Raw genomic sequence first — 144,179 nt, 5'->3', positions numbered from 1 at the left:
GTCATTTACATTAAGTACATCTCCTAATGCTATCCCTCCCCCCTCCCCCGACCACAAGACAGGCCCAGGTGTGTGATGTTCCCCACCCTGTGTCCTAGTGTTCTCATTGTTCAATTCCCACCTATGAGTGAGAACATGCGTTGTTTGGTTTTCTGTCCTTGTGATAGTTTGCTCAGAATGATGGTTTCTAGCTTCATCCATGTCTCTACAAAGGACATGAACTCATCCTTTTTATGGCTGTGTAGTATTCCATGGTGTATATGTGCCACATTTGCTTAATCCAGTCTATCATTGATGGACATTTGGGTTGGTTCCAAGGCTTTGCTATTGTGAATAGTGTTATTCTTAACCAATGTTGCATTATTTCATGTATTGTAAGCCATTCCCACCCAACCTAAAATGAGTGTTAAAATGTCAATCACATCTGTGTTTGTTACAATAGTATTTAATGAGGGTGGTGGAGAGGTTAAAATTCATTGTTTCCATATCCAGCACTTTAATGCTTATGTACATTTTGTTAATTAAAAAAAAAAAACCCTGATAACACATTTCTCATATTAAGTTTGTACAAGACTTCTTGTAAACTTGAGAGAAGATAGTGACCTTGTCCCTTAAGAGATTAAGTAGAATTATAGTGGACCCAGAATAAATGAGATATATGATTTCCCTGGTCTAGGCAAAAACAATGCTCTGTCTTCATACTACTTCCAGATTAGCTATCTATTAAAAGGACATGTCAAAAATACAATTAAAGTGAATGTATTTTATCGAAGGGCTTTTTCTTTCTATGTCTTTGATTATACATAATGGTTGATGGAGTGTTTCTAAGAGGTCAGATGTGGCCTCACAATAAAGAAAAAAAAAAAATTACCATGATTCCCTTTAATGAATGAAGCATTGAGTTTTAAGAGTAGATGTCTAGCTCACATTAAATTTGTTTTATTAACTTAATGCCATGCAATGGCCTTGAACTGTGGTTTATGAAGCAGGCTCTGAAAGCTCCTTGCAGTACAATGCACTGGAGAACTTGTTAAAATGTTGGAATTCTGAGTATCTCTTCAGATCACTGCAATCATAAGGCTCAAGAAAACTGCATTATTAAAAAGTTTTTCAAATGAATCCTATGGATATTAATATTTAGTGTAGGCTAATCTAGCAAATATGCAATTCCACTATTTTCTAAAGTAAGTCTATTATATTCTTAATTTTAAACCACCTCTCTGAGGAAAAAATACAAACACTAAATTAGTTACACATTTAATTCATTTGTTAAAATAAATATAAGGATCATTTTACATAATTTGAAATCCACTGTGCAAAGGAATTAAAATACAACCTGATGATGAGAGAAGGTATGTTATTAAGATAAACATTTGCCTATGGAGCACACTAAAAGGTTAATACTGACAAGTAAATTATGTCTCACTTTTTTTGTCTACATTCCAACTCTTGCCATATTTTCTGTTTTCCCATACTGACTTATAGCAAGAGATGATAGCAGCTGCATTCCTCTTGCCTCAGGATTTAAAACATATCAAGCTTTCCAACTGATGTAATCAATTCTAACTCCTTGTAGGAACTTTGAGCTTTATAAACAATCCTTCCTGAAGGGGGAATTGACAGACCAAGTAATTTTCAATAAACTGTCTACCATGAAAGGCCTTCCACATATTTCATGCTACTGCTTTAAACAAGTGGACATAAAAATTACTGTTCTTGCTTCACAATCCATCTGCCTTAGCTGAATTGGCAAGTCCTTACTTCAGAACACATTCCGAAAACAAAACCAAGCATGCCTTATTTCATTTCCGTGAGAGAATATATTTCCTAGGGCCCTAGTACATAAACTTACCTCTTCATTCCCGCTCCCTGCCATCTCCATGCCTCTCCTCTGGAAGAACAGCATGTCCAAGCTGAGAAGTAATAGAATGAAAGAGCTCATGCTCTCCCTATTTTGGCCTGAATGACCATAATTGTAAATACCACTGTATTTCAGATGAAAACTATTAGTCGTCTTCAAATTAGAATAGTTTCTCCACTTTCATTTGTCATTAATGACTTGACATTTTTACAGAATTCAGTTTTTTTCATTTTGTAGAACCACATCTATTTGGGTTTGTCTTATGCCTCTGTTCCAATAGTATTTCCTTAGATTTGAATAAAGCGACATTATGAAATGTTACTTCTAAGATGAGGTTACAGAAAAATAGTGGTTTCTAACTTAGGTCCTTCTCTAATTTCCTAACTTGCTTTCTATGCAGACAGCTAGTTGACACGCTATCATCTAAACTATGGAAAGTCCCATATGGCAAGGAACTCACATTTCCAGGCAATGGCCAATGAGAACCTGGGGGATGTCAACAACTATTTGAGTGGACTGGAAGCTGATTTTGCCCACGTTGAGCTTTGATCTAACAAAAGCTTGGGCCAACATCTTGAATGAAACCTTTCAAGACACCCTGAGTCAGTGACACCCAGATAAGTTATACTCAGATTCCTAACTCTCAGAAAATCTGGAGACTAAAAAATATTTGTTGTATTATGCCTCTAAGTCTTGGGGTAGTTTGCTACATAGCATTGCATAACTACTTCAAATGCCTTCTCTTTATTTTCCCATATGTAAGACCTTGATTTTGAGGACCTGCTGACCAGAAAATGATAGTCTGGGCCTCAGAGAACTTAGAGTTATCACTTTATCCTATATTATAGATATTAGGATAATGTTATACTTTTCTTCATTCATCCAAGTATCCTAAGAGGGTGGTTATCAAACTACAGTACAGAGTTTAGCAGTATTAGATAACTAAGTGTCACTACAGATTTTATGAAGTTCTGGTCAATTGTATCTAAGCTATAATACAATAATTTAAATCTAGGTATTTTTAAATATCCTACAATGTTTCTGTATATAGACAGGTTGGAAGTGCAATACTGTATACTTTATATTATTAATGTAATAAATATACTAATGAAAACATTACAATGTACTCTTCCTGGAACATAACTATTATAAAGTCAAATGCATTATATGATAGTGTCTTAATATAACTTTTCATTTAAAACAAAGGCCATAAAAAGTAAACTCAGCCTCAATGTAATGCCTAAGTTTGTAGAAAATATTGCCAGTCTACCAATCAATAAAGTAATATAAACTGTGCACCTGTCAGGTTCTTCATTTGATCCCATAAAATCCCTCTCTCCCCCCAAAAAATCATTGTGTTAGATATTTTATATTAAATTGGGATTTGGAGAAATAAATTTCATCCCAGGTTCTAAACAGAAAATTGCAAAAGTAGGATTTGTACCAGGGCACATCCAACCCCAAATGTACTACCTCTTGTGAACTAGAAAGTGCTGTGCTCAGTGGGATTAGGTATATGGTGACATTGTACACATATCACTGAGTGAAGGAACTCAGATTTCTATTTTGTTGATTGTGTTTGGGGCAGAACATCCTGAGCATATTCATTATGAATCTACTTTTTGTGTACTTGGGGAGCTACTGAACTTTCCCTTTTCAGGAAGTCATATTACCTCTTAGCCTAACGTCATCTATTATTTCAAAATAAGAAAGAGAAGGCAAAGAAAAAATGTAATGTTCAAATAAGAACTTAAAATATTCTCAACAACTACCATTTGTTCATTTATCTACATATTTGAGGAGCTTATATTTTATGACGACAATGAAATGATATGGCAGCAATCATAATGTCCAACTCAGATTTCCTGCTGTTAGGAGCAATATTGACAAAAAGCCTCCATTACTGTGTGATGAATCTACCATCATGTCAACGCTGAGGTACACTCCCCACAGACTCCTTGAAACTGGTAACTGAGAGCAGGATGCACTAATACAGACCCATACGTACAAACGCGAGATAGCTTTGATGGGAGATTTGGCAACATGACACTTGTTCAGCCTGGCTGAGTGTTTCTTAGATCCCTGCTAAAATCTGAGGGCCTTTCTACTGGATTTCCCAATCTTCACAGAATTAAGATACACACTATTGTATGAAGGCTCTTTTAATCTCTTCTGACATGCTCCTTTTATTTCTGTTAGAAGAAATTTTCTCACTAAATCTTTTGTTGGTCCAGTTCAGAAGCTTCTCAGAAAGCAGTGATGAAAAAAAAAAAAAAAAAAAAAAAAAAGTCCTGGTGAAGAGTGCCACTGAAGTATAGTGATTCAGGCATTAGAAAGATAATATTGGGAAATACACCAACACAGATGGTGATCACAGGCATCACAGGGTTCACATGTAGGTAAGGGCTCAATGTGAGCCCCAGAGGGGCTCTTTTGAGGTTTACCAAGAGGCATTTTTCCTCTTATAGATGCAACTAGTCAGCAGACAGGAGACTTGATGTGAAAGATTGGCAGAAGTTCAGAGATAATGCTTAGTTAAGGTAAGTCTGTTACAGAAAAATCATGACCTGAGTGTGAAAAATCTGGATTCTCTAAGCATGCGATGGAGGACGACTGGATGGACGCCCCTAAAGATGTTGGTTCAGAGCTTCTAGAGGTGTCCTTCCCTTCCCCAATATGATATAGCACTTTTGCAACAGCCACATTCAGTAATTGCTCCTATCTCTTCTCTTGACTGCCAGGACAAGAAGTAGGGTTAAATTCCAACATGCAGAGGGCCTGCCAAGAGAGGAAAAAGTCTAGATGCTGAAGGTATGACACTAATTAGATAGCAAATTCTGGAGGGACCAGATCAATGTCCTTGAGATTATATTAATAGCTTTAGAATGCTTAATCAAGGGGACCAGAATGTAAGAGTGGATAATCAAAAATCTATTGATTTGGCATTTTCTTGGGATATTGGATTTAACACCCTTTCAAAGACTCCAAGCAGTGGACAAACATGCTGCCAGCATGGCTTTTTGAGGCCTAAAATGTAAATGACCACCGCCTAGTGAAGTGAAGATGGCTGTGTTACTCCAAAAGTTAAGGAGAAATAAAAAGGCTGAGGAAAGAGGTCATGTGGAAATGCAAATTATAGGAGACATTAGAAAACTCACAAGAGGATTATGTGCCACAGAGGGCCCGGATGACACACCAGTCACCAAAGGCATCAGGAAACTGTGAATGAGAATGGCACCAGCATAACTGACAGCAGAAAAGACTGCCACAGAGATGGCATCATTATTACCCAAGAGAATGTTGGGCCCTCAAAGAAGAGGGCAAAGGATAGCACTTAGCTGGCAGAAGCCAAGAGATAGCAATGATCATAACAAGGCCATGGAGACTCTCGGGATGAACATGAAGTCAGGAGGAATTACAATGGCAGGCAGCAACATAAAAACTGTTGATTTATGCAAATTGAAATGGACTCCCACCCAAACAGAGATAATACATAAAAAACAGTATTGCATACCAGGCAGCAACATAAAAACTGTTGATTTATGCAAATTGAAATGGACTCCCACCCAAACGGAGATAATACATAAAAAACAGTATTGCATACCAGGCAGCATGATAGATTAGTATCACTAGAAGAGATATAAATGTCTAAAGAATGTAGAGGCTATTGTCCTTGGTATATCTATAATTAATTAGTGTGGTCCTTTCAGGAGATAGATAATACCTGGATAATAATTATAGATGACCACAACCTTGACTAAGTGGTATCCTGATCACAGCCACAGGGCTGGACGTCATCTATGCGACAACAGATAAATAAGACCCCATATACAACATATGCAGCCATTGATATGGTGAATGTATTCTCTTCCATTCAAAGAGAAAATAACATAAGGAACAGTTTGTAGTCATGTGAGACAGCTGCCAATATTCATTTACAATTTTGCCTCAAAGCTATGCTAACATTCTCACCCTCTGCATTATATACTCCAAGATACAGCGCAGACAGTCCTGTTACCCACTGCAGTTGCCAGTGTGTCTCTTCTTCAGCTCACATAGTTAGGGTAGGAGTAGGGGAACCATATAAACAGCTGGAGGAGGAAGAAATTCCCTGAGCTTGGATTATGTTTGACTTAGCCAGAGATTGGCTACAAACTAAAAAATCACCAGTGATTTCATAATAGCTACTTTCAAACTTTCACTTGAAAGACAGGGGAGAGGGTAACTATTTTGAATGAGAGGAACTATGAGTAGTTAAACTGGTATTCCCATTAATTAAGATGAAAGTGGTCAAGGGAATAATATGTATGTTTCTTGGTACTGATTAATGTCCTAGACTTTTGATCAGGATCTTGCAAGGAAAAAGACTTGAATATCTGAGTAAAGGAGATCTTGATGGAAAGAAGCACAGGGACAGATATATAGCAATGGCAATGAAGAGTTAAGATTATTGTATCACACATCAACACCCACCAAGAAGCATTCATCAATAAGAAAGCAGTGAATAATCAAGTATGCACATAAGTTGGCCAGTTGATATTAGTTACTTTATTATCAGCTACTCTGAAATGTGCTCTATGGACACATAAAGTGAGCGTCCACAATGGCAGTGACAGAGGCTGTGTATAGGTCCAGTAGCATGAATTTGCATTTTCAAAGACCAGTTTTACTACTATTGCCTATGAATGTCCAACTTCACAGAAGATGTAGTGAGAGAATGAGCCTATGACCTTGGGATCTATTATTAGTACCACATACCTCACCTTTCAGAAATAGACAGCTTCATAGAATGCTACCATTTCTTTCTAGAAACACAACTGAGGTTTCATCTCAGAGGCAATCCTCTCCAAACACACTGTGCTATTTTTCCAGACGCAATATCTATTAAATCAGAGCTTCATATGTGAGTATGGGAAGTCACAATGTTACTTCTTACTATCACTGCAAATGAACCACTGGAATTGTGGAGAGTGGTGTCCCTGCAACTCAGGGGTCTGTGGATTTGGAAGTTTTATTCCCCATAGGGGATGCTCACTTGCCAGGAGATTAGCAAGGCTCTCACTGAATTTCAAACTGTAACTGCTGTTGAGTCACTTGGGAACCCTTATATATACAGACTAGCAGATAAGGAGTCACCATACTGATGGGTATGAATGACCCTTGTGAGATATGGCAAGGTTTCTCTTCAAACAGCCTGCTCAGCTTCTTATTCTCTAATTCCAAGTAACCTCCACTTTCTTCTCCTTTTTCTTCTTTCTAATTTTAATACATACCTAGAATACCACAGCCTAAGTCCACATCCCTTTCCTTATTTGAAAATAGACTGACTCTCTAGTCCTCTGTAGATAACCCTTTGCCCATCTCCCCTCTCTTCCACCACTCACCCACCTTATCTAAAAAAAGTTTAAATGTTTAGCCAATCGAGTCTAATTTAAATTGTGTGGTCCAACCCCAGCCAATGGGAAAAGGATACAGGGAGAAAACACAAGGTGAAAATAAGCTTCTACTCTCCTTTGTTCAGTGTGTCCTCGTGACAACCAGCCCTACAAAAAAAACACCCTTCTGCAGAAAAGTAAATTTACTTTACTAAAAAATCCTTTGTTTAAATACTCATCTTTATTTACAACTCCAGACTTAATTTCTAACAACCCTGATCAGCAGAAGGGAGATTTGGTTTTAAACAGCAGAGTAGAAATACATGTAATATCCAGGTGAACTACCCTGGTATCTGCTGGTATTCATCTCCCCAATTAAAACTTAGTGGATACTTGCACCAATCCCAGATTAAAAAGAGAATAATGAGCAGGGTTTGAATTCTTTAGGAATGAAGTTATGAGTCATGCCATTTCTTAGGTCACCAAGATTGCAGAATTGACAATGAAAGGTGAAGAGAATTTAAAATTTAAAATAGAGCAGGAAGAGGATGAGTATTACTTGTGACACTGAAATCAAGTGGAATGGCAGGTAACTCTGTAGTTCCCCCCACTCACCTCTCACTTATGAGTTTTGTTTTTTTTTTTTTTTTTTTTTAATTTATTTATTATTATTATACTTTAAGTTGTAGGGTACATGTGCATAACGTGCAGGTTTGTTACATATGTATACTTGTGCCTTGTTGGTGTGCTGCACCCATCAACTCTTCATTTACATCAGGTATAACTCCCAATGCAATCCCTCCCCCCTCCCCCTCCCCATGATAGGCCCCTGTGTGTGATGTTCCCCTTCCTGAGTCCAAGTGATCTCATTGTTCAGTTCCCACCTATGAGTGAGAACATGCGGTGTTTGGTTTTCTGCTCTTGTGATAGTTTGCTAAGAATGATGGATTCCAGCTGCATCCAAGTCCATACAAAGGACTCAAACTCATCCTTTTTTATGGCTGCATAGTATTCCATGGTGTATATGTGCCACATTTTCTTAATCCAATCTGTCACTGATGGACATTTGGGTTGATTCGCCAGCAACGGATCAAAGCTGGACTTATGAGTTTTGTCTCAGGGAGGGAGGCTAACAGAGATCATAGAGGAACTGCTTTCCAAACCTGTGAGGAGAAAGAGGCCTGTGCAATACGAGGTATGAACTGTGATAAACATAAAATACACTACTCAACCTCCTCCTCAGGAAACCTAATTGACCGTTGGTGTCAGCTGCTGCTCTCTGAAACTAGCCGTCCATTTGCACAAGACCAGGTGTCCCATGGGATGCTCCCAGCTAATAACTAAATGCAGCAAGGATACAGTTGCCAGTTTCTTTCTGCAAGACGAAGAACTCTTCTGTCCAAGGACTTTGGCTCAAAGACTCCTCACTGGCCTGACTGAATCTTTCCTAGAACCACATACTGCAGTCTGAGACTCTTTCTACCCACACACTGCGCTTCCTCTGATACCTGCACACTGGTCAAGTCTGTATCACAATCTGAAATATTTTCCAGCCTCCTCTGCCCAATCCCACTTTCTTTCACAGGTATTTCTCCCAGTAAATCTCTTCCATGTCTAATCTTGTCTTGGCATCTGCTTCCCCAAACTACACAGATGAAAGTCTTACTCTAATGATATCATATATACTGTCATAATTTCAATTTTAGCCACTATCTATGATACATATATAATAGCAGTTTTTGAGGGGATTTTAATTTACCAACAATTAGGAAATACCTTTGGGACTTTTTTTCTGTGTGCTTGTTTGCACTACTGTAAACCGATATTTTGTTAAGAATAGATGCATAATGATAAAAAACATATTTTTATATTCTTATTTCTTGATTGTATTTCTCAAAGTGCTTTTAATATATTGTTCTTTGTTGTTGAGTTCATCTGAGTTCCATTAATTTTCATCATTTAATTTTACATATTGAATTAAACATTGTGTTCATTTATTAACCTCAATGTCAAAAGTCTATGATATTTTATTTCAGCATAACTTGTTTTACATGATCCAAATATTGTTAGAGAAAAAAATATTATTACCTCAGAAGATGAGAAAAAAATGATGTGTTTGTTGTATGTGGATGAATGTGTTTTAGATTTTAGTATTGTTCTCCAAACTTGGCCCTTTAAAATCTGTCTTTTCAATGTCTCATGTCTCTGCATTATTCATTGCTCTTTGTATTGCTGGTGGTATTATGATTACTTAAATCAGTTTAGATAAAATTGACAGAATTTAAAAAACCTGCCAAATTAACAGTTAGAATGTTTAGTAATGGAACTTGACTCAGTAATATTTATAATTATAGGCTCAAATACTTCTAGGCATTTCTCTATCACTTTTCTTTTTACTTTTCTGAATGTTTTATTTTTTTCCTCATTGAGCACTGCCTTTAATCCCATGCTGACAAAATATTGAAGTGTATGTTTTAATATTTTTTCCAATTAAGATTTCTGAAGAATCAAGTTTTTAAAATTGCAGAAATATGCTCTGATTTTTTTTTTTTTTTTTCTTATGTCAAGTATTCTCTCTTAGATCAGGAACCTGCAGCTAGTGGGACCATAACGTAACATAAAAGATTTTTCTGGAACCACAGAGTAAAAGTGGAAAGAGGACCTAGTAGAAAGGACTATTTCATGAGGAAAAGAAAAAGATGTTTGCCAAAAAAACAAAACTAAAAGGAAAAAAATATCCACTCTATTCTAAAATTGATGCCATTATTACAGACTTTATGATATAACAGAGAGATGTTCAAACATGAGTTTTAGTATCAGTGTGAATCTAAATTAGAAAAATTGAGTTAAAATTAACTGTTAAATATAAGAGCAAATTCCGAGATGGTTTGATCAGGAAAGTTTGTACTCAATAGCAATACGTAAAACCTTTAGATGATAGCAATATGTATAAACCTTTATTTTGTTTGAAAGAAGAGCAGAATAATAGCATTATTATGAGTCAAGCCCATCAGTCATTCTGATTATTATGTCAGAAATCATTCTGAGCTCCAAAATATTCCTCAAATACAGTTGCAGTATTTGATTGGTACCTAAAATTGATTAGTATCTAAAAATAGAAAGTTCATATGCAATGTAACAACTTTTAATAGTCAGTCTATCACATTAATCCTGCTTTTCTCTGTTATTTTTATACCTTGTCTTTGTCATGTCACTCATCATATAGTCTTGTACTTACTTGTTTAATATCTGCCACTATCACTTGACAGTGAGTTTCTTAAAGTTAGAGACTTTATATTTATATCCTTCATAGTCTATAAAATGCCTAGTGTAGTGTATGTTCTGGAAAAAGTCTTTTTTAGCAAAAAAAAAAAAAGAAAGAAAAAAAAGGACTATCCAAAACAGGAAATTTGTTACCACACATCCAGGATTTATCATTATAAAAAGACTATAATGTGAAAATAAGGAAAACAATCTATCTGAAGTTATGTTAGGTCCAAAACAGAATAATTTTACAAAAGAAGCATCTTTTACAAATAAAAAAATCAGACCTACTCATTGTTGGATCATTGAACTATTGACCACAACTAAGGTCATGTGTCATTTAAGGACTAGAGAACAGATAAGCATTTAGATGAAATTCAGGAGGTTGCAACTTCAATGCTTTTAGATATACAAGATCAGACTATTTCACGGTTTTTTTAAATAACAAATGCAAATCCTTTGTACCATAACAAAACCAGATTACACATTGTGATACTGAAATAGTTAAATTTGTCTCTCTAAACTATATTTAGAGCATAGTATTTCAGTTGTAAGTATGTTTTAAATATAAAATAAGGAAAGCTTAGAGTAACAGCAGGTAAAGATACAAAATAGATAGGATAGTTCAGGTTTTTTTAAATACCTGATTTTTAAAAATACAAACGAAATCAGATAACAGGTAAGACAAAAAATGGGAAGACTTCAGATGGTTTTCATTTTGTCTATACTTGTTACTAATGGAGATAACCAGATAGGAAAATGTGTTTAACAATTTAAGCTAAAACTTTACTATAAAAAAAAAAGTGAAATACAGAATAGTGTAAAAGAACGGTGATATTTTTGCAAAAATTATAAAAGTAAAATGCAAGAAGAAATAATGGGACTAATATACAAAGTATGAGCTGTCTTTCAATATCTCACTTTTATAATAGTAGCCATAATTTCATGATAAATGATCATGATAAAATGTACTGTAGAGTTAAAATGTTTACCCCCACAAGATATGGAAGTCTTAAGGTATCAGGTGATAGTAAATTACTTCTTTCTAGTCACTGTGTTCAGTAATAATCTATTTAGTGTGTCATGTATTTAGAACACACAAGCTAATGTCAAATCATAAAATAAGTATCACATAGTTTTATTAATAATTGTAATATATTTATGCTATATTTCCTAATCAGCAAGACTGGTTCAATAAGTTGCTCACTAAGAATAAGTTAAATACTTTGGAAACTAACTCTCTCAGGCTGCTAAGCACCATTTAACATGTTAAAATTGTGATTTACTAAATGGCAGAAGTTAACCTAAATGAAACAAATGCAGTTCTGCCATGTTTTGTTTTGTTTTGTTTTGAGGCGGTCTCACTCTGTCGCCCAGGCTGGAGTGCAGTGACCGGATCTCGGCTCACTGCAAGCTCCATCTCCCAGGTTCACGCCATTCTCCTGCCTCAGCCTCACAAGTAGCTGGGACTACAGGCGCCCGCCACCACGCTTGGCTAATTTTTTGTTTTTTTTTAGTAGAAATGGGGTTTCACCATGTTAGCCAGGATGGTCTCGATCTCCTGACCTTGTGATCCCCCTGCCTGGGCCTCCCAAAGTGCAATTTTTGATTAATGTATTTTGTTGTGGCCTCTGCAGTTTACACTCTATATTATGCCTGATCTGAGTAACGCTCTTACAAAAGTTTAAGTAGAATACACTTCTTTGGATTGTTTCACCTAATATTATACTATTATGGCCAAGACCATAGGCTGTTGACCTCTGGGTGTTGGGTGCTTCCATTGGGTGGCTTCTAAAGACACATCAAGGGAAGTAATTAGAACTATGTGCATGAAAAAATTAATAGATGAGAAATGTCTGAGTGCCAATACATGTTTATTCTAAGAAGCCTTTCATGCAATTGGTGGGGATCAAGTCCACATCACATTTTTACAAATTTTACAATTACAAATTGCAATTATAATTACAAACTTCACATCAGAGTACACAACACGTATAATTAGAAGTCATGCTTATTTTGTCTTTTTCCTTAGTCATCACCATCAAGACACAATCATGTTCATTTCTTGTGACTCATGACTGTGCCGAGGAGATAATTTGAAAAAAAAAAAAAAAAAAAATCCAAAGGAAAGTAACTATATGAGATTTTTCAAATATTGGTTATGATTTGAAGATATCTATACTGTTCGTGAGTTTTCCTAAGGGAATGCTGATGTTCCTAGTATTATTCCCAACAAAGTAAAAAGAAATAAAAATAGATTTGCATATGCCCTTATTTTTAATAAAATATAGATTTTTATTCCATCCGGAAACACTTTTTAGTTATTTACTTGGTGAAGAAATATGAAAGCAAAGACGTGTGCCAAAAATAGATAAAATTCATTACGGCAATTTTATTCTATGACTTCTTATGCCTTTGCAGAACTGAGACCTATCTTTCAATATTTCTGAATGTTGAAATAAATGATCACAGATTCTTATGTGTCATAATACCAACAGTGGACATTTTGATTGGTTGCTTAAAATTATTTGTTATGAAAATAAAGAGCAAGTAGCAACAGTGAAAATGTCATAATCATAATATAAGATGTTAATTTGTAAGACTGAAATTATTTAAATTTCAATAAATGTTTTGGACAACTTACAAATATAGTTAATATGACAGACCATAGTTTGGAAAATGAGTAAAAAACAATATTTTGAGGCAGTAGTATAAATAAATGTGTAAAGTATTGATTCTGAGAAATCTGAAATATGCTTTAGAAAGGTTTTGAAATCTTCTTACCATCAACATTTCTACATCTTTTGAAATAACAGTTCTGTCTCTCTGCCATAAATCATTTACTTAGTTCTTTCTCCTAAATTTCTAAATTCTAATAACAAAATTCTTAATTATGTCTAAAACCAAAACTATCTCTTTGCATTACTGAAATGTCATGACCAACGGTCATTTGGGAATAAAAGAATTAACAGCTGGTCTGTAACTTTTTTTCTTCATTGAAGTACCTGGGAATAAATAGTGTAATCAAATTGCCTTCAAAAGATACTAATTGAATCTCTTGATAGCATTTATTAGCAGAATGTTTTCCTATTTATGGAATGTTTTTAGCAAAATATACCTGGTCTGTCTAGGTTACTTATGACCAACACACCTGAAATTTATGGATGTTTGTGGTATGACACTCTGGAAAATGTTTGAGTTAGAGATGGAATTGTCAGATGAACAAATATTGGTATTTCACGGTTGTGCTGATTATAAATTTATTGCCTCTCAACCACAAATTAATCTTTTTAGACTGCTCTGGGAACACAGATTTGGATCCTTTTAAATATTTATTTTTCCTGTACCAGCTGGCAGAACATTTTGTCAGCAGAGGGCACTGTAAGAGAAAAAGAGCTTTGTTCTGTACTTTGGATATGTTGGCTTTGTAGGTTCTGGTAGCGTTCATAGCTTCTGTAGCGCCTAACTCTCTCAGCTTAAGTCAGGCAGCAATACCTTGATAGCCAGCAGATTCCTTGACACATCCCATCTCCAGAGCAGTTTTGAAGAAGAGTGGCATTTTCCCAGTGTCCAGCTCCTGCAGTATGTGGTAATCAAGTGGCACTTCACAGCACCTCTCAAACCACAGGCATTTCCACAGTATCTGGACCCTGCCATACACATTGGACAGCAGAACCATGTAGTAAACAGTCCAGTATCCCAGATGGTGGATTTCTGGCAAGTTCCACAGACCATATTTCCAGCAAGTTCTGCTGGCATGACACCTCACAACTTCTCTGTCATCCAGTGAGCAACAGCTGTGCCATCTTCTACGAAGTTGAGAACTCAACAACTGCGTGATTTTCTCTCTTCATTGAACCCAGAATGATACGATAATCTAACTAGCTCCGTTTCTAAAAGTGATGCCCTTATTATATCATGTAGAAGCATAAATGTTAAATTTGGATGAGTGTCTTATAAAAAAGATCTGTGGGATGGGCTGGCAGTCTCAGGCTCTTCCACGCCGTGTCTGTGTCTTTCAATTACCTATAACCTTTTAGTTTGATTCTGAGCAAAGTATATGATTTTTGTGTCTAATTTCACAACTCACTCTCTTGTATTATCTCTGTATACGTGAAAAGAAAACACAAATCATCACAAAAATTACATTGCTGACTCTCAAAAATAAGACAAAGGGACAAACATTCACCATAAATCTGTATTACAAAAGCACTGTTGGAAAAGTACTAGTATGTTCTAAATAAAATATATTAAATGACTTCATTAAAGAAAAAAGATAAAGTTGCCAAATGTAGATTTTTTGGAATATAAGTGTCCTATATCTTCATTTAGTTCTATAGAATCCTTTAGATTTGGCTATCATTAAAAAAATTATTCTCAACTCTGGGTACCGTGCTAACATCTATTCTCCATTTTCCATAACACAAGTATCTTTCAAAAATACACTATTTTATTATAAACTCTATATTTTTAGCACTCTTAAGGCAATGAAAGTGAGAGTAGATAACCTAAGGATTGGGTGAAAACAGATTTAGTAATAAAATAGTTTGACCGACAACATGGTTTGGGCCATGTAATACCCACATGTCATGGGAGGGACCCAATGGGAAGCAACTGAATCATGGAAGTGGTTCCCCCCGACCCCTTGCTGTTCTTGTGATAGTGAATGAGTTCTCTTGAGATTGATGGTTTTATAAGGAGCTTCCCCCTTCACTTGGCTCTCATTCTGTCTCCTGCCTTCCTGTGAAAAAGTGCCTTCCGCCATGAATGTAAGTTTCCTGAGGCTTCCCCAGCCATGCTGAACTGTGAGTCAATTAAACCTCTTCTCTTAATAAATTGCCCAGTCTTGGGTATTTCTTCATAGCAGCATAAGAATGGACTACTACACTTGTTTATGTATTTAATAAAAATTAAGAAATAAGACATATGCTCAAAATCAAGGAATGTGTATTTTTAAATATTTCTTCATTTTTTTTTTCACAAATAAGACACAAAAAACTACTAATTGTGTTGCTGTGAAGATTCAATGAAATAATGAATGTGAACATTATCTTTTATTATTATTATTATTCAGGCTATGGCAACGAATCTACAAAACAACCATTTCTAAAATTATGATGACTTATTACAGGAAGGTTTAGTTATTGTTCACAATACATGACTATAACTAGGCAACTCTATCACTTTTCCTTACCCCAGGACTCAGACAGAATGAGCAGCCACCAGACTAAATGTTAGCATTCTGCTGGTAGAGTGAGAGAGATCTCTGGATAATCTTACATTGACAATTAAATGCTTCAATTTGGAACTGGAACTTGTTCTAACAACTCATTGGGTAGGACTTACTATATATCCACCCCACTAAAAGACAGCCAGAAAATTACATCAGGGTTCTGAATATACAAAAAAGGAGAACTACTTATAAAGTTAGAGTAACTGTTGGCAAAAGAATTTGAGAATTTGAGAAAACTTTGGCTCCATTTTGAATTCAAAACACAATAAACCTTTTCACTGAAAGACACCTCAAGTCCAAAATCATATATGATATACAATAGGTTCTATAACAGTTAGACCTGATCCAGACATTTATACAGTGAAAAAAAGTATCTGTCCCTTAAATACTTGATACATACACCACATTAAATGCTCCAATTTGACAAGAAAGAGAGAGAGTAGAAAACATAGATCTCACTGGCGTATAGCTAAACAGAAATTCTGCTGTGCAGTTATTATGGGGACCCTTCACTGTGGATGGGGAATGTTTCTTGATTAGGACAGGTTATTTTCCTAAAGAGTGAGGGATTCCAAAATGATATTCCTGCATGAACTTTGTCTCTGCCTCCTAAGATTTTTTTCCATGCTTCATTGTTGCTTGGTCAAATTTCAAGTGGGCATTAGAGGATATATTTGCTTATGGGGCAGTTTTCTTTTGCCAACAGTTACTTATACCCACAGGTTTTTGTTTTTTTGTTTGTTTTGTTTTTTGAGAACATTTTGGTTATTAGATTTGCTATATTTTTTTGACGTTTTTGCTTGTATGATGGTCTCTTGTATTTTGCCTTTTTGTTGTTAATTTTTGTTTTAATTTCCATTTTAATTTTAGACTCCAGGGGTACATATGCAGGTTTGTTACAAGAGCACATTGTGTGATGCTAAGGTTTGGCTTTTATTGACCCTGTCAGCCAGCTAGTGAACATAATACCCAATGGGAGGTTTTTCAATCCTTACCCCTCTTCCTCCCTGCCCCTGTACTTTCCTCTCTCCCTATTTTTGAAGTCCTCAGCGTCTATTGTTCCCCCTTTATGTGCATGTGAACCCAATGTTTAGAGCCCACTTGTAATTGAAAATATGCCATATTTTGTTTTTGTTCCCACATTAATTCACTTAGAATAACAGCCTCCAGCAGCATTCATGTTTCTGCAAAGCACTTCCTTCTCTTTATTGTTATGTAGTATTCCATGTGTTTATGTACCATACTTCCTTTATCCATTCTACCACCGATGGCACATAAGTTAATCCCATGTCTTTTCTATTGTGAATAGTGCTGCAGTGAACATCGAGTGCATGTATCCTTTTGGTAGAATTATTTATTTTCCTTTGTGTATGGGATTTCTGGATCTATTTGTAGCTCTATTTTTAGTTATTTGGAAAATCTTCAGACTGCTTTGGAGATTTGCATTCCATCAACAGTGTATAAGCATTACCTTTTCTCCATAGTCTGCAAACATCTGTAATTTTTTGACTTTTTAATCATAGCCATTCTGATTGGTTTGAGATTGTATCTCATTGTCGTTTTGATTTCTATCTCTCTGAGGATTAGTGATGTTGAGCATTTTTTAATGTTTTTGACCACTTGCATGTCTTGGTTTTGAGAAGTGTCTGTTCATGTTTTTATCCACTTTTCAATGGGGCTGTTTGTTTCTTGTTGATTCATCTAAGTTCCTTATAGATACTGTATATTAGTCCTTTGTTGGATGCATAGTTTAAAAATATTTTTTCATTCTTTGGGTAGTATATTTATTATTTTGATAGTTTCCTTTGCTGTGCATTAGTTCTTTAGTTTAATTGAGTCCCATTTATCTATTTTTTATTTTGGTCATCTCACCAGAAGTTTATTAAAAGACTTGAGAAAAGATTGTGAGCAGTGTCAACCATGGATATTATGTCTGCTCTTATTCTTTATCTCAGTGCTTTATTCTTCCTAATTATAAATCCTCAACCAGAATATTATTTCTCACATTTTATTGCAGATTTTATAAAACCTATAGACAAAAATTAATAAGGTCTGTGATGTACATTTAAACCCAGTCCACATGGATATTGATCCCTCCTGTAAATCCTTAATATTTCATAGTACATGCAGTTGTTCATCAGACATAGCACATTTTAGTCAAGACATCCCCTCATCAACATAAATATCCCCTACCAGGTTTTGGTCTCTTAATCTACCAAACTCTGAGAAATCATCATCCCATGCTGGAGTGCTACCCTCCTCGCTCCGGGCCCATGATACTTGGGGGTGACTATACTGAAACTATACCTGGCATCCAGTTCTTACTTCAGGGCCATAAAACTAAGATCGCCCACACATTCCCCTTAAATAAGACATCTTGATGGGCTAATGACTACCACCATATTAGCCAGTCATTTGAGCACTGTCATGCATTTGGTATTTTTAACTTTTGGGAGTAATATCACTCAGCATCGCAGAAGACCTGGTCCCTGCCGAATCCACTGTAGACAGACTCGGATGAAGTCCATAGTTTACATCTCGACTGATATGAGCAACTAAAGAGAAGGCAGTCGAGGTGTAACTACAGCTGAATGGTTCTCTGTTTTCATGCTAAGCGTGCTTCAATATTTTTTATCTGCTTCTTCTTACACATTGGCCGAGGTTTATACTATGGATCATTTACATTTCTAGAAACCTGAAATATCGGCATTATTCTCCTGCTCACAGACTATGGCAACAGCATTCATAGGCTAGTGCTCCCAGGAGGCCAGATATCACTCTGAGGCACTACAGTAATTACAAATCTACTATCAGCCATTCCATATATTGGAACTCACCTTTTGCAATGATGATGTGATAAAAATCCATCATCAACATAATGCAAAGTAACTGAAAACCTTGAGACATTTTTTGACAAAACATATGTTAACTTCTCGTTGGCAATCAGTGGTGATTCATACATAATTGAGTGAAAATTAAATAAATGTGCCATTTTTAAGTGTAAAATAATTGCTGTCACTTAAAGCATGTATGCAAAACTCATAATTTTCTAATATATGTTGACATAGGTTCTAAGGCTTTAATAAAGGTTTTTATCAGGGAAAATACGTACTGGAAAATTATCTGTCTCTGAGAAAAATATGCAGTTATGCAACAAAACTAATATTCTACTCACAGGTAGCAAAAGTCAATATTGCTAAGGCCTTACTCTGGGTAAACATTAGACAGGGTGAAAAGTAACATGAGCTTAATCTTGTTGTAGATCAGCATGGACTGAATGCTTATGACCTCACAAATTCAAGTGTTGAAATTCTAACCCTAAAGATGATGGAATTAAGAAGGGGCCTTTAGCATATAGGATTAGTGCCCTTATGGAAGAGACTCCATAGAGATCTCTTACCCGTTCCATCAAGTGAAGTTATAGCAAAAAGATGGTTACCCAGGAAGAGGGCCATCGTAAAACACTGATTCTGCCAGCACCTTGACATTGGACCTCCTAGCCTCCAAAACTGTGAGGAATAATTTTTTGATTGTTTGTATTCTACTGAAGCTATGAAATTTTGCTGTTGTAGTCCAAACAGTCTAGCACAAGGTCCCAAAGAATATGAGTATAAACATATATATGCATATATGACATATGTATGTGAGTATACACACACAGATTTCTGAAAAATTCACTCTTTAATATATAATTCTACATTTCTATTTTATTGTGTATGCTAAGATAGAATGAACCACATGAGTTGCTTCATTTAAATTCTTGTTCATTTTCCAGTTTGCACTTATACCATGGTCCTTTTTTTGATTTCTAATATATATCTCTTCTCAAGACTGGAGAAGTACACCCAAATCCATCTTTCTACAGAAGTTTCCTGGAGAAATAATCTAAATAAATTGTAGTAATTCCTTCATATGTTTGGGCTCAACGTCAATGGATTTAACCACAATAGATCAAAAATATTTTTAAAAGTTGTATCCGCACTGGCTCTGTAGACTTTTATTTCTTGTCATTATTCCCTAAAGAATACAGTGTAATAAGTATTTGCATGAAATTTACATTACATTAGGTATTATAAGTAATCTAGAGATGATTTAAAGTCTGTGGGAAGATATGTGTAGGTTATATGTAAATACTATAACATTTAATGTAAGGGACTTGAGCATCACTGAATTTTGGTATCCATAGTGGAGTTAGTCCTAGAGCCAATCACCAACAGATACCAAGGGATGACTGTACTTCAGTGAAAGGGAATAAGTAACAAAAATAATCATTTAAAGAGACTACTCCATTAAAGAGACCACTCTTTTATTTGTTCTCTCCAAAAAATTGTTCCAAGATAAATCATATGTAAATTATTGTCATTTCTAGTCTTTATAAATAATAGAGTGAAATGAGGGGGAAAATAATTTATATTACCTACATTAATAATGCTTTGTTTGGGGTTTATGCAACTTGGGGATGGTTGAGCCAAAAGAAAAATAATAATAATGACAATGATAATAATAAACAAGTAGAAGAAGAAAAGGAGAAAAATAACTGATTTGCTTAGTTCCAGATTACACTGAAAGTTTTAATTTTGAAAAATATGTTTTATGATGAAGAAAAACAAGAAGAAAAATGATAAAAAGAGACAGGAGAAAAATAATTGGATTGCTTAGTTCTAGATTACATTGAACATTTTTCTTTTTGAAAAATATATTTTATATCTAGTTATAATATTACTATACTGTTGAACTAAAAAGAAAATAGAACATTCTTGGTAAGCTCTTGTTGAGTTATAGTTTTAGGAATATTCAAGTATTCACCTGCCTACTTGTCTTTTTTTTTTTTTTGATGTCTTACAGGAAAAACACAGTATGACCCAACTAAAACTCTTTATACTATTTCCCAATACCTGCTCTTAGTCAAATAAATACATCAATACTTCCTGTATTTGTAAATGTTACCAATTTATATGCTATTATAAGGCCAAAACTTAGGAGTCACAGTTAAAACTTCATCTCATTCTCTTGAAATGTTAACATAGAACAGGTGAGGTAAAAGTAGAAGGCTAGACACTCTTGCACTGACCCCTCCCTTTTTACATCAGTGTAGATTCTTAGTAAATTGTAGGGAATTAAAATTCCCCAAAGGGTACATTTCTTCTGTACAATATTTATTCAGGCTATATAATTGAAGTAGAATTCCTTTATACCAGAGTGTGAAGACAAATTGCATGCGAACCAGAAGAAAAACCCCAAACACCCTGTAGAAAAGGAAGTTACCTACTAAATTTCATTTCATTCAGATTTTTCTGAGTGAAATTAAGTGTCTATCTTAGGACCATACTTGTCCCCAGAAGGACCACCCATACAAAGCTACAGCCATAACAAAAAAAAAAAAAAAGAAAAAAGAAAAGAAAGAAAGAAAGAACATTATACAGTATAATAGATGGAGGGTTGTGTAAATAAACAGATAAAAAAATGTTAAAAATCATCAAAAGGATCTTTAACTTGTTTAACTGGACAAGAAGAACTGGATAGTGCAAAGATCTCTGCAGGTCATATGTCTGAAAGGGCTTACCAGAATTTGCAGGACGTACTCATGTAGGCCTATTATTTAGGCAAAGAAAAGGGACAGCACAAGATTGACTGTCCTGCATGTCCCTCTTTTAACCCAGTAAGGTCAGTGCAAAAAATGCATGTCAGATTTGCAAGTCAAATTTGTTAAACCCGTTGGGCCAGTTGCAAACCACTGTTAAATATACTGACCCTGAGGGTCCTTCATCAAGTTTCAGACTTAAAGGGCACATTGTAAATCCACTGTTCTCATACTGGCCCAGGTTTAAAGAAAGTATTTTAAGTCCATCTGTAAATCAACTCTATCTCCTGAAACAGCTTAGTAAATTTCTTAATATTAAGTGACTGCATATTTATATCAAACATTATTTTTACTGAACATAAATGAATTACTTTGTTTTAACATGTGTCTATAGTGGGGTTTTTATTTGCTTGTTTTTTTAGCAGCCTGGAAATCGTCCAGTAAAGATGTACAAATTATAACTTCAATAATTTATGCAATATTAATTGGGTTAACACTGATACACAGGGATTCCAGATATTCAAAAAAAAAAAAAAAAAAGCTTAGATTCAATAGTTTTATTTTGTATTAAATGGTGATACATATCTGTATATACACATATATATATGTATGTAGCTACATCTATATATAATTGCAAGAAATAAGGTTAATTGTTCTTTTTATTTTTATTTTTTAACTGGGAAATTTATTTTAGGTGTATGTGGATGTGATTGTGTGTGTGTGTTCATCTAGTAGTGAGTTACTTTTCATTATAATTTTATTTTTATTTTATTTTATTTTTTAATTTATTTAGATTTTGTTAGAACAGGTTGGAGCTCAGGTCAAAATTGAGCAGAAAATAAAGAGTGCCCATCTATCCTCTACTGCCATGCATGCACAGCTTACCCCACTATCGACATAGCCCAGAATGGTATATTTGTTACAATTGATGACCCAACATTGACTGGACATTGTCACCCAAAGTCCACAATTTACATTAAGGGTCATTCTTGGTGTGCATACTATGAGTTTTGACCAATGTATTATATTTTTATATTATTATAATATCATCCAGAAAAGTTTGACTGCCCTAAAAATCTTCTGTGATTCGTATATTTATCCCTTTCTTTCCTCTAATTCTGGGCAAAAATTAATCTTTTTACTATCTTCAAAGTTTTGCCATTTTCAGAATGTCATATACTACTAGAGCTGAATCATATGGTACATACCATTTCCAACTGGCTTCTGACACTTAGTAATATGCATGTGTTTCCTCCATGCCCTTTCATGGTTGATAGGTCATCTCTTTTTAGCAGTGAGTAATATTTCATTGTCTGGATATACTAGTTTATTTTACTCAGTCACTATTGAAGAACATCTTTATTATTTCCAAATATTGGCAACTATTAATAAGCTGCTATAAATAGCTTTGTGCATGTTTTCATGTAGGCCTCTGCTTTCAATTCATTTGGCTAAATACCAAGGAGCATGATTGCTGGATTATATGCTAAGAGTTTGTTTAGTTTTTTTAGGAAGAGTCAAACTGTCTTCCAAAGTAGCTGTACAATTTTGCTTTACACCAACAATAAATGAAAGCCATTATGGTATGCTTCTCCTTGAGTTAGAGCTGGTGCTGTTACGAACATCAGTGACAACATTCCCATAATCACAGCTTAAAATATACCCCAATTGCCTGGAAATCATTTCTTTTCTTTTCTTTCTTTTTAATTTTTTTTCTTGGCTGATAAAAGATAATGGAGGTTATAATTTGAGCATCCAAGAAAACTCATATGGAATTAAAAATGTAGACGGGAGAATATTATATTTTGATCTACTTCCTAGATCATTCAGATGCTGGTATTCTAAACCATGTGAGTAATTTTCTTCTCAAATTGTAGAAAAATTGGTATCTTAAATCGACTTCATAGATTAATATTCTCTGTTAAAACCGCTTTTAACAGAGACAGAGTTAATGTGGGAGAAATTCCTAGAGAAATGACTAATGAGAAAGATTTTGAGTAGCCAATTTTTTGCACTGTTTATGATGCATTACATAGTTTGGACAGAGACAAATTTCCTGCTTACTATTTTTTTTCTTTAGGAAACTAGTTTCTTAAATCCATAAAAATTCTAGTAGAGATTAATGCAATTTAAAATGAGATTGATTGAATAGCAGAAAGAGTTAAACTCCAAGAATCTACTATATCCAGGTCAAAAGCTTCGACAGACTGTCAATTTAGACAGTAAAAATTTCTGGGAAAGAAGCCAAGTGAGATAGCACCAAGATAAAGAGTCGTAAATCTGAAGAATGAAGTTCTGTCTGCTTCTAAAGGACCACCTTATTTATCCTGCTCTTTTTAAATTTAAAGATATTTGCCTTACAAAATCTGAGGCCGATGGTGGGGACTTATCAAGAGTTAAAGGCAACAAGCATTCATTTTTGCCTCCAAGTTCATTAAGACATCAGAAATATTTAGAAGCTAATGCCAGAGTTCAGCTGTATGCCAGAGTTCAGGTATTTAGGATGCTGTATGCCAGAGTTCAGGTATTCAGGATGAGATAAAGTTTGTTTTCATTCTTTTTTCATAGTGGGATTACCTTAAAAGAAAATACTATTATAATTTCGGAGGAAATAAATAAACATAAATCTGAGTTTGCAAAGTTGAAGTAACTGGAAATGTCATCATGGTTCCCTGGGTATGTTTTTAGAATTAGTTTATTCTGCTCCTGCAAAAATACCATTCTTGACTAAATAGAGCAAAGGAATACAGGCTACTGATTACTGGGCATTTAAAATGAGACAGCTCAGAGATGTTAACCTTCACCAAAATTCTAGCATTCGAGATACAACATTGGTAGTAGGGTTAGTGAGTGAAACTAAAACAATGATACAGATTTTGAGGAAGGAGTGATCTAATCCCCTATTTCTAATATAATTATTTATCTGATGCCTGTGAATTACCTCTGGGCATCAAAAAATAAATCATGTTGTATCTTCTGTTGATATAAGGACACCTGATATAATTTTATTTTGAAATATCTCTCTGCATTTCAATTTATTTGGTAGAAAGTCAATGATCTGGGGGATGCATCAACTTCAAAACAAGTTCATGTTGACTGCCAGTATAGATTCTTTCACATTACCTTGAAAAAGCAAATAAAAGTCGTATTTCCTTTTTGGTTACCAGAATATATAACTTTATCAACATTTCCATAATCTGAAAAAATAGACTATAAACAAATGAACTTTGAAGTTGGGCTTCTTTGGGAAGTGGAATCGGAGACAGAGATTTATATACAAGAGATTAAACAGGAATTGCTCTTTTGATAAACATTGTTGAAGACTGAAGAAAGCAGAATTGGCAGAACAATAATTTGAACTAAGATTCAGTTACTACAGAGGTCTTGGCTGGTCAAACTCAGAGCTCTGGCACGGGGATAACCCTACAGACTTGTCTTGTATTGAAGCCAGGAAACTTACCTTTACATTTGTTCCCTTGGCCAGACATTGAACACTGGCTTCTTGGGTAAGAGAATATAAGTTTAGGCAAGAAAACTTTTTTAGATGAGAGCCATTCTTAAGGAGGGGCTCAGGAGATAGATGTGAGCTGCCAACACTGCAAAAACCTGAAAGAAGTGAATGATTTATTCTGGTAGCAGGGGACTTCTAGGAAGCCCTAAGAGCGTAGACCACTCTTGCGTGCCTTAGAGCTGCTCGTTCATATAATGTGATAAGAAAACACATTTTCAGTAATTTTAGCCAGCAACTCTTCCTGGAATAATTATAAACTGATATTTATGGGTATGCCTAAAAGTTCCCATTGCTATACCTTGTTGATATTATATTCCTGCAGTTATATGCTCATAATAAACCTGATACTTATGTTATCTCTAATATACTACCAAGTCTAGATTTGTCTTGTGTTTGACTTATGATTCTTGTGGTTTCAGGGATTTACCTTACAGCTTGACTAAGAATTTTATCTCTGAGTGGTCTTAACTCCTGATCAATAAGCACTTCTCAGATGACATTAGTGAACTTTACCACTTACTTTCATTATTTGGCAAAGAATAGATGCACAAGTGAGTCACTTGGGTGCCTGAATATGTAATATTAGTTGTACTATCTCTTGATCATTTAAGTTCACTGTCTCTAAAAGGAAAGTGACTTGTTTCCTTGTCAGTGGTTCTCCTGCAATGAGGAGCATGAAGTGAATGAGTGACAGCCATAGATTCAAGTTGAATTGGACTCTTGTTATTTCCCCAATAGAAGCATTTTCCTTCTGAGAACCAAGGCTCCAAAACAGAACCTACAGTTGTGTAGACAGGAAAGGCAAAATCTCCAGATGGGTTTCTGGAGAATGCTAAAAAGTGACACTACTACTTATGTACCTTGGATTGCATTTTACTTATTAAGGACACAGGGCTTCATAATTATCACTGATGTAGAGTGTATACTTTATCTTGGCACGTAGTGTCCATCAGCACAAGGCATCATATCCAAATGGCACTTCAACTTCACCTTGGACAGGCCATTTCTTTGCCCTATCAAGCCAGCACGTTCTGTGTACTGAATGGTGCAGTAATATGATTGGACTCTTGAATCTTAGATCATGAGTTGCAAAATTCTTGATATAAAATTGGTATCTTAATCCAATTCAGTATTATTCAGGATCCTGTGTTGGTGAATGAAACACTCTGTAACCCTTAAATATTGTGTGGCCAAGACATTATGTGCAGGAATGTCAATACCATACTTTATATGTGTTGATTCTAGACAAGATAAATTGCCACACCTTTTGGTATTGTAGGATCTAATGCAATGTCTCTTTGCCACAACAAAGTGGCTAGTTAATCCCCTTAAACTACAGTGGCATGTCAAGAGTTCATAATTCGTCCCTGTGCGTTGCAGTTACAGTAGCTAAATTGCCCTTCACACTTTATGTTCACCACAACAGTTCTTTTTACATGTCTCCTACTCATGGTCTCCTAGTCTGTCATTTCAGACCTAGATCAACCAGCCCAGTCAAGCCATTAATATTGGGGTGTGTGTGTGTGTGTGTGTGTCATTCTTTTCTCAGGCTTACTCTCTTTTCTCACAGAGTGAAGGTCCAGAGTTAATGTGAAAACTAACCATCAGGAAGATTTTCCCTCTCCGCCTTTCAAGGGCACATAAAGGAGGTCTCTAGTATATTCCAAATGCATTTTCAGCTTGCCCTGACATACGAAGTGAAATCACATACCATATCAAGACAATCTATCTGTAAAAACAAGCATGGTCTTTCTACTCTATCTGCTGGTTATATTGGAACCACCCTAAAGAGACACAGTGTGAGCTCATGGAGAGGCATGGTAGAAGCATGGTAGGAAATACAGGGGCTGACTACCTGCTCAAATAATTTACTTCCATCCTCCAATATTGCTTGTGAACTGGGTTTACCACATTTACTTCACCATGAAATCCTGCCTACCCAGCCAGTTTTATGAATTAGTGAGTGCAACGGAACTTACCTCATGGTTGGCATTTCTGGCTACCAGGCAACTTGGTGTTTTATGGACAGGCACTTCATCTCTACCTGGATTCACTATCATGCCAGGAACGGCTTTTCAAATGGTATTTTCCTCTGTGGATGGCATAATTTTATCAATGATCTATCAGGCTGCCTTATGATTCTCCCATGGGGGCTTGCTATAAATTCTACACAGTGTCTTTCTGTAATACTAACAAGTCTGGAACCATAGGGTCTGCCAAATCCTACAGTACGAAAATAGGATGGACTTGCATTACATTTCAGACCTTCTTCATCATCCTTTTCTGCTCTGATACTCACCAAGAGCTGTTAGTCTTTTGTGTCACATATTATATGAGTTAAAACATCATTACCAATTGTGAAACATGGTAATTCCATAAACCTAAGGGCCTACCAAATATTCTGTGTGTTTGTTTTTCTCTCTTATTGTGGAAAGTGTAAGTTACAATAATTTCCCTATTACCTTAAAGGAGCCATTCCAGTATATCCATACCCTAAACCAATGGAAGCCTAATATTTCCTACTAATGATGAATGCCCCTGAATGTACGTAAGCTTTATTTCAACCCTCTGTAATGCATGTATCTTACCAAAACTTTTAACCTACTGGCCAATTCTTGCAAATTGGGAGAATTAATGTAATACAGTTGATACAGAAGATCAATGTCATAGTCTCTGTTTTTCTTCAGACCATATTATGGCAGAGAAAAGAAGAGTTGGGCAAGACTAGAAATGTATGTTGTTCAGGATCCCATCTATACGCAAATTGTTTGGTTTTAGTTGTTGTTATTTAAGGTCTTCTGAGAAGCACATACAAAGATGTAATTAGACAATGAAGAGATTTAATGGGCAGGAGAAGGTAGGCAGAACATTCTAACCTTGCAATAGGATTTATAACTATAAAAACAACAGGAAATAAAGAAGAATTGATTTGGGAGAGTCGCAGACTGCAGTGAAGCTCTGAGAAGTTCTTGACCAAGTAAACGAGAAGCCGCAGAGGAAAAAATGCCCATTAGTGGAGTACTACATTGGGCTAGAAACAACCCAACTTTATTCCCTAGTCATGCTCTTCTTTGTCTATGAGAAATCTGAAGAGAATGCAGCCTTGTCATGAGACTGCTGGAAATCCAAATGTGTGGCAGATGGAGGATTGTTACCATCTACGCTGCTCACAATAGGTTCTCTCAAAAGTACATCTGAGTAGCACAACTCCATGGCTGTCAAAACCTGACTCTGATCAGGTTTTAACACCTATATTTATAATTTTCTTCTGAAAGAAAGCATCTCTTTTCTAGATCAGGCATTAGAATTAATTATAGCAATAACAACATCACTTTCCCTTATCCCAATCTCTCAGAGGCAATGAAATTAGGGCAGTTGTCAACTGCACTTTTGGGTTTGTGCCACAGAAGAGGAGCCCTCAAGTGACAAATCTAGGATCTTATAAGGAGCTGCTGTACAGCTGCCACCCTCCCCTCCTGAGGAAAGAAGAGAAACCTTATTTTCCTAATGTAAACAATTCTCAAATAAAAGTCCCTAGGTTTTTGCCTTCCTTCATGGCTTGAGGTTTTATTCCTCTTCAAAGTGTAAACACATAGATAAATTTATACATCTCTAAGAAGTATTTTATTCTTGAATTTCTGTTCAACAATCCATTATCCTAGATTGCCTGTATTTTTTGCTCTGAAAGCCATGAACATTCAGAAGGATAAAAACATTTTTTGTTACAATTTCATACTTCTTGTACAGCACAAATACACTTAACATATGCACAGGCAGGAAGCAGCTCCTCTCTGGCTCCTACGGGCCTCTCTTTCTCAGTTCAAATTTAGAAGAGGGAGGTTAGTGACATGCAGGCCCAGCTATGTAGTTGTTTTCAAAGCCAAGCTTGGCTCCCATCACCTTCTTCCTCTATTATTTATTCTAAATTCTCATGCTCAGCTATCATCTTTGCAGGTTTTGGTTTCTTATGTGGTAACTCAAATTCTCATTCCTGAGTGATGTGAGTTCTTCGCAACTATCCTCTTCTGAGGCCAGAACTGCTGCATAAATACATTTATGGTTAGAATTAGAAACTAAAACACTATGGTTTACTAAAGTGAATCATGTGGGTTACACACCTATTCCTTCCTTCCCTAATTGTGTAAAATCATCTGTTTTCTGCTGATCAGAAGAAATCACCCTTGTCAAGATCATGAATTCTTTACTTATCTTCTGGTCCCTATACACAAAATATCTAAAGTACTTAGATGGCAAGCACCTAAAAAGCTAAAATGTGTAGTTTAATGTGATGCTTGCTGTATCATGAGAAAGTGCTCTTATGTAGTCTAAAATTATCCTTAATTCATTATTACATCCCACCACCCTTGATTCAGCACCTTCAGAATCCAATCACACACATACCATCCCGTCTCCTTCTAGTAATTGTTGGCCAAGATCTGCAATTCATTTATGATGCCTTCTGTAACATTAATAAAAATGTCTATTCCTTTCCATACCAGATAATATTGTGAATAAATGCTTATAGTAGGCTAAATAATGGCCACCCCAAAATATTAAGTCCTAATCCTTGAGACATAAAAATGCTAAGTCCTAATGCTTGTGACAAAAAAATGTTATGAGGCAAAAGGGTCGTTCAGATGTGTTAAGAATCTTGAGAAGGGAAGATTATCCTGAATTACTAGGGTGAGCCCCAAATACAATTTCATGCACCCCTGTAAGAGGGAGGGAGAGGGAGTTTTAACATGACAGAAGAGGGGAAGGCAAAGTAAAGATAGAGGCAGAAATTGGAATGATAAAACCACAAGCCAAGAAATGCCAGTAATGACCAGAAATCCTGACAGCACTTTGATTTGGGATCACTGATACTGACTTCAGACTTTTAGCCTCCATAACTATAAGATAATACATTTCTGTTTCTTTAAGTCACCAATTGTGCTAACTAGTTAAAGCAACCACTGGAAACTAATACAATGCTAACCATTAAGACTGCACTCAGGAAGAGATGTAAGGTTACATGATGAGGGGAGCACATTTTTTCAACAAGGAAGATAACTATGCATTTTTTCAATTGCTGAGTTTTCTGCTTTAGCACAGAGGACTGGGACATTATGCAGGTACAGAGGTGCCATGAGAGTCTGAGATTTGTTGACTTCTGAATACATTGACAAAGACAACTCTATATGAAGTCTCAGAGCCCCAATCCTTTCTATGAGGTCTCTGACCTCAGTGTAACATATTGCTAGCATTGAGAATACAGCCTTCTCTGTAACTAAGACTTAGCCATGATCCTGAGCTTTTCCTATGTTCCAGCTGTAGGAAATGAGTCTCTTTACATGCTGCCAAGGAGGCCATCTGGCTTTCACACTTGGGTTTTAATTGGAGATTAATCATCCCTAGACGTTCTAAAGCATTGAAGAAACTCAGCAGCACCTGCTGGATTTTATAGAGTTAGTATTACTAATTCATATAAAACTCTCAAAATCCTGAGCCATTGGACTCGCTAGTATATTCCTTTGCATTGGTATTTCTTCTCAGTTAAATGCCAATGGAAGGTTAATAATTATACCACTACCACAAGCCATACTAATGGGCTATTAGTCATCCAACTACCACTAACGACAGGTTCTTCACAGCCAACCAACTAGCAAGCCATCCAACCCCAAACTCCCATTTTAGAGTTGGCTACTTTGGTTGACTCCTGGCTTCAAATGTTTAGGGTCAGGTTTCCTAGGAAAACAACTCTGACACACAGATTTACATAAAAAACTCTTTTTTGCTTATTTTTTGGTCTTTGTTTTGTTTGGCCGGGAAAGAAGGGGTTTTCTTTGTCATCCTGGTCCTTAATAGTTTAGCCAAGGCTCCTCTCAGCTGCTCTCCTGCCCTGCCCTGTCCTCTACAGCCCTCTCTTGGAAGGACTCCCCTGCCCACCAGTGGAGGATGCCAATGTGACATGAAGGCTGCTGGGAAATGTAGTCCATGGTCCTAAAGGGCCCGCTCTGAGTCCCAGGAACCCCTCTTCTAGCTGCAGGATGAGCTCAAACCTTTTAAGCCTAGAATTTACAACAGTTTGGGGGCCTTTCTCTCTTGGTTCTGCAATTAGCCCTATCCAGAACACTTTGCAAAGCTTAAGAAGAGCCCAGGGCTATTCACAACTTCCCCTTCCTCTAAGGCCTCCATCACAGTGAGGTAACAGAATTGTGATTTTGACATCATAGACAATTCAGTTCCTTGCACTGGGGGAAAGGGAGAGTATCATGATTACAGTTGGATCACCTAAGGCAGAGAGGGAAGGAACCAACAGGTATATGAAGAAGACTGTATTTCCTCCTCAGGAAGAAAAAAATCACTTATAAGTAAGTCTCCACCACCGTCTCTCACTTCAATCAATGTTTCAAGTCCTTTTTAAAAGCCCTGAATTTAGACGTTAGAAGGTGAAGAGATTGGGGAACAACTAGACGGTTACTGGTTGTTACGTAAATTTGAATCTCAGCTAGCATTAAAGATGGTTCAAAGAAATTGGCAAAATAATGGAAAAAGAAGAGGTTTTAAATAATGCCTTCATGCTGTGATTTCTTTGTAGGGCAGAATTTTAGATTTTTAATGTATTGGAAAGTAGTATTAATGCAATTAATTGTCATGGTTATATTTAGTAACAAAGTTCCCCAGAAACATCTGTTTTCTCTACATATTTTGTATTCTGCTTAAGCCTAGATAGATATTTTGAACCCAGAAAATTTGAGACAGGTTTCAGTTAATTTATAAAGTTTATTTTGCCAAGTTTGAGGATGCACACCCATGACACAGCCTCAGGAGGTTCTAATGACATGCGCCCAAGGTGGTCAGAGCACAGCTTGGTTTTACACATTTTAGGCAGACATAAAACATCAATCAATATATGTAAAATGAACATTGGTTCAGTCCAGAAAGGTGGGAAAACTCAAAGCAGGGAGGGGATTTCCAGGTCACAGGTAGGTGAGAGACAAACAGTTGCATTTTTCTGAGTTTCTGATTAGTCTTTCTAAAGGAGGCAATCAGATAGGCATTTATCTCAGGGAGCAGAGGGATGACTTTGAAAAGAATGGGAGGCAGGTTTGCCCCAAGTAGTTCCCAGCTTGAATTTTCTTTCTGGCTTAATGATTTTGTGGTCCAAGAAAATTTCAATGGTCAATTGAGACAAACAGATCTGAGATATTTCCACTGATTACGACAAGGTGGCAGGTTTACGGATAACATTCATTAGGTTTCTGAACTTTCTGAGCAGACTTGGTGACACTGCCAGCTCTAGCAGCCTTCTTGTTCACACTTTGATGATGTTACTGAACCCTGATTTGAATGCTTGCTGTTCAAAAGAGAGATATGTGAGGCTGAGGCAGGAGAATCGCTTGAACCCGGGCAGCAGAGGTTGCAGTGAGCCGAGATACCGCCACTGCACTCTAGCCTAGCCTGAGCGGCAGCGGCAGAGACTCCATCTCAAAAAAACAGAAAACAGAAAACAAAAAACCCTTAGTTTGTAATAAAGTGTGCCTCTGACCTAACTCTGCCAGAAGCCCTCTTCAAGGGCGACCTTTCGTGATTCTTTCCTCTTTAATTTTTACATTTACCATGAGATTAAAATATATATATATATTTTGGAATATCTTTAACTTATGAAGTGACAGAGCACTACACTGAAAACGACCAAACTTTGATGAGACGCAATATCGTTATGATGTTAGTTCTCCCTGAAATGACTGGTAGTTCCAATGCTTCGTTATATAATCCAAGAAGGCTTGTAATAAAAATTAACAAGCAGTTCTAAAGTTCATATAAGAATATAATAACTTAAAAAAATCAAATCAGGTTGAAAATGAATAATAAGTTGCAAGATACTTTAAAAAACTATACAGTCTTAAAGGAATTTTCTTTGTAATCATTGGTAGGAAATTTTCTTAGGGAGACTGAAGGAGCAACCATAAAATAAAGAAATTGATAAGTTGAAATTAATCAAAATTTGAAACATTTGCCCATCAAAACACCCCATAAAATAAAAAATCAATTACATATGGTAGATATACTGCTTGAGAATTTTAGATTAAACAATTAAATAGTAGATTCTTAAATTACATTTTTAGCTACAAAATAAAACCATGCTCAGCTTTTGTTTTAAAACATATTCTAATTTATATTCAATCGATAAAATAATTATTTCCAAGTAAGATTAATACTGATGTGACATTAAGGGTTAACTGTAAATGAAGGTTAAGTGATCTCTAAGTAATTTTGAGAATGAAAACTTGTGGGGAAAAGAAAAAGAGATACACTCCATTTTGTTCTATATTTGAGATGCTGTTAATCTGTGACCCTACCCCCAACCTTGTCTTTGCAAGAGACATGTGCTGTGGTGACTCAAGGTTTAAAGGATTTTGGGCTGTGCAGGGTGCGCTTTGTTAAACAAGTGCCTGAAGGCAGTATGCTTGTGAAAAGTCATCACCATTCTCTTAATCTCAAGTACCCAGGGACAAATACACTGCCAAAGTTCACAGGGACCTCTGCCTAGGCAAGCTAGGTATTGTCCAAGGTTTCTCCCCATGTGGTAGTCTGAAATATGGCCTCGTGGGAAGGGAAAGACCTGATCGTCCCCCAGACTGACACCCGTGAAGGGTCTGTGCTGAGGAGGACTAGTAAAAGAGGCAAGAAGTCCTCTTGGCAGTTGAGATAGAGAAAAGCATCTGTCTCCTGCCCGTCCCTGGGCAATGGAACATCTCGGTGTAAAACCCAATTGTATGTTCCATTTACTAAGATGGGAGAAAACCGCCTTAGGGCTGAAGGTGGGACTTGCTAGCTCAATGCTGCTCTTTGTGCACTAAAAAGGTTTATGGAGATGTTTGTTTATGAATATGAAGGCACAGCACTTTTCCTTAAACTCATTCATGTCACAGAGATCTTTATTCATATGTCTTACTGCTGACCTTCTCCCTACCATGCTCCTATTATCCTGCCACTTCCCTTTTTCTGAGATGGTAAAGATAATGATCAATAAATACTGAGGGAACTCAGAGACTGGTGCTGGAGCGGGTCCTCTGTATGCTGAGCGCCGGTCCCCAGGGCCCACTTTTTCTTTACACTTTGTGTCTCATTTCTTTTCCCAAGTCTCTCGTTCCACCTAACGAGAAACGCCCACAGGTGTGGAGGGGCAGGCCACCCCTTCAAAAACTCTTTGAGGCTGAGATCTAGTCTATTATTAAAATAAAATGTGAGAAATTAAGAGATACAATTGTTTATAATAATAATATTACAATTTATTTAAAGTTAGCCTGATCCCTTTTTCCCAATATATGTAATTGGTAACTAAATATTATGAAGCACTATGCACCCTTTATCCTTAAGTCATTTTTATTCTTTAATCACAGAACACTGAAAATGATGACAATTCATATATTCATAGAATAGCTTCAGGTTACAATAAAAGTATTAGATGTACTTTCACCATTTCCACATTATTTTCTAAAATTATTTTAGTATTATCTGAGGAAATTGCCTTAATAATTTCTAAAAAGAAGAAAACGTATACATCTCAAAACTCACTTATTATTCAAGGGCTTCTAATAAAAGCTGTAGAAGCCTTGCTTTCAAAGGCAATTTTTACTCTCACAACAATTTTCAATTTATACTTCAAAATGGGTCAAAAATAAATGAGCTATTAAAGACTACTGGGTTAAGCATCACTGCTCTTATCATTTGCAAATTGATGTATCTTTATATCAATCAAAATAAAGTGATTCAACAATAATATTCATCTAATGTTTAGCTGTTGTTAGAAAGTACATTATTCTGTACAAATACTCAAGGATAGAATCCCATGGTAAATGTAAGAATTAAAGAAAGAGGAAAGAATCACGAAAGGTGGCCCTTGAAGAGGGCATCTGGCAGAATTAGATCAGAGGCACACTTAGTTACAGACTAAGAGTTTTTTTTTCTTTTTTTTTTTGAGATGGAGTCTCTGTCGCCCAGGCTAGGCTAGAGTGCAGTGGCGGTATCTCGGCTCACTGCAACCTCTGCCTCCCCGGTTCAAGCGACTCTCCTGCCTCAGCCTCCAGAGTAGCTGGGGTTACAGGCACACACCACCATGTCCAGCTAATTTTTTTTTTTTTTTTTTTTTTGGATTTTTAGTAGAGATAGGGTTTCACCATGTTGGTCAGGCTCGTCTCAAACTCCTGACCTCGTGATCCTCCTGCCTCGGCCTCCCAAAGTGCTGGGATTACAGGCGTGAGCCACCGCGCCCGGCCTCAGACTAAGAGTTTGTAAGTATTCAAGGTGATAATGTTTATCAGAGGCTTGGACTGCTTCTATGTCTTTTTGTTGTGCTTTTCTGGGAGGGAGAGTTGTGTGTCTGTTCCCATACATCTTTCTGCAGCTGCAGACATACACCCTGAGTCTGCTTTTAGATTTCCTATCTTAGTGCACCTGAAGGGAAAGGAATGTGCTTATTAAGGCCCACTGTTTTACTGGGGCTCATTGTATGAGAGTGGAGTTTGGCAGTTACCCAAAAGACTTTTCCCCCACCTCCCTCTGTGCCTGAGCTGTCTTGTCTGTATTTTATTGTCTGCTCTTTGTGGCTGCTTGTAGTTAGAAGAGAAGCTTCTACATGATTTCCTGGAAATGCGTGAGACTAGAAAGGGAGCTGGAACTTAAAGTGGCGGTGTTTGTCCAAGATGATGGTGCTCCTCCTCTGTTATAAGGACCACTTTTATAATTTTTTAGTTTTTATTGCTAGGTTATAAAAAGAAAATTATTATTATATACTAGATTTTACTAAAAAACATTTATTAGAATCCTTAGCATTTTCTTAACACAGACATATTATACACACATAAAAGAGTTTTTGCTTATTTCTCTATCTGTATCCTTTCTAGCTCTTAGATTATGCCACCATTTGTTCTTTCTAGCGCAATACTGAATATAAATATTAAGATGGGCCAGGCGCAGGGCCTCACACCTGTAATCTCAGCACTTTGGGAGGTTGAGGCAGGAAGATCACTTGACCCCAGGAGTTCAATAACAGAATGGGCAACATAGTGAGACTCTGTCTCCACACACAAAATGAAAGTAGCTGAGGTAAGAAGATTACTTAAGCCTGGAAGGTAGAGGCTGCTGTGAGCCATGATTGAGCTATGACACTCCAGCCTGGGTCAGAGACCCTGGAAAAAAAAAAAAAAGAGAGAGAGAGAGAGAAAAGAAAAAAAAAGAAAAGAGAAAAGGGAAAGGAGAGAGGGATGGAGGGAGGAAGGAAAGAGAAAGAAAGAAAGAAGGAAAGAAACAGAAAAGTAAAAAGAAACGAAATGAAACAGAAAGAAAAGAAAAGGAAAAGAAAGGAAGGAAGGGAGGGAGGGAAAAGTTAAAAGTTAAGATAACATACTCTTAATCTCCAAATTAAAAGAAGCCATCTAATATTTTAACAATAATAATCTTAGTTGTAGATTATACACAATCTATTCTAACCTTAGAGTTAATTTCTATTCCTATTTTATGAAATTTTTTTTTTAAATTATAAATTGGTTTTGGATTTTGTCAATACATTTCCCGAATATGTTGAGATAATTCTTAAAATTTTTTTGTTGATAATGTGCAAGACTACTTTGTTTGATTTAAAATATTAAAACAAACTTCCATAATTGGGATAAACCCGTGCCTTAGTGTGTTAAAATTTTTATATGCTTTTACAATTTGATTAAGAAATTCATATTTTATTTTTGAGTGACTTAAATGAGATAAATAAAATACAATTCACCTTTATTTCCTGAAAGAAGTTTATAAAATTACTATGTTTTCATTATTAAAAGTTTGACAAAATATACCAATGAAGCCACCAGGTCCTTGAGACTTTTTGCAAAATGTTTTAAAAGTATAATTCTTCTAAAGTGATGTAGGGCCCTTTAGTGTTTTAAATTCCTTTTGTATCATGTTTGCTAAACTTGAGTTTTCAAGAACTTTGTTCATGTCATGTAAATAATTTATTAATGTAAACAGTTTTCTTCATATTGTTCGCTAGTTTAAAGTCTTTACAATGTCTAATGGTGCCTCCATCATTTCTAATGATTATTTATTTTTTCATTTTTTATCTTGATCAACTCTGTTAGGAATTTATCAAAATAACTAATATGTTCTATCTGTAAGCTTAAATTTATGTTTCCAACTTTGTTAATGTCTACCTTCATTTTTAGTTATTCCCTTTGTTCTACTTTCAATTTGTGTGGATTGGCTTTCTAACTTCTCAATATGGTATATTACATAATCAATATACAATTGTTTGTCAGTATTATGATTTTTAGTTATAGAATTTTCATTTTAGTAGATTCTATTTCTATAGAGTCTTGTTCAACCAACAGGATGACACTGTTCTTCATGTCTGTATTTATATTTATAATGGTAGCATCAAAGTCCTTGTCCTCTATTTCCAACATACGGGTCAACCCTTGATGTGTTCCTACTTATTGCAGTTTTTCCCATATACTACATGTATACACACACACACACATATACAAATGTATGTATACACACATACATACACACACACACAATCTCCTTGAACAGATTCAGGAGTATCCACCAGTAATTTAGTTGCCTGACAAAATTGCCTTCATAAGTTTGAATTAAATAATCTAATTGCTTCATGAGAGTTCTTCGCTCTGGCAGAGCTTTAGCTTCAGAAATGCGTAACCTTTGATTCTCTATGCATCAACAATGACTTGCTGCTAGGCTTCCCAAAGGCCTCAATGAATGGTCTTCCCAGAGGCCAAGCTTTTGGCCAAGGACTTTAGGAGAATCCCTTCACAGTTTTCTGGGTGGGGGTTCTCCTCTGTATAATTTTACCATTCCCAAAACCTGCCTAACAAATTTGCGAACTGAGAAGCTCTGATCTTCCCATGTATGCACCTCGGCTCAGCTTGGGATCTGCTTTCCTGATTAGGAATACCTTCAAAGGTAAAACCTTGGGTGAATGTGGAGCTCACTTATGGATCCAGCCTCTTTGACTTTGCTGTTTGTTATCCAGCACCAGAAAACAGTTCACTTATAAATGTGTACAGTTTTGCAGTTGCTTAAAGTGAGAAGTTCACCTTAGCTATGGGTTGAGGAACCCATATTTTTAACACAACATGAAACAATAGAAAAGCAAATATTGTGAATTCAGAAAAGCTACTGAATCAAGCTTCTGCCTAAAACATACAGAAACTAATTTCACACACACACACAGATACACAAACACGTGCATTCATAGAAAATTATGAAGGTCTAATTTTAACCAAAATTATCTTGAGAACAAGAGGATTAGGAATGCTACTAACACTGTATAGTCACACCAAAAATCTGCTAAAAGTATCATAACCTTAACCTGTTATTCAAAATGATTAAGAAACATTAAGATATTTATAGGACATATGAAAATACAATATGTGAAAGCTACAAATATCTGAAATGGGTGGCAGGAATGCAGAAATAATTAGTTTTTTTAAGTATTTAGAAATTAAGATTAAACAAATAAGAACTCAGGAGTGAATTACAAAAATAATAATGCATTAAGAAGCATAAAAGTTAAAAAGAAAAGAAAAAGCAAAATATAAAAGCAATATAAGTTTTTCACCACAAAGTAATGAATATTAAATGTAGACAATAAAACTCTGAGTTAATAGAAATTTCTGAAGCAGTAAATCAGGCAAGGGAGCAGAACATATACTAAAATGTATTGTTCAGAAAAATTTTATTGAATTAAAAAAAGAAAACTACATAATGTTCCAGAATGATCAATATGTATTCCAGTAAAACTGCTAGACTTCAAGAAAAAGAATCAGTTCTTTGAGAATCTAGACAAAAACAAAGAAAAAAAAAAAAAAGCATGAGGTATTTATATAGCATAAATTTATGGCAAAAATATATATCAGAAATAACATATTTTAAATTCTCAAAGAAAGACAATGGGGCCCTAAACTTTAGCCATTACTGAGAAATGGAATATTTAAGTTCCAAGAGTTCATAACTATTCCTTCAGTAAGAAAAAGAACAACTGAGTCTAATGTTGCCTTTCACTTGTGATAAACATTCTTTGGATGTAAATAACATTATGAAGAATAAGCTTCTTCTCTGAAGTAGTCAGAGAGCACAGATTGCTCATGATTATAGGCCAGATACAAGGACAAGAAAGTTGTAATAGTCAAACTTCATCTTTAATTAACTATTTTATTTATTTATTTATTTATTTGGAGACAGAGTCTCGCTCTTGCCCAGGTTGGAGTTCAGTGGCATGACCTCAGCTCACTGCAACCTCTACCTCCTGGGTTCAAGTGATTCTCCTGCCTCAGCCTCCCAAGCAGCTGTGATTACAGGCACGAGCCACCACGTTCAGCTGATTTTTCAATTTTTAGTAGAGACGAGGTTTCACCATGTTGGCCAGGCTGGTCCCGAACTCCTGATCTCAAGTGATCCCCCACCTCGGCCTCCCAAAGTGCTGCCATTACAGGTTTGAACCAATGTGCCCAGACTAAGTAACATTTTAATCAAAAGGTTGTATGAGCATCCCACAAATGAACAAGTCGTTGAATTAGAACCCTAAACTACAGATTAGCCATGGCCCATGACAATCACTGAAGGTTAACTGCATCAGGAGAAACAATGTTTAGAAGCAAAGAGAATACCATTTGTGGATCAAGGATGGAAGCCTGGAAGTGTATGGAGTTGTTTTCTGTTCTTTCTCCCTGGTCCACTTAAGGTTATCACAAGAATAGAGAAACTGAAGAATCATACACATGCATCCTACTCTTTGACTAAAATAAATTCCAGAAATCAATCAGGTAATTTTTTTTTTTTTTTTCCACCAGAAAAATGGTTTTGCCTTGAACTTACTTCCAGGGGACATGGAGAAGTTGTTGGACTATTTGGAAGACCCGTGATAGTCACGTAAATAAATATTATTATTTCCATTATAAAGATAAGGAAATTGAAGTCCAAAGTAAAGGAGCCATTAGTTAAGATCACACAAATATTAAGTGATGAAGAAATAATCCACCTTATGCAGTCTGACCCAATGAATTATATACAAAAACACCATACTATACTACCTCTCTTTGCACTACACAGAATATACTATTGAATTTATGTTGTTATATTTATAGATACTATCTTGATTTTATGCAACGTACTCTTGCCTACTTTCTAGTTGAAGTATTTCTTCAAGAAAACCTTACATTATGTACATTCCAAATGTAGAAGCACATCTGGCAGCGCTTACACCACTGTCCTATTCTTAGGTTCACACAAAAACTGCAGTGAACTTCTCAGATCATTCAGTTTAGAACTGATGCTAAATGAGTGATGAAAGCCTCATGGATGCTTTGATTGCCTAAATTCCTTGGCTATTCACTGGGAAATAGTAAGAATTACATATTAACGTTCAACATGAGGGAACCAATTACTTTATGTTGTAATATGGCTTAATATGTACTTACAAAAAGATGCATTGACTCAAATAGCAATCTCATCAGCTGACCAGGTTACTCATGTAATAGACACAGGTGAGTTATATTGACAATACGGAAGTAACTCCATTTGTAACACTGGTAATTCTAAGAAACATCACTGCTAGCTGTAGAAAATGTGACTCTGTGTATTTAATTAGCAATATTAGAATTACCTGACATTACACTGTGTCAATTCTAAACTCTTCAGTGAGAAGAAAGACTAAGAGGGTAAAGTAGAACAATTTGTTCATAACTTTACCTTGTGGCGTTACATAGTCTATACGTTTGTAATGTATGCATGTAGTGTTAACAAGATGTGTTTGTGTGCAAGCAAGGGCAAGTGATATTGACTTCTCACCTCTGTAAGCCAAACAATATAGGGAAAAAACTTTAAAGATACCAGTTAAAATTAAATATCAGGTCTCACATGCTGAGGAAGAAAATATTTTGTACATATTATAAATGAGACTTTCAGAGTTAAAAAGCATGAATACTTTTTTCTTACCACACAGTTATAAGTGACTGAGTAAATATCTGAGTCCAGCTTATTTCTAAAGCCCACATGCTCAATACTGTGTAGTTTTACATTTTTTCAGAAGACAATAATAATACATCAGCTGAGTGAGTATAAGCCAATATATGTACTTCTTAAATAAAAGTCAATATTTACTGTAGTATTTTCTTAAGGCTGCCATAAGAAAGTATCAAAAATGGATGGCTTAATGTAACGCATGTATTTTTTCACAGTTCTGGAATCTAAAAGTCTGAAATCAAGGTGTTGGCAGGGTGAGTTCTTTATGAGGACTTTGAGGGAGAATCTGTTCATTGCCTGTCTCCTAGTTTCTAGTGTGTGCCTGCAATCCTTGATTTTCCTTGACTTGCAGGTGCATCACTCCAGTCTCTGCCTTTGTCTTCATGCGGTGCCCTTCCTATCTCTGTCTTCTTCTTATAAGGATGCAAGTCATACTGGATTAAGGTCCCAGCCTTCTTTAGCAGGACCAAATCTTAAATTAACTAATTTCATCTGTAATTATATTATTTCCAAATAAGATCACATTTTGGGGTACTGGGTCATGACTGCAACAAATCTTTTGGAGGGACACGATTTAACCCAGAATATCTACTACATGCTGAGATGCTCTATGTAAATTAACATATTCAGAATGTGTTATTCATGACCCAAGGAGAAACCATATACGTTTTGAATCTTTCTTCCAATTGAGAGCTAAACAGCAACCTTGACTTCATAAGCAAGTGTAAGATTATTTTTACAAAATAACTCAAAATGCGAGAGTTGTAAAAATATTATGCAACAGAACAGTATAACAACTATACCGACTGGAGAGTGAAAAGCAAAAAGTACAAATAGCAATATAAATAAATACTTCATATCTTCTGAAAGACAGAAGATATGAAAAAAATTTCAGATATCTCTGAAATATAAGTCCAGTGATGTGCAATAATTAATAGACTTGTGAACTCAATTAATTACGTGTTTCTAGAGGAAGAACGAGAAAGTGCATTTTAGCAAGAATTCAGATAGATTCCAAGGATATCAGTAAAAGCAGAGGGGTATGCAGAAATTTGTTGTGGAGGTTATAAATTAAAGGGCAGTGATTATGCAGTTGTAGGCTCAATGTTTGATATTCATTATTTTTATCATTAATAATTAATTTCAAAAATTAATGTTATTTTGCCAAAAAATAGCATATTATAATTATATGTCAGCCCACATTGTTGAAGATTAAATTCATTATTGTATTAGCAAAAATGCTTTATAGCATTGAATTAATCAAAACATTAAATTTAAAACTTCATATAAAAGAAATTCATACTTCACATAAAAGTATGGAGCTAAGTATTCCAGGGTTGAGCATCTATGGAGCTCTCTATACCATACTTCACTATTCTTGTTTATGGTTTTTAAGTCAATTGTTTTATTTTGACTTCTGGAACTCCAGTTATGACAATGTTAGGCTAGTATAAAAAACAAAGGGAGGCCCCAGCTGTACGTAGCTGCCTGGGTTATCTTGCGCCTTGGTAATTATGACACTGCTGAGTCAACAGCAGCCAATATCTGTTAGACATTCTGAGCCTCATTTACGCCAGCTCTGCGTTGACTATACCAGGATGCCAGAATAGTGGAAAGGAGAAAGAAAGGGAAGAGGGCAAGCCCTTCCCTAAAGATTCAGCCACATTGAAATGGCACTGTCAGTCTCACCCAACACTTGCTCTTATCATTCACTACCAAGAACTTCTACCTAATGGGACAAAAAAGAGGTTGCAAGTAAACATATTACTCACCCAAACTTTGTAAGGAATATTGTGCCCAGATTGAAAAAGAGCTTGTGTTTCTTAGGAGTAAAGGTAAGATGGATATTGTATTCTCTATTGGAGAACCCAAATATGAAACAGCTTGCTAGTGTCAGAAGTATTGAACTCAATCTTCAGATTTTCAATTATGTAGACAGGGTGAATTAAGTTCAAAAAGGTTATTTTGCAGAGGTCATCCCAATACCTAATGCAACTATAAGAATGTAAATCCAGGTCTCCTGGACACCAATTCATGCTTGATTTGAATATAATATGCCCCTTTGAATGTAATTTTTTCTAGACAAGGACAAAAATTATATTTACAGCTTAAATACAAAAGAGTTACTTCCAAATGTTTAGTTTTTCCAGTCATCTTTAAAAATGAAATGTAAAACATGGATATAAGTGTTCAAATCATAAATGCTAAATTTCAATAAATTATTTAAAAATTAACAATTTAATAATCACACACCAGTTTTAAAAATTACTGATACTGGTATTGCTCCTGTCCTGCCACCTCTGAGTCAGTAATTTCTTCACTCAAAGGCAAGTAACAGCTTGATTTTTAACCCCATAAAAATTTGCCTAGCTTTGTATTCTAGATTTATAAAATCATATATTTGTATGCATTATGTTTCTAAAATTTAACTTAATATGTCAACATAACTAGTTTATTTTTTTAATACAGTATCCTTTTGTGCAGACTTTTAATATTCTATTGATGATATATTTGAGTCACTTCTGTGTTCTGAATACTGCCTCTATTCTAAATACTGCCTCTATGAATATTCTTGCACATGGGCTTGAAGCATATATACAGTAAGTGCTTAACATTGTTGATAGGTTCTTGGAAATGGTGACTGTAAGCAAAATGATGTATAACTAAATCAATTTTACTGTAGGCTAAGTGACAAAAACAAGAGTTAATTTCCCATATCATAGTTCTGGTCACAAAAACATTACCCAACTTCCAAATAAAGACCTGAAAGACTTCTATCATTGAACATTAAAATAAATATGAGCTATATATACACTTAAGAAAGATTAATAAAAACAGGTAAGATAATAACTCACAATTTTTAGTGAATCAGTGAGTGATGGTGGTCATCGTGGTGAGTTAAATCAAGGAATAAGTGGTTGCAAAGCAAAAATTGTAAGGAGCACCTTCTACAGCCATGCAGGTCAAAAGCAATCACAAATATGGCAGGCTTGCTGAGAGATTTCCTCCCACATCATTTATTGCTGTGCATTTGTCTAATCATCATATACTTTACAGATGTTTATTTTAGGACAATTTGTGTTTGGCATCCATTCACTTTCTAATCTTATTCCCCAGTGCAGGGGCACAGGTGACCACAGCCTATCCTGGCAGCTCAGGGCCCAAGGGAAGAACCCACCCTACGCAGGACAGTATTTCATTGCAAGACACACTCACACACACTCCCACCCTCATTCAGACTGCAACCATATAGACATGCCGAGGAACCTAACATGCACATCTTTAGGGTGCGGGAGTAAACAAGGAGACCTGGAGAAAACCCAGGCAGACATGGGGAGAACTTGCAAACACCGCAGGCAGTGGCTCCAGACAGGAATCATTTTTTTTTTTTTCTCATCAACATTATATGAAAATAACAAAATGATGTTGAATTAAATGACATTATTCAAGGAACTGTGCATTTCCATTTGCTAAGAGAGAAATTGCTGGGTTATATTTTGTGTATTTAACTTCACTGAACTCTCCAAAGGGTTTGCAATCATTTTACTTCCATCATCAGCTATTGGGAATCCTATTTGTTCCATATTTTTTTACCATTACACAATGTTGTGATTGTTTAGATAGATAAGAGAGAGAGAGAGAGATGATTGATAGATAGATAGATAGATAGATAGATAGATAGATAGATGATAGATAGTAGATAGATAGATGATGATAGATAAGATAGATAGATGATAGATAAGACAGATGGATAATTGATTATAGAGATAGATAGATAGATAGATAGATAGATAGATAGATAGATAGATAGGTAGATATTGCTCACGTAATAGACACAGGTGAGTTATATCTGAGCAAAGGCTTTTCCTCAGTGAGGAGCAAATTTCATTCTTATGGTTTCATTTAGAATTTCTTTGACTCCCTGTCTCTATGATGCATAAAATATTCAGGAAGTTGGAGTATTCTTTCTGAGAACAGCAGCCATTACGTGTGCAGTCCAGCGCTGGACGCTGGCACGGCTCCATCTGAGACAATGGAAGATTTGGTATCTTGTGCACTCTGCTCTTTCTCCACTTGTAAGTTCTCCTCTACACCTCCCCAAAAGAAAACGACTGTGTTTTACAATTCTCGTATTAGTGCTATACGGCACTAATAACCTGTGTGTCCCCGACTATTTGCAAATAATTATAATAAAACAAGTGAATAGTGCACAAATATAACCTTTTTAAGTAAGTATTTTAAAATATATTCAAAGAGAGAAAAAATCTAGACACTTTGAGGGATTTTTTTTTTTTTTTTTATGATTTCTCCAAGAAGCAATTTTCAATCACTGAAAGACATGTCTTTTTGAAAAAGCAATAGCATATAAAATAAAATGTAGGGACAACCTGAGGTAATCTCTCTGAAGCCCCATAACAGTTTTAAGAAACTCTTCAGGCACAAACAAAAAAATCTCATTAATATCACTAGCTTATTTGGAAAGAAGACAAAAAGACTCAAAAATGGAATGGCTACAATTCTTCAGAAGCATCCATCTAGAAAAACTCTCATATTCATACATTCATGCTAATGTAATTCTTTTGTAAGCACAATATGGTGTCTGTGTATGTGTGTGTGTGTGTGTATACATGTTTATATCTTAGAATACCCTTTTAATAATGTAGAATAGAAAATAGGAGTGCTTTTTAATTTAAAAAGTTTAAATCTGATTCAGAATTTAAACTCACTATAATTTTTAGACAAAATATAATTTGACTGCGCTATATATAATATATCTCTGGAACTAAAATTGTAATTTTTATAATTTCTATTTATAAATGTTTCCTGTGTAGTTTTCAGTTTAACCTCAGAAGGAAAAGAAGAGGAATCATTATTTTTTGGAAATAAACTTCTCAAATTTGTAATTTATACTAATAATAATTGAGATTGTGGCTTAAACTCCAAATTAGTTTGCTGAGCATAATAATTACATCACTGTAGTGAATTGAAAAGTAAACAAATAAACCAGTTTCCAATTTTCTGCCTGGATTTCAAACCTCCTCTGCAGATAGTAAATAAAAACAGTATCATTGAGCCCTTGCTACTCCAAGTATACTCCATGCACAGCGGTCACCAGCATCAGCTGTGGGTATTTTTCAGAAGGGAAGAATTTCAGAAGCCTGCCTGGTACCGCTCAGCCTTGACTGTAACAAAACCCCCAGTTGATCAATTTCTAATTGAAGTTTGAGAACTCTTGCTGCAGACCTATAATTGTTGAACTTGGCTGCATTTTAAAATCACCTGAGAGAATAATAAAAATGCTGATGCCTGGATTTCATACCCAGGTATTCTAATATAATTAATACGACTGTGGCTTGGACATTGGGTTTTTGAAGGTACATTATATATTCCAATGTAGTGCTACTCTTCTAGGCTCTTCACAGAATGGTTAATCTCATGTAATTCTAAACGCAATCTGCAATGAAGACATTATTGCTTCCACTTTGTATTTGAAAAGTGAGGGCACAAAAAAACCTTAACATTTTGAAGTTTAAAGATCATAAGGCTGGGCACGGTGGCTCATGCCTGTAATCCCTGCACTTTGGTAGGCCAAGGAGGGTGGATCGCTTGAGGTCAGGAGTTCGATACCACCCTGACCAACATGGTGAAACTCTGTCTCCACTAAAATACAAAAATTAGCTGGGTGTGATGGTGGGCACCTGTAATCTTATATACTCGGGAGGCTGAGGCAGGAGAATTGCTTGAACCTAGGAGATTAGGAGGTTGCAGTGAGCCAAGATCACATCACTGCACCCCAGAGTGGGTGACAGAGAGAGACTCTGTCTCAAAATAAATAAATAAATAAATATGAAAATAAAGATCATAATGCAGAGCTGGTATTCAAATTATACCCTCATTTTTTCTGTAAAAGTCATATTGTCTTCGGCACATGATCATAGGTGTGAAATTTCAGGAGCATATACACTGAACGACACTAAATATATATATGTATAAATATATTTTATATATACATATAACATCTAAAATGAAAAGTTCTGACCTAGTCTTTTCATCATGGAATTATTAAGACTGAGAAGTTTACTAGCCAATTTCAATTAAAATCTGGCTTTATTCTTTAAACATTTTTTGCTATAAAATATCACAAAGACTACCACCAATGTTGACGTAGGGGAAGTAGTGATTTAACTAATCGCTACATGTCTAAGTGTATAGTATTTGTTTGTTTAGTTTTATGTTTATGTAAAAAATGGCTTATTCCAAAAGACACACGCAAATTAGAATGGATGCATGCAAATTAGTAAAATTCAAATTCTCAAATTGGATACCCATATTGAAATAACAAAGGGAGATTTGGTTAGGAATAAAACATACTTTAAAGTCATATTAATTGCTTGCTTAAGTATACATGCTCATTGTTACATTCGAGCAGCAATTATAAAAATTGAAATTTAAAGAGTTTCAGGAGCCATACTTTTCATTAGGCAAAAGAAAATAATTTTCATTAGGAAAAAATAGATAATTCAAAAATTTCAAAGAAAAAATAGATAATTAAAAATGAGAGATTTTATTCAAAACGCTTTTGCATAAAGAAAATGAACAAATTTAACATACGAAAAACACTAGCTGGATGTTTTTGTTGTTTAAATTTTTTAAAGCTTTTTAAACAACCGAATGTAAAGTAAAGGTGAGGAAATCTTACTCTAGAATTTTAAATTATGTTTTAGCAGCAGACTATTTTTATGAAAATATCACATGTAGTTGTAAAATAATTGAAAAAGACAATAGCTATCATTTGATTAAGCAAATATATGACACATAATTTGTAAGTTTTATTTTTCATATAGTTTGTAATAATTTCATTAGATATTATTGTCATTATATTTTATAGTTGAGGAAGGTATAGAGGAGATTGAGTTTAACTGAAAACTTGTTAAAAGTACAGCTATTAGACTGAGCAGCCAGAAGTGTAATCTTGACCTACTCATTTTTCCTCATTTTTATCAATAAACACTTTCATTAAATCTTAGACCTTACAAACCTGCTTTAGAATATGGTATGTAGATCAGGGGTCAGTCAACAAAATGGGCCAAACCCAGCTTGCCGCATGTTCTTATAAATAAAGTTCTACTGGGCCAGAGTCATACTCCTTTGTTTCTGATGTCTGCGGCTGCTTTCACACTACAATTGTTGACTTTAGTAGTGGTAACAGAAATGATAGACATAGCAAAAGACCTTCTCTTTCATAGAAACAAAAATGTTTACTATATGGCCATTTACTAAAAAAGTGTGCCCACCTATGGCGTGAAACAATATTTTCTGAAATGTAAGTTTGGAATATTAAAATTATAATCAATATGCATTGGAAAAAGTTTCTTATTGTCTAATATTTTGGGGAAAATGATAGATAAAACAAACTAAATTATTTTTCTTGTATGATTCCTCAGCATTTTAAATATATTAATATGCTTTTGATACTTAAATTGAGATTATATAGTATAGCTTTAATACAATTTTTTTTTGTTTTTTTTTTTGTTTGTTTGTTTTTTGAGACGGAGTCTTGCTCTGTCGCCCAGGCTGGAGTGCAGTGGCGCGATCTCGGCTCACTGCAAGCTCCGCCTCCTGGGTTTACGCCATTCTCCTGCCTCAGCCTCCTGAGTAGCTGGGACTACAGGCGCCCGCCACCGCGCCCGGCTAATTTTTTGTATTTTTTTTTTAGTAGAGACGGGGTTTCACCGTGGTCTCGATCTCCTGACCTTGTGATCCGCCCGCCTCGGCCTCCCAAAGTGCTGGGATTACAGGCGTGAGCCACCGTGCCAGGCCTTAATACAATTTTTAAAACTCTAGGATGTATATACATTCTTTTAGAACTACTTTGTGAGTGGTAGGAGTACAGCAGAGAACCATCTGGTAAGCACTGCAGTATGAAATTATAGTTTAATTTCTCCTTTCAATTAATATACCTTCTAATTATACATTTTACTTTAAGAATAAAATTAGATATAATTATTCCATGTTTGTATAATAATTATTTCCAAACATTTTTTAAAAATCAAATAAATAATAATTAGCTGAAAAGTTAGGAAATTATTGCTTTTTATATTTATTTCAAAATGATTGACTGTCTCAATCTATTTCTTTTACCTAATTACTTTTGAACACATCAACACTTTTCATAAAATCTTTTTAGAAAATACAAAAATGGTTTCATTGAGTATTTTCTTATTTTGTTGCTGCAAAAGCACAAACAAGTTAAAGGAATAATACAGAGAATGTCATTAAAATTCCATTGTCGTTCTCAGCCCCTCTGGTAGCTACAGTCAGTTTAGGAGTTTTTTTCATAGTAATGAAAAGTAGAGTTGGAGGACATAATTTTAGTGTAATACTCCAAGAAACATTTGTTTCTCTGTTTAGATGCTGATAGCTTTTGGTAGCAGCAGGTTTGAGGTTACACTCTCTGGAAAAATATCACAAAAGGATTGCTATTGTAGTCTCTCATATAAATTCAAACATGTGTGCTTTGACAGCGTCCAGATCATTGGTATAATCAACATCAAAGAAGCCGGTAAGGATGGTGGGTTATTATAGAATTCCACACACACTGCCTTGGTAGCATTTCCAATGGCAAAGTTTACTTGAGAAAAAATATTTTAAAATATTGATTGCAAAGTTAAATTGGTCATTTGTGTCCACATACCATTTAATCATGTTGACTATACGAAGAGTTTAGCAATGAAAACAATTAAAAGGTCTGTATTTTAAAATCAATATATTTGAACCAAATAAATATGAAAAAGGGAATAAAAATATTTAAAAACTAATAGTAGTTAAAATATAAATAGCCATCTACTTGAAAGTTTATCCCAAGCCATATTTCTTCAACATTTTGTAACATTTATTTAGATTTTAAGTATATTGGTAAAAATGTTAGTGCCTTTAATATATTTGTTTATGTACTATGTACTATGGCCCATCATATGTGAAATCTCTTTAAATAGGGTTAATGATATTTAGTACTACTTTTAGGAATTTGATAGAAAATATTTAAGGCAGCAGTTATTATATATATACATCAAGAAATCTGCCTTTCTCATAGCAGAAAAACTACCATTGAGTACTATCCTCATTACCTGGGTGGCAGGATCTATATCCCAAACCTCAGCATCATGCAATATACTCATGTAACAAACCTGCACATGTACATCCTGTATCTAAAATAAAAGTTGAAATTACAAAATAATAATAAAAGCTAAAAATGTTACAAACTCTTATCACAATATCTATAAAGGGTCAAAATAATTTTTAAAACTTTAACCAAAATTTGTTTTATTAAATATATTGTTGTTTTATACTCCTGAGAGAGAAATGAGAATCCTACTATCAACCTTTTGTAGTAAATAAGAATAGGAACTTTTAAAAAATTCAGATTAAAACCTCAACTAATTTAGTTTGTGTGATTAATTGGACTCCTTTCTTTTCTGACTTTGGTGTAATACCAGGACATGTTTGATTTAAAAAAAAGATAAAAATGAAATCATATGGGATAAGAAAAATGCACGGGCAAGTATATTCTGCTGTGCAATATGACAAAGTGAAAGAAACTGACCCACCCCGGGTAGCCTATGTGAGTCAGAAGTAATTGAATGGAGTTGGCATTAAAAAATAAAAGTAAAACAAATAAGTGTCAGTTATTCAATGTTCCAACTCCTCAGAAATGCCTTTGCTATTGACTTCTGTATCCAGGCCACATCTGTCCTCAGGAGCATTGCAATAACCAGTTTGGTTGTAACGACAACTTTTCGTTAGTCAAAACATTCCACAGTAGCCAGGGTATTTTCACTCTGGATTTGAAGCGAGGAAAGAAGTAGCTTGAAAAGAGACACACTGATTTAGACATTTTGCAGTGATAGCAATATGCTGTCTCAAAAACAATAAGGGGAAAATAATAAATAGATTTTATTGATTATAAAAGTCACTGTACTCACAATTTTCTACTGTAAATCGTGAATGAATATTAAAAGGAACTCAAATTTGACAGTCTCAAAAGATGCATCAAGCAAATTATATCTGATTGTCTTAAGAGTAAATCCTTGAAAGTCAAGATATCTGACCTTTTAATATAAGAATGCTCATTTTTATTCTCCTAAATTCTGTGGATTCAAGCACCATAAGGCCTGTTAGCTGATTTTGATCAAAAACCTAAAAGACAACATGGATAAAGTTTTACATATCTCTTGTCTAAAGAGGGAAAATGGGAAGTATATCATATACAGAAAGTCTGTTTAGTGATGGTCAATGTGTTCAATATAGACAAACACAATACTTTGCCCTATCTTATGGAAATCTGATTTTTTACCCTTGTGAACGTTTTATCAAGTGTACATTCTAATTATTGATTTTATAGTCATTGCTTAACTAAAAAATATTATTTGTTTCATATTTATAATTAGCACTGTTAAAAAATAAAAAGAGTGATTTAGAGTGTGTCTGTACAAAACTGAGTTGTGTGACATTGACAGGACTACAGTCCGAATTAACTTAATATACGTTTGTGTATATTTGTTTGCATTTTTTCTCATTTATTATTCTTCTGTTGCATATTAAGTGATTTTTAATATAATTTGTACAACAGAGGAGTGGAAGTATTTAGTCATTTTGGAGTAAAGCATATAAAATATTCAAGGCTTTATAATCCTAAACTATTACACATGTTTGAAAAAAACATATGCTTCACTGGTTATCTAATTTCATTTCACTATTAAAAGGAAAAACACACTATCAGCATTTTAAATTTAAGATTATTACACATATTCAAAAAATCATTTATTGAAGATGGATGTGCATGTGAAATAGTTAAGCACAAGAGAAAAAAACAAAATTACAGATAGCCTTATGTTGTCAAAAACTGTTGAGAACAAATTTTATTAAAATAACTACAAAACTAATGTAACAAAAGATAAAAAAAAGATGATTTAATATAAATGTATGGTAACAAAATAACTGTCTAACCTTCCCTGGTTAAGGTAGAGAGGTATTTACAGAGCAGGAAATAGTGGAAAGGAAATAATTATTATTGTTCTTTCTTATAATTATAATGCTGCCATTTAGTAATAGGAAACAAGACCATTTGGGGAGTCTAAGGATAAAACATGTGCCAAGCTACAGTTTAAGAAAGAGCACTGGGGCTGGGCGTGGTGACTCATGCCTGTAATCCCAGCACTTTGGGAGGCTGACGCAGGTGGATCAGGAGGTCAGGAGTTTGAGACCAGCCTGACCAACATGATGAAACCCCATCATGAAGTCTTTGCCCATTATAAGTCATGCTGCTATAAAGACACATGCACATGTATGTTTATTGAGGCACTATTCACAATAGCAAAGACTTGGAATCAACCCAAATGTCCATCAGTGACAGATTGGATTAAGAAAATGTGGCACATATACACCATGGAATACTATGCAGCCATAAAAAAGGATGAGTTCGTGTCCTTTGTAGGGACATGGATGCAGCTGGAAACCATCATTCTCAGCAAACTATTGCAAGAACAGAAAACCAAATACCGCATGTTCTCACTCATAGGTGGGAATTGAACAATGAGATCACTGGCTAACCCCAGTCCAGCATCACACACTGGGGAGCATCACACACTGTGGGGAGGGGGTGGGGGGAGGGATAGCATTTGGAGATATACCTAATGTAAATGACGAGTTAATGGGTGCAGCACACCAACATGGCACATGCATACATATGTAACAAATTTTCACATTATGCACATGTACCCTAGAACTTAAAGTATAATTAAAAAAAAAAAATAGTAAACTGGGGCCGGGCACAGTGGCTCACGCCTGTAATCCCAGCACTTTGGGAGGCTGAGGTGGGCAGATCATGAGGTCAAGAGATCAAGACTATCCTGGCCAACATGGTGAAACCCCATCTCTACTAAAACTACAAAAATTAGGTGGGTGTGGTGGCAGGCCCCCATAATCCCAGCTACTTGGGAGGCTGAGGCAGGAGAATCGCTTGAACCCGGGAGGTGGAGGCTGCAGTGAGCCGAGACTGTGCCACTGCACTCCAGCCTGGCAACAGAGCAAGATTCTGTCTCAAAAAAAAAAAAAAAAAAAAAAAAAATAGTAAACAGAAGGTGAAAAAATTAGTAAAAATAATGCTTTGAAAACACATGCAACTAGTAGTTTGTTCTTCTGAATAATATCTAAAGATATCAAAGTAAATGGATCACTTAGAGATCACAAAAATGACTTTATCTCGTGTAAGATGGAAGATATCTAATCAAGCTCAATAAAATAAAGTTGCTCTGGTCTTATGTCTTAGTATTTTTATGAGGGTATTATTATTATTAAAAAATATAAATGTGAAAGAAATAAAATATATTTGACTTCATTGTCTTCCAAAGCCTGGGAATCTTTATTATCACTCACTCCACTTCTTAAAAGAAAATGAGTATCACTTACAGCCACTTTTAATTTATTAATTCACTGATGTATTCATTGACTTATCCATTCATTATTTTTAATGAAAGCTTTATGAGAGCAGAAGTTTTTGAAGGTCTCTACATCTGTTTATCTTATCTAACATCTGTCAACGTATCTTAATATTTTTTTTAACTGCTGATTATTAGTATATTGAACAATACATAAAACATTGTTAAATTAATGAAAAAATAAACAAGTATCTTAGAAACCAAAAGGTTACGGACAATTAGAAACTGACTGAGAATCCAGAAAAATCTGAAAAACTAATTAGTCAAAGAGTTAAGATAAAGTAAAAGCCAATAAGTAGAATGATTTGTTTGATAAGAGTTCCAAAAGTTACTGGCTACAGAAGCACAATGTACCCCAAAAGCCAGAGCTGCCAAGTGAGGATTTGCATCTCTTTCAAACAGGGATTGGTTGAAAGATCTTTGGGGAGTTGTAAAACATTTAGATTCCCTTTTATGCACCATATACCATGTAACTGACCCACTTGTTCCATGGCAGAAGATGGGAGTTGAAACAGGGAGAGAGTGCTTTTCGCTGTGTGGAGATGTTTGTACACCCAAGAGAGGAAAAAAAAATGGAAATATAAAAATAAAAGAAAAGAAATCCTGAATCCCTAGCAATTATTACCTCAATTTACCTTCTCCTTTTATAGTTCCAGAATGCTGAAAGTCAATCTTGGAGACTCTAAGTAGAAGTCTGAACATATCTCACTAGGGAGTTGATCAAAATAAGAAAAAATGAACTATCAATAAAAAAAATTTCAGTAACTCAGTGACTCCCAAAGAAAAGTGCTTTGCTGTTTTATCACCAAATTTGTGAGCATCACAAATCAATACATATCAGCCATAGAGAGAGAGCCTCCCACCAATTTTTTTTTATTTTTTAAAATATTGTTTTAATTACGTGAGAAAAGAGGAATCAGCAGAAACAAAGCCTCCAGATGAAAGTGGAAAAACTTAAAGACATAAAAATTACCAAAAAAATTACACATGAAACAATAATTGGTACTTTCTAAAAATGCTAATACATAGTGAGATGTTTATAAAGATACATATATGTATTTATTTAATATAATATACATAATATAATATATGTATTATTCTATGTTTTATGTATAATAGCAGAAATAAAAAGTCATAAACAACATTGGAAGGTAAAGTTGATTAAATATCAAAGAAAGTAATAAATATCAAAGAAAGTAATAAACTCAAAAAACAGAGAGCTGTATTATGATAAAAAGAGATAAAGTTAGTTAAACTATAGGACAATTTCTGAATGTAGAAGAGAAGACAGTAAAATAGACTAGAGGAATAAATAAAATATTTTAAATGAATAGTTCAATAAAATTTCCCAAGATTGAAAAGTAATAATGTTCATAATGGAAAGGCTCACCCAGCAAGATGAATTCCCAGCAAGATGAATAAAGATGCACACCAACATTTGTCATAATGAATTATCAGACCACCAGAGAAAAATAGATGTATACAAAGGGTCTAGAGAGAAATGAACTGAAAATCAACAAATAAGAAAAATAGTATCCTCTACACAGAAAAAGTAAAAATGGCATTGGGCATCTTGATAGTAATGTTAGAAGACAGAAGCAATGTGAGCAAAGTCTTCAAAATTATGAAAAAAGAATTATGTCCTGCCTAGAATTCCTACTTTCAGCCAAACTCTAAATATCTAAAACAAGAGTAGAATAAAAATATAATGAGATATACATCATTGTAATAAATTGTTTTTCCATCTATTTATGTGGCAAATCCACTGGGAGATGTGTTGCATACCCAACGTGCTGTAGTACACTAAGAAAAAAGACACAAATCTCAAGAAATAAACACTTCCGTTTTTTCCACACCCTTGTCAACACTTACGTGTTGTGTTTTTGAAAATTGCTATTGTAAGGGGAATGAGGTGATAGCATATAGTGGTTTTGATTTGCATTTCCCTGATAATTAGTGATGTCACGCACCTTTTCATCTTGTCACAGAGGGAAAGTTGGTAACTATATGAAATGATGGTTATGTTAATTTGTTTCAGTATTGTAAGAATTATCTTATCTGTATATAGATATATAGAAAGCCATAGATATATATGTATGTATACATATACATATATGGATATATATAAATGTGTGTATGTACGTATCTCATAACATCATGTTGTATGCTTAAATATAAACAAATTTGTTTAAAAATTAATAATAGAAGCACTCATAATCTTAAAAAATAACCAAAATATCTGAGATCCAGGAAACATTTTCGAAAGAGGTTTAGAGAATTCTATGCATGAGGATTAAGGGAAGTGCCAGGATGCCTGTTGTGTGAAGCCACTGTGAGCAAGCACTCCAAACTGGGAAGGGAAAAAAACATTACTGTGGAGGGCAGAGGTCAGTGTGGTAGAGAAAGGACTATGGATGATGACGTCATAAGGTGCTCAATTCATGTGGAATGGAGATTCAGATCTACAGCAAGTAATTGCAAAGAATCTGTGAAAGGTTCATATAAAAATAAATCTAAGGAAAGCAAGTAGGCACATATTAACTCTAGAAAACCATAAAGCTAAGCAAAAGTTAGCCTAGATGTGTACAATTTAGTCTTATTTTCTTTTGTCTATATCTGGTAATTTTTATCTAATTTTTATTTTAAAAATAGCTGTTTCTTTTAGCTGTTCCTTTTGCCATATTCAGCATTTTAAATTTAAGGTATAATTATCAATTCATCTTATTACTTATTTGTTTCAAAATGCAGTTTAATGTTTCTTGAGATATTCTTTGTGCCTCCATATATCAAGTTTGGAAAACATTCTATAGATGATATATGCACATTATATTGTTAAGTTTATCAATTAAAATATAATGGACATAATGTTGACATATTTGAGATTTTTGTGTTTTTATATATGCATGCTATTATGATTGTATACTATTATAGATAATTAAAATAAAATGTCTTAGCCACCTATTAAATAAGCCTTATGTATTTTAATAATTTAGAATTTACATGTTTATATTGTGCCTACTGTATCTCTCAATGATAGTAGTAATAGAAGAAACACTAGTACTCATTTCAAGAAATAATTTAAAAATTTATGTTGGAAATTGATCTATGTAATAAGCTCATTTAATGCTCAAAACAATAAGCATTATAATTTTCCCCCTTTGATATAAAGATGAAGAAACAAACATAAAGTTTAAGTTACTTTATTAAAGTTTTACAGATAAGTGTCAGACAAGAATCCTAACCCAAGTAATCTCCTTCTACAGTTCATGTCTTTAAGCACATTTTATTTTTGCTTAAAAAGTACAGTTTAGCACTCTAGATTGACCAGTTTATTTGTACTTATGTTATGGAATTCACTTTCTACTGTATTGTAAAAAATTACTAATTACAGTACAAGATTATCCCAAAAGTAGTACCACTAAATTGTTTTAATTTTATTAATATTGATTGTTTTTAAATTTAGAATATAATACTGTTAAGCAAAGTATATATTTTTGACCTTCACATACAAAAGCCTGTATAAATATAGCCTATATAAATATTAAACGCAGATATAAAAACTGTGTTTATGTTTAATAGTACAGCTTTATTGAAATATAACTTACAAACAGTACATTCTCACTCAGTGTGGTTGACAGATTTTTAAAAACTTGTCTTTAAGTAAAAAAAGACATAAAAAGAAACCAATCTGAGTATTTACCATAGGCTAACTGATGTAGGCAAGACTTAAATTCCTAAGGCATATTTCTGGTCACAAAAACATCATCATACTTCTAAATAAAGACCGAAACATTACTAATATCAAACATTGAAATATGAGCTACACATGTATTTAAGAAAGATTAATAAAAACAAGACAATTGCTGGGCGCTGTGGTTCATGCCTGTAATTCCAGCAATTTGGGAGGCCCAGGCGGGTGGATCACGAGGTCAGGAGATCAAGGCTATCCTGGCCAACATGGTGAAACCCCGTCTCTGCTAAAAATAAAAAAAATTAGCTGGGCATGGTGGTGGGCGCCTGTAGTCCCAGCTACTTGGGAGACTGATTCAGAGAATCACTTGAAACCCGAGAGGTGGAGGTTGCAATGAGCGAAGATTGTGCCACTGCACTCCAGCCCGGAGACAGAGTGAGACTCCGTCTCAAAAAAAAAAAAAGACAATTATGTACTCAATTATTCCAGTTCAGGGTCAAGCGTGGCCAGAGCCTACCTCTGCAGCTTAGGGTACAATGTGGGAACCCATTCTAACAGAATGCCATTCCACCTCAGGGTGCACACACACACACACACACACACACATACACACACTCACCATACTGGGACTATTTAGACTTGCCAATTAACCTAATGTGCACATCTTAAGATGTGGGAGGAAACTGGAGTTCTCAAAGAAAATCCACAAAAACACGGGAGAACGTGTAAAGTCCACACAGAGGCCCCACTGAAAATCAATTATGTTGTTAGAGGACCTGCGGTATATCTACTCATTCAAAATGCACAATTCAGTGTTTTTTAGTATATCCACGGATATGTGCAACTATCACCACAATCAATTCTGTGACATCTTCATTGTCTTACACAGAGACTCTGTGCATATTAGCAGAGACATCCTTCTTCCCCAAACCCCTCTGGCCCTAGGCAACCACCATTCTATTTTCTGTCTCTATAAATTTGCATATTTTGCACATTTCATGTAAATGTAATCATACAGTAGGTGGTCTTTGTGACTGGCTTCTTTCACTTAGCATGATGTTTTCAATGTTCATCTAGGTAGCAGAATGTATCAGTTCTTTATTTCAATTGCTGAATAATTTTTCATTGTATGGATACACCACACTTTATTTATATATTCATCACTTAATGAATATTTGAGTTATTGCCACTTTTTCTTATTATAAATAATACTGCTATAAATATCCTTGAACGTGTTTTTGTGTGAACATATGCTTTCATTTCTCTTGTGTTGATACTAAGGAGTGGAATTGGTGGATCATAAGGTAATTCAATGTTTTAAATTGTGAGAAAATGTAAGACTCTTTTTCCAAAGTTCTGTACCATTTTGCATTCCTCACTGCACTTTATGAAGGTTCCAACTTTTAAACATCTTTTAAAATGCTTATTTTCCATCTTTTAAAAGAATAATTATTCTTCTCTTTTGAGATAAGGTTCTACCCAAGGTAGTGTGTGCAGTGGTGTAATCCTAGCTCACTGCAACCTTAAACTTGAGGGCTCAAGCGAGTTTCCCACCTCAGCCTCCCAAGTAGCTAGGACTACAGGCAGGTGCACGCCATTATGCCAGGCTAATTTTTTTTGTGTTTAGTATAGTTCTTTTTTAGATATAAGATCTCACTATGTTGCTCAGGGAGGTCTCAGACTCGTGTTCTCAAGTGATCCTCCCACCTCAGCCTCCCAAAGTGCTGGGATTACAGGCATGAACAACTGCACCTGGCCAATGACAATCATTCTATTGGCTGCAATAGATGCTGACACCATATTTGTATAGCATTCTGGACTATAAGCCAATTAAACCTCTCTGCATTATAAATTATCCAGCCTCGTGTATTTCTTTATAGCAATGCAAGAATGGCCTAACACATCAGCAGTACTGTGGATCCTCACTGCTGTGTTTTAAACCTTTATATTCAAATACAATATCTTTAAATTGAAGCCTTACAAAATTTTCTAACTAGGTAACTACTAGTAGCTTGTATACATAAGGGTAAAGCTAAAGTTGTGTAAGTGTTTATTTGATAGTAATGATATTTCATATGTATGTATGTATGTATGTATGTATGCATTTATTTTATTTGTTTTTGAGATGGAGTCTTTCTCTGTTGCCCAGGCAGGAGCAGAGTGGTGTGATCTCGGCTCACTGCAACCTCCATCTCCCAGGTTCAAGTGATTCTCCTGCCTCAGCCTCCTGAGTAGCTGGGACTACAGGCGCATGCCACCAAGCCTGGCTAATTTTTGTATTTTTAATACAGACCAGTTTTCACCATGTTGGCCAGGCTGGTCTTGAGCTCCGGACCTCAAGTCATCCACTCGCCCTGGCCTCCTAAACTGCTCAGATAACAGGCATGAGCCGCCATGCACGGCCCACATTTATGTGATAGTATTTGTTTTTTAATATTTGGTGTCACTTTTCTTACAATTACTTAGTAAAAAAATAACTAGCTCAGTATTATAAATGTACCATATATAAATTTGAAAGCAATAAAATAGAGGCTGAAAGGTCTTTGAATATAAATGGCAGTGTAAATATACGGAATACAATAATGAAGAGTAAAGAATGTGAAATGACATAATAATCAGATGGAGAGAACAGTTTCATAGCTAGGCCATAACAGAGTTAATCTTCACTTTCTGATTTCACTGTTTCACAAGATATAACTATTGTTTTCTTTTTAAAATATAGCCTAAAATCAATGGAAAACAATCAGTGAAAATAACACAGAATGATCGCTAACCAGTTCTATTAGACCCCCTTGATACAAATTATTTAAAGTCAAATTGAATACACATCAGATATGATTAACTCTTGCAGAAACAAAAAAATCAATCACCTCTGATTATTTTGTCATTGAACAGCCACCTATTTAAAGAAACATTTTTATGTTTACCCCATCTAAACAGTTTACTTCTTGAAATATGCATTATCTTAGTAGAGTATAGTAAGCACATAAAGCCACATAAAGCCGCTTATAGTAAGCACCCAATATGCATTAGTTCATTATGTGTTGAAGTTTGGAAAATATGAAACATTGGCAAATAAGTATACAATCATCCATTGATAGGCATGATTTTGGAGATATAGAAGGAAATGATATTCTATGGGGCAAGTAGTATTCCTCAGTGAGAATGAGAAATGGCCAGAAGGAAATGAAATAATCACCTGGCTTCATCATTACCTTTTCATCATTATCCAGCCCTATGCTTATTAAGGTGGCACACCTTAATAAGGTTAAGCATATAGTTAAGCATATAGTCTTCAGAATTACAGAATCTGAGATAAAATTTTCACTCTGCCAGCTTCTCACTTTATGATCTTAACCTACAAAAGCTTCTCTTTATTTCTCTGTTAAATGAGTATAAAAATACTAACAGGAGTGCTTACAAAATTAAACATTTATAATGTTTGACATAAGGAGATAGTGAAATATAAACATTATCATTTTTCTGTCTACATACCATGTTATACTTTTATACATGTTATTGTAGCATTAATATTAATTTGTATATTTCATAATTTGTTTTCTCAGCATTTTCTAGATAGCTAAGTGCCTCATTACATAGCAACATCTCAAAACTAGACGAGTGGCATTTACATGTTAACATATATCCAAATTATTTTGAGGAACCATTAAAGCATAGATTTCTACTCTACTCTCAAGTTTATGATTCAGTAGGTCTGGGTGGGACCTGTATATTTTATTTTCAAAAATTTCTAGGTGATACTGATTCGGCTCATCCAGGACCCACACTTTGAGAATCACTGCTCTCAGTAATAGAATAAATTAATTGCTATATTTAACATATTAACTTCCCGAGTCTAAAGTTGAATAGTATCTCCTTTTATCATATGCATCTAGATTTGTGTCTATCCTCAAATGTGAAAAGCTGGTTCAGACTTCCTCTAGCTTTTTTCTTTACCCTGACTTTAGAACCATCTCTGGAAGTTTTGAAGGTCACTATCTCTATTTCATTACAGTATCTGTTTGAGATCATCCTCAACATATTATGTACCCTGCGAGTGAAAGTAGCCAACTTTTTTTTTGGTCACTTTGTCGTCAGGCTGGAGTGCAGTGGCACTATCTCGGCTCATTGCAACCTCTACTTCCTGGAGTCAACAATTCTCGTGCCTCAGCCTCCCAAGTAGCTGGGATTACAGGCGCCCACCTCCACACCCAGCTAATTTTATTATTATTATTATTATTATTTGTATTTTTAGTAGAGACAGGGTTTCACCATCTTGGCCAGGATCGTCTTCATTTCTTGACCTCGTGATCTACCCGCCTCCACCTCCCAAAGTGCTGGGACTACAGGCGTGAGCCACAGCTACTGGCCAGCCTACAATTTTATAGTACTTACCATATGCCAAGAACTCTTCTGGACACTTTACATGAGTCACTAATGTAAGTCTCAAATGATCCAATGTGGTAAACATCAATATTGTCATTATTGTTTTGCATATGTGGTAACAGACGACATTTATTAGATTAATTGCCTAAGTTCACATAGTTCATAAAATGGCAAATAAATCTGAACTCAGCCAATCAATTTCCAGGGCACATTTTTTTTAGTTATATTATAAAATATCTCAATTTATAATGTTGATCTAAATTATTTTATGCCATCTACTCTTGCATATTTGGTTTACTTAGTTAAAACAACATTTGGATTAGGAAATGATACAAGGGCTAATCTATTTGAAACATACCTAGCAACTCTTTATAATATAGATTCCCTTTTTTTCAGCAACTTCTTTTTGAAGAGTTGCAATTTATTTGTTATATATGTGTGTAAATTTTTATGTTTGTATTTATTTGCCAGAACATTCCAAAGCCTAGCAGATTTAAAATATATTGTTAAAGGCTGAAAGAATACGGTGATATTTTTATTGTAATTATAATTAGTAAATTTTAAAAATTATTATGCCAAAAATATGTATTGCATATCTCAAAATGGCACCTAGTAAATATCCTCACTTTTATATCCAGAAAAATAGGAAAAAGCAAAGAGGGACAGATATTAACTTTATTTACTACTAAGCCTAATGTGGAGGTTACAAGTATGCTATCAACCAAATAATTCTACTAACTGAAGCTCTGAATTAAGCAGATTTAGTAATCATGATATTACTGAAAAAGGGCATTTCTCATCATATTCAAGCTCAGAGCTCACGCTTTGGACAAACTATGCCTAAGGAAAAGAAGGGCATTATAGTGTTAAGCATTGCTTTTTAATCATTTTCAAATTTTACTTTGTGAAATTAGTTAAAGGGGGTTGAAATTAGAAGAAAACATGGGGGAAAGGCTTTTTTTTTTTGAGACAGAGTCTCGCTCTGTCACCCAGGCTGGAGTATACCATGGTGCAATCACGGCTCATTGCAGCTTGAAGCTCCTGGGCCTAAGCAATACTCCTACCTCAGCCTCCCCAATACCTGGGACCACAGGCACAAGCCACCACACCTGCCTATGCTTTATTTTTATTTTATTTTAGTTTTTAAACATTTTGTAGAGATGGGGTCTCCCTGTGTTGCCCAGGTTGGTCACGAACTCCTGGGGTCAAGCAATCCTTTAGCCTCAGCCTCCTAAATTGTTGGGATTACACGCGTGAGCCACCTTGCCCAACTGTGAAAAACTTATGGACATTGGTCTGGGCAATGATTTATTAGATGTGACATCAAAAGGATAGGTCACGAAAGCAGAAATAAGTAGGACTACATCAACCTAAATAGCTGCTGCAGAGGAAAGGAAACAACCAGCAAAGTGAAAAAGACAATCCAAGGAATCAGAAAGAATATCTGCAAACTATATGTCTAATAAGGGGTTAATTTCCAAAATAAAGAATCATACAATTAATTAATAACTTGATTAAAAATGGGCAAAAGACTCGAATGGACATTTCTTAAGAGAAGAGATACAAATAGCCAACAGGTATATGAAAAAATGCTCACCATAATTAACTATCGAGAAAATGCAAATTAAAACTAAAATGAGATTCACCTCACACCTAGAATGGCTATCAGAAAAAGAAAGGATTGTAAGTTTTGGTGAGGATGTGGAGAAGAGAATGCTTGCACACTGTTGGTGGGAATGTAAACCAGTGGAGTCATTATGGAAAACAGTGTGGAGGTTTCCCAAAAAATTAGAAATAAGATTACCATATGACCACACAATCCCACCACTGGTATATATTCAAAATAATCATTATGGGAGATAGATATCTGCACTCCCATATGTATTGCAGCATTATTGAGAGTAGCCAAGATATGAAATCAAACTAAGTGTCCATCAATGGATGAATAAAAAAAAGTGCATGCATACACGCACCCACACACACACTTTAGCTATAAAGAAAGAGAAATCCTATTATTTGTGACAACATGGATCAACCTAAAGGACATTATGTTAAATGAAATAAAGCAGTCAGAGAAAGACAAATACTGCATGATCTCACTTAAATTGGATCTTAAAAATTTTGATTACAGAAGCAGAGAGTAGAATGGTGGTTACCAGAGACTGGGGTAGTTGGAGGAGGCTGAGTTGGGGAGACCTTGGTCAAAAGATACAAAATTTCAGTTAGACAGGAGGAAGAATTTCAAGAGATTTACTGTACAACATGGTGTCTATAGTAAATAACAATGTATTATTGTAGTATTATGATGTAACTCCCATAACCCTTGTTACAGTCTTTTGTTGTAATGTTGGGTGTGTTAGGCCTCAGGGATAGGCCTCAGGAAACAGGATCTCTCTGACCTTCTCCTGACCTTTCACTTTCTTGAAGGCAGGACTCCTGCCTTTTTATTCTGGGTCTTAAATATCTCCCCACAGAGGGTCCCAACCTATACCCTGGGGGCAGAATTGCTGACATTATGAAGCTTCCATAAAAATTCAGGAGGACTGGGTTCGAGGAGCTTCTGGATCTCTGAACACAGGGAAGTTCCTGGAGAGTGCTGTCCAGGGAGGCCATGGAAGCTCCATGCCCCTTCCCCTATACCTCTTCCTACACACCTCTTTGTATGTATCCTTTGCAATAGCCCTTATAGTAAGTCAGTAAATGTATAAATATTTCCCTGAATTATGTGAGCTGCTCCAGCAAATTAATGGAAACCAGAAAAGGGGTCATGGTGTTGGCAGTGGAAGAGATGGGAGTCACCCGCGGCATATCTGTGTGGGTCTGCGGCAATTTCAGCCTCTGCTTTTTCAGAAGAAAGAATTCGCTGAGGGGCATAAAGCAGAAAAGAGACCTAAGCAAATTCTAGAGGAGGAGTGGAAGTTTATTTAAAAGCTTTAGAACAGGAAAGAAAGGAAAGAATCCTTGGAAGAGATCCATGGGCACCTAAAGGTCAAAGAGAGAAAAGAAGGGCCTTTACCTTGGTCCTGGGACTTGGTAAGCTCACCTCTTTCTCATGAGTTGTCCATTAGGGCGGGCTTTCTGCATGTGCAGTGCCCTCCTTACCCTTGTGAATTGAGCACGAACGGTTTGTTTAGGAAGTTGTATGCATTTCCGTCTGAGGCTTTCTTCCTTTTTCCAGTGGAGTACACCTGGAAGATCATAGTTTGCCATTTTTGTCTCTTAAGGTGTATGCCGGCAAGTTGCTTCTCCCTGGGACTTGCCTTTAATTAACACTTTAATCTTAAAAGGTGTGGACCATCAGGAACTGGCCTATTCCTCACACCAGCTGCCAATTTATCCCTTTTAGAGAGTCAGTGCAATAATTACCGAACCATCACCCAAGGTTCCTAGTGGGGTGGCAGGGAGCCCTCTCCCGCTCCATTCATGCCAGTCTCGCTACCTGTAATAATGGGAACCCCAGCTTGAAGCCAGTCAGTCAGATGTTGCAGAGGCCTGGGGTTGCAATTTGCTGTCTCAGGGTGTCAGGCAATTTTAGGGACGGAGCCCCCAACATGTGGGCTCTGTCACTCTCTCCAGGTAGACTGTGTCAGAACTGAATTGGAGGACACCCAGCTGGTCTCCACTGCTTGGTGCATGGGAAAACCCCACACATATTTGGCCACAGAAGTCTTCCTGTGTGTTGATGATTATTGTTGTGGTGACAAAGCAGAGGCAAACCATGGTTAGAAAGAGTTTTTCTCGATGTACTTATATTGTTGAAATGCAAAATAAGAGAATGTTAATTGTTCTCACCATAAAAATGAAACTATGTGAGGTAATGCATATATGAATTGGCTAGCTCTAGTCATTCCACAATATATATACTCTTCCAAACATGTTGTACATGATACATATAATTTTATTAGTCAATTTAAAAATAAAAATAAAAAATAAGCAATTACTTAGACATTTCTCTAAAGAAAATATACAAATGGCCAGCAGGTATATGAAAAGATGTTCAACATCATCAATTATCAGATAAATTCAATCAAAACTAAAATGAGATATCACCTCATACCTCTTAGAAAGGCAATTATAAAAAATAATGATAATAACCTCAAAGATTTCAAGTGTTAGCACAAAATGAAAAAATTGGAATCCACGGTGGGAAAGTGGAAATTCCCACTGCTGGTTGGATGTAAAATTTACAGCAAATATAAAAACAGAATGGAGATTCCTGAAAATTTTAAAATAGAACTGCCATATAATCCAGCAATGCCTCTTCAAGGTGTATGTTCAAAATAATTGAAATCAGAATTTTGAAGTAATATATGCACTTCTATTTTTGTTGGCAGCAGTATTTATACTAGTCAAGACATGCAAACTTTCCAACTGTCCATCACAAACAAAAGAATCAAAAAATGTGATAACAATGGAATATTATTCAGTCTTAAAGATGGTGAAAATTCTTATATTTTCAACAACATGGGTGAACCTTCAGGGTATTATGTTAAGTGAAATGAACCAGTCACGGAAGGACATATACTACATTATTCTACTCATATGAGATATCCAAAATGGTCAAACTCATCAGAAAATAAAATAGTAGTTGCTAGTTCTTGGGGCTGGAGCAAATAGGGACTTGTTATTCATTAAGTATAAAGTTTTAGTTAGGGTTAATGAATGATTTCTAGAGATCTGCTATACAAATATTGTCTGTAGCTAATAACAGCATTGTGCATTTCACAATTTGTGAAGATAGTGTATCTCATATTGAGAGAGATATACTTAACATGTATACCTCATGCATATGTTAATTAGCTAGCTTTAGTCACTCCACAATGTATATACACTTCCAAACATCATGTTGTACATGATACATGTAATTTTATAAATTGATTAATAACATGCACACACACCTGCATGCACACACACACATACACACAAAGACACAAGGAAATTTTGGGAGGCATTGTCTATTCCCTTGATTGTGGTGTCAGCATGCATCCACTCATCAAGTAGTACAGATTAACTATGTGCAGATCTTTTTCTGTCAATTACACTTCAATAACGCTGCTAAAAAAAGATGAGAATGCTTACTACTTGGAAAGATCCATTAAGAAGACAGACTAAGTAATGTTTCTATGATTATTCTATAGCTGTTTTCTTCATAACCCATTGGGCTTAATTATTAGGACCATGATCTACCAAAAATTAGGTCATCCCCTTTGTTATAACTGATTAAAAGTTTTTCACACAAGTTTTCCTGAGACAACTACTCTCAAACCAACCCCTTCTCCTTTGAGACCACTGGAAAATGGTTAATATTTTGTTGTCTGAGGCTCTGAAATAGATCTGAATAATATTCTAATTAACTTTTATGCCAAACCTACTTTGCTCCAAGGCTAACAATCTATTTTCTACTTAATTATCCATCCCAAATTAGGTTTGGGCAGATTATACAACATAGCCTATCAGGAGGTATTCTATGAGTTTAAATATTTCATTAAGAAATCTAATAATAAAATTCATAAAGGCATTTAATAAAAAAACAACATTATAGACATATTATAAATTTGAATATAAGCCCCCGAGTGGTATTAACTTTCCAGGGAAATATCAAAGTTCAAAGATTAAATCCTCCCACTCGTTAAATTTCAAAGGAATTCAAGTTTGAACTAAAAATATCCTGCCTTTGTGTGCTGAAAATCCAAAGGAATTAAAACCTGCCCCAATATTAAATTACTTTTTATTTTAGCCAAATGGTTCTCCAAGTGTAGGTGGTGTTAGAACTCTGTCAGTAGCTCAAGAATGAGGTTTCTTTCACTGGAATTACTGCAGTTTCTGAGACACAAAGGTTGAATTAGCTTAATGCCAAGTCTTCAGGTATCACATATTTTTATTTTACAGGGAAAAAATATTATGGAACTTACAAGCACCAAGGTTAAAAACACTGCAAGAGAATGAAAATCTAGGCAAAACTATTTTACCATGCTAAATTTATCAGTGATGCCCAAGATGATAGTAAAAATTTATTGATATTTGAGTAAGTGCCAATGCAGATTTTAGATTTCAACTACATATGTTTATCAACCAGTTAACGACTATTGTCTAATACCAACAATGTATGAGTTTGAATTCAACTAGGAGTAATATCCTAGATAGACTTTTTGTTTATCTTTATGTGTTTTCTATATCTGGGCTGAAAATGTGCTTAAAACTTTAGGGTTCACGAGGACTGCCTCCTAGGAGTGGCTTTCAGTGAATGTTCACATGTTTTTAAGTTGCAAACAGCATTTAGGAGAAATCTGAACTGAAGCTGGTATTTATAAATCTGCATTTTAAGCCCTTATGACCTACAGAGGACCAGTAACTAGTTCTAATACCAGTATGTAGAACTAGTTTACTACTAATACTGCCTTCTCCTTAGGGTACTACCTTTCTTCTCTTTAGATTTTCACATTTTTATAGGTAAGCTTACATGTTTATGTATTTAAATGTTGGCAGCTTGAAATTAACCATTTTCCCCCTACACATGATCCCATAGACAAGTTATATGAACTTAAGGTTAATGCTTTAATATGTCCTTATCTATTTGTGTCTAAAAGAATTTAGAGAAGTAGATCTAATTTCATCTACCTAACCTCACACTAATAATTTTTTGACAGTGATCTGTAATTCACTCAGAACTCATCAGTTAAGTAGTTTAAAAGTCCAAAAGGGCTATATTATTGCAAAACTAAAATCTTTGCTTCAGCCATGCCTACTTAAAAATATATGTACCTGTGTAGAGAGATCTAGCAGCTTGCATTTTGAAGTTGCATGTCTCTGCAAAAGGCTGTGCAGTCTAGTATTTTGGTGAAGTTTATGCAGCTAATATTTGCTACTTTGACACTCCTATAGCAGTCTACTGAATTTATCTACAAATTTTCCATGCCTGGTCATGCAGTCCTGCATTCGCAGTGACTCACCAGTGGATAATCCCACTACAAACAGGAGTCAAAATGCCATGTGGTTTCTTCTTTGGTCAGAGCAGTTTAAAATAATCTAACTGCTGAAACAACCTGTCCAGTCACACATTAGCCAGTACAAATGGACAAGTTTGAAATGCTTTCTTCATATATTAAAATCTTAGATCTCTGTACCCTGAATCATCACAAGACTTTTGGCATGTTATTTTGGTCTGAAATTATATTCCTGGCTTTACTTATTTCCATTTCTAATCAATGTCCAATTGTTGAGGACTTTGTAGCAACCCAAATACAATCCCCTCCTTAAGCAAGGTAAGAAAAAAGAAATACCTGATGATGGTATCAATATTGCTCTTATTGCGAATAATAGCTTAATCATTCATGTTGTTTTGCAGATCAAAACAGGTCCGCTAACAGAACTCAAGATTGAAAAGGGTTTATCCACCTAGACACACAGAGGCAATGTGGTGGAAAGTATGTCTTTATAGTAGAGAAGTGTCTGTTCTGTGGAGGACAAGGGAAAACCGTCTTTCAAAAGAGACACAGACATAGCTTAGCTCAAGATACCCAGTTTATTTTCTTGACTTTATACAAAAAACAAACAATACCACCTTCTCTTAAACAGATTGAGTAAGGGAAAGCTTTTCCCTTAGGATCAATAGGGGATTTAGGCGGCAGTACAGGTCAGGTGTGTTGCTTGTACTTTAGTAAAATGATGAAAATCATATCCTTCTAAAACCTTATAAACTAGAATGTGCTACAACTTTAGATTTCGATACTATTTAATGCAAAGGCAATTATTAACTACATCAATTTTCTACATTTTAAAAGAAAATTTCTTAAACCATAGGCTAATTTATTTCATTAACTATGTTTATAAATCAATGCAAGTATTTTAAAACAGTCAAGATTGTATATTTAGTTCTACAAGTGGATCCAAACATAGATACACTGATGAGTTTAATTTCTAGGAGGTGGATGGGGGCTTGGAGAAATAATTATTATTGTTCACAACTTAAGTATAAATAATAAATAAACACAATTTGATGAAGAATGGCTAACTCCACCTTGGAAGAAATTCTTAGTTGTTTACCAGCATTTCAAAGCCTAAGTATTTTTTATTGATATTTATGAAATCTTAAAAATGAATAGAAACCATTTTTCTTTTTATTTATGTTGGTAAAATAAATATATTATTCTGTTTTAAAGATATAACTTAACTATGTGACAAAATGATATGTTAAGTCTGCCTAAATACTAGAAAAGTTCATTTGTGTGGTTGGCCGTTGGAACCAAATGGAACTTCAGAAATCATCCAACCCAGTCTTCTGAACTGTCGTATGAGTTAAGTCTCACAGCAAAGTATGTGGCAATATTTCGATAATACTCTGTTCTTCTGACTTCTGTTTCACTATCTTTTGTCTGTATCAAATTGCCTCTCCCTTTTGAACTACTATTGCTGTATACAAGATAGTTTCAATTAGCTCTGGACAAATCACATTTAATGATTTGTTTGTGCATACTGATATTCTCAAATAGACTCAGTCTAGGAACAATCCTGGAGTCCTTATGAGTATTAGGAGTTTGGCTGACAGCAAACACTATCCCACAGTTCAGTTACAGAAAATGCATTGAGTCTTGTTTTCTCTAAATGATGCAGCTCAGGAAATAGTGATAGCCTGAGTTAATTAAGGATTGAGTATTAACGTTAGCTTCAGTGTAGATATACTTATTGCTTTCAGTGGAAAAAAATCTGCAATTAATTCATTTATTGACATAACATAATAGTTTAGGAAACAAGATGTCATACTGTTAGAATAATTCTCATTTAAGATAGTATATAAAATTGAAGGTTAATGATGTGGCAACAAATAAAATAAGCCAGACAAGTCCCAGATTATCATACAAACATGCAGAAGAGTGTGTACCATAACAGCTCTGGTCTAGATAAGGTCAATATTCTTCTTTCTATTATTTCTATTTTCAGAATTAGAGGCTGATAACTCTCTGCTTCATTACTCTCAAAATTACAATATTAGGAAGGAAACCTGATTTCTAAGACACATTTTTATTAAATACATCTACAATAAAATATGAATTCTTTTTCACTGGAGTAATACATCAAAACTTCAAGAACCAAAATGTATAAACATGTGGCATTATGTAACTGCCACTTTGTTAATTTATTCAAGCAACAATTATTTACTGAGTAATGCATCTATCAATGTCCACAAACAAGACAAACAAGACAACAAGGAAACAAGAAACATTCTAGGTATTTTATACTGAAGTATTTTATACAGAGAATTGTATAGTTGACACAAGAGCTGAGACGACAAATAAGAGATGATGAAGTAACGTAAAGAACAGCAACTGGGAGGACAAGTATCACACAGAGTAGGGCAGATATAGGGAAAAATCCATTTGCGAAGGCACTAGAGAATTAAGAATACCATGATGATTAGTCTTCCAACAGTGCCTCCCTTGGTTGAAACCACATGGTAACCATTGAGTAGAAGAACCTAGGAGATACAGTTTTCAGAACAGCAAAGTATGAACTGGAATACAAATCATGCAAACAGGCACATGTGCCAGCTATGTACCAAGCATTCTTCTGGGAGGCAGGAATTCAGAAATAAACAAAACTGACCCAAATCCTTGTTCTCAGGGAGGTTTATAGGTGGGTTTATAGGTAATACTTAATATCTACGTTGCTCATAATTTCTACAAATAATCCAATATAATTTAAATACACCAGTCCAGTAAGCCTCATAAAATATCTATAGGAGAGTATTATTATTGTTCTCATTTAGATAAGAAATAAAAAGGCCAAGAGGTTAAATACCTGAGATCCCAATGCTTGCAGTGCCATAGCCAAGATTTAAGCCAAACATTCTGGCTCAGAGTACATTCTCTTTAATCCTGTTCCATCCTACATTTTTATATCTTATACTTTCTATCTTTTCTTTATACCATAAATAATGATAATTACAATTATAACATTTAGAACTTTTTAAAGTTTTAAAATGTTTACATACAGATATCTAAAATTTTGAATAGCAAGTATAAATTTGTCCACTATTGCAAAAAATATAAACACATTTCCCTTGCTTCTTGGACACAATAAAAGCGTACTAATATTTTTTGAGATGAAACTTTATAACTTCTAGGTAATATTTCCATACCTCAGTTTTTAAGGTTTTCAGTTGGTGAGACAGAGAATCAGAATCAGAAAACAATGTTGTAATTAAATTTCACATAGAGGTAGGGAACAGCATAAGGGCAGTGGGTACTTCTGAATATAACAAGAATTTAGCCTACTTTACAATCTTCTCATGGCCACACAAAATCACAGAAAGAGACTAAACATACTAGTACGGTTTTCTAAATAAATGAATATATTATCTCTAATACTTGCTACCAAGTAAGAGAAGAATTATTTCTGAGTCTAGTCTGTGGTTTCCTATATAAATGTGAAAGCATTTTTATGGGAAGTAGGTTTTACCTCTTTCCCCCTTATGTTTTCAGCAGATCGGAGGCAGCATTTGTAGAAATGTCATTTATTGTACTTTACTTCATATAGAACAGTAAAATCCAAATGTCTCCTCATCAGGGCTGAGGCACTATGATCGTAGTTCTTGTCCTCCGTCCATAGTTCTTCTTATTTTTATATTTTCCCATTTTTATTTATTGTTTTTAAGAAAGCCAGAATAACTGTGCCATGCCTCAAGTAGGTGGGACATTTGGCTTAAAATTATATCGTTTCAGGTCATAATGACTATGTGGTCTTTGATTTTTTTTAACTTCAAAACAATTCACATAGCTTAAAACAATTGAAATGTGAACTGATGACTTTGGGGAATCCTTGCTGCCCTTTGTAAAAGATGGATGCAATAAACATTTCTGCCTAGTGCATAGAATACTGACGTCATATAATTATGGCCATGCTAGGCAACAGCCCTTTAGTCAGAACACTATTAGAAAAACCACACCCTGTTCTAGAAGGAATTGATTCTGCATGAATTATAGGATACAATGGGAGGCTTGGGTTTGCAATTTGAACTCTTTTCTTCCTATTTCTATTTCTTGCCTAACAGGTTTACCTTTAAATATTATACACATCCAAAATTATTTCTTGTTCTAATTTCACACTAAGTATAAAAATTAAATTTCTTAAAATATTGAATTCCTAATTATACACCTACAGATTGTTACATAAAAGCCATTTTTTAAAGTTTATTCATCTGTTAGTGAAACTCTTCTTTTGTTAATATTAGGAGAAAGCTGAAGAGTAAAAAAGGAGAAAGAGGATATGTCATGATCGTCTTAAGCAACTAAATGAAAACGTAGTTGTATACAAAGCAGTATATAACTACAAAAGCCTTCTAGTTCAAGAGCTAGTTTAACTTTATAGTAACTATTCCATTGAAAATCTCTGGTCTGTGGTTTCTGTCTCCTGATTGGATCTTGACAGATCCAAACATAAATGCTGAAACCAATAAAATAATTTGGTCTAATGTTATATGTTTTACTAATGTTTTCACATGTTAAACAGGCTAATACATTTTGAAAACAATCTTAATTCCATTATATTAAGAACATAACTATAACAAGAATTAGTTTATCAGAAAAAAAATTAAAAAATTAAACAATATTGTAATGTGATACTCTAATAGCTACTATTGAAATAGTAAATTTTATTGAAGGGAATGTTTAATATTTAACAGTGCAGCTATTAACTATCTTCTCAGTCTATCAGGCCATTGATAATATCAAATAGAATCTGATTCAGGTCATTTTATATATTGTCATCACAGGAAGTTAATATTATGTTAGTGATGAATGTAGCTATTATAGGTGACTAATGGCATTTGTGATTATAAGATAAGATATCAATTATGTTAACTTGAGGTATCATAAGTGGATGATAATTATGATAGTGAATAAAAGAGTTATGAGTTATTGGTAGTTATGAGTTATTGGGTAAATTATAACTATAATGAGTTTTAAATATTGGGTTTGAAATTTCATTTATGTCATTAGATCAATGAGAAATAATATTAGAGACTCTGTAATTGAATAAGGTCATTCATAAGACTTCTCCAACCAAAGCATTTCAACAGAACAGCATACGACTTTAAAGGAGATTTTCACAGCCAGGTACAGGAGTCTGAGGTGGGAAGACTGCTTGAGGTCAGAGTTCAAGGCTTCAGTGTGCTGTAAATAGGCCCTGCACTCAAACATGGGCAACACAACAAGACCCTTTCTCTAATATTTATATATATACACACACATACACACACACATACACATATATATATATAAAATATATATATATATATAATATATATATATAAAATGAAAAAATACTTTCTTCCACAGACAGACCTAAGCAGGTTTTAATATAATCTTTGGAATCAGGTAATCCTAAAATCATGAAGACAGAGAAAAGATGTTCCCCCAAACCATGTAATTCATATAATATCAGGACATTCTCTAAAGGCAGAATTTTAGTATGTCAAACTGGATAGCAGACTATCACATCTGAAATAATGAGTATTTGAACATGCAAAAATGGAGAAAAGATGACTCCTTGAACTTTATTCTCATAAGTCTTTAATAATCAGTCCTCAATCTGGGGGTCGGGGAACAGTTGTACTAACCCCTTGTAAGAACAAGAGTATAACCTTACTTTTTTTTTTCTTTTCCTTTTAGTGAAATTTCCCTAATATCCCCTGGCAAAATAATTGAAATGTTTCCTCTTGCTATGATCTTAACCTGTATATATTAGGATCTAATTTATACTCTTGTTCAAATATGTTATATTGCTTGAAATAAGTTTCTATGCCTATTTTCTTTGCAACAACCTAAAACTACGAACACAAATTTTTCTACAATAGGAATGATATTAAATTTCTGAAGAACAAGGGAGGCGGGTAGTTAGGAATAGCTGGTAAAAGAGAGAAAAAACAATTTCCATCTGCAAAATAAAATAACATTGCTGAAAAATATGTGCACATGGATAGGTAATTGGACCAAACACATAGTGGACATAAAAGCTATTAAAACATTGTTTAATTATCTGTATAACTATTTGACTGAAAATCCTGCACCTGAGAGAAAACATCACAATCAATCATGTATTTTCGTGAAAGTCATTTAACTGACATTTATATGGTACCTACTCTCTGCTAGTTATTAAATATTTAAGTGCCTGAATCTTCACAACATTATTATTCAACAATTATTGCTACCACTTTACAGATGGAAAACTCAACAAATATATGATAAATAATAGTATAACACATATCATATACACACATATGTATATATTCATTGTATACATTTGTAATTACTTAGTTTTTTCTAAATACACATTTGATTGCAAACTTTTTGCAATGAAAATAGTAAATCCAGTTGAATAGAAAAGGGAATTTTCAACAATCTTAGATTAACTTGCATAGCAAGCCAATAAAAACCTATTTGCTTGAGGTTAATGTTAAAGGGAAAGAAGAATCCTGAGCATCAGGGAAAGGAAGAATTATATTTTTCATGTCTATTGAAAAATATGCAAACTTATTTAAATAAGACAGAAAACGGGCATTTTACAGCAAGCACCCATTATTTGTGTCCACCATGGTAGGCATCCTGTCTATGATTTAGAATTTTTCCACATTATGAGACAGGCTTTTCTAAGGTGAAAATTTAAGAATTAACATTTTCAGATTCTTTTGCTGCTAATATGCATATATGTTACCTAAGTGCTTCCAGTTTGAAACAAACCCATTAGGGGTTGAATTAAAGCATGAGGCTTTAATTCACAAATGGGCAACATGAGGATGTAGTTGCATGTTCTAGCAATGGTTTGCTATCTTTTTTTGGTGGCAGATGTGGTATAACATATTAATCATTTCACTATAGTTTGAAATATAAGTTGTTCCTCAAAGTTTGACATATGTATATATAAATGTTTTGGCATATAATTTGGTTAATAATTTTAAATCTTTCATAAGATAGATTCTCAGTGATTAATAACTATGGATATTGGCTCTTTAAATATTTTCATAAATATCTTATTAGCTGATGCAACTCTAACCAGCTCTGAATCTATCTTGAACATTAACCTTCAAAGGCACTGAATATTATATTTTAAAATGTCAATTTGATGGGTGAAAATGTTGCTATATTAAATGTTATTTATTTCTGCATTTGTCTTTCATTGACTATATATTCATAGTTTATAATCCATGTGTCTTTTATGTTTTCTGATGATGTTCTTTAAGTAGTTTGTTAATGATGATCTTTTTGGTCTTTTAGATTTGTAAGTTATAAATATATCATGCTAAATATATATATTTACTGTATTTTAAAAATGTGTAAGTGTACAATAAATTACTATTGACACTAGGTACAATGTGGTAGAACAGACATCTAGAACCTATTCGTAAGTGAAACTTCATACCTGTTGATTAGTATCTCCATTTTCCTCTTTTCTTAGCCCTGGACATCCACCATTCCACTCTTTGATTCCATGGTTTTTATTAGTTTAAAAGAATTAAGTAATTTATATAAGTGAAATCATGCAGCATTTATCTTTCTGTAACTGGCTGATTTCTGTTAGCATAATGTTCTTAAGATTTATCCAAGCTGTTGCATACTACAGAATATTCTTCTTTTTTAAGGCCAAATAGGATTCCATTCTATGTATATTCCAATTGTATTCCATTGCATGTATATTTTCTTCATTCCTTTACCTGTGGATGAATGTACTGTATTTTCTTTACCTATTTATCTGTGAATAGACATTTAGGTTGTTTCCACATCTTGGCTGTTGTGCATAGTGCTACAATAAATATAGGGGTACAGATATCTCTTCAAGATACTGATGTTATTTCCTTCAGAAATATGCCCAGAAGTGAGATTGCTGGATCATATGATAATTATATATATTTTAATTTGTTTGCAGAACCTTCATCCTGTTTTCCATAATAGCTGTAACAACTTAACATTCTTGCCAATAGTGTATAAGCGTTACCTTTTCTCCACATCCTTGCCAATACTTCATTTTTTTTTTTTTTTTTTTTTTTGAGACAAGTCTCTCTCTATCGCCCAGGCTGCAGTGCAGTGGCGCAATCTCAGTTCACTGCAAGCTCTGCCTCCCAGGTTCACGTGATTCTCCTGCCTCAGCCTCCTGAGCATCTGGAACTACATGCGCCAGCAACCACGCCTGGCTAATTTTTTTTTTTTTTTTTTGGTATTTTTAGTAGAGACGGGGTTTCACCGTGTTAGCCAGGATCGTCACGATTTCCTGACCTCATAATCCACCCGCCTAGGCCTCCCAAAGTTCTGGGATTACAGGCGTGAGCCACCGCACCCGGCCACCAATACTTCCTGTCTTTTATTTTCTCTATAATAGCCATCCTGACAGGCGTAAAGGGAGATTTCATTGTGATTTTGATTTGCATTCCCATAATATAATGACATTGAACATTTTTTCACATACCTATTGTCCATTTGTACGTTTCTTTAGAGAAATGTCTACTCAAGTCCTTAGCCAATTTTTAAATTAGTGTATTTGATTTTTTGCTGTTGAGTTGTTAAGAGTTCCTTTTAAAAGTTAGTAGAATCAGTGAACCTTATTTTTGTTTTAAAAACCGAGGCGACTTATTAGATGTCTTGGTTTTAACCTTCAAATTTCACCAGTTAGAATGCTTAAACAAAAACTCGCCAAGATTGCTACTTCCAACAAGACACAAATTTGCCAGAAAAGTGGAGTGCAGCAGAACTTTATGGTTCGTAAGCCTTTTAAATATAGGCCAAAGAATAGTATGTCAGTGTGCATTTTCTCTTTGTCAGAGTTATAAACGCCCAATTCTTTGCCCTTCTTTTTTCCTGTGACAAATAGGAAAGCCCATTTTCTGAGTCTGCTCATGTAAAGACAATACTGAGCATAAATGTTACAGTGTCTGGAGAGTAAATGATTGAAAGCATTTTGCACATTTTCAGAAAACTTCTAGGTTTGTATGGTGATTCTGCTTAGAACACTTAAAGTCGATGTATGAATACAGTCTCTTCTATGCGCGAGAGAATGTAGGGAATACAGGGAAAGGATCATCTAAATTTTGCATGACAATCAGGAAAGAGCCAATGTGAAACTGATAGTATAGGGACAAAACGATGTAAACAAATAAGCAGCAATATTGAATAAACATGGCATATTATATGATTATTTATAAGAAGTGAATGAAATGGCCTTGTTGCTAAGTATCTAAAAGAACAGATATTCAAGCAAAGATTCCATATACTCTATTTATTTATTTATGTTTTGAGACGGAGTCTCGCTCTGTTGCCCAGGCAGCAGTGCAGTGGCGCGATCTCAGCTCACTGCAAGCTCCGCCTCCCGGGTTCACGCCATTCTCCTGCCTCAGCCTCCCGAGTAGCTGGGACTACAGGCGCCAGCCACCATGCCCGGCTAATGTTTCTTTGTATTTTTAGTAGAGATGGGGTTTCACCGTGTTAGCCAGGATGGTCTCCATCTCCTGACTTTGTGATCCACCCGCCTCGGCCTCCCAAAGTGCTGGGATTACAGGCGTGAGTCACCTCACCCGGCCAGATTCCATGTAAAGACTTGTGAATTGAGTCTTATTTACTTGTCTGCTGAGATAACATGATCTGTAGAAAGATAAAATAGAGCTAATAATTGTAATTTTGAAAGTCACTCACAATAGAGATTTTAAAATGTCTTATATATTCCCTCTTAGAACCAAACATCCAAAAGTGTATTTTAATTGAAAAATATTTATATTATATATCTACATTTGTCTATCTATATCTTCATATATTTAGTTTTTCTATGAAACCAAAAAATTGAAAACCTAACGATATAACAGATTACTGATTTCATTTCTTCTGAATTTTTATTTCTACACCAAAGATATATACAAAAGATCAATAAATCTTTTTTTTTTTGAGACAGAGTCTCACCCTGTCATCCAGACTGGAGTGCAATGGCACGATCTCGGCTGACTGCAACCTCCACTTCCCAGGTTCAAGAGATTCTCCTGACTCAGCCTCCTGAGTAGCTGGGATTACAGGTCACACCCGGCTAATTTTTTGGATGGGGTTTCACCATGTTGGCCAGGCTGGTCTGGAACTCCTGACCTCCTGATCCGCCCACCTCAGCCTCCCAAAGTGCTAGGATTACAGGTGTGAGCCACCACGCCTGGCCAATAAATATATTTTTTAAAAGTTTAACAATAAATATACTTCTTCTAAATTATTAGTCATAACATTCACTTGACATCTAATTAATATTTTACCTTATTTTTTGTCAATTGGAAAATATTCTGAGTAGATGCTCTATGAAAATTACCATGTGAATATAGATAAAAGTTATTTCCTATTTTACTTCTTCTTTATGTGCATCTTATCTCTTAAGAAGATTACTTTCTCCATCAACATATGTGCTGTGTTTTCATTTTCCCCATAAAGCCAAAAGCAACTACTATAATCACAATATGTACTTAATAATTAGTTTAATTAATTACTATTATCAGTGTTTATTAGTATTAAGTAATTGTATCATTATAGACAAAGAAGTTGCAGAGTTTGATATACAAACATTGGTATGTATGAGATCGAAGCATCTTCTTGTGAGGTAACAGGATTTCAGCAAGGCAAAATGGAACAGATGCATTTTTTTAAACTCTTCATTACTCTATAATTTACTGGTGGTAATTTTATTGCAATTTGGAATTTATAGGCTAGCAATCTAATTGATCAACTAGAAGATGCTTAAAGTATAATAAAACTTGCAATGCTGTTATTTATTTCCATAATGAGTGAATTAGTGGTTATTTAGTTTTTAACATACTTTCATATTTTGTTTTATTGTCTGAGAAATCAGGTTAGAAAATTTAACCTCCCAGAATTTGTTTTGAAACTGTAATAAAATTATACCATAGTATCGAATAGTCTATAAAGTTTTCAATATGCTGTTAAATTTCAGTTTTATGATTAAAATATGTTTATAAATTGTTTTGGTCACGTGTTCCTACTTAATCAGCATAAAAGTTAGTGGCTGAAAACAAGCATCAACAAAGAATTTCCCATTGCCTGTGACCTGTTTTGTATGACCTGCTAACTATTGATGTTTTCCACATTTTTAAAAGGTTGTAAAAACAGGTGCCATATATGAATCACAACTTCTAAAATATTTAGTTTGTAACTTTTTCTTAAAAATGGTTGCTAACATCTGGCTTAAACCAAACCACCAGTTCATTATAGGGTTTACCTGGCTGTTTTCTGATCTTTTATCTGATCTCTTATGCGATTGGACTCAGGTGGTAGTTGGGCCTATGGCTAGAGGTGGTTGTTTGTAACCTTATACTTTTCATGTGGCTTTTTTCTCTGTTTGGTAGTTTCCTGAAGGACTCCAAGAGTAAAAAAGAGGGAGTTGCCTTAATGCTTTATTTATACGTGGACTAGAAATTTAGAATGGTACTTCCTCTGCAGTCCATTTATTTGTCAAATGTATCACGACTCTGCTGGAGGGATTTAAGTTGCATATTTTGATGGAGAAAAGTAATTATTTACAAACTAGGAAGGGCAGAAGTTTGGGGGACATCCAACTCTCTGGCCACAATAGTTTATTTCTTTCCTTGTGTCAATTATAGCCATTCCATTTTTAGACACCGTCCTGCCAAAGTATCATTCTTTTACATTATCAGCTTGAATTCTAGAATTGCCTTATCTTTTGCGAATAAAGTTTCTTTGGTGTGGAATCTCTAGTTCATCTACTTAGATATTGTTCCTTTTGATCTGAGAACCTTTAAAAACAGACAAATTTTCAGTACCCCATTCACTAAATATATAATAGTGAACAAGGACAAAGAATGTGTAGTTGGCTCACATTCAAATAGAGTTAAAGTGGTAGGAAGAGAGTAATAAGCAGCTCATAACATTTTTTTCACACATTTTTAAATTATACTTTAAGTTCTAGGATACATGTGCAGAATGTGCAGGTTTGTTACATAGGTATACACGTGCCATGGTGGTTTGCTGCACCCATCAATCCATCATCTTCATTAGGTATTTCTCCTAATGCTATCCCTCCCCTAGTCCCCCATCCCCCAACAGGCCCCCGTTTGTATGTGATGTTCCCCTTTCTGTGTCCATGTGTTCTCATTGTTTGACTCCCACTTATGAGTGAGAACATGCGGTGTTTGGTTTTCTGCTCCTGTGTTAGTTTGCTGAGAATGATGGTTTCCAGCTTCATCCATGCCTGTGCAAAGGACATGAACTCATCATTTTTGTGGCTGCATGGTATTCCATGTTGTATATGTGCTACATTTTCTTTACCGAGTCTATCACTGATGGGCATTTGAGTTGGTTCCACGTTTTTCTATTGTGAATTGTGCTGCAATAAACATACGTTTGCATGTGTCTTTATAGTAGAATAATTTACAATCCTTTGGGTATACACCCAGTAATGGGATTGCTGAGTCAAATGATATTTCTGTTTCTAGATCATTGAGGAATTGCCACACTGTCTTCTACAATGGTTGAACTAATTTACACTCCCACCAACAGTATAAAAGTGTTTCTATTTCTCCATATCCTCTCCAGCATCTGTTGTTTCCTGACTTTTTAATGATTGCCATTCTAACTGGTGTGAAATGGTATCTCATTATAGTTTTGATTTACATTTCTCTAATGACAAGTGATGATAAGCTTTTTCTCATATGTTTGTTGGCTGCATAACTGTCCTCTTTTGAGAAGTGTCTGTTCCTATCCTTTGCACACTTTTTGATGGTGTGGTTTGTTTTTTTCTTTTAAATTTGTTTAAGTTCCTTGTAGATTCTGGATATTAGCCCTTTGTCAGATGGATAGATTCCAAAATTTTTCTTCCATCCTGTAGGTTGCCTGTTCACTCTGATGGTAGTTTCTTTTGCTGTGCAGAAGCTCTTTAGTTTCACTAGACCCCATCTGTCAATTTTGGCTTTTGTTACCATTGCTTTTGGTGTTTTAGTCATGAAGTCTGCCCATGCCTATGTCCTGAATGGTATTGCCTAGGTTTTCTTCTAGGATTTTTATGGTTTTAGATTTTACATTTAAGTCTTTAGCCCATCTTGAGTTAATTTTTGTGTAAGATGTAAGGAAGGGGTCCAGTTTTGGTTTTCTACATATGGCTAGCCAGTTTTCCCAACACCATTTATTAAGTGTTTATTTTTTTGTCAGGTTTGTCGAAGATTAAATAGTTGTAGATGTGTGGCATTATTTCTGAGGCCTCTGTTCTGTTCCATTGGTCTATATATCTGTTTTGGTGCCAGTACCATTCTGTTTTGATTACTGTAGACTTGTAATAGTTTGACGTCTGGTGGTGTTATGCCTCCAGCTTTGTTCTTTTGGCTTAGAATTGTCTTGGCTATATGGGCTCTTTTTTGATTTCATATGAAATTTAATTTTAACATAGTTTTTTCTAATTCTGTGAAGAAAGTCAATGGTGACTTGATGGGAATAGCATTTAATCTATAAATTACTTTGGGCAGTATGGCCATTTTCATGATAGTGATTCTTTCTATTAATGAGAATGAAATATTTTTCCATTTGTTTGTGTCCTCTCTTATCTCCTTGAGCAGAGGTTTGGAGTTCTCCTTGAAGAGGTCCCTCACATGCCTTGTAAGTTGGATTCCTAGGTATTTTATTCTCTTTGTAGCAATTGTGAATGGGAATTTACCCATGATTTGGCTCTCTGATTGTCTGTTATTGGTGTATAGGAATGCTTGTGATGTTTTGCCCATTGATTTTGTATCCTGAGACTGCTGAATTTGCTTATCAGCTTAAGGAGATTTGGGGCTGAGACAATCATGTCATCTGCAAACAGAAACAATTTGACTTCTCTTCCTATTTGAATACCCTTTATTTCTTTCTCTTGCCTGATTGCCCTGGCCAGAAATTCCAATACTATGTTGAGTAGGAGTGGTGAGAGAGGACCACCTTGTCCTGTGCCAGTTTTCAAAGGGAATGCCTCCAGTTTTTGTCCATTCAGTATGATATTGGCTGTGGGTTTGTCATAAATAGCTCTTATTATTTTGAGATATGTTCCAGTTTAGAGAAGAACATAAAGGACCTGATAAAACAACAGTTTTTAAAATATCCAACTGGGTACCTACATGTGGTTCCTTGATTAGACCTTCTAGTTTCAATGAAGTGGCTCCCCATAGATCTTGGCTCCATCCTCAGGAATTTTCATTTGCCCTCTGACTTAACCTCAGTTTTCTATAAGAAATGGCTCATGCTTTTAAAATTTTGAGGTCCCGTGTGATCTCTTTTCATTATAAACGGTCTCCTTTTGTTTCAGTTCAATATGCTATAATTCCTTCAATAAGCTTTGTAGGTTTTTAAAATTTATCATATTATAATAAAACTCATTAGACAAGAAAACACATAAAAACAAAAAATAGCACTCACATTCCCTTCAGAAGTAAGAGCTTCTGTACCTTAGACCTCACATCCAAGGCTACTGAGGTAAAATTTTTCTTAAAATTTTCAGAAATTCTATTGTTTGACCTGGCGGTCTTTTTGTCTAGCTGAAAATTTCTAAAGGTGACAAATTGAAGTTTTTTGAGCCTTAACAAAGGCATGTACAGCTGATCCCTGATCTGAAATTTACACAGAGATCAGTTTATACTGGCAATGGACAAGATTTGACCTTTGCTCTGAGGCTATTTCCTGCTTTGAAAGCTTTTTTTTGTGTTCCACAGAGACTGAGAATAAGGCAAAGTTTTATTTTTGAAGACAGAAAAGTATTGCATTTTTGTATTTTCTCTAATTTATCTTGAAAAATTGAGCACTTACTTTTTAGCCCTTCTGGCTACTCTTGTACTTTATCATCAACTGATATACAAATTTGATATTTATATTTTAAAAAGTTCATACTCTCAAAACTTTTTCTGGTACTATCTTTAGACAGATCAACAAGTTGGGGTAACCTTTTCAATTTTTCATAATCCTTTTATTGATTATTTTATTAATTATATTGCTTTTATAGAACTTGTATCTCTTTCTTTCCAGCTCAAATAATAACTTCGAAAGTTCCCTTCATGCCTAACAATCTTCTCAAGGCATTTCCAGCTTCCATCTCCCATGATGTCCCAAAGTGTATAATATGTATGTGAAGCGTTTTTCAAAAGCAACATTCCACTTAACATTAAAAAATCTATTTCACTTCAATATTTTTGAATAAAAGATAACTTCCAAATTTGGTGATTTACACAATAGGCATTTTATTCTGTAAGCTGGCAGAAGCAGAGTGGTTAGGTTGCTTAATAGATTTAGCTTGAAGTCTCTTAAGTGAGTCAAGTCACATGACTGTTGGGCCTACCAGCTGGGTCTGGATATCTGGTGCCTGTGTATTTCTCCATGTGGCCTCTCTGTATGTTGTGTCTCAGCTTTCAAGACCTTAACAAGTGGTTTCTCTCTCTAGCAGAAAAACTTGCACTCTTACTTGGAATCATAGTTTTCCATGACAGGGAGAGTAGATTGCCAAATCTTAACGACAGTGCTCAGTAGCCCAAGACTGCACTCTGTCCACATTCCACTGATCAAAGCAGTCACAGGCTCAGCTCAGATTCAAAGAGCATCTCCACTCTTGACTGTAGGTAGTGCATGCCACATAGAGAGTAGTAGATAGGTTTCACACTATCTTTGGAAACTGTGTGTGTGTGTGTGTGTGGGTGTATTCTTTTATCATTTAAACTAAAGTTGTTCAAAACCAGGCTTGTAAACGTTTTCTTATTTTTCTTTCCATTTTAAGGAAGAAAGCATGCAGGTTTACCCATTCCCTGCCACCCCAAAAATGAAATGGCTACTAGAGATGAAGCAAGATGCTGTATAAACTAGAATGTTGTTTGTCAGTTTGCAAAGTTTATCACTTTCAGGAAATCACTTTTCTTAATCTAGTTGGAACACCAAATTGGCATTTTATGATTGTGACAACACTGGAGTTTGTAGCAGAATTTGGAATATATTTTATCTCTGATTTACGAGAGGGGCATGGACTGGATGAAATGACAGAATAAGATTGCCTTGAAGAGATGAAACTCAATCTCTGGAAAAGAAGCCAGATCACTCACTATTACTAGTAATATAAAAATTGCAGAGCTGGCATTTGGAGGATGTAGAGTCTCAGAATAATCCACATCTTTCTATGTGTAGCCTAAGACCCTGATCCCTCACCTTGACAGTCACACACATTTGACATTGAATGTGTCCAGTATATGGTCATGTGCTGCCTAACAATGTTTCAGTCAATGAAGGACCACATATACAATGGTGGAACCATAAGGTTATACTATAGTATCTTTTTATTTTCTATGTTTAGGTAAGTTTAGAGATACAAATACTTGTATTACATTGTATTACAACTGTTTGCCGTATTCAGTACAATAACATGATGTACAGGCTTGTAGCCTAAGAGCAACAGGCCATACTATACAGCTTAAGTGTGTGGTAGGCTATTCCATCTAGGCTTGAAAGTACACTCTGATGTAGAGTGTGTAAATACACTCTGATATTTGTACAACGATGAAATCACCTAATGACACATTTCTCAGACAATATCGCCATTGTTGAGAAACACATGCCCCTATTACTAAATTTTTAATGTTGAATAAATGGAGCAATATGTAATCATAATTAATTATAAATGATAACTAAGATTGTTATAAATTGGTAAACTGTTCAATTTAGAAAAAAAATCTAGCAGTAAAATTTAACGTTCACTTACTCTTTCTTACTGATATTAAATACTATTTTGTTGCTCTTTAAAAAGTTATATTTGCATTATTTTGTGAAAGCTTTGAAAAAGAGTAAACAAACTGTTGAAAGAGCTCTTATTTCTTTTCTATGCCTCTTAAAAGAAAGAAGTTCAAGTTTTCCTAAGGTATTGTTATGGCTAATACATTTTTAGGCATGATAACATCTCACATACAAATGTTACTCGCATAATATTGTCATATTATGTATTATTACTCAAATGCTGGTTTCAATAGAAAGCATATTACATGTTCTCAGAATCTGAGTTAATTCCCAGAATTAGAAATTCAATGCAACCACATATGAAAATTATGCATGATAACTGCCAACTTCAGTTTATTGTAACATTTTTTGAAACTTGCTGAATTATTGAGTCAAATACTCTCTTCAGCATCTCCTCTCTATGGTGAAAATGCCTGTATAATAATTTTATATGTAGGCAATATTTCATATATATTACTATTTTTAAGCTAAAAATATGTGAATTTTAGAAATTTAGCAAAATATGTATTTTAATGTAATTTCCACTTGGGTAATTATCTTGTAAATAGTTTGCATGCTTTTCAGTTCTTCTCCTTTACCATGGCTGCATATCTGTATGGGTCCTAGTAGAGATGGAAACTCACTCATTAGAATTCCTGCAATCTGTTAGTGTTATTCTTATTGTGCGAAATTTACAGTCTTTGCGTGGAGTTGATCCCTGAATAAGTGAAATCTCTTTAGATCAGGCCAGATACACTTTAGAAAAGTAATTATTCTGTACTTTCCAAGTAACTACATCAGATTGAACAGATATATTGAGCTTTAGAGACATATTTTTCTGAACTCTAATGTGCAATAGTGCAGCCTAATAGTAAATCTTGGAATATCATACCAGAAAATAGGCTTCTGAGCAACTAAAAGGCAAATGGCAACTTTTGCACTCAAAGAAGATGAACAGATTGTGAATAATTTAAGGAAAGACTTAAAATATTCCAAACCTACTATTCCGGAATAGTAGGAATAAGTCACAACACATCGTGAATTGATGGTGGGAAGTGGGGCTGGTGTGAACGTGTACACCAAAGTTCAAAGAGTTTTATAGTTAACAAAGCAAATTTAACCCAGATAGCTGCCTAAATCATTAAAATTATGGAATGAATTACATAACTCCTTAGTCTTATGGAAGGTCATAATACATAAATGTATTAGCCGTAATAATGGAAGGTCAGTGTATTTCCCAATATGATAACAAATACCCATAGCTTATGATTTCATGTTTCTTTCTGGTTTCAAATCCTATTGCTGCTAAATGTTCTCTTTTACCTGCTGCTGCCATGTCATGTTTTCCTGCCCAGCATTAACTCAAGTATGGAACACAGAAATGTTCCTTTGGTGTGCCTGATAAACCAATTAAACAATATGGTTGCATTTAGATAGCAGAAGATGCTCAAGATTTATGGAGAACACGGCTAACATTGCAATACAAATGGCAGCTAAGGTAGAGCTAAATGTTTGACATTTTAGTTTCCTTTGTTTAGATAACTTGAATACTCCTACTATATTCCACTATGATGTTTTACACCAATTATGATATGCTTCATATCTATCCCTTTTATATCTTCTCCAAACACAGGATATTTCTAAACAATTTAGATAGATTAAACGGAGAGAGAGAGCCTCAGAAATGGGTAAAAGCCTGAGAACTCCCTTACTCGCAGGGGGATGGGCATCCCTGGGGAAAGAGTTGTGGTTGCATTCTTTGTTGAAATAAAGATCAATTGCTTTTACCTTTCTAACATGTTAAAATGTTGAATATAATTGAATTGAGAACATATATGTAAAATGATGCTAAAAATTTACCATGATCCAACAACTGATATTTAACAACTGTTTTTAGCGTATTTCCTCTTAATCATTTGATATTTAATGTATGACTACACATCCAGAGGTAATCTCATCAGACATTACGCCATGTTTCTGTGTAGTGATTTTCATGTGCAGATTTGACACTGTTGAGGGCAAGGTTTATATATTAATGTAGAAAGTATTCATTAATAGTATTTATTGGATCTAAATGCAAGATAATTTAAAAGGGAAGATGAAACATGTTTGCTCACAATGGATGTTTTATTAGTATTGATACTTATCAAATAAAATCCAATAATTCAGGTGATTAATTACCAGGTTTAGAATTAATGAATAATCAATGATATTTCATGGTATTAAATAGCACTTATATTGTACATTTTGTTGATTTAAAAGTAGGTTTTTAATATTGATGCTCCCTAAATGCAACTATATTAATTATTTTTGTCTGGTGTTATAGTAAAAACATATTTGTTGTTTGTTTTTCAAGTGATCAGATGCATGAAAATATGTCATCTGCACTGTATGAATAAGAAAATGGCTCAAGAAAGACATGCCTTTTTGCAGGGAAAATAGGTCAACAAACTCTCGACAAAGAACAGAAGGGAACTCCTTCAACTGAAAAACATCTATAAAGAGCTACAACCAGTATCATATTCAGTGATGACTATCTACATGATTTTTCCTTACAATCAGGAATATGGCAAGAATCTCTCTGTTACTCAACGTAGTACATGAAATTCTAGCCAGTGCAATTGAGCAAACCAGCAAGATAAAGAGGTAAAGGACCTCTGGTTTAAAAATGTTTTATTCACAGGTAGTATGAACCTGTATCTGGAATATCTTAAGGATTTCATGAAACAATTTATGAAAACTAATAAGCTCATCAATGACTCTGAATAAAGATAAATATATAAAAATCAAATGTATTTCTACATACTAGAAATAATCAAAACATGAAATTAACAAAGCAAGCATATATGTATAGCACTAAAAAAAAAACCTGCTTAGAAATACATTTACTGAAAAAAATGCAAAAGTATATACAGAAAACTACAAAACTTTCCTGGGGGAAATTTGAACAGATTTAATTAATGGAGAACATTATGTTCATGCATTTGAAAGAGCATTATTTTTAAGATGGCAATTCCTGATCTGTTGATTTAATGCATTCTCTATTGAAGTCTGAATAGAATTTTTTCACAAAATGACAAACCAGTTGTAAAATATATATGAAAAAATAAGACACAGAAAAGTACAAAGTCTTTTTTAAAAAGTTAGAGAACTTACATTACCTGATTTCAACAGTTAATATATAAAGGAATAGTATCAGCAGAAAACTCAGAGTAAGTAGCTCCTAAGGCCCATCTCTCTACAAAAAACTACTAATAAAAGAAAATACAAGCAGAAAGTGTCAGAATCAACTCATTGGCACTCTGGAAAACAGTCAGAGGTTCACAGGAACCAACTAAATGTTAACCACAGAAAAACCACCTTAAAAATGTGCAGAACTTGGTAGTATTGTTACCTGTTCTTGTGCCACCTCAATTCCCTGCCTACCAGCGGTCTTGAAGGTGGCAGCTCATGTTCTCAGTGAGACCCTGGTCCCTGGCTCCAGAGGGAACAAAGCAGACCTTCTATGTCAAGAATTGTGTTTGTCTCTTTTAACCTGTCTGAAGACATCCTGAGGAATGGAGACAAGGTGTTTGCTTTGTTTCAACTAAACTGAAATTCTCTCAGGAAGAAAAGGAGTTATGCAGAGGGCTGGCCTTCAAAACCATGAAAGGTAAATGGACAGTCCCTCTACCATCTGGGACAGACAATTACAGTGAGGCAAACAATATGTGGAAACCTGAAAGGAGGCTCAAGTTACCCTCTTGGCCCTCTTCCAAGTGTCCTTTAGTTACATCTTGCTCTAAAAGTTGTCCTAAATTTCACTCCTGCTCTACAACTGGCCTCAGTGTCTTACCCTGCCTTACGCTCCTTGGCTGAAGTCTTTCTTTCAATGAGGCAAAAATCAAGTTGGGGCAGACCTGTATGAATTCATCACTGCTAACATTGCCTTCACATTTCTAAGAGGCTCGGTAAGAATTAAGCTTCATTTTGTGTGTGGCAGCAGGGACCAGATACAACAAACTTGTTCTTTGCCTTGAACAGGATAACTTCACATGCTCATGCCACTGTAACCTTTGAAATTTCTCTGGGATGAGAAGCCACTGAATCTTTCTGGGATTTATTTCACACCTTTTGACACACAAATGTCTGTTCAAATGTGTAGTTTTCTACTTCCTGATCACTAACAATCAGCATATCATCGATTTAATGAACCAGTGTGATGTCTCATGGAAGGGAAAGGGGATCAAGGTCCCCGCTGACTAAATTATAACATAGCTTATCTAAGAAGCTAAGATACTTCTGAAATGACAGTGAAGGTATTTTGCTCTCCTTGCCAGCTGAAAGTAAACTGCTTTGGTGGTCTTCATTAACAGGTACAGAACAAACAGCTGTCAACCTGAAAGAATCCAAAGGGTCAGAATTCAGTTTTGAATAGTTTATTCAAAGGAAAATCTAGGAATAGCCATCCAGAGAACAGACTCCAAAGAAATGGAATCAATTCTCAGACATTTAAAGTTATAGTCTTGCTTATATCGGCTTGACAGGAAATCAAGTTTAGTAGGATTATAACATTTTATTCAAGGCTGGTTTATGAGTTACAATGATTTAATTAGTTATAGTTTGCTTTCTTTTTCATACAGCTTGTTTTTATTTCCATTTCAATTTAAAAGAGTATATTTAACATTCCATCTTAATATATGGCAATAGTCATGAATTGTTTTTTGTGTGAAAGGTAAGAGGGAAATTAATCCATAATGAAGATCGACAGTGAAGAGAGACATAGTCTTCCTTTGTGATCTTTAGTCATTTACAACATTTTATAAAACAATGTAGGTAAAGAAGAATCTAATCTATAAAGAGAAACATAGGTTATAGATAGCTGTCTAGGTTACAACTGCCTGATATGAGTCTCCCCTAATCACATTTCCCCAAGGCTGAAAACATTTTAAAGTTTCAACAGCTTAAATTTTGAATTACTGATTTCCACACAGCATTTGCCAGATCAATAGCAGCATACAAGGTTACAGGAGAGGTGTTAATTTGCTCAAGTAATGAAAACACATCTGCAACAGCATCTGCAATTTGAACATTTACAATAATCCACTGTCCCCTTCTCCAAGATCCATTTGTTTTCTGCGTATGCCAAATACATGACTCGAATAAGGCTCTATGGAAATCGCCACGCCTGCATCTTTCAAGTCTGTGATGGTGGCACTAATCTTTGCCATACCTCCAGAAATGCATTATTGCTTTCAGTTTATTATATGTTGGGGTAGAGGCAATTATATTGGCTTACACTTAAAGTTTTCTACCACAATAACTCTCAATACGCAGGTCAGGGAACCAATGTGTGGATTCTGCCAGTTGCCAAGTATGTCTAATCCAATTTTACATTCTAGAACTGGAAAAATAACGTAGAATGGGTTCATGGATACATTGGTCCACTGTGAAATTGAGTTGAGCAAAAATTCCATAATCATCATAATTTCTCAACTCTGGTATACTACAGTAACATTCTGGGTATTCAGGAAAGAGTGTGTCATTTCATTTCCAGTCTCCAGTAATCTCCAAAATGTTTGATTATTTCCCCTTTTCCATTGCATCATTACCTGCAAACATCCATAGGTCCATTTGGAAAAGGATGGTAAAAATAAATAAATAAATAAATAAATAAATAAAAACAAGCAGTACACATTTTCGTGGTGTAGAAGTGTCCTGAAAATTGGTTCATATTTTAGAATTGATTGATGGGTCATGAATATCTTTTTTGGTAGATATTAGACCTCTATTCACTAAACCTGTAACTTTCCCTTTTACACAGATCAAATAAGACTTTAATAGACTGTCCATCTATTAATTTTCTAATTACACTAAGTACACTGTGATTAACTAGCCCATACCATAAGTCACTGCAAGTCAAAGTTTTCTGATTACTCCTCAGTTTCTGCTGTCCATTAACCATGCCCACCTTGTCTTTGGCAATTAACTGCAGTCATGAGACCACTGCTGCCCTGGACTATCATTATTTCCATTGCATCTTGAGGTCACAGTTTGACAACAGAAGTATCTACTCTAATTTCTGACCTACAAATAAGAACATTCAAGACTTCCCTTACAAATTTATTTCCCATGGTCAAGGTGAAAGGTGTGTCATAGGGGTGTTCCAGGGTAATTGAGCAAATCAGTAAGATAAATCCATTATAAAATTGCAATATCTCTACTCTCTCCCTTCTTGTACATTATACTAAAGTACTTTTAACATTTTAATTTCCTTTAGTGTGGAACATGTTTGCTCTTTCAACCCCTCAAGGTAAAACATCAAATCTAGAATCTCTACTTAGGGTCTCATGTCAATAAATTCAGCCTGACTTAATTTTACACTCTTTCCTCCTTGAATCGACATTCTTAAGATTCATTCCCAAACATATTTCTCAGATCTTATTCTGTATATATTTTTAAAAATATTTAGTTATTTGGCTGGGTAGTGTATTTCCTCATGGATTCACTTTGCATCTTACTCTTTCGGGCCTGCCGAGACTTGAATTAGCTTTACATCTAAAATCACAGAGAGGTGGTAGAAACAGGTACTGAGAAGGATCAGCAGTGGCTGATAAGGCAACTACCTCGTGGGATGGGCTAACCCACTCAAGCAAGGAAAGAATGGCTGCTTTTACTGGCAAAAACACTTAGCAGAGTTCATGGGTCCTTCATCAGGATCTTCCTACATCTCCTATTTCAATTTTCATAATCCCATTTCTTCTCAATCAATGCCTCACTTTAACAGAATCTACCCTGTGGGGTTAGGATAGGAATTCAATTTCCGTTGTAATTCAGCTATTCACCAAATGAAACTATTAATTTTGTTTTCAGAAATGTCTATGGTACAGGCACATGAGATAAAGGCTCTTGTTGCATTTACTTTCTCTGGAAGCCTCTACTGCCCCCACTGAAGCACTTTGGGTGATAGCCAGCTGCCAGAGCTGGTGAATTCACCAGGGACTCTGCCACCACATTACAGTAGGTTTCCCACATGCAGCACCCATGCCATAGCTGCCAGAGACTGTTGCTGAGAGTTTCTTGCTACTGCACATCACCATTGCCCCTCTGGAGTACATTTGCCTATAGAGCCATCACCATCCCCACTGGAGCACTTCTTGCCCACAGTGCTACTGCGGAATGCTTTCCTCCCATGGCCTCTGCTGCCCACGACAGAGCATTGTTACCAACAGTCTGAGAGTACCATGGCCCCTCTAACCCAGCTAGTGCTCAACCTCAAGGGACCAGAGAACAAAGATAAAGGCCCAGTCCCTGCCACTCAGAGCACAAAGCTCGAGTGTGGAGCTGAGCCTTGGCCCTCTAAAAGAATCTAGAGGCTGATTCATTTAACTGTACCCAATGTGTACCATAATCAAACCCTCAAGGGCAATCAAGAACGTAATAAAAACACAAAAGCCCAATCCAAAGGATAGCAATTCCAAAAGATAAAGGAACGTCTTCCCTCACAGATGAGAAAGAACCAGTATAAGGACCTCTGGCAATTCTGAAAGCCAGAGTGTCTTCTTACCTGCAAACTATCACACTAGCCTCCAAGCAATGGGGCCTACATATTGCAGATATTAAATAATTAAATAATGCATACTTATATTTAAAAATTTTAAAAGGTAGTTCACAGAAAAAATTGTTTTATAATTCATAGAAATAAATAAGCAGTTCTCACATTTTAATGATTGTTATAATATGTAAATTACATTTAAACTGTGCATTTTGATAAAATTTGATGTATAGGCACTCCTGTGATACCATTACCACCAATTAATCAAGATAATTTAAAGGCATATTGGCAAAGATGTAGAGCAACTGGAACTCTTATGCACTAAAGCTTGGAATTTAAAATAAACGATCACTTTCAAAAACAATTTGGAGATTCTTAAAATATTAAACATACACAAAACCGTATGACTCAGCCATTCTGCACTTAGATATTTACCTAAGATAAATGAAAGTCTATGTCATTAAAGAAAATTTGCATATAATTTGTTCATAATAACCCCAAAATTGAAATAAATTACATGTCAATCAATGGGTAAATGAATAGATAAATGATGTTATATTCATAAAATGGAAAACCATTCTACAATAAAAAGGTGTAAACTCTTGATACAAGTAGCCACGTGGCTATATCACAAAATAACTGAAGTAAAAACATTAAATAAAAGAGTCCATACTGCATTAACCAAATTATAGCAAACATACAAAGAAGAGCTAGTATCAATACTACCAAAATTATTCCAAAAAATTGAGGAAGAGAGACTCCTTGCTGCTCCATTCTACGAATCCAACATTATTTTAATGCCAAAACCTGGCAGAGACACAACAAAAAGAGAAAACTGAAGTTTTCTCTTTGTCTCCAATGTCTCCTATGAACATAAACGTAAAATTCCTGAACACAATTCTAGCAAACCAAATTCAGCAACACATCAAAAAGTTAATCATAATCAAGTGGGCTTTCATCCTAAGATGCAACGGTGGTTGTGCATACCCAAATCAATAAATGGGATTCATAAAATATAAAAAATAAACATGATCATCTTCACAGAGGCAGAAAAGACTTTTGATAACATTCAGTATCCTTTCATGTTAAAAACACTAAACAAAATAGTTCTCAAATAAAAATACCTCAAAATAATAAGTACCATCTATAACAAACCCACAGCCAACATCATAGTGGATAGGCTAAAGCTGGAATCATTTCCATTGCGAACTGGAACAAGACAAGGATGCCCACTTTCACCACTTCCATTCAAGATAGTACTGGAATTCCTAGCCAGAGCAATCAGGTAAGAGAAAGAAAGAGAAGGCATTTAAAAAGGAAGCGAGGAAGTCAAAATATCTCTCTTCATGGATGATGATTCTATACCTAGAAAACCTAATAGACTCTGCCAGAACACTCTTAGATCTGATAAACAAGTTTAGTAAAGTTTCAGAATAAAAAGTCAATTTACAGAAATCAGTTGCATTTCTATACACCAATAAAATGCAAGCTGAGAGCCAAATCAAGAAAGCAAACCCATTTACAATTGCCACAAAAATAATAAAACAGCTAGGAATACAGCTTTCTAAGGAAGTGAAAGATTTCTGAACAGAATCACGAACGACTAAAGAAAGAAATCAGAGATGACATAAACAAATAGAAAAACATTCCATGCTCATGGATAGGAAGAATCAATATTTAGAAAATGACTGTGCTGCCCAAAGCAATTTACAGATTCAATACTATTTCTATCAAGCAACCAATGTCATTTTTCACATAATTTAAAAAAAAAAAAACTATTCTGAAATTCATATGAAACCAAAAAGGAACCCAAATTGCCAAAGCAATCCAAAGCAATAAGAACGAAGCCAGAGACATCACACTATTCAATTTCAGTCTATATAACAAAGCTATAGAAACAAAACAGCATGGTGTTGGTATAGAAATAAACACATAGACCAATGGAACATAATAGAGAACCTAGAAATAAAGCTACAAATCTAAAACCACCTGATCTTCAATAAAGTTAACAATTACAAACAGTAGGAAAAGGACTCCATTTTCAATAAATGGTTCTGGGAAAACTGGCTAGCCACATGCAAAAAATCTGAATCTGAGACCATTTCTTTTACCATATACAAAAATTAACTCAATATGGATTTAAGGCTTAAATTTAAGATCTAAAACAATAAAAGCTCTAGAAGAAAACCTAGCAAATATCATTTTGGAATTGTCCCTGGGAAATAATTTTTGACTACCCAAAAGCAATTGGAATAGAAACAAAAATTGACAAGTGGGAACTAATTAAACAGCTTCTGCATGGCAAGAGAGCTAACAAGAGAGTAAACATACAACTTACAGAATGGGAGAAAATATTCACTGTCTATGTATCTGATAAAGATCTAATATCCATAAGAAACTTAAACAATTATATAACCTAAAAGCAAATAACCTCATTAAAACATGGGGAAAATACATGAGCAGACACTTCTCAATGAAAGAAATACATGTGGCCAACAAATATGTGAAAACATACCCATTATCGCTAATCTTTAGAGAAATGCAAATCAAAACCACAATAAGATACTATCTTTGGTCAGAATGTAAATTAGTTCAGCCATTGTGCAAAATATTTGGGAAATTTCTCAAATAAGCTAATTAGAACTACCATTTAATCCAGCAATCCTGTTACTGGGTATACCCAAGGAAAAATAGATTATTATGCCAAAAAGACACATGTACACATATGTTCAACCTGGCACTATTCACAAGAACAAAGACATGGGATAAACCAATTTGCCAATCAATAGTAGACTGGACAAATAAGATCTGATACGTGTACATCATGGAATACTACACAGCCATAAAAAAGAACAAAATCATGTCCTTTGCAGCACATGGAAGCAGCTGGAGGCCATTATCCTAAGCAAACTAATGCAGGAACAGAAAATTAAATGTTGTATGTGATCACTAAAACATGAGACCTAAACACTGAATACACATGGATACAAAATGGGAACAACAGACACTGGGGACTGTCTCCTTGAGAGGAGAGGGTAATGGGGGTATGGGTTGGAAGGCTACCTATCTGTTACTGTGTTCTCTACCTGAGTGATGGGATCATTCATACTCTAAGCTTCAGTGACATTCAATTTACCCATGTAACAAACCTGCCCATCTATCCCCAGAATCTAAAAGTAGAAATAGAACAAAAACTATATATATACACATATATATGTATATGTCATATATATCATATATATAATATGTATGTATATATCATATATGTCTCATATGTATGTATATATGTTATATATGTCATATATATGTCATATATATGTCATACATCATATATATATGTAAAAACAGTTGAAGCAGAAGCAGTGATGAAGAAACACCATGGGGTGGGAGTGGATCCATGACCATGAGGTCCACTGATGTAGCATATATTATACCATCCAGAAGACTGCAGCATTTACCCAGAGGTTAATACTGTTGTCATGGTTCAGCCAGGGAAACGTTAACATGGAAAACAGCATGCATAGGTCAAATAGAAAATCCAGTATCCATTGTATTAGTCTGTGAACCTGATATTTAAAATTTAGTAATAAAAGTAAGGATTATAAGGCAAAATTGCCAAGCTGAAAGAAAAAACTTTTTTTCCATTAGCTATCCCAACCATATTTACATTGATTGTTTCTTTGATTCATATTATTTCAACTCAGCTTCAATATATGCTTTATACTGTTAATTTATGTTAATGAATTACCAGTTACAGTGATTGCTGAGGGGCAAAGTTTAATGGGATGATGTGTAACTTTAAATTTTACACTTTATATATATATATATTACTTTCACAGAATGTTTCCACAACTATGCATAGATAAAATAATTTTCTCTGTTTGGAAATTCTAATAACATCACTACTTTCATGGAGGTGCATGTTGGGCTAAAAGTATTTGATGAACTTAAAAAAGTATACACAAGAAGTGGTTGCCTTTAAGCTTCACCATCCAGCAATGGTCAGGCTAAGCACATGTTGAATTATAAAATAGTCCTTAAACTAAATGAAGTATATTCTAATACTTAGAGAAATTTTACTGTTACAATGAAGAGATTTATTCTGAGAAAATTGTATTTACTGTTATGTGATTAAAAACAATGCTATGTTCTTAGAATGCATACAGATGCTGACAATAAAGAATATTAATTTATAAAACTGGAAAGTATGTTATAAAAACTGTTTTGGCTTGGCACAGTGGCTCACGCCTGTAATCCCAGCACTTTGGGATGCTGAGGTGGGAGGATCACGAGGTCAGGAGTTCAAGACCAGGCTGGCCAAGATGGTGAAACCCTGTCTCTACTAAAAATACAAAAAAAGTTTGCCGGGCGTGGTGGTAGGCGTCTGTAATCCCAGCAACTCTGGAAGCTGAGACAGAGAATTGCTTGAACCTGGGAGGCAGAGGGTGCATCTTATATTAAATAATAAAAATTTGAAAATATTATTGAAATATTTATTGATTATAACTTGATAATATACAATGTCAAATCCTTCTAGACCATAAGTATATAAGATTTGCTCACATAAAGTATCATAGGAAATCTGTTTAAACTAAAATAGTATGTACCAAATGCCAAAGTTTAGAGACATGGATGACAAAATTTAGTTAAATAAAAAAATTAGATATGCGTCAAATAAATAAGGCCCAAATGTATACAGCCCTAGATCACTAAGCTTATTTGGTTGCTTTATTTAATGTTTATAAATAAATCAACTGTTTTATTACTTTTCTTGATTTTTGAATGTTAAAAAATGAAATAAAATTTGTAATGAAATATTTTTACATGAAAACAGCATAACTCTAATCTGTCAATGAAGAAAAACTGTTGAAGCTTATACTACTGTACTGTTAAAGGTCAACTCCAAATCCCAGTTCAATTGACTACAGTTTAGAGATCCAACTCTGCATGAGTGAGTGAGCTGAGAAATCTACACCAAAGGGAATCATCTTTCTAGAAGTGAAATCAAGGAATATTTGACAGAGCAGAATAAAATATTTTTTATTCTTTATTTAAGGAAAAAAGAAAAACTGTTCTAATAGACATTTTCATAGGAAAATACAATATGTTGTAAAATATTTTCAGTTTGTGTCTCATATAACATTTTAAAATGAAATAGTAATAATGCATAAACAATCATTTTAAAATCATTTGACCTTTAATTGTATATGAACTTTTTAATTTGTTTCCAGTTTTTATTTTGTAAATTTCACACTAATATTTTTAACATATTCTAGTTATAAACAAAAGAAATGTTGAAAAATAATATATGAATTCTTAGTGAATTTTGAATATAATATAAATGTCTACTTCGTGTTAAAGAAATACATATTACATCTAATTCATGTTAAAGAAGTAGAGAGACATTTATAAAGAAATCTATATAAACTCACCAAAGCAATTATTTTAAAGTTAGAAAAATACAGTATATTGGAATATGTTATTATGCATACTTCAAAACAGATATACATTATGAATGTTTAAAATTAGCCATTAACAGCTTGTGAAATATTGGAGTTCACTTTGAAAAAAAATCCACAGCTGTGCTTTGTGTTTATCTTATATTAAATAATGAAAATTTGAAAATATTATTGAACTATTTATTAGTTATAACTTGGTAATATACAATGTCAAGTCCTTCTAGACCATTAATAAGAATATAAGATTTGCTCACATAAAGTATCATAGGAAATTTGTTTAAATATTCACCAATTAGAAATTTGGTTACATGCTGTGAGACAGATTTTTATTAAAGATTTAGCTTGGACAGTTTGATGTAAACCCCACAGATGACACATGGCTCATAAGTCCTCAGACACTGTTATTGACTTTGTCTGTTCCCTGTGACTGACATGTCAACTTTTATTTCTGAATCTGAAAATCCCTGATGCATCTATGTTTTCTGTGATTCCTGACACCCTCACTCAAAGATGAAACAGAATTTTGGACAAGTTTTGACTTACTGAAATTTGAAGTTGGAAGGGATCAGTAAACTTTCCTATTTATAAATCTATAGATAGGACATAAGAAGTTCAGAACTTTTAAGTGGCTAAATTTTTCTAAGGTCAAACTGACTTAAAAAACTAGGATGTATCTAACTGCTAGTTTCTACTTTCACATTACCTTTTTATTTTTTTCCTGAGAGTAAGAAAAGAAGTAAGTTATGTGAACAGTAGTGTATATTTTTAAATACTACCACTCATATCTTTCTCTATTCACTGGCATCGCTGCACTGCTAGTAGTTAGTTCAGCATCAAGAGTGAGGCCAAAAATAGTCTGAATATAGAACTAGAGCTTTGTTCTCCTCTGTGTCTGGAAAGTCACTTCAGCAAAGCTGAGAAATCAGTTATTATGTGCTAAGTGTTCACAGCTGGCAAGTGAAGTATGCGAGACAAACAAAAAAGTATAAAGAGGCAACATCATAGGCTTTGAAGAATTTATGTTTGGACTATAAAAATAAAAGGTAACAACTAAAATATAAATAGACAAAGATATGTGAGTGTGAGTGTGTCCAGAAACTAAAAAGGTGCCTGAGGAAAGATGCAGGCATGTTAAAACAAGATACAAGCCAACTTGTGTAGGATGTACTTACAAAATATGGGACAATTTGAATATCAACACATGTAATAGTAATAGCAGACTATAACTTAATAAATAAAGTAGAATTCATGAGGTTAAACTGATATAAATAAATATATGAGTAAATGTGAGAGAAAAAATAGTTCTTCCTTAATGCGGAATGCCAGGTGGTAAATGTGTAAGAACTGATGAAATTAAAGAGTCACCATTTGGCAACAATCACAGTTACAATTGACCAGAGAAAAATCATCAATTGATGTTATAATTATTGGGTGAAAAAGTAATGAGAAATCGGACTTTAGTATCAAAGAATCTTTCCACAAAAGACTTATTAATTAGATACATTAGTTAGATACATTGATTCAAAAATAGCAACAGAAGAAATTTGGCAGATGCCACTTTAACCATAAGACCAAAATTAACATCACCAGTAATGAAATAAATCAAAATCTTGTAGCACCTGGTAAGACATAATGAGAATATAGTATCACTTCTGTGATATTTTTGTCCTTAATGTTTAACTACAATCTAAGCAGGGTAGGAAGAAGAGAAGTATCAGATAACCATAAAAATACTCAACAAAATGGAAGCTTAAAGTTTTTAAAAATACTATGATCATCAGAGATAAGACTGAGGAATTGTTGTAGATTGAAGGTGACTAAGAAGATATGACGAATAAATATTAGGTGTGGTTTTGGATGTTTTAGCTGAGTTCTTTATTGGAATAGTGGGTAAAATGTGAATAAGTTTACAGATTAGATGGGTAGTATTATTATGAATATTAATTTCCTAAATTTTATGGTTATATTATACTTTTGGAAGTATTCTGGCTAACTATTGATCTTTTTGAAGAAACAAAGAAGGAAAAAAGAGACACATGAAGAAAAAAAAAGAGGAAAGTAAAATTGTGACTCTAAACAAGTGTAGGTGGAGACTAGAGAGGCGTTGTAGGGTAGAGAGCTGATCTTCCCAGCAGAAACGTAGAGAAACTTAGGGAAAGAGGGAATCATGACTGCAGGACCTCAACTTACATTTAATTGATCCAGAAAAAATATGTTATGTCTGCTTATTCTTCTACTCATTTATCAATCATCCTTAGAGAGGAAAAATATGATAAAGCAAATGTGGTAAAATGTTAGCAATAGGAAAGAAGGGATTTAGAATATTCTAGTGTTTTCTGTCTTAATCTTGCAAATTTTCTTCTAAGTTTTATGTTATTTCAAATTAAAAAGGTAAGACAATAAAGCAAATGATATGTTTGATGTTATAAAATGTTTATGACTAGCAAATATTAGTTTAATCTGATCTATTAACACAATTTATTTCATATAAATGTTTCCTAATATTGCACCATATTTCCATTACTTACTAATATGGCATGATGTTTGACTTTAATATTTGATTTTGGATTTTTGAGACTTGGTTTTCAACTGATATTGTATAAATTGGTGGGGTGGGGAGAGGGCACTACAAGGAGAACCTATACCCACCTGGTTTACTATAAAAATCACAATGACTTATAGACTTGGGAGAGGAACTTACACCCATTTTATGAATCTCACTGGAAAGAGGTCCTTTTATTTGGATTGATATGTCAGGTGAGTAAATGCAAAAGGAGTCTGATGGAAATCCATAACTCCATAAGTAAGTACATATTATTTTAAACTAATTAATTACAAGATAAAAAGTATGCTGTCCAAGAGAAGAATACATACAAAATAACATACAACACCTAACTTAATTTGGTAAGGCTGAGCATTTCAACTTCATTCAATGCTGTTTGAACATTCCTCATAAGGGAAGTTCATTTATTGACAGCCGTTGTTTATTTATTTGTGGACTTTAGAGTCAACTCTTAATTGCTTCCAGTTTGTTTGAAGATGAATTTATGTTTTAACTGGGAATAGAGATTACATTAAGCCACTCTAAATATTTATAACAGTGAGTGAGTAGTCCATATATCTCATGGATAGTTTATTAATATGACATTTTCTCACTATTCTTTCCTAGTTACTGTAAATTTAGAGCCCTAAGGTTTCCAGATCTCCTGTGGGAAGATCAGCTCTCTACCCTACAGCAGCTCTCTACTCTGTACATACATCTGTTTAGAATCACAATTTTATTTTCTTCTTTTTTTCTTTATATCTCCTTTTTACTTCTTTCTTTCTTCTTTTATTCCTATAAACAGATTCCAATTATTTTATATTTTCCAGAAATCCCTCAAAATCATCATCTGTAGAAAACATTTCTAATAATTATTTGTATCTGTATCTGTATTATACTAAGTCTATATTTACATTTATCTATCTATATGTCTTTTCAAAGTCAATTGGAAGTCAGGGAGATGAAGTAAGATGGCTGAATGAAATCTCCCCGATCATCTCCCTCAAAGAAATACCAAATTGAACAAGTATCCACACAAGAAAACACTTTTACAAGAACCAAAAATTAAGTGGGTAATCACAGTATCTGGTTTTATTAGGTTGGTGCAAAAGTAATTGTGGTTTCAGACTAGGAATTTTAAATCATTATAACTAGGTTAAAACACATCTTTATTAATCAAAACAGGAACTATTACAATCAGCACATGTTGCTAACGGAAAATAAAGTTTGTTTATTCCCAAAGCATAAAAATCTGTGCTTTGGGATTCAATGAACTCTTGGAAACCATTTTCTGCATCCTGCTGACTGTGGAAGCATTTTCCCTGCAAAAAGTTGTCTACATGCTTGAAGAAGTGGTAGTGATTGGCAAGAAATCAGGTGAATATGGGAGATGAAGCAAAACTTTGTAGCCCAATTTGTTCAACTTTTGAAGTATTGGTTCTGCAACACATGGTTGGGTGTTGCTGTGGAGAAGCATTGGGCCCTTTCTGTTGACCAATGCTGGCATCAGGCATTGCAGTTGTCAGTTCATCTCAGATATAATGGTTTCCCGGGGATTCAGAAAACTACAGTGGATCAGACCGGTAGCAGACCACCAAACAATGACCATGACTTTTTTGTGGTATAAGTTTGACTTTGGGAAGTGCTTTGGAACTTCTTCTCAGTTCAACCACTGAGCAGGTCATTGCCAGTTGTTGTATAAACCCACTTTTTGTCGCACGTCAAAATCAGATAGATAAATTGCTTGTTGTTTCATAAAATAAGAGAAGAAAACACTTCAAAATAATGATTTTTACAATTTTCGCTCAGCTCATGAGGCATCCACTTATTGAGTTTTTTCACCTTTCCAATTTACTTCAAATGCCAAGCAACCATAGAATGGTCAACGTTGAGTTCTCTGGTAACTACTCATGTAGTCGTAAGAGGATCAGCTTCAATGATTGCTCTCAACTGGTCGTTGTCAACTTCCAATGGCTGGTCACTACACTTCTCATCTTCAAGGCTCTTGTCTCCTTTGCGAAACTTCTTGAACCATCACTGCACTGTATGTTCATTAGCTGTTCCTGGGCCAAATGTGGTGTTGATGTTGAGAGTAGACTCTGCTGCTTTATGACCCATTCAGAACTCAAATAAGAAAATAGCCTGACTTTGCTTTTTGTTTCACATCATTTACATGGTTTACAATAAACAATAAACAGCAAATAATAAGTCATTAGCAAATAAATAAATAAATAAAGCAAGAAGTGCCCATTAAGATGATGTATAACATAAACACATTTACTTACATATGTATTCCAACATCAAATTCCAACAATACAAAAAGTTCAATACTTTTGCACTCACCTTATAGCATCATCTCAAGGAAAAAGGAAGTGAAGAGCACAGAAAGGACAATTTCAGATGTTCTACAACCACCTCTCTCCCATTCTCCAAAAGTTCCACACAGCAGGGGAAGAGAATCAGTGTGCTTGAGAAGAGAGAGTGAAGTGATTATGGGACTTTGCATTGGAACTCAGTACTGCTCAGTCACAAAAGAAAGCAACACAGGGTAGGATTCAGCCACTGGCCATAGAGGGAGCATTTAAACTAACCCTAACCAGAGCGGTATCATCCATCCTAGAGGTTGGAACCTGAGTTCCAGCTAGCCTCACCACAGTAGGCTCAAGTACACTGGTTTTTAAAATTTAGATGTAGGAGTTTCTTACATATTTTGGAGTTTTTACCCTTTTGAGATTATAACTATTTTCTCCAATTCTATACACAGTCTTTCACTCTGCTTATTATTCTTTTACTCTGCAGAACTTTTTAGTGTGATGTAGTCCCACTTCTTTGTTTTTGCTTTTGTTGCCTATGCTTTTGACATCTAGCCAAGAAATGATTGTCAAGTTCAATGTCATGATTCTTTCTTCTCATGTTTTCTTTTAGAAATTTTAGAGTTTTAGGTCTTATGTTAAAGTTTTTATGGAGTTGATTTTTGTGTGTGATAAGATAAAAGTCCAATTTTATTCTTTAGAATATGGATATACAGTCTTCACAATAGTATTTGAAGAAACTGTCCTATATTTATTATTATTTTTACCATTGTTAAAAAATCAATTAACTGTATATGTATGAACTTATTTCTAGTCTCTCTATTCTGTTACATTACTCTGTCTTTATGCCAGTACCATACTAATTCAATTACTGTAGTTATGTAATATGTTTTCGAATCAGGAAGTATGAGGAGAATCTGGGGCTTGATAATTTTCCTGATCCTGTTATGCTGAGTTGGCAGTATGAGCAATGGCTGATGAGTGCATACTGGTAAATCATCACCTTGGCTCTCAGCAGTTCCCAATATGGGCCCTTTTCTGTTAGCTCTCAGATTCAGGCAAGACAGAAACCAGTCCCTTGATCAGTCTCCCGAGAGTCAAAATATTGAACTTACTGTCCAGTTATCTCCTTCCCTCCCCAAGAAGACTCTGAGAGCCAGGAGTTTTCACCCAATTTGGCAATTGCCAAACAATTGGCAATTGTTTGGCAATGTACTGAGTGGAAAGTTATAGTGAGATAATTTTACAAATTTTCCTACCAGTTTTGGTGGTTGGTTTCACACTTGCTCATAGAGCATGAGCCTCTTAATTGGTCTCTGAATTTCTAATACATAGAATATTCTGTATATTACTAAACTGGTGTGCCTGCGGGATAAGGAAACCCAGGGCTTCCTAATTCTCCATGTTGGTGGTGATATCACTGACAAATTTTACTAGTGAGGAAAATGAATTTCAGAGCAACCAATGTACTTTACCAATGCCACATAGGCATAAAATATCCAAGATTTAATGGAAGCAAAAGCTTTTTCCCTCTTTTTTCTCTACATCTTTGGGGTGTTGAGTTGCTTCTATCTCTACTCATATGCCTTGTCTATGACACTATAAAATGAAAAACCTGTGTTCACAGTTCATCCTTTAGTCACATGAAAATAACAACTTTAATTGAGCAAGGTGCATATTTAGCCCATAATCTGTAATTATCTTCATTTACTGATTTATAATTTGAAAGTTCTTAGAACTTAGAAAATTAGACCAACTCCTCTTAAGAATTGTTCTGCCATTCCTGAAAGATATAATGAAGATGAAGAAAAACGTTTTCATCCTTTGATCAATAATTGTAATTTTAAAATAATATTTATTTAAACTGTACCCTGACTCCTACAGAATTCCTAAGAAGATTGCTAATCTAGCAATTAAAAATCAATGACTTTTTTCAAATTTCATGTTCATAACTTCATGATTACAAGTCCCTATTTTTCACTGTTTGATTTCTTAATAGCATATATTTAATTCAACTTTATTCTTGGTTCAAATATTTTGCATTTACTCTGTGACTTCTTTGCACTGCATCTTCAAGTACTTGTGGTCATAAGTGCCCAGTGATGGCATTCAGAATCAAGTCAATGCATTTAGGCATGTAACCAGTAAGGAAAAGTGCCTCTTCACTTAAAAACAGACTTTTCTTCATAGTCTGATGAATGTTTATAAATTTTATGGAGGCAATTGTGTCTATTTAGTTTGATAGATGATTATTCAAATGAGGCATGAAGAAATAAAAAAATGTAGATGAAATTCACAAGGTCATAGACTTGTGAAATATGATGACCTTGATTAAAGGTGACAGGCTTCTTAAAGAATGTATGCATGAATCATGTATCATTTCTAATAATTTACAAAAAGGCTGCAAATTCATGTGGAGCTTCATTAATTATGACAGATAAAATATAGCTACAAATGCAAAATGGGAGATCTGTGAATGTGTTACAAAATACAAGGGTTGTATAAGTTGCCACTATGTTAACTAAATAATAAAGTTTTAGCATCCCTAAATCACTGTTGAGCACTAACATGACCACCCCAAGAGGAAAATTCAACACGTAAGTACCACAAACTTCATGCACAAAATTACTTAAAATGTTATATAAAATTACCTTCAGGGTATGTATATAAGTTGTTTATAAAATATAAATGAATTTTATGTTTAGATTTGGGTCTTATTATGTACAGGCAAATATTGCAAACATTTTTGAAATTCAAAGCACTTTTGGTTCTAAGCATTTTGAATAGGGACACAACGCACACACCTTTGTGCTCATTAAACAACAGTAAACAAACCATCCTATTATCCAAAAATACACGAGGACAGAAGTTCAAGTCCAGTCTGCCCAAGGCAGTGAAACCCTGTCTCTGTTAAAAATACAAAAATTAGCTGGGCGCAGCGGCAGGCGCCTGTAATCCCAGCTACTCAGGAGAATCGCTTGAACCTGGGGGACGGAGGTTGCAGGGAGCTGAGATCATGCCACTGCCTTCCAGCCTGGGCAGCAGAGTAAGGCTCTGTCTCAAAAAAAAAATGTTTTTGGTTGTTGCTTTTGTTTGGCAGATTAAAATTTGTTGTTGTTTTGAGGAGCTATTATAAAAGCAGTATCACAATTTTTTTTTGTTTTTTGTTTTTTGGTTTTCTGATGCTACAGAAATGTTTCTACGCTCTGAGAACCCTTTGTGCATGGATGTTAGGCTTTTTTACTCAAGAACACTGATGTCAATGGGCAAGTACAGCTATTCTTCTAGGGCATTTATAGATCTCATTGATTCTTCTTGGGGGCAAATAAAAACTCAGTTATCTTCCAAATCTTGAGGGTATTTTGTCCTTTACAAATTTATTTATTTTAATAATTCCATCAGTATTTGTTTTTTAAACAGCTTTATTAAGGTATAATTGATATATAAAGAACTACACATTTTATTGTGTATAATTTGATGGGTTTGGATATATACAAATATCTTTGATACCATTACCAAAATCAAGGTAATTGCGTCCACACACACACAAAAAAATGCACTCAAAATATGTATGTTATGGTTCCTCCTATGTTGTTCTTCCTTGACTTAGTTTATTGCACTAAATAAAAATGTATGCACCCTGTGTGTCTCATCTACAAATTGACATGACTAGAAGTAAAACCACAAAGTTAATCCCCAACTATCTTACTATCTTTTTTTAACGTTAGTATATGTCATTACAATTTACCAATTAGTAGTTCTGCCAGAAATTTGGAAGAAATGGGTACATCTGATTCCTCATCTATTGCTTTCGTTGATACATTCTATGTGTGGTAGAAAAGACAGAGCAGAAATGGTATCATCTGTCTCTCTCCACTGTATTCTGTTTTCTAATTTTTAAAAAAAGCTCTTTCAGAGAATGAATATCCTGTATCTTCAGCTTTTATGAAGGGATAGGAGTTTGCCAATAATGATTACAATAAAATATTGTCTTACATTTCTGTTTCCCTCAGTAAACTAAACAGCACGAAGGCAAGGTTGATGCACATTTTGTTCAAAATTTAAAACCTGGAGTTGAATATTACTTTTCACATTTTAATTTACCTTTTGGATATCCTATTTAAAATGTTTCTATTAACATAGCTTTTGGTTATGTTTCTTTTTCATACGTCATGGATATTAAACTCTGCATATTAATTGCCAATATATTCACTAGTGTATTATTTATTATTTAACTTTATTTATAAGAACTTTTGTTCTTCCAAAAGTTGTTTCTAATTAGGAAGATCTTCGTAACCTCAGTGTTGTATATTTGTTTACATTTTTTTGTATTTAAGAATTTAAGAAATTCTGCTTTACACTAATTTGTTGGATAGCCACTGACGCTGCTCCACCATACATTTGCTGCCTTGAAAGAACAGAATAATTTTCTTAAATAAAAAAGGAAACACCAGGGAGCCCAGGAACTGAAAGCAATTACTGAAAGATAAAAGTGGGAACACTAGGTGTGTTCTACTATAAGCACAAGAAGATGGGCCGGGAGTAATGCCAATGTTTGTCAGAGTATTACCGTGAGTACCGCCAACCAGTGATCTCCTGCCTAAGTCTATCTCTGCCCACCATTCACACAGAAAACTGGAATAGACATCAGAGACCGAGGTGGCTACCTCTAGAAGAGCACACTGAATATGGCATACTGTATTATTAAGAAATAACTCTTCCCTGGAAGTCCAGTTTCAGTACGAATGAGGAGTGAATACCCTCAAAAGCTAGCAGACTAAGGTGCACCCCATAAAGGCATTTTTCTATGCTTTATAAGCTCATAAGAAACCTGGCAGAAGGAAAACCCCAATGGTGAATTGTGGAAACAACAGTAGAAGACAATTGATGACAAAATGGAACTACAAAGAGATGACACAGAGGTCATTATTAAAGAAATCAATATACTTTGGAGAGAAAAATAATGATAAAAATTAAAAAGCAACATCAACATTTTAAAGAAAAACCATAAAAATAGTTGCTAAAACATTAAAATGAATACAATTAATATAATCAGAGAAATAAGGTGACATCTTAATCCTAAAACAAAAAGGATAATTGTTTCTTAAAAAAAAACTCTGACTGGGAATTTTTCTAGTAAAGCTGCTTAAATCTTTGCACTTTGATTCAGTGGGAGGCTTTACAACTCATGCTTCAGGCATATTTGGGTGACTTTTATGATTACTTTTTTTTTTGTCTTGCTCATTTCTTTTCCCTCTCATTTCTTCTGGACTTGTAACAAAAGCATTTAGCTCCAGACTCTGCTGGCTGCCATTCTAAAACCACCAGGGAAAGCAAGCTTAAAATCATACAAAACAAGAGTAAAAGAAAGCAAAACAAAGCAGAAACAAATGATCAAAAATCAAACAAATAAACAATATGACAAAAAAAGAAGTGAACATTTGGAGGGATCATTGAGCCAGTTTCTCTTTTTCAGAGCTGAAAATATCTTAACTGATAACAGAAACAATGCTTGTTATGACAAATCTAGATAGAATGAATACAAGTGAAAAGTAAGCTGCTGACCCAGAAGGTAGAACATAGGCTAGCCGACTAAGGTGCACACACTAATAATATGTAGTAAAAAGTATATCCGCATAGTAAGAAAAAAGGTATTAAAATATACTATATGCTATGGAATAGTATATAAAGATGTAAAAAAAGTTTACATATGTAATATTGAAAATGTCAGGATGTAAAATTTGTATAAAATATTTTGTTATTTTAGTGAGAATTAGAGAAGGGAGAATATTTTAGTGGATATACTGTCATGCTATGTAGAATAACCTTGGTCTTACATTAAAGTATATTTTGTAAGCAAAGATGATGTTTTGGAAGTATGATTTGATGAGTTTGAATATATACAAATATCTTTATTACCATTACTAAAAACTACCATAAGAATTCAAAGTCATAAAAATAGTTTATTACACCCACCTGGACAACATGGTGAAACCTCGTCTCTACTAAAAATACAAAACTAGCCAGGTGTGGTGGCAGGTAACTGCTATCCCACCTACTCAGGAGGCTGATGCATGAGAATCACTTGAGCCCAGGAGACGGAGGCTGCAGTGAGCTGAGATAGCGCCACTGTACTCCAGTCTGGGCAGCAGAGCAAGACTCCATCTCAAAAAAAAAAAGCAATTTTTTATCATTTCCTTCAAGGATTTCTATCACTTCATTTTATGCAAGATGTTGAACTGGTTTTTTCTATTTTATTTTCTGAGAAAAAAATAGAGTTCTTTGAGTTCTGAATTTAATTATTATAGATTTGAGTAAATATTCGTATCTTCTTGGTATAGAATTACATAAATTTAATTCTTAATAGCATGTACTTGAACATTGTGTTTTCTTTTATTTTTTTAAATTATACTTTATGTTATAGGGTACATGTGTACAACGTGCAGGTTTGTTACATATGCATACATGTGCCATGTTGGTGTGCTGCACCCATTAACTATCCCTCCCCCTCCCCCCACCCCACAACAGGCCCCGGTGTGTGATGTTCCCCTTCCTGTGTCCAAGTGATTTCATTGTTCAATTCCCACCTATGAGTGAGAACATGCAGTGTTTGGTTTTCTGTTCTTGCATTAGTTTGCTGAGAATGATGGTTTCCAGCTGCATCCATGTCCCTACAAAGGACACGAACTCATCCTTTTTTATGGCTGCATAGTATTCCATGATGTATATGTGCCATATTTTCTTAATCCAGTGTGTCATTGATGGACATTTGGGTTGGTTAAAACTCTTTGCTATTGTGAATAGTGCCTCAATAAACATACATGTGCATATGTCCTTATAGCAGCATGATTTATAATCCTTTGGGTATATACCCAGTAATGGGATGGCTGGGTCAAATGGTATTTCTAGTTCTAGATCCTTGAGGAATTGCCATACTGTCTTCCACAATGGTTGAACTAGTTTACAATCCCACCAACAGTGTAAAAGTGTTCCTGTTTCTCCACATTCTCTCCAGCACCTGTTGTTTCCTGACTTTTTAATGATTATCATTCTAACTGGTGTGAGATGGTATCTTATTGTGGTTTTGATTTGCATTTCTCTGATGGCTAATGATGATGAGCATTTTTTCATGTGTCTGTAGGCTGCATAAATGTCTTCTTTTGAGAAATGTCTGTGCACATACTTTGCCCACTTTTTGATGGGGTTGTTTGTTTTCTTCTTGCAAATTTGTTTGAGTTCTTTGTAGGTTCTGGATATTAGCCCTTTGTCAGATGAGTAGATTGCAAAAATTTTCTTCCATTCTGTAGCTTATCTGTTCACTCTGATGGTAGTTTCTTTTGCTGTGCAGAAGCTCTTTACTTTAGTTAGATCCCATTTGTCAATTTTGGCTTTTGTTGCCATTGCTTTTGGTGTTTTAGACATGAAGTCCTTGCCCATGCCTATGTCCTGAATTGAAGGGGTGGCCTGCATCTCCACACCTGTGGGTGTTTCTCGTTAGGTGGAACGAGAGACTTGAGAAAAGAAATGAGACACAGAGACAAAGTATAGAGAAAGAAAAAGTGGGCCCAGGGGACCGGTGCTCAGCATACAGAGGACCCACCCTGGCACTGGTCTCTGAGTTCCCTCAGTATTTACTGATCATTATCTTTACCATCTTAGAAAAAGGGAAGTGGCAGGATTATAAGATCATTGTAGGGAGATGGCCAGCAGTAAGACATATGAATAAAGATTCTGTGACATAAGTTTAAGGAAAAGTCCTGTGCCTTGATATGCATATGTAAACATCTCCATAAACCTTTTTAGTGCATAAAGAGCAACATTGCACTAGCAAGTCCCACCTTTCACCCTATGGCAGTTTTCTCCTTTCTCAGTAAACAGAACATACAATCGGGTTTTACACCGAGATGCTCCATTGCCCAGGGACAGGCAGGAGACAGATGCTTTTCTCTATCTTTGCTGCCAAGAGGCCTTCTTTCCTCTTATACTAGTCCTCTTCAGTACAGACCCTTCACGGGTGTCAGGCTGGGGGACAATTAGGTCTTTCCCTTCCCACAAGGCCATATTTCAGACTATCACATGGGGAGAAACCTTGGACAATACCTAGCTTTCCTAGGCAGAGGTCCCTGTGAACTTTGGCAGTGTACTGTCCCTGGGTACTTGAGATTAAGAGAATGGTGATGACTTTTCACAAGCATACTACCTTCAGGCACTTGTTTAACAAAGCACACCCTGCACAGCCCAAAATCCTTTAAACCTGGAATCACCACAGCACATGTCTCTTGCAAAGACAAGGTTGGGGGTAGGGTCACAGATTAACAGCATCTCAAATACAGAACAAAATGGAGTTTCTCATGTCTACTTCTTTCTATATAGATACAGTAACAGTCTGATCTTTCTTTTCCCCACACTGAATGGTATTGCCTAGGTTTTCTTCTAGGGTTTTTATGGTTTTAGGTCTAACATGTAAATCTCTAACCCATCTTGAATTAATTTTTGTATAAGGAGTAAGGAAGGGATCCAGTTTCAGCTTTCTACTTATGGCTAGCCAGTTTTCCCAGCACCATTTATTAAATAGGGAATCCTTTTCCCATTTCTTGTTTTTGTCAGGTTTGTCAAAGATCAGATGGTCGTAGATGTGTGGTATTATTTCTGAGGGCTCTGTTCTGTTCCATTGGTCTATATCTCTGTTTTGGTACCAGTACCATGCTGTTTTGGTTACTGTAGCCTTGTAGTAGAGTTTGAAGTCAGGTAGCGTGATGCCTCCACTTTTGTTCTTTTGACTTAGGATTGTCTTGGCAATGCGGGCTCTTTTTTGGTTCCATATGATCTTTAAAGTAGTTTTTCTTTTCCAATTCTGTGAAGAAAGTCATTGGTAGTTTAATGGGGATGGTATTGAATCTATAAATTACTGTGGGCAGTATGACCATTTTCACGATATTGATTCTTCCTATCCATGAGCATGGAATGTTTTTCCATTTGTTTGTGTCCTCTTTTACTTCATTGAGTAGTGGTTTGTAGTTCTCCTTGAAGAGGTCCTTCACATCCCTTGTAAGTTGGATTCCTAGGTATTTCATTCTCTTTGAAGAAATGGTGAATGGGAGTTCATTAATGATTTGGCTCTCTGTTTGTCTGTTATTGGTGTATAAGAATGCTTGTAATTTTGCACATTGATTTTGTATCCTGAGACTTTGCTAAAGTTGCTTATCAGCTTGAGGAGATTTTGGGCTGAGACATTGGAGCTGGTACCATTCCTTCTAAAAATATTTCAATCAATAGAAAAAGAGGGAATCCTCCCTAACTCATTTTATGAGGCTAACATCATCCTGATACCAAAGCCTGGCAGAGACACAATAAAAAAAGATAATTTTAGACCAATATTCCTGATGAACATTGATGTAAAAATCCTCAATAAAATACTGGCAAACCAAATCCAGCAGCTAATCAAAAAGCTTATCCACCATGATCAAGTGGGCATCATCCCTGGGATGCAAGGCTGGTTCAACATATGCAAATCAATAAATGTAATCCAGCATATAAACAGAACCAAAGACAAAAGCCATGTGATTATCTCAATAGATGCAGAGAAAGCCTTTGACAAAATTCAACAGCCTTTCATGCTAAAAACTCTCAATAAATTCAGTATTGATGGAATGTATCTCAAAATAATAAGAGCTATTTATGAGAAACCCACAGCAAATATCATACTGAATGGGCAAAAACTGGAAGCATTCCCCTTAAAAACTGGCACAAGACAGGGATGCCCTCTCTCACCACTCCTGCTCAACTTAGTGAGTAGGACTTCTGGCTAGGGCAATCAGGCAAGAGAAAGAAATAAAGGTATTCAATTAGGAAAATAAGAAGTCAAATTGTCCCTGTTTGCAGATGACATGATTGTCTAGAGAACATTGTGTTTTCTATTTTACTTTAAAGTAAATCAAATGGATCTGTTTGATTTTTTTTTCAGAATAAGATACTTAAAATCTCTATTATTTACTAATTTATTGTTTCTATTTTGAGTTTCAGTTTTCCATCTGATATTTTGTAGGTTTGTTTCACTGTTTTTTGGTTGTTGTTGCTGTTGATGATCAGCTTTCCTAACTTTTATCTTGCTCTTTCTGTTTATGTGTGTGTGTGTGTGTTTGTAGATAGGTAGATATAGATATAGATATAGTTTAGTTATTAAATCTGATTAGTGTTGACTTTTATAATTTCATACTTGTATATTGTTTTTCTTCATCATATATATATCAATAAAAGCATTCCAACCAAAGATTAATAAATGTTTTGGTAGATTTATTCAAAAGAATTTAAAACTATATTTTCTTTGATAGACTACTGGTTATTTGCAAATAAATGTTCTCTATAAATATCTATGTTTCACTTATTCATTAAGCACAAAGTTTGCTAAATGTTTGTATCTATGTTTAAACTAAGCCGAATAAAAATGTGTTTTCTTGGGCATTTACTAGTAGATGGTACAATCTTTATTTGAACAGTATAATTTATACTAGTTTACATTTCATCTGCAACTGTTGAATGTATAGAAATATACTACAGGTGTTATGCATATGCACACATGCATGCACACTTGTACAGTTATATACACCAGCATACTGATGTAGACTAGCAAATTTGCTAATGGTCTGATTGAATAAATAATTGATTGAATAAATTAATAAAGAAAAAATTGAATGAGTAATTAAAATCAACTTATGTATTTTATTTATTGAAATCTGAATTATAGAATGATTTGATCAATAACATTTTGTTTAACATTACACAATTCAAACTCTATCTCTTTCCTAAAAGTAATTAATGTATGGAAATCTCCAAGTGGTGCTTTTCTTATAAACTTTATTATTATTAACCTATTAAATATTTTGCCAAACATTACTTCCATAAATCTATTTGGGAGACCAGGAGCAAAATCCTATTTTTGCCTGACTCAATCATACAGCTGATGTTTAATTAAAAACAAAAAACTGATTATAAGCTAATGATTCAGAACATCCCCCTAGGGGATCAGAGAGGAAAAGCTGACATAATGTGACAGACGCTTTCTTTCAGCTGCTAGTTACAGGAAGCACTTCCAAATGTAAAAAGTCAATTTATTTTCAGAAAACATATTATTGTACATAGTAAAAAGAAAATTAAACAAATAGGCTTTGAAATAAGTAGATATCAGTGTTACAAATAGCAAATCTCCAATATTTGACTTGGAAATAATAAAATAATAATATGTTTCTTCAACTGTACTTTTCTCTATGACAGTGAATTACAACAGGAGAAAAATCAGACATCCATGCCGTGGATGCTAGTGTATTTTTAGAAGCTGAAAGGTAAGTAGCAGCCCCAGCTAGTAGAGCTTTTTACTGATTTCAATCCATGGAATGTACCTTAGTTAAGTATAGATACTTATGACATAGTGATATAATTTAAAAGAAAGAAATGCCATTTATATCTCACAACAAAATTTTTCTATAATATTAGTTACACTGAATTTACATGTAAGCCATAAATGTGAAAGATGAAGAAATCCAAGAAAATAAAGATATATCATCAAATGATTTTGATTTAGGATAAATTGTTTTAATAATAATTATACAGTAAAAATTATATCTTCGTAGTAATAAAAGATATTAAAATCTATTCTTCATTTTGACATGCAAAGAAAAATAGGTAATCAAATGAAAAGGGAGCTGATGGAGACCAATGAAAATAAAACAAATTGTATGATACATAGTAATACATTTAGTAAGGTCTATGTTTTTTATTATAAACTAGATACAAATTTACACACCTTGTAGAAATATAGTGTATCAGACACTGTTAGGCCCTAATCCAATCTATTTTTAAGTTCTTTCTTTTAAGCTTCCAGCAAGAGATGACCAAGTAGCTAGACTCTGGCTGATAGGATTTCTGATACACTCATACTGGGATGTTTTTAAATTTTTCTTATATAGTCAAACACCTTTCTCCTCTTCTTTCTCCATGATGAAATGCAGACATTGCAACAAAGATATAGGTTCTATATTGAGACCATATGATAATAAGACTAAGAAAAGAAAAATACAGTCATGAAAACACAGTTCTGGTAGAGTTGATCTAGTTGCTCCACTGAACTGACAGTCCTAACAATGCTTGTCATCATATTCCAGAGCCTTGGATGTTAGCTGCATTCCAGTATCTTTAGACTAAGCCCTACAAGAAACCAATACAAAGTACATTTCTGCTTGTGCCTCAGTTCCACTAGTTATAAGTAGATAGTACAATTGCAGAATTGTTTATAGGTTAATTGATAGTTTAAGGGCAAATTACAATCTAAGGAGATACTGTAAGAAGATAGTGCAAGGAGATCTTGTTTAATTTATTTTAGGCTGAGAAGATAGAATTAAAAATCTTGCCATACGCTAGTCCTTATATTGACTTCAGCTAATCTGTAATTTATTCAGGCTACCTGAAAATGATTTTATCATGCTTTCCATCTAGTTTAAGGTTCTTGGACCACTGTATCTTCAATTCTTTTCATATATCTTTTGTCTGATTTGTGTCATGCATCTTATATTTATATTTTTATAAACACAAAATTGTTTTTTATGATTTTCCATAGATAATTATCTTCTAAAATTAGTAAAAATATAGCTTTAAGAAATAAAAAGAACATATTTTATATTGCCTTTATTTAATTCATTACTAGCATGCTCTGTTTCTTTGTGTTGATCCAGGTGTTGTGCCAATGAATGTCTTTATTCATTTTTAAACGTTAAAGTCTATATTTCCTTTTAACATTTGAAGATATTTTAACTGGATATAGAATTCAGGGTTGACAGGTTTTGTTTTGTTTTTCTTTTCAGCACTTTACAGATGTCAATATATTGTCTTCTAGACAACATGATTTCTGACATCTGGGGTCATTCTCACTTTTTAAAAATATATTATCTTATATTCCTCTGGTTACCTTCAAGATTTATATATGTTCTTTGATATTATTTATTTGAAAATGATATTCCTCTATGTTTTATACTCCTTGATGCTCTCTGAAGGTATTGATTCTTCAGTTTGTTGTCTGTCGGTAATTTTGAAAAACATTTTGGTTATTATTTCTTGAAATATTTCTTCCACCCTATTCTTTTTAACAATCAAATAGGCATCATGTTGCTAGGTCGCAGGAACATACTCTTTACTAGTGCTTCTGTACCTCCCCTGACATTCTCCCATAGCTCTTGGATGCCCTATTTTGCCCCATATCCCTATTATCTCTGGACCTGTTTCGGTTTGACTAACTTCTGTTAACCTAGAGTCACTTATTCTTTGTTCACATGTGTTGAGTATATTAATGAGCCCTGCATCATTGAGAGAAATATAATCAGTCGGAGTTAAAGAGGGAAGAGGGGGGAGAGTAGAGAATGAGTGGAAGGTTTTACAGCAAAGTCTATCTGTGGGGCAAGCCATTAAACTATATACTATCATGCAGGAGCTGAGGCTACAGTCTTCCACAGTGAAACTTATTTGCTCTCATGGTTTTTAACTGATTAGATGATACCCATCCAAATTATTAGGGATAATTTATTTTACTTAAAGTGGAATGATTGTTGATTGTAACTACATCTATAAAATACTCAAGAACAACACCTAGATTAGTGTTTAATTGAATAACTGGATACTATAGCCTAGCCAATTCAACACATGAAACTATCACAAGCCAGTGCAACACATTTACTGTCTGTGTTGCTGTGTTTTCACTTCTATAATTTTTGTTTAATTATTTGTTATAATTTTCATATCGCTGCTGACATTACCCATATGATCCTGCATGTTCTGTACCTTCCCTGAAACACTTCAACATATTTATCATAGAGAGGGAGATCCTGCATTGGTGTTGTATCTGAATATGACTTTGGATCTTGGATGTGTATTGCTTTCCTTAGACTTACGTATGCCTCATATATTTCTTTTTTATGACATAAGTTGAACTGAACTACAGTAAATAAAATAACAGCTTTTATGCCTACAAATGACTACACCTTCTCTTTTTCAATTGCTACTTAATGTAAGAATTTGAGCTATTATGATTAGGAAATGGACCAGTTCTCAAGTCTTGCCTTTTTTACATTTGTTCTTAGCACTTCCGGATGTCAAATTCTTATAGAAATAATTTGTGTTTGAAATGGGAGGAGCTACTCTGATGAAATATTTATTTTTACTCAATGTCTGCTCTACCCTTAGCTTTAGGTCTTACCTATGTTTAGCATCTCAGAGATGGCCGTCTTACAAGATCTTTCCTTCTCTACCTCTCAACAGTGTTTTACTATCATTGTTACTGGATTTTTGTTAGCCTAGTGGGAATGGGAGTGGCTGGGGACAGGCAGACATTCTTTGTTGTTTAAATGTAGCCTCAGTGGATCTCACCAATGTGGTCTTTTCTAATGCTTCTGAGCTTCCACTGGCTTTAGTGCGTAGCCCAGCATGTATACCTGCTCCTTAATAAGGTATAGGTTTATTTAGATTTTGGTCCTTTTCTCAAGATGAAAAGGGCTTTCCCTAGTTCCCTGACAGTGCTTGTGCCCTTACCTCAATAAACTGAACATTTTTTTATTAGGAAGTAAAGGAATAAAATTCTGGGTAGAACTTCTTGTCTCTCATGCAGCAACTTCCCTTCTCCCAGGTCTGCATCACAAGGGACACATCCTTAAAATTTTTCCAGTCTATTCTGTGAGTGCTCAGTATGGTTCATAAAGAAAAAATCTATAGAGGATACACATGTCCCCATTTGTTAAAATCCCTAGGGGATTCACACTCATCAGTCCACACTTGGCCTTCTCCAATTAGGGAACAATCCTGGCTACACTCTTCTTTCCTGTGTCCTGTTGCCTCTAGCCTAGCTAAAGCTGTCCCACGTTCATGCCTCCTTACAGGCATTCACCCCTCCTTAAATAGAGCTCTCTGATGCATTCAAAATAAGTCATAAACTTGAAGCCTACCTTGAACTTTTCGTTGTAAGAGTGGGTGTGATGTCCTTTCTAGCTCTCTATATCCTCTACTGAAATCACAAGTCCCTCCCTCCCTTCTGTCTCCAAACCCCATCAGTCTGTGTTTGGTCCCTGCATTAATTATTTGTCACTGCATAACAAATTACCACAAACTGGGTGGCAAAGGAACCCATGTTTATCATCACATAGTTTTTGAGGGTCATACATCAGGATATGTCATGGATGGATCTTCTGCTTCAGGTTCCTTCACAAGATTGTGATCAATGTGTCAGCCAGGCCTGTGTTTCATCTGAAGGCTCAACTAAGGAGAGATTGACTTCCATGGAAAAGTATTCACAGGAGGTTTGACTGAGGACCTCTTTTTCTTGCTTTGATTGTAATTACCTATAGTTTCTTGCCATTTGGGCCTCTCTAACATACAGTTTGTTTTACTGAACCCAGCAAAGGGAATAGTCAGAACAGAAGTTACACGCTTATGCAGCCTAATCATGAGAATAGCCTTTCCATCCATCCATCCACTTTGCTTTATTCTATTGGTTAGAAGTAACATACTAGGCTACCTTATACTCAAGGGGAGACACTATTATACAAGGGCGTGAATAAGAGGCAGTGGATATTATTGAGGACCTTTGTAGTACATGCCTGCTGCAATACTCAAAGTACATATAGTTACTGAACTTTGCTGATCCTTCCATATCTCCAGGATCCATGACTATAACTGCTACCAACCTCTGGGCTGCAGCAGTGTATTGTCCATAACCCAAATAAGGTAATGTAGGAGATTTTACTTCCAAACATGTTATTCCCCTAGTCATTTAATAATAAGTTAATATTTTCTGTATATTTGGGGTGCTAATACCCTATATGGTTATAATCTCTTGCCCTGTCAATCCAGAAACAAATGCACTATCCAAATTATCCAGGAAGAAAAATAATTTATGGCTAATTTGTAATTAAATGTAATGTTGAGATAAATTGAACATATCTATATTGTGGCTGAATTACTGCTGTGGCCCTTCCATTTATATCAAAAGTAGTTTACCAGTATCTAGTGCTCTGGAAATTTTATTAGTCTCTTTGTTTTTAAATTTCTAATTTTACAAAAGTATATATTCTTTACTTCTTGCTTACACCAGCATCTTGAGATGAGAGTGGTAAGGGAGATGTAAATTTAAGGTGATTTTTTCCTCTTCTCCTTTTAAAATCACAATTCTAGTAATATTTGACTATAAAATTACTCTCTTGGCTACTGGCAACATTCCTGAAATGTTTACTTATGAGAACAGTGTGATTGATTAGGATACTGTATTGGATACTCTTTCTCTATTTCCAATACTGAATATGACAAATACACACACCCACACCCCACAACAACAATAACAAAACACAGCAAAGATCAAACATGGAGTAGCCAACAATATTATGTCATTCAGGTGCCCAAGAGAAATGAACCTGATTTAGGGATATGGTGGGGGCTAACCTCATCAGTATACGTTGCAGTTACCACTACAAAAGCGGTTTCTTCCTCAGTTAGTGGAAGATTTCACCTGCAGAAACATAGAATTTTACTTAAGATAACCAATTGGTTATATTTAATTGGCTTATTGCCTGGCTGTGTGAGAAAAATACAGTTGCAAATGTCACAAAAGGAATGAATAACTGTCCTGTAAGATACTCAAGTCATTCACTTTAATTTCAACCTGCTGAAAAGACTTTTTTTCTATTTCTCTACATAGCTTTTGATCCCATAAAAGGAATCTGGAAATAAATCATGGGGCAGATGTTTTGACCTTCACATCAGTGGATATTTTTCTAGGTATTTTGCTTTTCAGGAAAGCAGAGTCTTGATGATATATCTAGTGACTCAACTTATAAACAGGAAACCAAAGGTACTGTGACCTTAGATAGATGTGGTCATTTGTAAGTGTCCTATTGCTTGTGAAATCACATCATTAATTCAATTATATATCTTATTAAACCTAGTGCTACGAACCTGTGTCCTCATAAAATGTATATGTTGAATTCTTAACCCCAAGTATCTCAGAATGTGACTGAACTTTGTTATAGGGCTTTGGGAAAGTAATTGAGGTGAAATGAGGTCATACAGTAGGCCCTAATGCAATGCAACTGCTGTCCTTATAAGGACAGGGGGTTAGGACAAAGACTCACAAACAATAATGACCATGAGAAGATGCTGGTGGAAGACAATTATTACAAGCCAAGGAGAGAAGCTTCCGTAGAGACAGCCCTGCCTACACTTAGATCTTGCACTCCTAGCCTCTATGAGAAAATAAATTTCTGTTGTTAAAGCCGCCTTGTCCGTGGCATTTTATTTTAACAGTTCTAACAAATGATATACCTAGGGACTACATTTCTTGGCTGAATTCTAGATTTCTTCAGGTTAATATTTTGATGATGATCTATCTTCAGAACCTGTAGTACATTATCTTTAGCTCGCAGCCTGATGTTATTATTGAGTCTTTGGTCCTCCGGGAGTTACAGCTAGGGTCTGGGTTGGCCAGAGTCTCTCTGGATGAGTTATTTTTGGATAACTATAATATTCCCATAATTATGTAAGTTTGCTATACAAAAAAGTATTGTTTTCTATATATGACTTGAAGGGAAAAAGTGAGGACTTATGATATCATTTTTCTGCAAAGTAGTTTCCCTCAATTCTCCCCAAACCAACCTAACAAGGCTTGCTCCAGCTTCTCGCTAGAATTCTGACTGATTATGACTGAAGGCATTGTAAACAGAAGGGAGTTTTTTGTTGTTATTGTTGTTATACTTGCTGTCTTCCCGCAGAATACCATTACTCTCTTTTGACTTTTCTTCTCCCCGCCATTTCTATCAGAAGCCTTTAGTAATGAGTCACTAGGCACACACAGTCACCACAGGAAGGTTAATCCTTTTGAGTCGAACAGCAAATATGTCAGGACAGCAGTAGGCAGGACAGGCTGAGCTGGGGCTAGAGTGTTCAGTGGAACTGATTTTTCAAGTTCTCTGGTGCTGGTAGGCTGACGTAAGAGCGTGGGATCTCTGATAGCTGCTGCCAGGCGGGTTGGCTGCTAACTCATTGTTCTTTCACAGTTGAGGCGCCACTGGGCCTGCGTGGTACAGCGGTCCAGGTGTACTTGGCATCGACAGTTAAAGACTAGTCACCCGTGGTGGTAGTGATAGTAATGGCAACATCATAGGCTACAGTAGTAAAGGAATTTTGCTTGTAGAGGAAAAGAGGAAAGGTAGCATGGCAGAGGCCACTGAACCCCCACATTGGAAGACAAAAAGAAGCAGCAGCTTCCATTCCAGATGGGAAGACACAAACAGGATTTTTGTAACCCTTAAATTCCTTTCACAACCAGATTTTAATTTCCATTTATCCACCAAGACTTCTTTCTGGGAAGTGTGAGGATTTACTTCATGAATGGCACTTGCTGTTTCCCTGAAAGCTGAATAATGAATTTCTTTAATGTTTACCTGTGTATTACAAATTGACTGTGTTTGTCCCAGAACACGTGTGGGTTTCCTGGCATAGCTTTTTTGATCTATTTCTTATTCTTCTTAGTCCTTTCCCCAGTGTCTCCAATGCAAGGTAATTCTGTTGATCAAAAAAGTAGCTTCTCTGGGTCATCCAACGAACATTCCTGGTCTCACTACTAGAATAGTCTCAATTAGGTCCTCAGTCTCTGAGCAACATTATGTCTTATACTAATGATCTTCTGCACTAAATCATGGGAAATATTATGTTCATTTTTATCTTTCCTCCACTTAAGCAAGGTGCCTAAACCCCATTTTGAGGGCTACAGAGAGGACTACATTGAGACTTGGCAAAGTCCTATAGAAGTTTTGGTTTCTTATGGTAAACTGTAAGTATATAGTTTATTAATGATGCATCAGACAGATAAACATTTGATGAGCAAAGCTTCCTTAGGTTTCCCAGCTCTTCACAGGGAGTAGGCTTGAACTGATGATCATTTAGGCTATTTTTCAATTGTCTCCCAACCTCTTTCCTCTCAGCACCATCTCTGACCTGCCTCGTAGCCCAGGATTCTAGTTCTGTGGACAGAATCACACAGGGGTGTGTGTGTGTGTGTGTGTGTGTGTGTGTGTGTGTGTGTGTGTGTGTCTCCCTGTATGTCTTTAAACTGGTATCTATCCAAAGCATTCACAGGAGTTCATAAAATAGGAGAAAAGAGAAATACAGATATTTTCTCACTGAACAACCTTCTAATTCATGGATTGCATCCACACATTTATTTCAATGATTATTTAATATGCTTCCATTGCTTATGAGAAAAAAATCCATACCTTGTAACATGAAATTTAAAGACATCAAGCAATCTGCTACATCATGGCTTTCTGACTACTTCCCTGACCTTTGCTATACCTTCAGGTATAAAGATTTTTTATACTTTAGTGCCATTTTAATATAGCGCTTTTGTTTAAGCTACCCTCTTTCTCCACCTTGATTATCACCCTGCACTTGCCTAATTATTACACAGTTCAGCTAATTATCTCCAACTTAAACACCATAAATCTCCAACAAAACACCATATGTCAGGTGTCATAATTTCAGGGAGCTCTTTAACATGCTACTTTTTAAACTTTTAAATGTGTCTCTACTGTGCTATCAATAAATTTTGTACAAATGTACAAAAACAGTAGAATAAATACATAAATCTTGGTATATTTATACCACGAAGCATAGTACAACACTAAGAATGGATAATTCTTGTAATCATAGTGTTAAAGTAAAGATTCCAGGTACGAGAGAGTACCTGTTGTATGACTCCACTTTTATAAATTTCAGAAACAGGCTACAGTGTTAGAAGTCAGGAAAGTGTATACCTTGGTAATGAGTAGCGGAGAAACGCAGATGGGAATGCTGTGGGACTGAGAAATTGTAAACATTGCTTAGTGGAGTGAGGAAGATGTAAACAAGTGGAAAGATAGACCACATGCACTGTTGCTAAAATGCAATACTGTTATCAATTCTCTATAAATTGACCTATAGATTCAACAAGGTATCAACAAGACTTTCTATGCCAGCTGTTATAAAAGCACTAACATAGATTATATAATTTACCTTTAATTGAAAGGGACTTGGAATAGTCAAAACAAATAGAAAAAGACGAATACAATTGAATATCTCAAAGTTCCTGGTTATAAGACTTAGTATAAACTACAATAATCAAAATAATGTAGTAAAATATTGGCATGTGGATATACAAAAATATAATCATACTAGATAACCAAGAAATATACCTACATATAATTCAGTTAATTGACTTTGCTTAAGTTGAGTGAAGTAATGATTAATATGTGCTTTTTTAAAAAAATTAGGGCTGCAAAGACTGTAGACACACTAAAAGAAAAGAATACTAATCACGACTTCACATTATGGACAAATATTAAAGTGACATGTATCTATATTTATATATTTTCTTTTAATAAAGATAAAATATTTATAACCATTAGGTAGAATAATATTGTAAACAGCAGAGAAAACAGTGAAAATAACACTTTAAAATATCAGAAAATTAGGCATTATTAAAATCAATAATATTTGTCATTAAAAGACACTATTAAGAAAATGGATAATTCACAGATACAGAGAAAATATATTCAATGCGTATACCTAAAAAAATATTGAAAACTAGAGTATATTTTATTTGCATGAATTCAATAACAAAAAGAAATTAACATAAATAGTGACAATGAGGAATGATATAGGACCCAGAGTTCACCAAAAAATAAATGATTGTTCAATAAGGCCTTGAAAAAGTGTTCAGCTATATCAATTTTAGGGAAAATGGCTGAAATTTAAAAGATTATACTTAAAAGACTATAATGGCCAAAATTAAAAGAAAGAGAAGCATAAATATGTAGAAGAATGTGGAGCTCCTGAGACTTTCATATATTCATGGTGCAGGTACCAAAAAGAACCAGCTAAGAAAGTGAGTCTTTGTTTGTTTTCTGCTGCTTATAGAATATATCTGAAACTGAGTAATTTTTTTTAATGAATGTATTTCTTATAGTCATGGAGGCTGAGAAGTCCAAGGTCAAAGGGTCACACCTGCTGAGGGACTTTTTTCTAGTAGGACTCTGCAGACTCCCAAAGCAGTGCAGAGCATCACATGGTGAGGAGGATGAGTGTTGTAGTTCAGGCATCTATACCTCTTCTTATAAAGAAAGCCACATCCCACTCTCATGTCAGCTTATTAATCCACTAACCCATTAACCAACAAATCCATGAATGGATTAATCCATCTATGCAGACAGAATGCTTGTGACGTAATCACCTCTTAGAGACTCTAACCCTTCAATACTGCCACATTGAAAATCAAACTCCAGCATGAGTTTTGAAGAGGACAAATACTCAAACCATAGCCTCTTGTTTCTCTTGGATAATCTGGAATTTTTAGACTGCAGTCAAACAGAGGAAAAAAGTGGTTCTGAGCTTCTGTAACTTATAATTAACTCATTTCCCTGCATTTGGAGTGCAGGGGATAAAAGCTGAACATCACAATGAAAAATGGTATACATAAGAAGTTCAAATGTAAAACAGAAGCCTATAGAGAAGAAACGGTAAGCTCACTTGCTTGTGTTGATCAGTATATTACGTGGCACATTTAGACATAGAGAAGGAATCCAGAGAGTAAAAATAGTTTTAACCAATACATCCTTGCATTCCCCTTATGTTGAGCAAAGAAAGCTGATGTGGTGGACTCTTACAGTTCTTTAAATAAAATAGCAAGTTGTTACTTTAGCAATTTATCATGCCATTTATTAAAGTACTTTATATTTTGCGACAAATTTGGCTGGATGGGTAGAGATGAGCTTTTCTTACTTAGATGTTCACTTTTGGGACAACTTTAAAATACACTTTTATTACTTTTTGTTTCCTCAAGTTCGTGCTCTGTGGGAGGCGATCTATTATAAGGTAGATTTGTTCAATAGGTCCTGCAGGGCTTGACAAATACATGTCTCTAGGGATGTTATTTTGGTGGTATAAAATACAAAGAAAACTACTAAATAAATGTAGGAAATAGATATAAAATATACAAAAAACAACGAATATGTTTTTATTTTAGATATTTAGAAATATGAAGATTAACGTCAAAGAAAGCTCATCCATTGCTTTTCCAAAATGTAGAATTAGCTTGATAAAATATAATTCCTAAAAGGCATATATTTTTGCATTTTAGCTGTCTCTCTAATAACTTCCTCAATGAAAACCAATTTTCCAAAATTATTGACATTATTATTATTATTATTATTATTTTATGGAGTCTCACTCTGTCACCCAGGCTGGAGTGCAGTGGCGCAATCTTGGCTTACTGCAAGCTCCGCCTCCCGGGTTGATGCCATTCTCCTGCCTCAGCCTCCCGAGTAGCTGGGACTACAGGTGCCCGCCACCACGCCTGGCTAATTTTTTGTATTTTTAGTAGAGACGGGGTTTCACTGTGTTAGCCAGGATGGTGTCGATCCCCTGACCTCATGATCCGCCCGCCTCAGCCTCCCAAAGTGCTGGGATTACAGGCGTGAGCCACCGTGCTCGGCCAAGTTTTATTATTTTTAATACAAATTGTCACACTATATCTAGAGAAGAATACAATTTTAGCATTTCTAGACCATATTCTTAAGATATGTATTTCTAAATAAATCTCAATATCTTTTCAGCCATTATTCAACAGATAAACTTTGTGGGTTACCAGAAAATAGTCTTAGGTATGAAGTCAAATAAACAACAAAATTATCAGCATATTGTTAGCAGCCATTTGAACTTCAAACCTTATATCTTTAAATGTATGGCTTCTTTCCAGTTTAATCAACAACATTAAAAATATTATTATCATTATTATTTCATCCAAAGAGTAGCAATATAATTTCCTAGTTATATGGAAACTCTGAAGTCAAAATGCCTCGATTCAAATCCTGACCTTGGCACTTACTAACAATGATACTAGGCGAGTTACTTTGTCTTTTTGCACCACAATTTAGTTTTGCCACGTACAGAATTAGTCTAATACTATCCACATTACACATTTTGTGCGAATTCAATTTGTTTATCCATGTAATGAGCTTTGAACAGTGTATGGTGCACACCATGCAGTTTATAAGTGATTATTATTAATATAATTTTCATTCTCTTTGAGAAAACAAAATGTTATCATGACAAAGCTACTTCGGTTCAAGTTTTTTCCAGCCATTAATACAGCCCATCAAACACAGTTAGTTGTCTCTTTCATTAACTTCTGTCTAGCTAACTACCTTCGTTACATTTCTAAAACCTGCTTTCTGCTTCGTTGAGAATATTGATTCCAATTTTAAGTAGATGTCCGTCAGTTTTACATGATGGAAGTCATTTACCTATACTTTGAATAACAGTTCCACCTCCTCTTTCCGGACTTCGTTCCTCAGTCATTTACCCAGTTTATTTATGTTGTTTTTCTCATTCTTTCTATGTCCTTAACTAACGCACATATACAAGTATCGTCACTCCTTTATCTCTTGATACTTTACCAAGTATCATCCCTCCCCACTTTACACCTAAAGAACACACCCTAAATGCACTCTCCACTGCCTCATTCCAGTTTTTGTATGTATCTCTGTTATGTCTCTGGAACAATTCCCATTAATAGCAGCTGCAACTTTAATGGTGCTATATGAAATCAGCAAGTATAGCTTTTGTTTTTAAACGTACATCACTGCCAAATTTCAAAATGTTACTCATTTGTTTTTGCAGCTCTACTCCCTCAATTCCATGACTCAACATGCTCCTTGTTCTTACACCTTTGTGCGTAAGAATTTTGCAACATCTCCTTTGTGGGCTATTAAACTTTGCCGTGCCACTTAAACGCTGGTCTTTTGAAGGGTTCTGCACAAACACTGTTCTCTTAATCTTTTTTTTTTTTTTTTTTTTTTTGAGACGGAGTCTCGCTCTGTCGCCCAGCCTGGAGTGCAGTGGCCGGATCTCGGCTCACTGCAAGCTCCGCCTCCCGGGTTTACGCCATTCTCCTGCCTCAGCCTCCCGAGTAGCTGGGACTACAGACACTCGCCACCTCGCCCGGCTATTTTTTTGTATTTTTTTACTAGAGACGGGGTTTCACCGGGTTAGCCAGGATGGTCTCCATCTCCTGACCTCGTGATCCGCCCGTCTCGGCCTCCCAAAGTGCTGGGATTACAGGCTTGAGCCACCGCGCCCGGCCTGTTCTCTTAATCTTTAAGCCTCCTTCCTTTCTTGGAATTTTTTCTACCAATTCCATATATTAACATTTTTCCAGTCCATGTAACACTTCCATATGGTAAAATGCACATATCTAATGTACAGAGTTGAATAATCTTTGACAATGTCATCCTAATCAAAGTATAAAATATTTTATTTATCTCAGAATGTTACACTATGTTCCTCTAAAATGTGCTATGTATTAAAATATTCAATTTAACTTAAATAAAAATCTTCAATTGTTTTATAATTTAAAAATGCACATATAGATCATATGTCATTCAGTTTTTAGTGTTTTGGGTACAGTTCATAACATTTTCCATAGTGGCTGCACCATACTTTATCTTCATCAACAATGTATAGTGATTCCAATTTCCTTACATCCTCATCAACAATTGTGATCTCTGTCTCTCACTCTATATATATACACACACACATATATATGTATGTGTGTATATGTATACATATGTATCTAGGTATATATGTAATATATAAAATATATGTTATATATAGGTTTAATATATATTATAGATATTATATATTACATGTATCTTATAATATGTAACAATACCTCCTTGTGTGTGTACCATATATTACTTCCTGGTATGCATTCCAAAAAAATTGAAATCAAGATTTTGAATAGATACCTGCATTTCCATGTTAATTGCAGCATTATTCACAGTAGTCAAGATATGAAAACAATCCAAATGTTTACCAACAGATAATGGCTTAAAAAATATTGTATATACTGCCGGGAATGGTGGTTCATGCATGTAATCCTAGCACTTTGGGAATTCGAAGTGGAATGATTACTTGAGCCCAGGAGTTTGAAACCAGCCTGGGCAACATAGTGAGAGTCCATTTCTACAAAAAATTAAAAAATATATATTAGCTGGGTATGGTGGTGCGTGCCTGTAGTCCCAGCTACTTGGGAGTCTGAGGCAGAAGAATTGCTTGAGCCTGGTAAGTTGAGGCTGCAGCAAATTACTATTGTTTCACTCTATTCCAACCTCACAGCAAGACCTTGTATTGAAATAATAATAATAATAATGAATATAGCATATACATACAATGGAATATTATTCAGCCTTTTTTAAAAAAGGAAATATTGTAGTCCCAGCTAGTCGGAAGGCTGAGGCAGGAGAATGGCGTGAACCCGGGAGGCAGAGCTCCTAATGAGCCGAGATCGTGCCATTGCACTCTAGCCTGGGTGACAGAGCAAGACTTCGTCTCAAAAATAAATAAATAAATAAATAAATAAATAATTTTTTTTAAAAAAGGAAATATTGTCTTTCATTACAACATGAATTCATGTAACTGGTAGGACATTATGCTAAGTGAAATAGACCAGTTACATAAAAACAAAGACCACATAATTCTGTTCATATAAGATGTCTAAAATAAACTCACAGAGCAGAGAATAGAAAGATGGTGGCCAGGAGCCAAGGACAAGGAAAATGGGAAATTGTTACTCAATGGGTATAAAGTATCATTATGTGAGAAATACAAGTTCTACAAATCTGCTGTACAGCATACTACCTATACTTAATACAGTATTTTGCACTTTAAAATGTTAAGGGGATAGGTCTATTTTAAGGGTTCATGCCACAAAACACATGCATACCCACATAAGGAAATTTTTAGAGGTGGTATATATGTTTAGTACTTTGATATCTTTAGTAATATTATCATGGTGTATACATATATCCAAATTCATCAAAATATATACATAAAACATGCAATATTGTATATATTAATTATATCTCAGTTTATTTGGCTCAGAAAACAAAAAATCAAACTTTATGAAATTAGATATATTCATATATAAAGAAATATTTATATAATTAAATGCTTATTTTGGAAAAAAAGAACAATCTCAAATCAAAATCCTAGTATTTTTTTTTACAAAAAACAAACAGTAAAGTAAACTCAAAGCAAGCAAGGAAGACAATAATAAACATAATAGAAATCAATGAAATTAAAAGCATAAAATAATAAAAATCAATTAAACCAAATATTGCTACTTTGAACATAAAAATAAAATTGATAAAACTTTAGCAATGCTAGGCCGGGCGCGGTGGCTCAAGCCTGTAATCCCAGCACTTTGGGAGGCCGAGACGGGCGGATCACGAGGTCAGGAGATCGAAACCATCCTGGCTAACACGGTGAAACCCCGTCTCTACTAAGAAATACAAAAAAACTAGCCGGGCGAGGTGGCAGGCGCCTGTAGTCCCAGCTACTCGGGAGGCTGGGGCCGGAGAATGGCGTGAACCCGGGAGGCGGAGCTTGCAGTGAGCTGAGATCCGGCCACTGCACTCCAGCCTGGGCTACAGAGCAAGACTCCGTCTCAAAAAAAAAAAAAAAAAACTTTAGCAATGCTAATGAGATGGATGGGAGAGACAGACAGAGAGAAAGAGAGAGAGAGAGAGAGAAAGAGAGAAAGAGAGAGAGAGAACAAGGGAGAAATTATCAATATTAAGAATGAAAAACAGAACACCACTCTAGATTCTCTAGATATCAAGAGGATTATAAAGGAATATTAGGAATATTACACATGACTTCATGCCAATAAGTTTACTGAGGTAAAATAAATGAATTCCTTGAAAGACACAAACTACCAAAGTTACTCAAGAAAATATACAAAAGGAATAGCTCTGTAAATAGTAAGAACACTGAAAAATTTAATTAACACATCTTCACATAAACATATGTGCACACAGACGCATATTCACAAGCAGACCCTCAAATCATCATGCCCAAATGGTTTCACTGGTAAAATCTTACAAATATTTAAAGAAGAAATAAAAATTTCTACATAAAACATTCCAGATAATAAAAGAGAAGGAATTATTAACATTAACCAACTCACTTTCCATAGTATTACTCTTTTTCTTTCAATTCTTCAGATTTTAAAATTTCTATATATATTCAAGTTCACTCTTTTTTTGATAATCCTAATGTAATGCTGAAACTTTTTATCTGATTTTTATTTTAGTTAATAAATTTTAATTTCTAGGATTTTCTTTTTTAAATTTCTGTTGAGTTTCTTCACCAATAGTATATTATCTCTCAGTTATTGAAAGTATTTTCTTTTAATACTTGAGAATATTTATGCTAGCTGATTTGAATTCATCATCTGCTTAATCCAACATTTAAGCCACTGTGAGTCAATTCTGTTGACTGATTCTTCTGCGTTTGCATATCACTTTCCTGTGTCATTGTGTGTTTAGCAATATTTAGTTGGAAACTGAGTATTTTATACAATACGTTGTAGCAACTTTATATTCTGTCACATTTTTCTGTTAATTTTTAATTCTAGTAGATTAATAACTAGCATGGCTTCTCTCTGAAACTGTGTCTCCCTGTGGTATGTAGCAGCTGATTATCTCTAGTATGATGACTTCGAACAGTGGAATTTTTTAGCTTGGTCTTCATATATTTCCCTTGGTCTTCAAATAATTGGTGCTCAGCTAAAGATCTAAGTGGAGACGGAAAGTAAGCCTTCTTTTGGCTTCCATGCTTCTGAGGTTGTTCCTTTATTTTCAGAGTATTTCTTTCATTCATTCCCTTATAATCTGTACTCTGACATTTCAAAGCTACTCAGCATCACATTTTTGCTAACTGAGCTGTGACTGGTTGAGAAGGTAGTCAGTTAAATGAAGCAACAAACTGACACACAAGCTTCCTGAAGCTCTCACTTCCATGAGTGAACTCTCTTTTGGTATCTACTTGCTTTTTTTATTTTTTAACTACTAAGACAGAGATCTCCTTTTTTGCATTCATAATTTAGCTTTGAGTCTCATATTTTGGGGAGACTGCACTGATTGGGTTCTCACAGTTTCTGTGGTTCTTGCACAGACCCTTTCATGCTTCTTTTCAAGCCCTGAATTCTGATTTTATTGCCTTTAGCAAGTAGTGCTATGACTTTTCCTACCCCTGGTTTATCTTGGTTTTGGAAATTGAGTTGTGCCCTCAAACTAATAAACAAAAACTGTCAATAAATATCACATTCAGTTGCATTTTCATACTTAAATTATTCTACAACTTCTGTTGCATATTGGATACTTTCCAATGTCTTTTACTTTTTACTAGTTTTTATATTTGTTTTTGCACACTGATCACATTGCTATTTATCTCCTTTGGCATTACCAAAAGTCCTGTCTCTTTTTTTTTTTCTTACAGACCATGTTTTCATACCTTCATTAAGGTATATTTCTGTCTAAGTCCATTTGTGCTACTCTAACAAAATACCACAGACTGGGTAACTTATAAAAAAACAGAAAATGATTTCTCACAATTCTCAAGGATGAGAAGTCCAAGATCAAGGTGCTGACAGGTTCAATCATCTGGTGAGGATTCCATTTCTGCTCTCAACATGGCACCGTGAACTCCGAATTCTCCTCAGGGGATAAAAACACTGCGTCCTCAAATGGCGAAAGGCAGAAGGCAAGCTGGCAAATTCGTGTGAAGCCCCTTTTATGAAAGCCCTAATCCTACTCACAAGAGGAGGAGTCCTCATGATCTAATCACCTCCTAAATGTGCCATCTCTTGGTACCATCACATTGGCATTAAGTTTCAGTGCCTGAGTTTTGGAGGAAAAATATTACTATAAAACTTACAGCAACTGATATAAAAATTCACATACAGTATTTTAGGAATACATCTTGAGTTGTGACATATGCATGCATCCATAAAACTATCACTACAATCAAGCTAATAAACATTTAAAAACCTCAAAGTTGTGTCCCTTCTATATTTCTTTCCCCCATTCCTTGCCCTCCTATTCCAGGCAATTTCTGTTCTGATTTCCATGACTACAGATTAATTTATATTTTCCAGAGTTTTACAGAAATTTAATAATGCAGTATGGACTATTTTATTTAATGTTTTTACCTCACTTATTTTGTGATATAGCCACATGGATACTTTTATCATGAGTTTACACCTTTTTATTGTAGAATGGTTTTCCATTTTATGAATATAACATTATTTATCTATTCATTTACCTGTTGATTGGCATTTAATTTATTTCAATTTTGGGGTTACTATGAACAAATTATATGCAAATTTTCTTTAATGACATAGACTTTCATTTATCTTAGGTAAATATCTAAGTGCAGAATGGCTGAGTCATATGGTTTTGTGTATGTTTAATATTTTAAGAATCTCCATATTGTTTTTGAAAGTAATTGTTTTAAATTCCAAGCTTTAGTGCATAAGAGTTCCAGTTGCTCTACATCTTTGCCAATACTCCTTTAAATTATCTTGATTAATTAGTGGTAATGGTATCATAGGAGTATCTATATATCAAATTTTATCAAAATGCACACTTTAAATGTAATTTACATACTATAACAATCATTAAAAATGTGAAGACTACTTATTTCTATGAATTACAAAACCATTTTTTCTGTGAACTACATCTTTAAGTTTTTAAATAGAAGTATGCATTTATTTAATTTCTGCAATGTGTATGTGCTTTTCCCCCACACAGTAATTCACTGTTCGGTATAGGCTGTACCAGATGAAAGAAAAATGTTTTCCTTACGTGGCAAGCTCTGCATTTGCTTTTTTGTTTGTGTGTTTGTTTTGGACTACAATAAAATTGTGTCTGTAATGAGAATAAGAGTCAGAAAATAATTTCCGAACTTCGCAAGCCTCTGATCCCTAACTCAAATCTCCTGCTGGGTTATGCCACGTTGTTGATCAACAAATCTTTTACAGGCTTGGTGTTAGATTTTGATACATGGAGAGGGTGAGGAGCATCTAAATACAATCTGCTGCCCCTGAATAGGTTACCTCCAGCCTTAGGCAGCATTTTACAGCTACTCAGTGAGTTACAAACAGCAAAGTTTAAGGGCACATTTTGCTATCCCCACAGGCAGCCAGAGAGCAAGAAAGATGAGCAACATCTGATGCTCACTACTTGGTTTTTCAATGCAAAATGTACTTGAATATCTATTGTAACAACCAGGAGGAGGGTGTGTTCCTGCCGATAGTTGACAAGGAATCTGTTGCACTGCTGGAGGAATTCTTATTCTAAGTGTCCAAGAAACAGTACACTGCCCAAGATGTTGGATTTGAAAGTAGGGAGCTTATGCTAGACATCTGGTAGGTGAATCTACAAGCAACAGTTTAGAAACTCTGCCATCAATAACCCAGGCTATTTCATTCCATTTGGAACTCTTGTACTTTTAGAGTCATTCAAGCTGCAACATGACACCCTAACCAATGCGTATGTACTCTGCAAATTAGAGCTTCACCATTATTTTCAAATATTTTATGTGATAGCTCTTAGAATTATTAGAAAAAATAACAGTATCACAATTGCAGTGAAAGAAAAAAATAAATTTGGGGATTCTTTAAATGTAAATTGTGTGACATACAGAATGGCTGTAAAAATGGCTTTAAACCTGTTACCATCTATTATGAAAAAATGTTTTCTCAGTGGCAATTCTCAAAATGTTTGCAAGACTATTAACAAAAAGTTTATAAAAACAATTGTGTAAACCCAGTTCAAGTAAAATAACATATAAAATTGTGTTAATGGCAGCAAATGTGTTTAATATAATTTTGAAAAATCTTTATCTGGATATTTCAAACAACTTTTATTTTGATAGCTATCTTAACACTTTACATTGATCACAGTAGTATAGAATCAGGAAAATTAATTGATTTAATTACATTTATTTGTCCCACATAGACATGCTCCATATAGATAATCACACGTTCTCTATAATTTGTTACAGTTTGCCATCCATTTTCTATGGATGTAATCTGAAATTTGAGAAATACTATCCAAGCAAATGTAATACCAAATAATATCTCTTGAGATTATTCTTGTTACTTCCAGTCACCTGTGTGAAGATGATAATCTTCTGAATGTTCTCTTTAACTGACATTGCTCATCTTAAAAATGCAGGACCTCTTTGACAGAAAGGTTGTATCCGTTTCTCATTTAGAAATTACAAGATGACCCATCTAGAAAAGTAAGGAGGTGATCTGAAATATTGAGTTACTTTCCTCAAGTTTGAAATTGTTGGACATTCAATTAAATCATGTTTTTTTCCTAAATAATGTAATATAGTTTGAATGTTTGTCACCTCCGAATCTCATGTTGAGATGTAATTCGTAATCTCGGATGTGGGGCCTGGTGAGAGATGATTGGATAATGGGGCAGATTCCTAATGAATGGCTTAGCACCAACCTCTTGGTGATAAGTGAGTTCTTGGCCAGTCAGTTCACATGAGATCTGGTTGTCTAAAAGAGTCTGGGACTGCCCCCTTCTCTCTCTTGCTCCTGTTTTAGCCATATAATGCACTGGCAGCTCCTTCACCTTCACCGTGATTGTAAGCCTCCCGAGGTACACGCAAGAAGCAGATGTCCCCACCGTGCTTCCTGTACAGCTTTCAGAGCCATGAGTAAAAACAAAACCCCCTTTCTTTAGAAATTACTCAGCCCCAGATATTTCTTTGTAGCAATACAAGAACAGACTAGCACACAATGGAAACATAGAGCCAAATATTAAAATGGATTTCTGAAATAGTAATAAGGAATAATTTTTTCGATATTAATATTTTCCTCCCTAAAAGTGTGTGCAGCTTGCTTCTTAAAAAAAAAAAAAAAAAAAAAAAAAAAGAGCACAGTTACACATATCTTGGTAAACTTCTCAGTTCCTTATCTTTGGTTCCATCTTCCTTCCCTATTTCTGTAAGGGTAATTCCATTCCTCCAGTTACTTAACTCAAGCTACTTAGTATCATATTGACTCGTCTATTTCCCTTATATTTATCAGAAAATACAATTGATCAGAAAATACCAATAGCTCTACATTTGGAGCTATCTTGCCTGCTGCATTGCTAATATTCAGCACTCAGGTGTGATTATTTAGCACTTGAATTACTGCAATAATCTCCCAACAGATTATCCTATGTCTTTTCTTATTCCTTACAGTCTATTCTCAACAACAACTAAAAAGCTAAGATCATAATGTGTAAATTTGTCATATCATTTTATTCTTTGTTCAAAATCCCACACTGTCTTCCATGTTACTAAGAGTAAAAACAAATTCCAAACTCCTAATAATGATTTATTTTAGGCCAAGGAATGATATATCTTATTTTTTTAACCTTATGACATCTTTACTAATACACAAATTAGGTCACAATGTTTCAACTATTTGGAACTGTTAAAATTTCCAGCAAATACAAATAATACCCACATTAGGGGATTTGATTTATTATTCCCTTTGCCTAGAATATTCTATTCCCAGATATCCACTTATATTAGAACCTCTCCTCTTATAAATCTTGGTTCAGATGTCACCTTTTCACTGACTCTTATCAAGTTCTCAGCATTTCTGTTACTTTTATGGCTATTAATACTTGTATAATAGAAACATAATTTATAAAAATATGATTTATTTTTATATGTATTTACTGTTTAATGTCTGTTACATTAAGAGGGAGACACTATGAAGAAAAATAAATTATTTGATTATTTTACTCATTGGTGGATTCCCTGCACATAGAAACATCTCTTACCTAGACAACCTACTGCATACGTTTCTTCTGAATAGATGAATAAATGCAGAGATGAACGATGCATTTTAGAAGGAAATGTGTCTTTCTAGCTCATTTAGTGATTTAACCAATGATCTACTCAATTAGATTTCATTTAAGAGTCAGAAGAGGAATATGGAGGTAGCATTTCTTAAGTATATCTCTGGAATAGCCGAGTGAATTTTTCTTGTAATAATTAACTTTTCTCTGAAGAAATCTCTGAAGAAAAATGACTAGAAATAGAAATTTATACATATTTGGTCTTATACACAAAACTTAAACACAAAAAGAGTAGAGTTTAGAGGAAAACGGATAATACAGAGTTCTGACTTAGCACATGATTTGACTAAACCCTATGGCGTCAATCACAAGGATGTGGAACTATGAGAGAAAAAACAAACAAACAAACAAAAAAAAAACCTAAAATCACAATTTAATTTAATTTCTCTCCACTCAATGAAAGATAAGAAGGACTTTGCTGGAATAAGTAATTTATACTTCAAAAATATTTATTTTCTATAAGGCAGTAAATGTTAGAGGAAGATTTTTAAGTTCTAAATCTTATTTTACAAGAAGAAAATGTAATCAGGTGAGTTATTAGGATAAGCATTTACATTCAAGGAGACTACTCAATAACTGCTTATATTCCACATTTTGCCATGATACTATTACTACTTCTCTAAGAATGCTAGTTCCCTCGGAAATTGATGCCCTCACAATGGGCTTTTCAGAGAAATTTCTTTCAGCTGCTGTTTCTAGAAACAGTTTTAGTCACTTCCTTCCTATAATTCTTTAGTCACAAATAGTTGAAGATTCTTAGAAACTTGATGTCTTTGCATTCATAAGAGGCAAAAAATAGCAACCTCTCAGTTCCTTTCTCCCCTCCAAACTGTGATGTAGTCACGTCTAATTTGACCACTAGGAAAGTGACAACCTGAACAAACAGGTCACAGAGAATTAAGACTTTTTCTCTAACGGTACTAAGTGAGAATTGATGAAAATCTTCTATATTTAATTATTTAAAACTTATGCCTACCTAGAGGCACATACTATTATTCATTATTCAGTGATAAGGATATCTAGAGAGATTCTATAAATTAATGAAGTTTATATAATTAGAAGATTGGACAGTCAATATTCAGGCCCACGTTTCCCTGAGCCAGACAAAATGACTCTTCCCCTCCTGACTGCATTATCTGCAATATTTGGATATAAATGAATATGTGGTCCTACCAGGCTATCATGTCTACCTTGTTTTTCCACATGAAGCTTAGGCTATCAGTGTGCCCAATCACAAGTCAGGTTCATAGAAAAAAATTAAAACTTCATCTTTAATAGCTGTATAACTGAAAGACCATTAATTAGCTCTAGGAATTTTAATAAATTTGAGAGAGATTTTTCTTGAGAGCAGGTTAAATATTTTAAATTGTAGGCAAAGTACTTTATGTAGCAGTGTCGAAACTTCTGAATTAAAGACCCAATTAAAAATCTAGACAAAATAAAACATTCCTATAGATAATCGCTAATTAATATGTCATGAAAATTGTTACTTTATATGATTAACTGAAATACTAGGCAATTAAATAAAATTTTGAAATCGATAGACTCCAGGTAGTAGTGGTGAGGGGGGCTGCCACAAACAGTACCCATCTCAGCAAGCAGTCTCTGTCCAACACAGCCACAGCAGATACAGCCAGCACATGTTCAGCCTTGGAAGCCTCTTCATCCTGATAGCTCTGAGATTCCCTTGCCCACTGAGAGATACCCTGTGGGATATAACCCACTCTGACCCCTAAGGCAGGACAAATAGGACCAATTGGGACTGACTAGTGAGAGCCACAGTCAGAACCACTTAAACCAAGCAGACAAAAATAGTACTGCAAATGTTTGGAACTTAAATTGTCATTGAAAACAGTTCAAATAAGCAGGATAAACATGCATGCTAACCTAAATAGGATACCTGTCCAATATAATAAAAGATTTATATAGTGCCAAATACTTCCTAATATAATAGGTAAGTACCCAGGATATACTTGAAAATTCTTCATCATACCAAGAACCAAGAAAATCTCAACTGAATTAAGACAGGACAATTAACTGTCATGGACACAGAAATTAAACAGCTGTTGAAATTTTCTGACAAGGATTTTTAAGAAGTTATTATAAAAATGCTTCAACAATTGATTTTTGTAATTGATTTTCTTGAAAAAAATCAGAAATTCAGAAATTCTGAGTAAATATTTTGAAGTTATAAAAATAGCTAAATAAAAATTATAAAACTAAAAACTAAATACCAGATACAATTTTCTAGATGAACTCAAGATGAGAGTAGAGTTGACAGAGAATAGAATCAGGGAACTTGAGGACAGATCAACAGCATCCATCCATCTGACCAACCAAAAAAACAGATAGGAAAAAAAAAAAGACAGGAACATGTGAAAAACAACAACCAAGATTCAACATTTATATTATTTAACTTTCAGAATAGAGAAATACTGTAATGGTTAAATATTTTCTTATTTTATTTTATTTTTATTTTTTTAGACAGAGTCTCACTCTGTTGCCCAGGTTGGAGTGCAGTGGCAGGATCTCAGCTCACTGCAATTTTTGCCACTGGGTTTCAAGCTATTCTCCTGCCTTGGCTTCTCGAGTAATTGGGCCTATAGTTACACGTCACCATTCCCAGCTAAGTTTTTGTATTTGTTTTTTTTTTTGTAGAAATGGGGTTTTGCCATGTTGGCCAGGCTGGTCTTGAACTCTTGAGCTCAAGGGATTCACCTGCCTCAGCCTCCCAAATGCTGGGATTACAGGCGTGAGCCATTGCGCCTGGTCTGGTTAAGCATTTTCTTTTTTTTTTTTTTTTTTTTTAAAATTTATTTATTATTATTATACTTTAAGTTGTAGGGTACATGTGCATAACGTGCAGGTTTGTTACATATGTATACTTGTGCCATGTTGCTGTGCTGCACCCATCAACTCGTCATTTACATCAGGTATCACTCCCAATGCAATCCCTCCCCCCTCCCCCCTCCCCATGATAGGCCCCGGTGTGTGATGTTCCCCTTCCTGAGTCCGAGTGATCTCATTGTTCAGTTCCCACCTATGAGTGAGAACATGCGGTGTTTGGTTTTCTGTTCTTGTGATAGTTTACTAAGAATGATGGATTCCAGCTGCATCCAAGTCCCTACAAAGGACTCAAACTCATCCTTTTTTATGGCTGCATAGTATTCCATGGTGTATATGTGCCACATTTTCTTAATCCAATCTGTCACTGATGGACATTTGGGTTGATTCCAAGTCTTTGCTATTGTGAATAGTGCTGCAATAAACATACGTGTGCATATGTCTTTATAGCAGCATAATTTATAATCCTTTGGGTATATACCCAGTAATGGGATGGCTGGGTCATATGGTACATCTAGTTCTAGATCCTTGAGGAATCGCCATACTGTTTTCCATAATGGTTGAACTAGCATTTTCTAATTTGATGAAAAACACAAACCTACAGAGTTAAAAATCTGAACGTACCCCACACAGTTAACCCCCAAATAATGCCAAGAGATGTTTAATTGTATTTTTAATACAATTTTTGAGACAAAAAAAGAAAGAAAAAATCTCAATTCTGTGAGAGATAAATGATGTGTTACCTGTAAGACAGTACCAATTCTAGTAAGAGTAGTTTCTTCATCTGAAGCCGTAGAGGCCAGAAGAAAGCAGTGCAACATTTTTCAAGTGTTAAAATAACTTTTCAGCTGTGAATTCTATAACTATCAAAACTATCTTTCAGAAATAAAAAGTAAATAAAAACATTCTCAGACAAAGGAAAATTAGATTGCTTTGTCAGTAGCATATACCTAAAAGAAAGTTTTCAAAACAGAAATGCAATAATAATATAAATAATTTTGAAGCATCTGGAAGAAAAAAAGAGCAACAGAGCAGAAATATGTCTGCATAAAAGTAGTCACCTCTTCTCAGGAGTTCTATAAATTGTGTTTGATAATAATAATTAGATTATAACACTAGATGATACCCATCACAATAATACTTAAAAGTGGGATCAGTAATTGAACTTAAATGGAAGTGACACTTTATTGAAAGTGGCAAAACATCAAAACCATCAAACTGTAATTAATCATATATGTAAATCATACCCAGGGCGACCAGTAAAAAGAAAACATACAAAAAAATATAATGAGAAACACAAAAAAACCTGTTAAGTAACTCACAGGAAGGCGAGAAAGAAGAAACAGTGGAAAAAGAATCAGAAGAAGCGAAAAGCAAATAATGAGAAACAAACTTAAGAGAAAAAAAAAATTCTGGTACAAAATTTGAAATCTAAAACTGAAATATTAGAAAATAAAACAATCTTTAGCCAAAACAATCTAAGAAAGAAAAACTTAGAGTTTTTAAAGGGTAAACAAAATAGAAGAAGGAAATATGCTACATTATTAAGGAAACACATTTTAATGGAAGACTTTTAAAAGTAAATCCAGGTAATGTATTTTGTATGTGGCTATAAATATTTGAATGAATACTGTATTTTCCCATTAGGAACTTTTTAAGCCTATTTAGAGTTGTAATATCATCCCTATATTCTAATTCTAGAACATTTTCAACATTCCCCCCCCCAAAAAAACAAAAAATCTACATACTCATTAGCAGTAACTCCTTATCATTGCCCTTTCCTCTCCACATACAACTACTTGTATGGTCATAGACAACCATTGCCTATAATAATCAATTGACTAATCAATTGCCTGGCATCATAGTCAATCATTAATCTACTTTCTCTATACATATATAGATTTGCTTATTCTGGAGATTTTATATAAATCAAATCATACATTATACAATCTTTTATGACTGGCTTATTTTATTTAGAATAATGTTTTCAGGGTTCATCCATGATGCATCTTGTATTAAAACTCTATTCTTCTTCTTTTGGAATAATATTCCATTTATGAATATATGACATTTGGCAAATCCATTTATCAGTTGATGGATATTCGGGTGGCTTCTATTTTTGGCTACTATGAATAACATATGAACATCCATGTAAAAGTGTGTCTGTTTGTTTGTTTTTGGTGCATATATGCTTTTCTGTCTCTTGAATATACACCTAGGAAGAGATTCTGTGTTTAACATGTTGATAACTGGCAAATTCTTTTCCCAAATGGCTGGAACATTTTATAATCCTACCATCAGCGCATGAGGCTTCCAATTACTCCACATTGTCTCCACAGCTTGTCTCCTTTTTAAATTATACACATCCTTGTAGAGTCCAGCCCTACTGGTTCCATGGGTTTTTTCTCTTCACGTACAGAGATGAAAGATCGTAGAAATAAAGACACAAGACAAAGAGATAAAAGAAAAGACAGCTGGACCCGGGGGACCACTACCACCAAGACACGGAGATCGGTAGTGGCCCTGAATGCCTGACCGGGCTGCTATTTATTGTAAACAAGGCAAAAGGGGCAGGGTAATGAGTGTGAGTCATCTCCAATGATTGATAAGGTCATGTGAGTCATGTGTCCACCGGACACGGGGCCTTTCCCTTTTGGGTAGTTGAGGCGGAGAGACAGAGGGCAGCTTACGTCATTATTTCTCCTATGCTCTTGTCAGAAAGATCAAAGACTTTAACACTTTCACTAATTCTGCCACTGCTATCTAGAAGGTGGAGCCAGGTGTACAGAGCGGAACGTGAAAGTGGACCAGGAACGTGACCACCAAAGCGCAGCCTCACAGGGAGACCGTTTAGACCTCTGGATGGTGGGGGTGGGCTTCACTGACGTCAGGCCTTCCACAAGAGGTGGTGGAGCACAGTCTTCTCTAACTCCCAGGGGGAAAGGTCCCAGTCTGCTAAGTAACGGGTACCTTCCCAGGCACTGGTGCCACCGCTAGAACAAGGAGCTCTCTCGTGGCCCTGTCCGGGCGTGACAGAGAGCTCACACTTGCCTTCTGGTCACTTCTCACCATGTCCCTTCAGCTCCTATCTCTGTATGGCTTGGTTTTTCCTAGGTTATAATTGTAGAACAGAGATTATTATAATATTGAAATAAAGAGTAATGCTACAAACTAATGATAAATAATATTCATATATAATCATATCTATATTCTATTTCTAGTATAACTATTCTTATTCTATGAATTTTCTTTATTATACTGGAACAGCTTGTGCCCTGGGTCTCTTGCCTTGGCACGTGGGTGGCTTGTCGCCCACACATCCTAGTGATTATGATGTATTGCTGTCATTTTCATTTTCATATTGACTATTTTTGTATTGCTTAAATGTACTTGACATAGGAGTGACATTTTGAAATAGAAGACTTTTTAAAACATGTTTATTAAAACAAGAAAGAAGGACTAGAAAGAATGATGCCAAAGGGAGAGAGCTGTATGGTTAATACTAAATTAGTACTCTTTTCAGGCTTAGGAAAATCCAATTACCCATCTTACTAAAGATACCATTTGCTTTCTTTTAGCCCATTCAGACATGTCAAGGAAATAAAACATTATTTTCATATATTTTCTCATAAAATGAACTCAAGTATATTAAATTATGAGATACATTATTTACACATAATAAACTAAAAGTCTAAAATAATACTACTGTATTTATTTTACAATTTTAGATTTCACTGGAAAACTTCATCTGAAGCAGATTTTCTCTATATTGTAATGTATTTCCAGAAGAGCTGAACACATATCCATCTCTATTAAATATAACTATTTAAAAAATTTTTCTGAACCCCCTAAAAAAAACACTTAAGAAAGATGTTCTGCAAAAATCATCCGCGAAGTTCTCCAATTGAGGAGGCAATGGGGTCCACTCCTTCCAGGCCTTTGATCCTAGAACATGTATTGTATCTCCTTCGATTTTCAATTATCATCTATTTCTTGAGGTCGTTTTATGATACCCTACGTGCCATTTAAAATACTTAATTAGTCTTTCGTAAGCCTTCTAGATGTCATACGATATTGTAATATTTCTGGATACAGCTAACTCTTCAATACTCATTTGCATGACTAAGATAACCAAGCAAGCTTGTAGCCTGTTGAGGCCTTTAAGGAACTGTAGAGTTTTGGGAGATATATTGCATACTCAGAGCATGTGAATGCAGCACAGACACAGAAGGAACCTGAGCTTTAGTAAATTAGAGAAGAAAGATAAAAACTGGAAAATGCTGTTGAAAATTGCTAAATGATGTAAAGTAAGACCATAAAAATAGATATGAATTGCAACAGTGAAATTCCTATCTACATTTCTAACTGGACATTTATCAGGACTGATTTAAATTAGAATAATCTCTTCTCAAACTAAATATTGATTAGCCTTGTCTTGTTCATTTTCCAAAGTTAGCATTTTACTTGGCAAACATGATTATGTTACTCCACTGCTAAAACCATCAATTAGCTTCTACTTCCTCTAATCTACCTATCAAGCATATTTATTTGTTATGCCAGGCATTCATTTTGTGAATTATGAAAAATGCAGTGTTTCAAAATGTGTGTACATCAAAGATCCTGCATGACCTTGCCGGTGTTTACTTCTCCATTTTAAGACTATTTTTCTTTCAAACATTCCAAACTTCAGATCTTACATTGCAACTCTATCAAGAAATTGCATGGGGACTGGAGTCAAAGGGCCAGTTCTCCTTCTTCCATCCTTAATGCACAAGTAGTTTTTCTTGATCTTCACTTTACTCATTTCAATAAGAAAATTTTACTAGTCTTGTAGGCAATGACCTGTACCAACATAATTATTTAAAGTAATTTGAAGCATATGTCCAAGTAAAGAGTTGCAATTTAAATAAGGCTATTTTCAAAGGGGAGTTTGCTTTTCCTTTCCCTACATTTCAGGTATTAGTAAATCTTTTATTTTTCATATACTGATATAATATGCTTCATGTGCACCTATGTATTTGCATGTATACTGATAATCTATTAATCGCTGCACATTTTATATAGCTAAATATTTTTATTTTCAAAATTCTTTTGAAGCATTCCAGAAAATTGTGGAGCTCTATGAAGAAGATCAAGTATTTTCTTATTTTTGAAGACACTGCAGAAATAAATGAAACATCATCTAGATAAGTGCAAAAGGTTGATTACTATTAATATAAAAGCACAGCTTTCTGAATGATTTCCTGTTATGAGAAAAGAACACTTAGGAAAGTAATTGACAATTACTTATATGTTCATTTATTTAAAATATGTTTGAAGACCTAGTAAACTATTAACATATTAATATACTCTGATGATCTATTTCACTAATTAATACTCTTAGATTTATATACATGATAATATATAATAATAAGTTTCTCTTTAGTTGTTTTGTCCATTTTGAGAGTTTTCTATTCTCAACTATACTCCCCAGGCTAGA

General features: G+C 34.7%; 1 long non-coding RNA gene across 1 annotated transcript; it reads left to right on the top strand.

Moving 5' to 3' along the window:
• The first annotated feature begins 31,055 nt into the window (after positions 1-31,055).
• Positions 31,056-143,437, top strand: LOC102135612 (uncharacterized). Its single transcript, XR_006700488.2, has 4 exons — positions 31,056-31,178; positions 118,710-118,775; positions 121,784-121,872; positions 143,261-143,437. It is a non-coding gene; the product is annotated as an uncharacterized lncRNA (long non-coding RNA).
• The last annotated feature ends 742 nt before the right edge of the window (positions 143,438-144,179 follow it).

The sequence above is a fragment of the Macaca fascicularis genome, chromosome 8, assembly GCF_037993035.2.
Source record: "Macaca fascicularis isolate 582-1 chromosome 8, T2T-MFA8v1.1".
NCBI classification, from domain to species: Eukaryota; Metazoa; Chordata; class Mammalia; order Primates; family Cercopithecidae; genus Macaca; species Macaca fascicularis.
Note: the sequence above shows the minus strand (reverse complement) of the source record. Positions and strands in the feature narration are given on the sequence as shown.